At 39.7% G+C, this 144179-nt stretch overlaps 1 protein-coding gene and 1 non-coding gene across 3 annotated transcripts; both read left to right on the top strand.

Moving 5' to 3' along the window:
* Positions 1-18719: 18719 nt before the first annotated feature.
* On the top strand, positions 18720-18824 carry LOC115030674 (U6 spliceosomal RNA). The gene has a single exon (XR_003836280.1). It is a non-coding gene; the product is annotated as a U6 spliceosomal RNA (small nuclear RNA).
* Positions 18825-36256: 17432 nt separating this feature from the next.
* Atp11b (ATPase phospholipid transporting 11B (putative)) lies at positions 36257-139276 on the top strand. Of its 2 annotated transcripts, XM_085835958.1 has the most exons (31): positions 36257-36580; positions 58772-58888; positions 63226-63315; positions 65255-65335; positions 68881-68988; positions 69221-69349; positions 70389-70492; positions 76474-76521; positions 79168-79232; positions 81033-81114; positions 86190-86340; positions 87268-87465; positions 89847-90086; positions 90610-90785; positions 91134-91202; positions 92546-92619; positions 92695-92798; positions 94558-94739; positions 100435-100638; positions 107787-107940; positions 109305-109407; positions 113911-114056; positions 115505-115564; positions 116847-116974; positions 117782-117920; positions 119521-119586; positions 120049-120152; positions 121601-121766; positions 123568-123653; positions 126057-126182; positions 132038-132124. In XM_085835958.1, the coding sequence occupies exons 1-30, from the start codon at positions 36554-36556 to the stop codon at positions 126139-126141; spliced, it is 3486 nt and encodes a 1161-aa protein (XP_085692084.1). In that variant the 5' UTR covers positions 36257-36553; the 3' UTR covers positions 126142-126182; positions 132038-132124. The 2 variants fall into 2 exon arrangements, with proteins under 2 accessions (XP_085692084.1, XP_021013518.1); XM_021157859.3 differs by lacking the exons at positions 123568-123653; positions 126057-126182 and adding an exon at positions 138104-139276 and having other exon boundaries at positions 36258-36580; positions 132038-132168.
* The last annotated feature ends 4903 nt before the right edge of the window (positions 139277-144179 follow it).

Here is a 144179-nt window from a genome sequence, read left to right as displayed (position 1 = left end):
CCTGTGTCAAGTTGACGCACAATACCAGCCAGTACAGCCTTGAACTGATTAGTACAGGAGCCAACTTCCTGAGCAGAACATCAGTGGCTCACACTCTAAGTTCAACAATTGATAAATGGGATCTCATGAAACTGAAAAGCTTCTCTAAGGCAAAGGATACTGTCATTAGGATAAAACAGCAGCCTACAGATTGGGAAATTATCTTCACCAACCCTACATCTGACAGGGGGCTAATATCCAAAATTTATAAAGAACTCAAAAAGTTAGACACTAACAACCCAAATATCTTAGTTTTGGTTTCCATGGCTGTGAAGAGACTCCATGACAAAGGCAACTTTTATAAAGAGCAACTTTTAATTTAGGCTGGTTTACAGGTCCACAGGTTTGGTCAATTATCATCTAGGTGGGAGCATGGCAGCATCCAGATAGGCATGGTGTTGGAGTAGCTGAGAGTTCTACATCTTGATCCAACTACATTCAGGAGAAGCCTGGTATCTTCAGGCAGCTAGGACAAAGCTCTTTCAAAACCCATCCCCACAGTGACACACTTCTTCTAACAAGTCCATACCTACTCCAACAAAGCCATACCTCCTAATAATGCCACTGCCTGGCCCAAGCATATTTAAACCACCACACCAAATAACCCAATTAAAAAATGGGCTGCAGAGCCACATGGAGAATTCTCAATAGAGGAATCTCAAATGGCTGAGAAATACTTAAAGAAATGTTCAGAGCCCTTAGACACCAGGGAAATGCAAATCAAAACAATTCTAAGACTCCTCCTTACACCTATCAGAATGGCTAAGATCAAAACCTCAAAGGAGCCTGGCAATGGTGGCACAGCCTTTAATCCCAGCACTTGAGAGGCAGAGGCAGGCGGATTTCTGAGTTCGAGGGCATCCTGGTCTACAAAGTGAGTTCCAGGATAGCCAGGGCTATGCAGAGAAATCCTGTCTCGAAAAACAAACAAAAAGAACCAAACAAACAAACAAACACCTCAAAAGGCAGCACATGCTGGCAAGGACGTGGAGCAGGGGGAACACTCATCCACTGCTGATGGGAGTACAAACAATCGATTTGCCAGTTTCTCAGAAAATTGGAAATAGTTCTACCTCAAGACCTAGCCATACCACTCTTGGGCATATACCCAAAAGATGTTCCACCATACCACAAAAACACCTTCTCAACTATGTTCATAGCAGCTTTATTTGTAATAGCCAGAAACTGGGAACAATCTAGATGCCCCTCAACTGAAGAATGGATAAAGAAAATGTGGTACATCTACAAATGAAATATTATTCAGCTATTAAAAACAAATGCATCAGGAATTTTGCAGGCAAATAGGTATAATAGATATAACTTCAGAATACCACTCTTAGTGAGGTAACCCAGTCGCAAAAGGACATGCATAGTATGTAGTTAATATAAGTGGATATTAGCCATAAAGTACAGGATATCCAAAATACACTTCACAGACCCAAAGAAGCTAAAGAAGAAGGAAGGCTCAAATGAGGATACTTGAACCTCACTTAGAAGGTGGGAATGGTCTTAGAAGGTAGATGGAGGGAAGGAACTGAGTAGGAGAGGAGATGGGGAGGGGAATGAGGAGTTTCAGGGTCAGGTATGGGGAGAGACAGGGGAGATGGCCAGATGGCCATGAGAATGAATGGAAATCTATAGCAGGTGGGTGTGGGTGAGGTAGGGGGGCCTCTCCAGGACACACCAGAGACCTGGGATTGAGGGGAATCCCAAGAATCAGTGGAGGTGAACTTAGCTGAGGCTCACAGCAGTGAGGATCTGGAACCTAAAGAGCCACCTCCTGTAGTCAGGTAGGAACTCCAGTGGAGCTCTGAGGATACCAACCCACCCACAAAACTTCTGACTCACAATTTACCCTGCCTACAAGACATAAAGGGACAAGGCATGGAGCAGAAACTAAGGCAATGTCCAAGCAATAAGTGGCCCAACTAGAGACCCATGGGCAAGCACCAATCCCTGACACTATTAATGTCACTAAGCACTAACACTAAGCACTGTTATGCTAGCATAACTGTCCTCTAAGAGACTCTACCTACAATCTTAGATGGAGCTTGGAAGAGATGGAGGAAGGACTGAGGGCCTCAAAAGGGACAGATCAACAGAATCAACTAATCTCTACCCTTGGAGGTTCTCACAGACTGAACCACCAGCTAAAGAGCATACAACCAAAGAGCTGGACCTAGGCTCCCCACACATAGATAGCAGGTGGCAGCTTGGTCTTCATGTGTGTCCCAAAGAACTGGAGTGGGATCTATCCCTAAAGCTGTTGCTTGTCTGTGTAATTTGTTCCCCTAACTCAGTCTACTGCCTTGTCTGGCCTCAGTGGGAGAAGAAGCACCTAGCCTTGCAGAGACTTGATGTGCCAAGAGGGGAGGAGAGGGGGCAGGGTGTACCCAGGAGGGCCCTCCACTCTCTCAGAGAAGGGGAGGGGGCAATGGAAAGGATTGTGGGAGGGAAGGACCAGGAGGAAAGACAGAGATTGGGATGTAAAGTGGAGAGAGAGAGAGAGAGAGAGAGAGAGAATCTTCCGGTACATCTGCTTAGACCCTTCTGGCTTTTAGAGTCTCCATTGAGAAGTCAGGTGTAATTCTAATAGATCTGCCTTTGTATGTTGCTTGGCTTTCTTTCCCTTGAGGCTTTTAATATTACTTCTTTTTTTTCTGAAAATTTAGTGTTTTGATTATTACATAGTGAGGGAACATTTTTTTTCTGGTCCTATCTACTTGGTATTCTATATAATGCTTGTACCTTTATAGGCATCTCATTCTTGAAGTTAGGAAAAAAATTTCTATGATTTTTGTTGAAAATATTTTTTGGGTCTTTAGGCTGGGTTTCTTCTTCCTTTCCTCCGTTTATTTTTAGGTTTGGTCTTTTCATAGTGTCTCAGATTTCCTAGATGTTTTTATCAGGAATTTTTTTGATTTAACATTTTCTTTGCCAAATGTTTCTTCTACTGTGTCTTCAACACCTGAGATTCTCTCTTCCATTTCTTACATTCTGTTGGTGATGTAGTTCGCATCTGTAGTTCCTGCTCACTTGCCTAGGTTTTATATCTCCGGATTCCCTTATTTTGTGTTTTCTTTATTGCTTTCATTTCCATTTTCAGGTCTTGAACAGTTTTATTTGTTTCCTTCACCTGTTTGTATTTTCTTGGCTTTCCTTTAAGGGATTCATTCATTCCTTCCCAATGTTTGTATTTTTTAGGATTTTTAAAAGGCATTTATTCATTTTCTCTTTATGGATCTCTATCATCATCATCATCATCTACTTGATTTTAAAGTTGTTTCCTGTGCTTCAGTTATGTTGGAATATTCACTGCCAATGGAGACATTGCCATGTCCCTGGCTGTTGTTGAGTGTGTTCTTATGCTAGTGTGTAAACATCTGGGTTTTTGGTGATTATAGGTCTAGATGCTGTTTTCTGGATTTGTCTTTTATGTGTGGGTATTGTGTTCCTTGGTTTCTGTTTCCTCTTTGGATTTTCAGGGGGTGTGATGGCTGCTTGTTGCCTGTTTTCCTGACCTGCTCCGATTGTGTGTTCACAAGGAATGCACACTGGTGTTGGAGGCTGGGATACTAAGATGAGGTTTGGGGGTAGGGGTTAGGAGGGAGTGGTTTGTGGAATCCACAGGAAATGAGGGAAGGAGGAAGGGAGCTGCAGCTGGTGAACTGTTGCAGTGTTTGGGATTGGGTCTCGGGGAACAGAGGGAGAGGAGAAGAACTTCTGGGTCCACCCTTGATGTTTATATTGCTTCTCATATTTGAAAACAGCACTGAAACAATTAGTAAAGACAAACAACTTAAGGCTAGGGTTGTAGTTCAGTTGGCAAAGAGCTTGCCTAGAGTGCAGGAAGTCCTGAGTTTAATCATCAGAACCACGTGTGACTGAGCAATGTGGTGTGTGCTTGTAATTGCTGCAGGAGAGTCAGAAGTTCAAGGTCGGCTACACAGTCAGTGTGAGGACAGTTTGAGCTGGCCTCAACTTATTGAGACCCTGTCTTACTCGCACATACTAACTATATTCAATTGTATTTTCAAATAATGTGATCCATCAAGTTTAAAAAAAAAAGCCAACAACATAGGGTCTAGTAGGCTTGAAGGGAATATTCTGTTCTACTAGATCTATGGTAACCAACTAGTATGAGCCCTGTGTCTGTATCTCTTTTTCTGCAGTATTGTTACTTAAATGCCCCACACCTTCTAAATGCCTGGAGCACTCCAGCAGATTCAGCAACTACAAAATCTCCAGTTTCAAATATCCTAGAGGGAGTACTGGCCCTTCCCAAAAAGCAATTCCCAGCTTGTTAAGACCCTGTGATCATAGGTAATTTCGTGTTATAGTCATAGACTCTCACACAAATATGTCACTATGAGTCCATAATATTAGAGATGGCCCCAGAATTCTACTTTCTAAGTACGTTCTCCCATACTCTATTGCCCTTATAAGTATGAGCTTACATGCCTGCAGTTCCCCAGGCCCTGCACTTGTCTTTAGCGACGGAGTTCTAGATCAGAGAGTCCTACCCTACATCACTCAACAGCCCACCCAGTCCTGACTCCACCCTTTTATTTCTTTCTATAGACCCAAAAGGGAGTACTTCCAGGAACTGGAAGTGCCAGGAAAGGAGGAGTTACAGGACTTTGCAGAGCAAATGACTGATAAAAGGGAAGGCAGAAACCTTGGGTGGGGCTGTCATCCCCACCACTACTGGTAGTGGCTAGTTTTTCCAGGGCAAAAGTCACCTGCCTTAAAGGAAAATTGCGGAAAGGGAGAGGCTGAAGAGCCTGTATCAGGAGGCCAGTGCTGCTTCTAAAACAGGTTTCTCCAGTTCTGCTTCTGAAAAGCTGCGTCTGTAGTGAGCTTTAAGGGTAGATTTCCTCCTGACTGTGCCTCTGACTCATTACGGGTCTTTCTTCTTGTTGAGCTGAATTTGTTACTCAGAGAGGTAAACCACACCTACCGAACTTGCGGCTTCTCCCCAAGGGGGGTGGGGGAGCTTCCTGAGACAAGAGTACACATCTCACAGCACGTTGTGAAATTGACTTCACCCTCAATTAAGTCTGTACTTTGACTCTATAAGTGACGCTGGTTGTGCCATATATGTCATCTGTGATGGAACTGCCTTCTGTTGTCCTTGTCATCAGTATTCAACACATTTCAGTAAGAGTTACGTGGCTAAGGCAAACTGTATCCTTGCTTTCTTTCTTCTTTCTTTCTCCCTTCCTTCCTTCCTTTCTTTCTCTTTCTTTCTTCCTTCCTTCCTTTCTTTCTTTCTTTCTTTCTTTCTTTCTTTCTTTCTTTCTTTCTTTCTTTCTTTCTTTCTTCCTTCCTTCCTTCCTTCCTTCCTTCCTTCCTTTCTTTCTTTCTTTCTTTCTTTCTTTCTTTCTTTCTTTCTTTCTTTCTTTCTCTTTTTCTTTCTTTTGTACCTCCCTAGCACAAACATCAGTTTACAGTTTACAGCAATGCAATGTCCTGTGACAGACACCTCATGGGGAGAAGAGCAGTTTGGCTGTCCAACAGTAATATGATTCCGGAGTCAGGTACATGGAGTAGGCCCCACTCCCACCCCTGCACCCCATATCTGTGCTGAAAAAACAAAAACCGTCACCAGCTCCCTGGCTCCTCTCCAGGCTCCCCACATCTGCACTTTCTCTTTCCCATTCTCTGCCTGGCTGGGACTAAAGGTCCTGCCCTGATCTCCATCTGCATTCTCCACCCTGTCCGCCTCGTCTCCTTCCTTATGCTATGGAACCAATACACCTCTCTCCTTTGTCTACCTTTTCAAACTCAGAAATAAAACAAAAGGCCTAGGCTAAGCTGTTCCATTAACATTTTACCCAGCTTCTTCTTCTTCTTGGTCTCCACCCACAGTTTCTTCCCCTATGTCACCCTCACTTCAAAGGGAACCTGTTTCCACTTGCAGAGTTCTGGCAGACCTGCAGTGTGCACCAGAAGACAACCATTGTGTTGCAGCTGTCTTTACCTTGGTGACCCTCCTATTGGGAAGGTTCTCTATCTCTCAATTCTAAGGGATATTTCTCATCAAATTTTTCACCCGTTCCCCTTGGTCCTCACCCATTTCCTCTCCACATCCACTGTGACAAAAATGACATCTACATCTGAGTCTTCCAGCTGCTTGACATTATAACAGCTGTACTAACTCACTGGCCTGTTCCAATCGGATCACTTGGCCTCCTGAGCCACTAAGCGTTCAGACTAGATGTCTAACAGAGGCCTGGTTTGGTTTTTGTTTTGTTTTTGTTTTCCCCTTATTTGGTTGCTCTAAATTGTTCTGTCTGTCATTTCACTGTTATACAACTGAACACACACACACTTTGATTGGCACTCTGGTCCGTTTTGGCTACACATTTATACGTCAGAACTTAGAGCCTGAATTCCCTACTGGGCTTTTATTCTACATTTCACTATCTCCTGATATTTCCATTTGACTTTCCTGTTATCATCTCAAACTCTCACCCCTGTTAGAATACTCAACACCTTCTTTAAGTTTTACTAGTATATATATACATATATATATACATATATATTTATATATATAATTATTAACAGCATACACGTTGTTATGAAATTCATATAATAAATTTCATTATATTTTATAAGTACATATTATATATTTTACTCATATTTACCCCCATTGCCTTCTCTTGGGAGGGAGCTCTCAATACTTCCGATCTTTTTCTACTTCCCAACTTGTGTGTATGTGTGTGTGTTTGTGTGCATGTGATGAGCGTTGCTTATATGAGCATCTGTTATGGGTTGTTTACAGTGGCACGGACATCAGTGGGTACACCACTTAAAAGTACATCAGACCTTACCCAACAAAGGCGTGGCCTCTTAAGCTCCTCCCTCGGATCCACTGTTAATTAAATGGCACTTTTTCTCACTCACAGAGTTTGCTTTGCTGTCCATACTGACCCCAAACTCTGAACCTCAGGGGATCTTCCTGCTCGAGCCTCCCGAGCATCTAGGATTACATCATAGGCCCCTGGTCCCTGCTCCCAAGCTCTTTCTCTTTCCAACCTTCTTCTCTTTTCTTTTCCTTCCGTTCTATTTCCATGGAAATAGTTTTCTGCACTCCATTTGCCATTGTATTAATCTTCATAAAACCCTGCTCACAATCATGCATTGCCTATGTTGATCAGACTTTTAATGACACAGGCTGGGTTGTAGGTCAGTGGTAGAGTGTTTGCCTAGCAAGTGCAAGACCCTGAGTTCAAATCCTTGTATTGAAAAAATGTTGAATGGAAAAGAAAAGGGAAATGTATTGCTGCACACACAAATGTCGAGGATGAGTATCTGCAGGAGTAGTGGAGTCTGGATAAGCAATGGCTGTGAGAACCTGCCTCCTTCTATCTTCAGATGTAGCCACCAGCTGCCACAGGTTACTGGGTTCCTGAAAGGAAAGCTGGAGATGATGGATGGGAAGAACAGCGAGAGAAATAACGAGCCAAGACAAAGTTCTCTGATCAAGGCTCAATGTTTTAATTCTAAGGTCTGAATATAAAGGGAGGAAACCCATCCCCACTTTGCCAGAATCAGGAAGACAACCTCAGCTGCTCAGCAGGTAGTAGCTTCTTGCAGGAAGCTGTAGATGTGGCATCTGCACAATGACACAGGAGAGGTAAGGCATTGTTCACAGGAGCATACTGTCATTGTCCAGCAGAATTTCCAGTATTGACTGATTTACAAGACCCACACCATGGGAGCACTGAGGAGTCGGGGGGGGGGGGGTAGGTGGAGGGGGGGAGGGGGTGCTCCCAGAGAGCACAGAGTAAAATTAGGCAAGCACGGCTGTCAGAGAACAGAAGGGTGCTGTTCCAGAATAGAGCATCTATTCTGAGGAGCCAAAGCAACAGATGTCCAAAACACTCTTCCGTGACTCGGGTGAAGTTAAATTCCCTCAGTCTGACACTCCAGCCTTCCACCCAAGGTAGCCTAAAACAGTCTTTCTTACTCAACATAAACCTGTTGTCTGATTCACTCTTAACTATTTTCTGTCCTTACATTTCTTCACAGTCTCCCTACCCTCGTTTTTGTTAATGTCACTGTCTACATTACTTCTTAACTTTATTCTTCCTTCAAACTCAAAATTAGTCCACCTCACCATCCCAGACTGTAATACTTCCATGTTCATTTCCTAGGTCAGACAGATGGAGCAGGGAGTGGCTGCCATCAGACTGTGGGCACAACCAAAGTTTGCAATAGAGGGGGAAAGTATTGACATTATTATTTATAATGAGGATATTAATCAAAACTAATTAAAAATTTTCAAAAGTAGAAACATCATAAACATTACAAAATCCAAAGAACAATGATGTGCTAACTGCCTTCCTCTCTCGTAACATTAGGTGTCTGCTGTATGCTTGAATCCATTCATTTATATATGCGGTATATTATTTAATTCATTCATTAGAAAGACATTTTTTGATTCTATTAATAGAGAAACAACTTGGTTTCTTGCTTTTTATAAGAGATTCTTTTAAGAATTTATTTCATCTTCACAATTCACGTGTGATATTTATATAAATATTTATGATGTCAATCATTCTAAACGTGTGTATGTGTGTGTGTGTGTGTGTGTTCATTTTAAAAAAAAAATGATGATCTCTAAGGTTTAGGAAACTTTCAACAGACTATTCTCTGGTTCCTTATGCCATAAAGTGTGCTGCTTTTGATAATCCCACCAGATAAGAATACGACCACTGCCACAATTTTTTAGTCAAATTTAAAGCAACCTTTATCAAGCACTGGCCAAGACTTGCTGACTACACACCTCCCGCCTATGCGTGTGATCAAGCACATCCTGAGCAACTGGGGCAACCAAGTTTGTTTACACAAGTGAAAACACTTGGCCATTGTCTGACATGAATAACAGCTCCCACGATTTTAGGAAGTTATCTGCCCTTGGGCAGATGGGGATTACCGGTTACAGGTATTTCTGTTTTATAGACCCCTTAAGCACAGTAATTAAACTTAAAAGGGAACCTTAGGTGTCACACAGATTTTCAGCCTAGTGCCTTGGTACTTGGTACTGTGGGACACACAGTCCTGTTAAGATCTGGCCCTGTTCTCTTTTAGATGAAGAATGGTTTGCGGATCAGCATGGAGCTGGGAAGGGATATTGTTAGGAGCCTTTTCATTTCCTACACCAGGACGGCCAGGCAGAGCTGTGTGAACACGTCCAGGTAATCCCACTAAAGCTATTTTCAGCTCAGCTGGAGTCCAGATCACTGATGGCTGCTCCAAGGCAGGGAGAGAAGGGTTCTGAAGGAGAGGTATAGAGAAAAATCATTATGGATAAAATATTTGATGGTTGGAAACTCATAAAAACACATTACATTGTTGACTTTTAAAATGTGAATGATTTTTAAAAGGACATTGAATATTTTATTGGTATACCTTGTATGATGTATGTATGTAAGGCCTGACACTTTTGATGTCTGTGGGAGATATTTACAATTCCACAAGTCATATAGTAACATAGAAGACTGCTTCCCTAAGCATGTAATCTGTATTATCTTGTGGAATAAATATTTATTCTTGATCTTTGACTACTACTTTTTCCTCTGTGCTACTTATAACTTTTTTTTTTTTTTTTTTTTTTTTTTTTTTTGGTTTTTCGAGACAGGGTTTCTCTTTATAGCTCTGGCTGTCCTGGAGCTCACTTTGTAGACCAGGCTGGCCTCGAACTCAGAAATCCGCCTGCCTCTGCCTCCCGAGTGCTGGGATTAAAGGCGTGCGCCACCACGCCCGGCAAACTTTTTAATTCTGTTATTAATAAATGAGTTAAATAAAATATTTTATATGTTTACTTGTCTGAGCCATGATTGTTGCAGCAGTTAGTTAACAGTTTTGGCTCCCTGCGGGTCGCATGTACACACCTGCCCAGGGGCTATCTGGATTCTTGAATGTAAGACACACACACAGCCAGGCGTGGTGGTGCATGCCTTTAATCCCAGCACTCGGGAGGCAGAAGCAGGTGGATTTCTGAGTTCAAGGCCAGCCTGGTCTACAAAGTGAGTTCCAGGACAGCCAGGGCAGTTCCAGGTCAGAGAAACCCTGTCTCAAAAAACCAAAAAAAAAAAAAAAAAAAAAAAAAGTAAGACACACACACACTGAGAGACCAGTTAATTTTAATATGCCTTGACTAGATCAAAGTTTGGGCAGTTCTAATCCTCCTCCACCCGGCTAGCATACACTTCCCTCCAGTACTTCTGGTACATCTGGCTCAACACCTTCTGAATCTAAGTTTTATCTTTGCTGCCCTATTACCTTCTGGGCAGCTCCTCCCATAGGGTTGCTTTCCCTTTCCACCTATGTTTTGGATGAATTTTCTTCTGCAGCTCTAAATCTGATCCATCTCCCTCTGTGACATGTGATTGCTCTCTCCTTCTTTTCCCCCAGTTCCTAGCCTCTGCAAATTTAAAGGTTCCACCTCAGTCGACCTGCTCAGCTGTTGGCCACTGGCTTTTTATTGATCGATTAAAAACCAAATGGGATAAAGACCTTCAGCATTTGGACATGCAGATTTCCAATTTTGGGAGCCAGATTAATTCAAAGCATTAGAACCAATACCATGATCATATATATTTACACACACACACTTTGATTTAGGGTTAGAGATTAGTCCAGTCCCAATGGTCCCAAAACATAGTAACTGTTCTTTACCTTTTAATAGGACTGTGGTGGTTTGAATAGGAATGACCCCATAGACTTATCTGTTTGAATGTTGGCCATAAGGAGTGGCACTATTAGGAGGTTTGGCCTTGTTAGCATAGGTGTTGCCTTGTTAGAGGAACTGTGTTATTAGAGGCTTTGAGGTCTAAGAAGGTCAAGTCTGGCCAGTGTGTCATAGGCTCATTCTGCAGCCTTTGGATCAAGATGTAGAATGCTCAGCTCCTTCTTCAGCACCATGTCTGCCTGCACATTGCCATGCTTCTTACCATGATGATGATAATGGACTGAACCTCTAAACTGTGAGCCAGCCCCAATTAAATATTTTCCTTTATAAGAGTTGCCATGGTCAGAGTGTCTCTTCACAGCAATAGAAACCCAAACTAGAGCCAGGTGGTGGTGGCAGTGCACGCCTTTAATCCCAGCACTCAGGAGCCAGAAGGCAGGCGGATTTCTGAGTTTGAGGCCAGCCTGGTCTACAGAGTGAGTTCCAGGACAGCCAGGGCTATACAGAGAAACCCTGTCTCGAGGAAAAAAAAAAAGTTAAAAGGCAAAAGTCTTCCCATTTTCCTTGCCAGGACATCTCAGTTGGTAGGTACCAGTATCTGTTGCTAAGTAACCAGTGAGACCAATCCCATTAGTGCATCCCAGTTCAGAGAACTGTAAATCCAAGGAAACTGGCCAATGTGTCAAAGCCAAGGGTCTGAGTTACAGTAGCTCATGTTACATAGCAAGATGCAAAACTTGAATGTCTATTTACAAAATCAGTTCCCTCAAAGAATAGATGTTTTCATCAACTAGATGTCAGAAGGGAATGGCAGCTGCCAGCAACAGCCCTACACCTAATCAGCCAGGGTTCTCCCTCCCCTTAGGTCAGCTAAGTTGCAATGATTGCATGATAAGCTTTAATCTGTGAAACTTAAAATAGAGCTGCATTTTTGTTACCTTCAATAAGAGATCAAACTTAGCATTCAAGTGTCATCCTTCCTATGTGGAATAGTACTTCTTTTATGGAAGGAGCAAACTTCAAAACTATAATAGTAGTAGCAGCAATCATCATCATCATCATCATCATCATCATGTTTAAAGGTATAGTTTAAAATAGCCTGAAGCTCTGAAAAAAAAAATGAAGTCCCCGTCCTTAATCCTTTAGGATTCTTTTGAATGGCTTTAAGGGCCAAAATTTATGGCTGATTCAAATCTGGAAAAATAGTTGCACCAAGAACCACAAGCGTTCCTTAGGTTGGTTATATGAAATTGAAAGGGGGAAAAAGATAAGGGTAGAATATTAGAGTTTAGTTAAAGTCCTTAAAATTTCCACTGAAGATAGAAAATTAGTATGCATTGACTATTACTATGTGTCAATCATGTCCCTGCTTGTGTTCACCAAATCTTAGATGCAGTGACTGGAAAGGATGCATAGGGTTAATTATCATTAAATCACCTGATGGGGTTATAAGGATTAGAAATGATATACACACATTGCTGAGACATAATAGACATGCAAACCATCATGGCTCTTATTGGCTTATAATGAATGCTTTGGACTGGAGTTCTAGTTTTGTAGTAGAACAGGTAGGCTTGCATTCTAAACATATAGCCCTAGGTCTAAACTCTGGTGCAAGGGGAGAGAGGGCATCAAGATAGCTCACTGGGTAAAGGTGCTTGCTGACAAGCTTGATCATTTTACTGACAATCTTAGTTCCATCCCCAGAACCCATGTGGTGGAAGGAGAGAACCAACTCTCTCAAGTTGTCTTCTGACCTCCATATATTCATCTCTCTCTCTCTCTCTCTCTCTCTCTCTCTCTCTCTCTCTCTCTCTCTCGGGGAGGGTAAAATAAATAAATTTAGTATAGGGATGCTTTAAGAAACCCATAACTTTTACTTCCAGTAACACTTTATATTAGGTGGAGAATATAGATACACATAATAGTCTTTACTTAACTGTAGGAAAAATGAGTTTGCTTTTTATAGCCCTAAAGTAAAAATAAAATCAGTAGGTAATATCTGTACTGGGAAGGCAAAGACAGGCAGACCTCTGGGGACTTACTGGTCAGGAAGCTGAGCCAAATCAGTGAGCCCCAAGTTAATAAGAGACCCAGTCTCAAAACTCAAGGTGGTAGCTGGAGAGATGGCTCAGCAGTTATGAACATGTACTGCTCTGGCAGAGTACCTGTGTTCAGTTCCCAATAACCATTTGGGTAACACACAACTGCCTCTCCTCCAGCTTCAGGATATCTGACTCCTCTCTGATGGCCTCCAAGGGCAATCACACACAAACATGTACACAACTGTACATACATGTACACAATCACACACACATATGTACATATCCCACATGCATGTACACAATCATACATACATATAAATAAATAATAAAAAACAAGGTAAAGAGCTCCTAAGGAACCACACCTGAGGTTGTTCCTTTGCCTACACACACACACACATACACACACACACACTCATGCACATGTACACACATGCACACACACAGAGACACACATAAAAAATTCAATAAGTAGACATTCATTATAAGGAGAAGGGGACAGAACAAGAACAGAAGGATGTCAGGAGCCATCTCAAAAACTAAGCTCCCACTTTCTGTGGCTCATCTTAAGAAGGCACGGGACAGATCTCTGGATCTGCCCTAAGGACAACTATAAGGAAAACTGAGCAAGCTTGTAGATGGGCGTCTTAGTTAGGGTTTCCATTGCTATGAAGGGACACCAGTGACCAAGGCAATACTTATAGAGGACAACATTTAATTGGGGATGACTTATAGTTTTAGAGGTTCCGTCCATTATCATCATGGCAAGAAGCATGGCAGCAGGCCAGCAGACAGGGTGCTGGAGGAAAAGCCGATAGTTCTGCCTCTGGATCTGACAGCCACCAGGAGAAACTCTGGATCACACTGGCCAGGCTTAAGCATACATATGAGGCCTCAAAGGCACAACTCCACAGTGACACGCTTCCTCTAACAAGGCCACACCTCCTATCAGTACCAACTCCAAGGGGCCAAGCATATTCAGACCACCACAATGGGGGAATGATCATACAACTAGCCTAATACCATGTTTATCTCAAATCTACCAAGACGGCTTTAATTGATATAAGAAAATAGTGTGGAAACTTTCTGTGGACTTCCAGCTTCCCAAGACAAGTTGTCCTGTGAACCTGTGATCAGTGAAGCAACAGATAATGGAAACTATGCAAGCTAACAATCACTTTCGTTGTGAAAAGCTTCCTGGAATTGGGAGAGAACTTGTTTCTTTAGAAACACACACCTATATTTCAATGATAGAATTAAGCTGTGACTCAGTGACATGTGTTTTGGTGGCGGGACTCTACAGTCTACCAGACAGATCTCGCCTCTGAATGCAGGATCTTAGTCTCTTCACAGAATTTCAAGAACCCTGCAGAACAAACATTAGCCAAGGCAGAGAATTTAATGTAAATGGGTGGTGTTATAACAAAGACACTCCAGCATGACACAAGGTCCACACAGAAGGCATATGGGAAAGGATCAGCAGAAATTGGGGGTGAGGTGGAGTGAGGGATGAAGCTGCCAGTTTCTCTTACTACAGGAGATGCTGGGCATTATATTAGATGTGTAGGTTATCTCTAATATGCCTTGCAGCAAAGAATATAGAATTCATCTTATAACATATATTTTACATAGATCCATTACCAGATTTTGTTTAGTTTGGTTTGTGTGAAATTTGTGGTATAATTACTAAATGTACATAGAAAAATACCTCCTGCCTCAAAATAAATCTGGATTACAAATGGGTCTTCTGGGTTCAAATGCTTTAACTATGAAAAGAAAAAAAGAAAAAAGAAAAGAAAAAAATACCTCACACTGGTGTACATGGCCATTTGGGTTTTAGTTAATTTCAGATGTACACTAATTGACAGCAGAGAATAGCCATCACAGGAGTGAGTTCTCTACTTCCACCCTTGTGTACACCCTTGTGTACTGTGGCTACCCTCTGAGGCAGCTCACAGCACCCTGACCACAGCTTCTTAAACTGTGGACTTCAAGCCGGGCGTGGTGGCGCACGCCTTTAATCCCAGCACTCGGGAGGCAGAGGCAGGCGGATTTCTGAGTTCGAGGCCAGCCTGGGCTACAGAGTGAGTTCCAGGACAGCCACGACTACACAGAAAAACCCTGTCTCGAAAAACCAAAAAAAAAACCAAAAAAACAAAAACAAACAAAAAAAAAAACTGTGGACTTCACAGTCATGAAAACCTTGGCAACAACAATAAACTGCTTCTGACTGACCAATGATCTAACCTTAATGCAAATCAAGTGCAGAGAATCTTAGGCATTCCTAGCTGTGCTTTCCCTGTGTTACGTCCTTGATCCTGAACACATGTGTTCTCTGCTGTGTGAAGCGTCATGCCAAGCCCTGCCCGTGTATCCTGCCTCAAATTCCTCAGCTCCGATTTAAAACTATTGAATGTTGTGAATTCCATGGTCTCTGACTGTGCCTGCAAAGTGTTCTGCTCCTTTAGAAACTATAATAGCCTAACTATAAAAAACAAACAAACATACCAAGAAAAACCACAGACTTTTGAATAGTCTAGTTTCATTCTTCAGCATAAAAGTATCAAATTGGTTTATCTCTGTTAGAACGATTTTTTAAACTGCCATTTTAATTGCTGACAAATTTCATTTTAAAAGTTATCAGATTCATCTTGGCTCAGGAACAGGACAGTATTCCAGTGGCTCTGGACTAGGGTTTGAGATGTGGCCTCTGATATTGCTGGTGTGATGCCACACATTGGCTTCAGTTTTTTGTTTTTTGTTTGTTTGTTTTTCGAGACAGGTTTCTCTGTATAGCCCTGGCTGTCCTGGAGCTTACTTTGTAGACCAGGTTGGCCTCGAACTCAGAAATTCGCCTGCCTCTGCCTCTTGAATGCTGGGATTAAAGGCATGTGCCACCAAGCCCCACTTGGCTACAGTTTTAAAGGAACAAAGAAAACTGAAGGGCTTAAGTGGTGAGGCGGACTTACCCAGGGACCTGAGTTCATTTCCCAGCGCCCATGTCAGGCGGCTCACAACCGCCATTAGTAACCCCAGCTCCGGAGAACCTACTCCACAGGGTTTTCTGTTTTTGAGAAAGAGAAAGATGTAAGCAGGTGGAGAGATAAGAACTTGACAGCTTGTGAAGGTGAGTCCTCCAGATAAGTCAACCAAGGAGGAAGTGGAGCTTGTGGTCAGAACTGCAAAGCCCTAGAACTGCCTTGCTTTCACTCCCAAGAGTCCTTAGGTCTCCCCTGCTGGGATTACAAACATGCACGACCTTGTCTAGCAGGGCTCTGTTCTGAGTGTGGCCAACAAAGGTGCAGAGCTTTCATCCAGATGTGTGTGTGTGTGTGTGTGTGTTTGTGTGTGTGTGTGTGTGTGTGTGTGTGTGAGAGAGAGAGAGAGAGAGAGAGAGAGAGAGAGAGAGCATGCACGTTCGATGTATTTACATTCCAATGCAGTTTCCCCTCCCTCCTCACCTCCCAGTGCCTCCCTTCCCCTCCCCTCCCCCATCTACTCCTCTTTCCCTTCACCTTAGAAAAAGAGAGGCCTCCCATGGTATAAGACTAGGCACACCTTCTTTGCTGAGGATAGACAAGGCAGCCCAATTAAGGCAAAGGGATCTGAAGACAGGCAGTGACGTTAGGGACAGCACCTGCTCCACTTTAGAAGTTCTACAGGAAGACCCAGCCGCACAGCTGTTACATATGTGCAGAGGGCACGCGTCCATCCCGTCCCATGCTTGCTCTCTGGCAGTTTCATCTCTCTGAGCTCCTTTGGGCTTAAGTCAGTTGATTCTGCGGGTTTTTGGTTTTTTTTTCTGTGTGTCCTTGACATCCCCCCCCCCCATTCCTTTCCCATCTTCCATAGGATTGCCCAAGCTCCACCTAATGTTTGCTGTGGGTCTCTGCATCAGCTTCTATCAGTTCCTGGTTGAAGCCTCTCAGAGGACAGATACGCTGGGCTCCTACCTGCAAGTACAGCAGAGTAGCATTATTCTGGGTGGTGAGCTCCCTCTCATGTCATGGGCCTCAAGCTAGGCTAGTCATTGCTTAGGCTTTCCCTCAAATTCTACTCTATCTTTTATCCCTGCACATCCTGTAGGTAGGACAACTTGTGGTTTTGTAGCTCGGTTGGTGGCAACGATGTGGAGCAAGGGGAACACTCCTCCCTTGCTGGTGCAAACTGGTACAACCATTTTAGAAATTATTTTGGTAGTTTCTCAGAAAATTGAGAACAAATCTATCTCAAGACCTTGGGCATATACCCAAAAGATGCCCCACCAATACCACAAGGACACTCGCTCAACTATGTTCATAGCAGCTTTATTAGTAATGGCCAGAAACTGGAAACAACCAGATGTTCCTCAACTAAAGAATGTATAAAGAAAGTGTGGTATATTTACACAATGGACTACTACTCAGCTATTAAAAACAGTGGTATCACAAAATTTGTAGGCAAATGGATGGAACTATACAATATCATCCTGAGTGAGGTAACCCAGACCCAGAAAGACAAACATGGTAAGTACTCACTTATAAGTGGATATCAGTCATAAAAAAAAAAAAAACAAGATAAGCATGTTACAAAACACAGGCACAAAGAAGCTAACTAACAAGGAGGGTCCAGAGGGCTGATGTTTGACTCTCACTGAGAAGGGGAAATAAGATTAGAAATGGGAGTGGAGGGAGGGAGAGAGAGGGGACGGGAACAGGAATGATGAGGTTGAGGGGAGGATGGAGTGATAGGGTACTGGGAGAGACAGCTAGATAGGGGGCCATCTGTGGGACAAGCTAGAAAGCTAGGACAATGGAAAGCCCTGGGAATCTATGAGAGTGACATGAAGTGGAAACTTAAGGGTTCTTTGGGAAGTCGACTGGATGGTGTTTTGCTGGGGCAAACATGTGAAGGAATGTTTAGCTGAAGTGGACACAGATGAAAGGCTAAGACAGACTCATGAAGGAATGCATCATTGAAGCAGACACAGGAGAAAGGATGTTCTGCTAAGGCAAGCATGTGAAAGGACATATGATGAAGGATTCTTTGCTAACAACATGCATGTATTGATCCTTCTTACATTTCGTAGTTAAGCTCCATTTGTCAGGACTCCATAGAGAGAAACACATCAAAAAACTTCTAGTGGTGTGCTGAAGTTTCTTGCCGCTTCTGTAGACTTGGGCTGATGGGCAGAGTGATGTCAGCTGAGACAGACGCATGTGCTGAAACAAGACATGTAGAGGACACATGATGTTTGGAGGGAGTATAAATAGAGCTCGACAGACAGTGACTGAGGCTGAGCTAGGCTTGCTTCTAGAGCTAGCTGTGAAACGCTTATTGGGCTCACATCTTTGCTGAGAGAGGCATAGCTGAGAACTTCTCCTGGCGTTCTTCCAGATTCCTCCTGCTGGCTTGTACCAAGGCTGAGGCCTGGCTGTTCTTGCTAAGTCATGTCACCTCTGCTGCTATCCCAGCACTACTGAACTGGATTGCTGGTGTATCCATGAAGTGTTTGTGAGTGGATGGCGCTGCTGCTGCTGACCTGTGAACTGAACTGCTGATTTCCTGACAACACAGATGGGATTTGCTCCAAAGAACAATTTCTAAACAGGTCCACTTCCCCTGTATCCTGACCTTTCCAATACCTCTTGTGGGAGGTGGGTTAAAAGGGAGTTAAAGCATTTAAGAACCATCATTAAAAATAGGCTTTGAAAACAATTAAAGTTACAGTAACCCTAACTAAGACTCCTAGCAGTGGGGAATATGGAGCCTGAACTGGCCATCTCCTGTAACCAGGCAAGACTTCCAATGGACAGATTGGAACAGCAACCTAGCAGGGTTTTTAAGGCAGTGTTCTTACAGAGAATATGGTTATTTTGAGAGACAGAATTAGCTGTCCCTGAATGACATCTCCTCTCTCTTAGAATAACTTGTATTCAAAAATTAAAAAAAAAATAGTGTTCAATTCAGCAGCACATATACTAAAACCGGAACAATACAGAGATGATTAGAATGGCCCCTGAAAGAAAGACATGCAAATTCATGAAGTGTTCCATATTTTTTTTCTAAAATATATAAAGAACTAAAACAGAAACAAAACCAAAACCAAAACTGGATATTAAGAAAACAAATAACTCAAATTAAAAATCGGGTACAGATCTAAACAGAGTTTTCTCAATAGAGGAATCACAAATGCCCGAGAAGCACTTAAAGACATGTTCGACATCTGTCTTAGTCAGGGTTTCTATTCCTGCACAAACATCATGACCAAGAAACAGTTTGGGAGAAAAGGGTTTATTCAGCCTACACTTCCATACTGCTGTTCATCACTGTCTTAGTCAGGGTTTCTATTCCTGCACAAACATCATAACCAAGAAGCAAGTTGGGGAGGAAAGGGTTTATTCGGCTTACACTTCCATGCTGCTGTTCATCACCAAAGGAAGTCAGGACTGGAACTCAAGCAGGTCAGGGAGCAGGAGCTGATGCAGAGGCCATAGAGGGATGTTCTTTACTAGCTTGCCTCCCCTGGCTTGCTCAGCCTACTCTCTTATAGAACTCAAGACTACCAGCCCAGGGATGGTCCCACCCACAAGGGGCCTTTCCCCCTTGATCACTAATTGAGAAAATGCCTTACAGTTGAATCTCATGGAGGCATTTTTCTCAACTGAAGCTCCTTTCTCTGTGATAACTCCAGCTGTGTCAAGTTGACACAAAAATAGCCAGTACAATTGACCCCTTGTCAACTTGACACACAAACACATCACTAGTAAGCCTCAACCTTTACATTCGTATTCATCCCCAAGATCTAAATAACTTTAAAAGTCCCACAGTCTTTACATGTTCTTAAATTTTCAATCTCTTTAAAATATCCATCTCTTTTAAAATCCAAAGTCTTTTTTACAATTAAAAGTCTCTTAACTGTGGGCTCCACTAAAACAGTTTCTTCAAGAGGGAAAATATCAGGGCACAGTCACAATCAAAGCAAAAATCAATCTCCAACCGTCCAACGTCTGGGATCCAACTCACAATCTTCTGGGCTCCTCCAAGGGCTTGGGTCACTTCTCCAGCCATGCCCTTTGTAGCACACACATCGTCCTCTAGGCTCCAGATGCCTGTACTCCACTGCTGCTGCTGCTCTTGGTGGTCATCTCATGGTACTGGCATCTCCAAAACACTGCATGACCCCTTCAGTCCTGGGCCGTCAATTGCAACTGAGGCTGCACCTTCACCAATGGCCTTCCATGGCCTCTCACAGTGCCGAGCCTGAACTGCTGTGTGACCCCTTCATGCCTTCAAAACCAGTACCACCTGGGTGACCCTTACACATTACCAAGTCCCACTGCAGAAGGAGTACAACCTTGCCTATCTCTGGAACACAGCCTCCTTGTGCTTTCAGAAAACACTTCCCAGAAGATGTCACCTCAACGATGCTGGTCTCTTCTTAATCACCGCTAATTTCTTAGCTCCAGCTAACCAACATCAATAGTCCCAGTAATGAAAAGTTTTTGCTTTAGTAGTTCTGGTATCTTGTTAATCACAGCTGATTCTTCAGCCCCAGCTAACCAGAACTACAAAATCTTCACAATCAAAACAGCAATGGCCCTGAAAAGAGTCTTTAATTTTCCCTCTGAAATTTCACAAACCAGACCTCCATCTTCTGCACTGTTCTCAACATTATCTTCCAAGCTCCTACACAACATCTGACAGAGCTCTTAACAACGAATGGATCTTCAAGCCCAAAGTTCCAAAGTCCTTCCACAGTCCTCCCCAAAACATGGTCAGGTTGTCACAGGAATACCCCACTCTGCTGGTACCAATTTGTCTTAGTCAGGGTTTCTATTCCTGCACAAACATCATAACCAAGAAGCAAGTTGGGGAGGAAAGGGTTTATTCGGCTTACACTTCCATGCTGCTGTTCATCACCAAAGGAAGTCAGGACTGGAACTCAAGCAGGTCAGGGAGCAGGAGCTGATGCAGAGGCCATAGAGGGATGTTCTTTACTAGCTTGCCTCCCCTGGCTTGCTCAGCCTACTCTCTTATAGAACTCAAGACTACCAGCCCAGGGATGGTCCCACCCACAAGGGGCCTTTCCCCCTTGATCACTAATTGAGAAAATGCCTTACAGTTGAATCTCATGGAGGCATTTTTCTCAACTGAAGCTCCTTTCTCTGTGATAACTCCAGCTGTGTCAAGTTGACACAAAAATAGCCAGTACAATCACCAAGGGAAGTCAGGACTGGAAATCAAGCAGGTCAGAAAGCAGGAGTTGATGCAGAAGCCATGGAGGGATGTTCTTTACTGGCTTGCCTCCCCTGGCTTGCTCAGCCTGCTCTCTTATAGAACCCAAGACTACCAGCCCAGAGATGGTCCCATCCACAAGGGGCCCTCCCCGCTTGGTCACTAATTGTAAACGCCTTACAGCTGGATCTCATGGAGGCATTTCCCCAACTGAAGCTCCTTTCTCTGTGATAACTCTACCTTGTGTCAAGTTGACACAAAACTAGCCAGTACAACATCCTAAGCCATCAGAGAAAAGCAAGACTTTGAGATTCCATCTTACACTCATCAGCCATCTCTCCAACCTCTGAGCACTATCAGATTCTTATCTGATCGCATCCTTCATCCTTTCTTAAAGATGGTTGTGGCAATGCGGTTGAATTCTGGGCAAGAAATCAGTGGAACCATTGCATGGGGTTATAGGACGTATTAACAGCTTCTCTCATAAGCGGTCATCCATTGTGCCTCATTTCTCTCTCTCTCTCTCTCTCTCTCTCTCTCTCTCTCTTATTATCAGACATGGCCTCTAGTTGTGAATTATATCACAATTGGCTGGGAGCTTTGCCTTTTACAGTTATAGCTTACTTGCTTCTCTGGGAGGTTCCTCTAAGCACTCTATGATGAAAAGCAAGTCCAGATGCCATGGCAATCAGCAAGGGACTCTAGTTTATTGAACATCATTGAAACTGGACGGGTCCATAGCCTGCCCTTGCTGCCTGGTCACAGCTCTGTGAGAATCTCCGTGAGACTGGAATCTAGCTGGGAACTTTAGAAGCTGGTGGGCCTCATTGTTTCTTGGCTTTCTTTCCAGGGTATGAATGTGGTATGTTTCCCTTCAAAACACGATGTAGTCCCTCAAATACACACAACAAGGAGCTAGACTCTCTGTCCCTTCAAATCAGACCTCCCTTTCCCCCTTTCCTATTGACTAACATATAAGACAATCTGGGCTTTGTTGAATGACATCTCTCCAATCCTAAAGAATCAATCAAGCTGTTGTGCATTATAAACAGCAAGACACTATATTACAGTGTTGCCAATGAAACCCTGGCCAGTTAGTCACATACCTATCTTGGCTTAAAATGTCTGTTTTCCTTGTATTGCCACCCAGAATTTCATTCTGTGATGGAAGGAAAAAGAACAAGGGACAGAAAGACTTTTATGAAAATGAGTCTTTGCCTTGAGGTCCAGTTTGAAAGCTCTAAGTTCTTGTGTACACTCAAGTCATTAAACTTGATTTTGATTGAGCAAATAGACATGAAGGGCTGTATAATGTCAACTAATTTCATCCTTCTCAGTCATAAATTTTAAATGTAACTTCTCAGGAATGGCTCACAAGGAAAACCAATCCAGTGAAGAGGAAAGTAGGAGTTTATTATGTTAAACAATCTCATACTCCAAGATTGCATCTGTGCTTGGAAATCTAGTGGGGAAATGCATTATTCTTTGTCTTCGAGTTTGCTACTGGAAATAAGGACATGTTAGTCACCTGAAGCTCGTAAGTATAACTAACCACATTAGGGCCACTCATGCTGTCACCTGGCAACCCTTCCAGCACTCAGCAAAGGAGACAGAAGGGAAACATAAAAGTGCCTGGGAACACAGAAGTTTCCTGTGGGTATTAATATAAAATCACTAATAATTCTGAAGCCATATAGAGAAGAGTAAATGGCAGAAAAGACAAGGGAAAGGGCGGATCGACTCCTCTGTGCCTACCTAAGCTGCACTCTGCCTTCCATGGCGACCTCCTTTTCCTGATGCTTCTGTACATTTAGACAGCAATGCTTTGTGCCTTTTAAATTTGGGGTGTGATTTAAATACATCAGGCAATGATTTTAACTTGTCTGGCTCCCCTCAAAGTTTCTTAGAGTCGGGGTCTAGGAACAGTACCTACCATTAGGCATTCCAATGTGCTTTGAGTAAGTAAAGTAATTAACTTTCTCTCTTAAGTGAGTGCAAGAGCAGTCTACAATTCTAATGGAATAACACAGAAAGAAGCCAGTTATGGCAATGTTAAAACAAAAATGTTTCTTTTGATCTTTTCAACCGGATAAAAATATAGCAGGTCGAATCATCTGTCCAGGATTTTAGAAGCATGTTATTTTCAGAATATGATTCATGGGGGGAAAAAGACCACATTCATTTAAAATGTCTGTGTGTTGTAAAGTTCAGTGGTATTTTGAATATTCCTTCTTTCTGCTTGAAATCTGTATCTTGAAATCTATTCAGATAGTCAGGATTCTCCAGAGAACAACTAATGGAGTGTGTGCATCATGTCTTTATCACCTGTCAGTCATTGTCTATTGTTTACTATCTATCATCTGTATATCTAACTTACCATCTACTATCTGTCTATCATTTAGCCAAAGACATTCATTATAAGAAATTGGCTTATATGATTGTTGAGACTGACAGTATGAGGCAGTCAGAGAGAAAGCTGATAACATAAAGTCCAAAGACAGTCTACTGAAGAACTTCCTCTTCCTACTCTTTCTCTTTCTTCTCTTTCTCTTCTGTTTTCTTTATATTCAAGTCTCACACTGATTGAACAGGCATGATGGCTATTCCCAGTTGTCAACTTGACTATATCTATATGAAGTACAATCCAGAAATGGAGTACTTACCGGTGATCCAGATCTTGAAGCTGGAAGACATAGGCTTTTGATCCAGATCTTGAGGCATAGTGGACATGAAAAGCTTAGGCCCAGGCAAGGTGGTATACAGCATTAATTCCAGTAGAAAGAGGCAAGCAGATCTCTGAATTGAAGGCCAGCCTGGGACAGAGCAAGTTCCACATAAAGAACAGATTAGGTCCAGGCATGGTGGTACACACCTTTAATCTGGGCCATACCTTCTGCTAGAGGCCTACATAAGGACAATGGAAGCAGGAAGGCTTCCTTCTTTGCTTACTTGCACTTACTGCCAACATATCTGTTGGAACCCACTTCTTAGGAATTCCAGCTTATACGGAATACCAGCTGAAGCACCTAGCCTCTTGGGACTGAGCAATTACTAGACTCTTGGACTTCTTCCCACTCACAGCTGTCCATTGTTGGATTGCAAGCTATACGTCATTCCAATAATTTTCCTTAAAATGTAGAGACATTCCTTAAGGTCTGTGACTCTAGAGAATCCTGACTAATGCAACAGGCATACCCTTAGTGTAAGGCATAACCTGCTTTATTTTAACTTAAAATGTTGAGCCTACCCCTAAACACCATTGAAGCAACATGTAGGTCTGTGTTTGGCAAGAAAACACAAAATTAATTGTGACAGCATTTCTGTGGTGATGTCTATGTAAATTGTTGTCTATGACTCTACTTAATGATGTCTGCTTAATGATGGTCACATTGAATGCTGCTAGTTTTGTGTATGTGCCTGGCATGGACTCCCACTTCAGAGATCTAGATTCTGAGTTCTGCTATGGCTGACTGGTATCTCTGTGATATTGAACAAGTTATCAAAAGTGTATGTTCTGGCTTCTTCATTTGTATTTTAGGAATAATACTACTTCATTATATACTTCCTTATAAAATAGTAAGGATTAAATATATGCACAGTGTTCAGATCAATGTTTGGTACACAGGAAGATTTTACAACTTTCCTTTTATGATAAAAATGCCAGCACAGAGGAGGTAACTTTTTTCTTTTTGGGGGGTGGTGGTTTCATGACAGGGTTTCTATGTATAGCCCTGGCTGTCCTGGAACTCACTCTGTAGTCCAGGCTGGCCTCGAACTCAGAAATCTGCCTGCCTCTGCCTCCTGAGTGCTGGGATTAAAGGCGCCACCACGCCTGGTTGGAGGTAACTTTTAATAGCCAGAAATATAGACTCGTGTGTATATATGTATTATGTATGTTCTAAAGAAAGAAATGTGAGGAGTAATTCATATTCTACTGAAGAAGTTTTGGAGCCAGACAAATTCCACAAAGCAGAAACGACTCTCTGGTATACAGAAAAAAAAAAGGAGCTATTAAAATTTTAAAGTTGTTTGTCAAAAGTATAATCCCCCACCCAACTCTGAAATTTTATTATTGAATAAAAACTGTGTTATTTAGTTTTCTGTTGAGACATGGTGACAGAAGCAGGAAGCTGAGAGATCACATCCTTGATGACCAGCATGAAGCAGAGAGAGAACTGGAAGTAGGCTGAGGTCAACCCTATGGAGGAGATTTTTTACTCAAATTACCACAAACTATTTTAGCTTCGTAAAGGTTCCTAATGTCTAGGTGTTGTTGACTGGATGCCCATGAAGCTATTGAATGTGGCCCTCAAGACACTGAACCTTATTTTTCTATGAAGTGAAATCTGAATAAAAAGATAACACTACAAATTGCTTGACTAGGGGGGAAAAAAATCTAAGAAACCATGATGGACTGTGCCCCAGCCTTGAGCAGGCTAAATAGACCTTAAGTGCTTGCCACAGTTGAACCTTAATGACCCAGGTAGAGTCCATTTCCAATACACAATATATGGGAAAACACATGGTCATAGTGTTGCATGCCTGTAATATTAGCATTCAGAAGCAGAGGAAGGAGGCTTGTGAGGAGTTTGAAGTCATCCAGAACTACATAACGAGACTCTGTCTTTAAATAAAAGTGCCCCCAAAGTAATATAAGGACTTGCTCGTCTCCTTGGTTGCTCACCAGAACTAGTTGGTAAGATCCTATTGCTGAAAATGCCACATACTTTCTTTTGTTCTCAAGATACGAGGAAATCAAGCTAGAACTGAACTAGAAGCTTCTCCTTCTGACTAGCTTAGTGGTGGGAGGTACTATACATGCTGCTGGGTAGAGAAGGCATCAAAGGTCTTACCAAGTTGTGAGGCCTATTAACTACAACACCAACCTGCAACCACTGGTACAATAGTGGTGCCTCTATTGTGACCACTGTAACTAACCACTCTTTGATTAGATTTGAGGCCTATTTCACAACAAAGAATTCATATCAGACACCATAAATTCAGTCAAAAGCTCATGGCTGAGGGGTTGTCAGGCACCAAGAGTTGTTTAGCTAAATTGACATAGCATCAAGCTGCTTTCTACATATTTATGTTTATACACATAGGCAAGATTCCCCCCAGACTTCATTGGAGACACTTCTCTTCAGTGAACAATGGTGAATGTGGGGACCTGTGGCCATTTAAGGTATTGAGAACAAGTATGTGCTGAGGGCTCAATCCTAAACAGGATATTGATACCACCCCCTGTACGACTACCCCCTGTATCTCTCAAGAATCAGTGCAGGAGAGAAAAATGTTGGAGCTTGAAGATGTGGAAAACACCTGTGAAATGCTACTATGCTGGTTAATTTTTGTCAACTAGACAAAGGCTACAGTCATCTCGGAGGACAGGACTCAACTGCAAAGTTGCCTCCATCAAAGTGGCCCATAGGCGTATATGTGTGATGTTTTCTTGATTGTTGATTGATATGGGAGAGCCCAGCCCACTGTTGGTTCCATTCCTGGACAGGTGGGCTCAGAACATTCAAGAAAGGTAGTTGAAAACCAGCCTGAGAACTAACCAGTAAGCAGATTTATTCTGTGATTTCTGCCTCTGTTCCTGTTTAAATTTCTGCCCTGACTTCTCTACTCAGTGATAACACTTGTTCCACTATGTTCATAGCAGCCTTATTCATAAAAACCTGAATCTGGAAACAACCCAGATGTCCTGCAACCAAAGGATAGATACAGAAAATGTGGTTCATTCACACAAAGGAATGCTGTTCAGCTATTAAAAACAAGGACATCATGAATTTTGCCATCATGAAGTTTGCAGGCAAATAGATGGAACTAGAAAATATTATCCTGCATGAGGTAGCACAGACCACAAAGGTCATGCATGGTATGTACTCACTGATAAGAGAATATTAGCCAAAAAATACAGAATACCCATGATATACCTCACAGATCCTAAGAAGTTAAAGAAGAAGAAGAAGAAAGGCCCAAGCGAGGATGCTTCAATTCCACTTAGGAGGGGGAACAAAATAACCACGAGAGGCAGAGGGAGGGAGGGACCTGGGTGGGAGAGGGGAGGAGGAGGGGAAAGCAGGGGGGGGGCAGGATCAGGTATGGAAATAAGACAGGAAAGAGGCCCAGAGGGCCAGAAGAATGAACAAAAATATGCAGCTGCAGGGGGTGGGGGTGAGGGAGTATGGGGAAAGCTTCTAGAAAGTCCCAGAGATCTAGGATGGGGGAGGTTCCCAGGTCTCAATCTGGGTGACCTTAGCTGAAATGCCCAACAGTGGGGTTATAGAATCTGAAGAGACCACCACCAGTAGTCATAAAGGACCCCCAGTGGAGGGATGGGGATACCAATCCACCCACAAAACTTTTAACCCAAAATTACTCCTGTCTAAAAGAAACGCAGAGACAAAAATGGAGTAAAGACAGAAGGAATGGCTGACCAGTGACCAGCCTAACTTAGGATCCATTCCATGGGTGGGCACCAATCCCTGACACTATTACTGATGCCATGTTGTGCTTGCAGACAGGAGCCTAGCATGGCTGTCCTCTGAAAGCCTCTACCCAGCAGCTGACTGAGACAGATGCAGATACTTATAGGCAACCCTATGGAAGTCAGGGACCCCTATGGAAGAGTTAGGGGAAGGATTGAAGGAACTGAAGGGAATTGCAACCCCATAGGAAGAACAACAGTGTCAACTACCCTGGACCTGGAGAGCTCCCAGAGACTGAGCTGCCAACCAAAGAGCATGCAGGAGTTAATACTAGGCCTCAGCACTTATGTAGCAGAGGGTTGCCTTGTCTGGCCTCAGTGGTAGAGGATGCACTTAATCCTCAGCACTTATGTAGCAGAGGGTTGCCTTGTCTGGCCTCAGTGGTAGAGGATGCACTTAATCCTCAGCACTTATGTAGCAGAGGGTTGCCTTGTCTGGCCTCAGTGGTAGAGGATGCACTTAATCCTCAGCACTTATGTAGCAGAGGGTTGCCTTGTCTGGCCTCAGTGGTAGAGGATGCACTTAATCCTCAGCACTTATGTAGCAGAGGGTTGCCTTGTCTGGCCTCAGTGGTAGAGGATGCACTTAATCCTCAGCACTTATGTAGCAGAGGGTTGCCTTATCTGGCCTCAGTGGTAGAGGATGCACTTAATCCTGTAGAGAGTTAACGCCCTCAGGGTGGAGAGATACCTGGGGGGGGGGCACCCTCTCAGAGGCAAAGGGGAGGGGGGATGGGGGAAGAGCTCTGTGAGGGGGATAGGAATAGGAAGGGGACAACATTTGGGATGTAAATAAATAATTAACTTTTTAAAAGTTGTTTTTTTTTTTTTTTTTTTAAAAAGAACTCACCACTAAAAATAAAAACAACAGTAAAATGTAGGCTAAAGACCCCCTCCCCCAAGAAGTGAGGTGAGGGTGAGGGGCGGGGCAGGGGAGAATAAGCTTTCCTTTGGACATGAAGATAAAAGTCAACACAGAGATGAGACACTCAAAGTGATTGGAAAGAAATGATATATGAAATTTATACATGCTAACAAAGTACCGTATGTTTTAAGGCATGAATACATTGGATAATGTTTAAATCAGGTCAAACCCGCTATTCCTTTGTGGTGAAAACCTCAAAACACTTTCTCGTTAGGGTTTTAGAAATGTACATTACCATTATCTATTCTCATCCTACTGTGCAAAAGCACAACAGAACTCATTGCTTCTGTCTAACTCTCACCGAGCACCCACTCATGTTGATTGAACTCTAAGCCTCCTGAAAGCAAGGCGAGCAGGACTGGCTGTTCACCTGGGGACCTAGCACAATGACTAGCTTTTGCTAAGTGCTCCGGATTTGCTTATTGAGAGAACAAAGGTGGGAAAAGAAATGAGAGTGGAGGGAGAGGATAGAGTCTGGGCACCAGAACGGAACAGAACAGAATTTTTAAAATGAGTTTTATAAAGCTGTCAATTTTACACTGATTGTAATGACAGTGTTACACTGTCCTTTACTCGTAAATATCTAAAGGTAAACCAAGTAATCTCACCAGAAGGATAACGTTAGGTGATCCGTAGGGCTGGCGAGATGGTCCAGCTGGAGAAGCGATTACTGTCAATCCTGAGGATGTGAACTCAGTCCCTAGATCCTACTGTGCAAGTGGGGAACTGACTCCTTCCAATTGTCCCTGACTGCCATTTGTGGTCATCGGTGAGTGTGCATGCATGCACGCTCGTGCACACACACACACACACACACACACACACACACACACTCAAAGTAAATAAATATGTAATAAAAAATGTGAAGAACAAAGACATTCTCTAAGTCTTTGATTAAACGAGTATTTTACAGGAAGATGCCTCTTGTCCCATTTGTTCTTCTCTACTCAGCTTTAATCCTCCCTCTGAGCATGCAGTTTACCATCCTCGCAGATTTCTTGACTTCCCCACTCCTCACTTCAAAGGTGTTTGCTGTTCACCAAGTGCTCGCTAAGCAGCTGGGTATTTGAGTCACTGACGAACGCCCCACAATCCCTGTTCCATAGAGTCATTTCTCAGAGGAAGACAGCACTGACGCCTCAGTACACAGGCACATGATCACCAGGGTACAAAGTCCAGGGTGTGTTCAAAGAACCATGGAGATGCCTAAGGGAGGCAGTTCACAGCGACTCTAAGTACTTCCTTGCATGGGGCATCCTGAAAAAAGGCTCAGAAAAGGAGACTAAGAAAGAAAAACTTAAGACATCTTACACTAGAAAGCTAGGGAGAGCATTTGAATCAGAGGAGACTCAAGAAAGAAGCTGCTCTGAATAAATGTGCATCTTGTGTATTTGTTCAAGAAATAAACAGTAGTTTTATATTCTCTTTTGCTGTGTTGGGCAGGGGCAGTTTTTAAGTACAGAATCTTTTAAGTCCTCAGAGCTCGTGAATGTGTTAATCCAGCGTCGTGAAGAATCCCAACCTTCTCTGGAGGGGTAACTGAAGCCAGACTTAGCTGACTAAGACGGTAGGGGATAAGAGACCAGATTTGCAGAGGTTATATGCAGCACAAGACGCAGCGGAAGATGCTGGAGTCAAGAGTGGAGAGCCATGTCGCCAGCTCACTCTCCCTGCTCTACAGGGAGACAGCTCCGAAGGTGATCTCATTTGGTTTAAGGAAGAGCTTTCCTGAACTGAGAGCCATGTCAGGACACAGCCACCCAGGCTGGCAGGCAGCTGCACAAACAGACTGTCAAACTGATTTCAGACAAGTGTGTGTCTGTATACCCCAGTGTCCCTCCTGCTCTGGATCCTTGTCCACTGCCATATATCAGCTTTCCTTATAGAGATCTTTGAGCAGTAACGGCTTCTCCTCCTGGCTACACTGTTATTGCTGTAGCATCCATCCAAGTATCCCTTCATCTCAAACCATCCCAGCACAGTCCTCAGGTCCCACCTTCTTCTAATCCTCCCTGAGCAGAAAGGAATCAACCTGCTAGCTGCTTGCCTTCTAGAGCCACAGAGGATCCACGCGCCACACTCTTATTTTAAAGATGCTAACACACACACACACACACACACAGATACACACAGATGTATATACACAGAGACATACCCCCACACACATACACACACAGAGACACACACATACATAGACATACACAGACATACACACAGATGCATATATACACAGACATTCACATACACAAACACACACACAAACACACACATACACAGATAAGCATATATACAAACACACACAGATGAATACATGCAGACATATACACAGACACACACATATACACACATATATAGACATACACAGACACACACACAGACACAGATATGCACAGACACAGATATACACAGACACAGACATACACATACACAGACACACAGACACACACAGACACATACATACACATACACAGACACACATAGATGCATACACACACAGACATGCACAATTACAGACACACACAAACACACACATATATAGACATACATAGACACAGACACATGCACAGACACACACATATACAGACACACACACACACACACACACACACCTCTCACTGATAAAATGTTGCCAAAGCCAGATATTCAGTCTAAGCCCTTGAACAAGCAGTTGTTCTTCCCATTTCCCAGACAGAAGTTTCTCTGAATTAGTGTTTCATAATTCATGATATTAAAGTCGTTCTTCTCGCAATCATGGGGATGCAATCTTCAGCTGGCCTTTCCTTCTTCGGCACATTTTCTCCCCTCATGGCCTTTCTTTCCTCCCCACAGTTTACTCAGTATTTTTTTTCTTTTTGTCAGCTGTGTTCTCAACACCATTCCTATAAATTAACATTTAGAGTCACAGTGAAGAAGGAAAAGCTTGTGGAATTATGGCAGATGTAAGGGGATCATATGATCTTTAGACTTGGTCATGGAGGGCTCTCTCTAATCTCAAGACCAATCTTTATGACTTGTAGTCATAAATGAGTGTTGTATATTCTCCTTTATCCTGACTATTCAGAAAGATTGAAGGTTACTTATAAAGTGTGAACAGTGCAGCAGAATATACAGAAGTAATCAGTCAAAGGTTAACCACGAGGAGACAAAATAATAAACCGACCTTGCAAAACTTACAAATGTCCAGCATGGGATCCAGGTGGTGGCTGTCATTACAAGTCACCAAAACAACAATGACAGGAAGTGCACCAACTTACAAAATTCAAAATACCCACAGGATGGTGAAACCAACGGGTTGCTGGAGAAGTGCTATAGTCACGTGTCATCACTGAACTTCTTCGGGTACCTGAGATGAGGACACAGATGATGAGAAAGTAGTATTTTCACATCCTCCCTCAATAGACACAGTTATGGCGTCCTCCGCTACTTCTCTTACAGTCCTTGGTTTTACGACTATGCACAAAACAAAAATGTTTCAGGCAATGAGAGTGCCCCTTGGTGGCTATAAAACAAGATGTTGCAAAAGCAATGTTTTTGGAAGGCTGTTTAGTTTGCTCAACTGTGTAGTGCTGAAAGTTGGTTAAGTGTTGGAGGCAGCCTTAACGTTAACAGTGATACAAATCTCAATGATACAAATACTTATTGATTTAAGTCCACTGATACTGTTGCTAGAAAGTCATCAGAGTTCCCTCTTTCAGCAAGTACGTATAAATGAAGGTCATTAGGGCTGTCTTCATTCTGCTTTTTGTTTTTGTTTGTTTCAATAAATCATAGAATGCATCCAAAAGTAGTTTCAAGTTATGAAAGGGCAACTTAAAGTCAGGAGGAAATGAAGTGCAAATAAATGTATGTTTTTCCTATTTTCTTGCCTTTCTAGTGATAGTTTTTATGAATTCCAATTCTCACAGTGGTTTTAGATTTCAGTTAGGTGCTTGTACAAATAGTTCAAAAAGTTGAAATTGAGCTTATATCACATAGCTCACTGCAGATGTCTATCTGGGGACTTTTCAGGGTGTTGTATGACCAGACTTTTCCTGGGGAGGTACAACACACACATCTTCACACCCTAATAGGGAGACCACTACAGACCAAAGTATGGACCCACCAAAGTCCAACCTGGTGAAACAATTGATTTTACTATGACTATTTAAAGAAGAAGAAATGACTGAAAGACAGCTATAACACCAAAGCCAACCCCAGCACTGGTGATAGCTTCCCAAGTTGAGAACCTGAAGCACACTGCACAGCCTGCAGGCAGCTCAGCAGGCTGGAGAATGTCCTTTCCAAGGGACTCCATTGGACTAAACGTCTTTCTGGCATCTGGGCTAGTCTCTGCTCCTTCCAGGTAGTTTGTCTAGTGTCTGTTTCCTTTGCAGCTCAGCTTCTCCCCAGTGACTTTCAGAAGTCTTTCTTGCTTACTCCTGGAGGGAGGGGCCTAGTGAGTCTGGTTAGTTTTAGGGACTTCCTGAAGCTATTTTGAGTTGTTTACCTTCTGTCTTAAGTAGTTTCCTTACAAGATGCAATGTTTCAATCTCAGGGGAAACTGCTACATACACAAGGAAGGAACCTATGAAGTACTACACTCTGTCCTGTATGTAATAGGTTTCCACAAGGTCCTATGTCTAACTCTATGCAGGTCTAGAAAAGCTTACCTCGTTTCTTTTTTCCCCTGTGTAAAGTTTAGTCAAGAACTCTTGGAATAGTAATTATTCAGAAGGATTTTTTTTTGTTCTAGGATTACTCTTTCGTAATCTATCCTGTTTGTGACTTAAAGTTTATTTATTTTGTGTGCATGCATGCCACAGTGCATGTGTGGAAGTCAGAGGACAGTTTGCAGCAGTTGCTTCTCAGGATCGGAAGTCAGGTTATCACATTTGGCACCTTTATCCTCAGGATCGTCTTATCAAGCCCAGATTTGTGATTCTGAGGAAAACTGGAAGTTGACATTTTCAAAACTGAGATTTAAAAAGGTTTTCCTAGCATGTCAGTTTGTTGCCTATACCCATTGGAAAACACAGATATTTACAGTGTGACTCATAACAGTAGCAAAACTACAGTTATGATGTAGAAATTAAATAATTTTATGGTTGGGGTCACCACAACATGAGGGTCGCCATAACGTGAGTATTAAAGGGCTGTAGCCTAAGGATAATTGAGAACCACTGATCTAAAGGATGGAGACCAGTGGTCTCTCATAGTTTAGAATTTCATGTCATTCACAATGCATTACTCTGCATTGCTTTGATATTATGAACCTAGACGTTTCATTTCTTTCCTCAGTTACTCATTCACTGGTCTCTCTAGTTCACTGAACACTTACTGAATACTCTTTAGAAACCATAAGTACCAAAATGAATGATCTGCGACTTTCAACCTGGGCAAGCACATAGACTGTGCTTTCTTAATCATGGCCCAAGATATTCTGTACAAGAAAAATGCCTTAGTCTGTAACACCTAAGATTTCCTGTTATACCAAGTTAGAAGATATTTGGTATTTTTTCTCCTGAGAAGCATAACTGGCACATAATTATGCTAACATGAATATAAAAGAGGCATATTTATCATTAATGTAGCAGCTGTTAAATCATGCTGATAATCCCTGGCTTGGGAGTGTCTGCCACCTCACCGGAGTGGCTCAACTTTCACGTTTCCAGGGTCCCCTGACACAGTAGCCTGTGACGTGCTTTATTTCTGGCCCTTTCTACTCAACACTTTATTCTACCAGAATGTAGTTTTCTATCCGGCCTCCCTTCTCCCTCAGCCTACTGCACAAAATACTCACGAAAGAACATCCTAGAGAAAACTCCTACTGTTTTCTTATCTAGAAAACTCCAGGACATCTCCAGGTTTTGTCTTCGCCAAGCAACTGCTGTCTTGGGATGCTCAACTTTGCCTTCTTGCAGAAGATCATTTCAGCTGGGCATGTTGACCATTTACACCTCCAATGAAGGGTCGAGGAGGATGGAAAGATGTTATCCTGAGTGTTCACCTGCTCCTTTCTGTTTGTTGGATACAACTCTGCCTCAGTTGCATTTGGACTCTGGGAGAGACTGGAGTACTGCAGGGGCAGACTAAAGGGGGAGCTCCCTCTCTATGGCTCTGGGAAGCTCTCCTCCCAGCTAGTGAAGGGCTTTTTAGGTGTGTCTTGGGGGAGTAGCACCCACACCCCTGTAACACCTCATTTGTTCTCACTAAGCTCACTAGTTGCCCGAAGTGAAGTTTGAGGCCATCATGCCTTGCTAACAAGGTTCTGAGGAGAAGGGTTACCTACTGCTTATATTTTCTCCTGGGAAGGAAAGTTAGCAATGTTCTTTTTTCTTTAAATATTTTATTTTTATTAACCTTTTTTTTTTATCAGATATTTTCTTTATTTACATTTCAAATGTTATCCCCTTTCCTGGTTTCCCCTCCGAAAGCCCCCTCCCCCTCCCCCCTCCCCTCCTCCCTTCCCCCTGCTCCCCAACTCACCTACTCCCATTCCTGGCATTCCCCTATACTGGGGCATAGAACCTTCACAGGACCAAGGGCCTCTTCTCCCACTGATAACCGACTAGGCCATCCTCTGTTACATATGCAGCTGGAGTCATGAGTCCCCGCATGTGCAATGTCCATTTAAAGAAAAAAATAAGCAAACACTTCTCTAAAAACATTCCAGTAACTTTATGCTGGTGCCATAGAGTAAGGGTCGGGCATAAGAGCAAAACGAAGGTTCCTTTTTCTTTTTAAATATCTGTCCTAAATTTGGGTAATTTATAATATATTAAAAAAAAAAATCCATTGCAGATTTTTTTTTTTCTGAGACAGAGTTTCTCTGTATAGCCCTGGCTTTCCTGAAACTCACTCTGTAGACCAGGCTGGCCTCGAACTCAGAAATCTGCCTGCCTCTGTCTCCCAAGTGCTGGGATTAAAGGCATGCGCCACCACGCCCGGCTCCGTTGCAGATTTTATAGGCCATAGATAACGGAAAGACTCTAATTGCAATGCTGGATTATCTAAGAAATGACTACTGAAACCAAAAGATAGATTTGTCTAATCACCGTAGCTTAGATTTAGGTTTCTGCAGAATGTTACTTTTAAAGATTTGGGTTTCTGCAGAATGAATCTTAACAGTTATCCACACCCTTGTTAGAGAGGTCAAGCTACTTTGAGGGTAGTTTTCATTGCATGCTTAGCCTTTCCAGCTTAATTCATCAGGATAGGAACTCAGCAATAGCTCCAGAAATTGAGGTGCAGGCTGGACTCTCACAGAGAAATCTCAAACTTTCCCCAATATTAGTCCACTTTGGTTACTCGCTGAGTTATGTGTGAAGCAATTAAATGCCTCTGACAATTAAAAAATTTTTAATTTTTCTATGAGAATTTTGTACAATTTAGTTTGATCATAATCATCTCCCTCTCCAAATGTAAGTCTTTGATATTTTAATGGTACCAATACGGGGAGGCTTCTGGGGACCGACCTTTTGGTCACATACATTTGCTGATGTGGATCCGAATGTTGGAGTGGATGGGGGGGTTGGTGGGGGAGGAGGAAGATCTGCGACAGGGCAGAGCCATCTCCCCCTCGAGGAGTTGCTGCAGCCTAGCTGGCCAAGGTACAAAAACTCGAAAAAGGCCCATAGAGCGGGCGAGCCTGACAGCGCTCACGTTTTCGCGACACACCGCCCCGGAAAGGGGCGGGCAACCCTGCGCGGAAACAGGGAAGGGTGGGCCTCGGAGAGGTAAGGAGGCGGGCGGGTCCAGAGCAGGTGAGGGAGGGGAACAGGGCTTGGGGGCGGGGCCATGGCGGGCGAGGGCGGGGCGGCGCCGTGGGGGCGGGGCCATGGCGGGCGAGGGCGGGGCGGCGCCGTGGGGGCGACGGTGCTTCGGGTGACAACGGTCAGAGATGAAGGTGGCCGCGGCGCAGCGGGGAGTAGTGCTGCTCCGGGCGCGGTTGGCAGCCAGGCCGCGCCTGTAGGACCTCCGGGCCGGGGTGGCGGGCGGGATGGGGACCCGACTCGGATAGAAAATCGGCGGCAGCAGAGAGCGGAACTTAAGCCCGAGGGGCTCGCCTGCTCCGGTCACACTCGGAGTCCTCTTCCACCTGCTGTCGCTCGGCCCCGCGTCCGGCGGGCCACGACGGCGTCGGCGACGGCGGGGGCATGTGGCGCTGGGTCCGGCAGCAGCTGGTAAGTGAGGGCTGGGTGGCGCGGCTGGGCGGCGAGGGCTAGGCCGCGGCGGGGGCGCGCGGCTCTCCCTCGGCCCGGGCTCCGCACAGCGCGGGGATGCACTGCAGCTTGCGGCCGCTGAGGGTCGGGAGCCGCGCGGGCCCCGAGGTGACGGAGGCAGCGGCGCGGGGCGCGGGTCAGGCGGCTCCCCCGGACTCCGAACTAGGTTCGTGCGGGCTCCGGAGGAGGTCTGGGTCCTCCTCGGCCTCCCGGCGGAAGCTCGCCCTGGGCCTAGGAGGAAGGCGCGCCGGAAAGGTCTTCACCGCAGACCGATGCAACTTCTCTGTGCATCTCTTGTGTGTCACCCACCCCTCGAGGCGGTTAGAACGCACGGGTTAGGAGCCAGTGGTTAACTTTTGAACATTACTGTATTACCTGGAAAAAGAAAAAGAAAACCTTAGAGTGACTTAAGTGTCTAAAAAGCGTCACCTTTCTCAGAAACCATTCACAGACGAAAATCTCTCATGTCCCTTGGCACTTGCAGCCCAGAAAATAACAACGCCAAGGCGACAGTGACAGTTAAGGCAGACATCACTTCAGTTCTAGGAATGCTAATCTATATGCTGTTTAATTTCGAAATTGTACCAATTGCAGTATTTTTTTTTTTTTACGAGGTTTCAAGGCAGTGATAAATCTTAGAGAAACAGAAATGTCCTGTTTTGAGACCAAAATCTTCATTCTTTTTTCTTGTGGTAGAACAGCTTTTCAGGTAAAAACTAAAAAGTATGTATTTCAGTCAGTCTCCTGTTTATTTTACAGTAAGCATCATTCTTAAATAAAGAAATTTATAAATAAAACTAGAACCGCCTGCCACTCCCTCATACAAATGGTGGGTCTTTATTTTTAGCTAACTGTTGCAAATTGAAGTATTCCAGCTTTATTGGGAATCCAAGCTAATGATGTCATTTAATCCACACTGGCTTTCTTGTGGCAAGCCAGTACAGTAAGGAAGTTAATTATTACAAATCTGATCTGCTTTTGACTTCTCAGTCGTCAAGTAAATAAAAGATTTAACACCTTTTTATCTGATGTTTTGGGTGAGAAAATAGTTTTTAAGGCTGTTTTTTCAAGCCTTTCCCAGTATGTTAAGACAGTCTCTCAGTGTGAGGTACTTTTTTGTTAGCTTGAATAAAATCTTTCTATATGATCATTCCTATCATCCAGATAGAAATCTGGTAATGTTGGGAGAAATGGCATTATATTTATGGCTGAAAGGGATAAACCAGAAGCTGTGTGGTCATTTTTAAGTCAGCTGTCTCATGGCCCTGACTAACAAGTTGAACAAGTTGTCTTCCATTAAAAAAAAATACTATCTCTGATATTTAGTTGCCTGTCACTGGTTTTACTTTTAAGATAATCAAGTCTTTAAGAACTTGTGCCAGGGCTGGAGAGACGGCTCAGTAAGTTAAGAGCTCTGACTGTTCTTCCAGAGGTCCTGAGTTCAATTCCCAGCAATCACATGGTAGCTCACAACCATCTGTAATGGGGTCTTATGTACTCTTCTGGTGTGTCTGAAGACAGCTACAGTGTACTCATCTAAATAAAAATAAATAAATCTTTAAAAAAAAAACCAAAACCTTGTGCCAAAGCAGGACTTTGAATTGCTAAGTTTGTGTAATCACTTAAATACAAATTAAGGACAGTGTGTACAAAGGAACGAAGGATATTGTACTAGCTCAGTAATAAACAGCCTTTCTAGTTGCTACTCCGAGAATTCAGTTCAAAGGGTCTATCTTGGATTATTCAAATTATACAAATTTTATATACAAATAATGCAAATTTTATTATTATTTTGCTCACTGGGTTTAGTCACCAGCATTATGTTAATTGTAAAATTCATAAAAGGGAAAATTTGGGTAAGTCAATAAATCATAGGGACAGGTTGTTTTGGAAATGTTTTGGAACATTTCATATGAATCCTGGCTTTTAACCAATAATTTAACCAAAAAAAAGATACTTTTTGTTTTTAATTTTTGATTACTGCTTAGTGTGTTTGTGTGTGTGTGTGTAAGTAAGTCAAGACACCCTGTGCCAGTCAGTTCTTTGCTACCTTGTGGGTCTCAGGAATCAAACTCAGGTTCTCATTTGCTTCCTGAGACATCTAACTTAACTTGCTGTCTTTTTATGATAGAGACAATTATATCTTCTGTTTTATTTTATTTGCAGTTTTAAAAAATTGATTGATTTCTTATCTCTATTTAATATTTTTAATTGCCTAATGATGAGAAATCATGATAAAAACTGACATTTTCCCTTTATGAAAATAGTGAAAACATGTGGAATATCTTTTCTTTTTTTCTTTTTTTGTTTTTCTTTCACACATAATGTTCAAATTATTATTTTTTTTTTTTTTTATTTTTTTTTTTGGTGGTTTTTCGAGACAGGGTTTCTCTGTGTAGCTCTGGCTGTCCTGGAACTCACTTTGTAGACCAGGCTGGCCTCGAACTCAGAAATCCGCCTGCCTCTGCCTCCCGAGTGCTGGGATTAAAGGCGTGCGCCACCACGCCCGGCTTCAAATTATTTTATGCTGAAAGTTATTATGTATTTCTGGTGTAGCTCATATTCATAGTGTAGCCCTTTTCAGTAACATGCTGTACTAAGTCATTATAGTCTGTCATTAACAGCATCTCAATTATAACAGCATAGGACCGATAGATGCCTGGTGTGTTGTTGTTGTTGTTATTATTATTATCATTTATTACTTTGCCAGTGCTGGCAGTCAAACCCACAGCTTTACACATGCTAGTGGTAGCTGTTGACCACATGCAGCTGCTAAAATTTGTGGTAAGAGAGGAAAACTCATATAGCATATTTATTTGTATAGTGCTGATGTCTACCTTTAAGCAAAAATTCTTATAAACGAATATATTTAGATGACCTATAAGGTTTCATTACAGAACAACATAGTGCCATGTTTTCATAGAACTTACTTGTTTGTAGGTATTTGCTAAATCCTGTTTTATGTGAACGTGATGAGGCTTTTACTCATGACTGTTCTCAGTCAGCCCCCTATATTGGGCTACAGTTAGTCTTGAGAATGTTTTCTGGATAATGAGTAGATTAGGAAATAATGAATATTATTTCTGAGTTTAGCAATATAGTGATAAAATTTAAGTCTGACTAGTCCAGAAGAATGTAGAAAATGATTGTAACTGCATGCAACCACAACCTAGCAGGCTGCGGGTGTTTGTTTAGCTGCTGGGACAGGTCTGCAATCCCAGCATCTGGGGGTTGGATGAGGAAGATGTGAGCTGGGGCACGCTGCAGTGCCGTTCTTACACTGTTCATGATGTCCCTTCAGCCTCCTGATTCACTGAGGAAACTGGCAGTTCTTAGCCACAACTCGCTGGGTGTTGTTATCAAATGTGTGAGCACACTTGCTGGGTCTGTGCTCCCTGCCTTGTTTGTGCCAGCACAGGAGTGAAGCCCCCTCTCCAGCTCCAGCTCACTGTGGTCACCATGCTGCTCTCATCATTCTCTAGCCTCCTCCGTCAGGTCACTTAGCAGAGCAGAGCCTTGAACCTGCAAACACAGCGAAGCTTCCCTCTCTATCTCAGTTTGCACTGGATTGTACCTGATTGCCAAATGTTCTTCAATATAATAATCATTTTAAAAGATTTATCCTGCATCACAGTTCTGTCTAATATACTTGAAATGTGGCTGGCTCACATTGAAATTTTCTTAAATATAAAACATAATGGATTTTAAAACAGAAGAAAAATGTGACATATCTCAGTTATATTTATTTCTGTAATAGAAAGATGGCTTAGCAGGAACAGGTACTTGTTACCAATTACTGTAATAAATACTCAGTAAATGTGCTCAGTCTGACCTCTGCTATTCACTTGGTAGAAGGAGAAATTATCTCCTGAAAGTTATCCTCTGACTTTTACATTTGTGTGCTGACATGTGCCCACTCCCCAACAATAAATAAATATAATGAAGAAATTTAATTGTTTATTTTTAAAATGTGGCTATTCAGAAATTTAAAAATAATGTATGTGGCTTGCATCTGTGGCTCATGTTTTATTTTTACTAGTACTGCTATATAACATTTTAAAAGTAAGCTTTAGCCAGGCGGTGGTGGTGCACGCCTTTAATCCCAGCACTTGGGAGGCAGAGACAGGTGGATTTCTGAGTTCAAGGCCAGCCTGGTCTCCGAAGTGTGTTCCAGGACAGCCAGGGCTACACAGAGAAACACTGTCTCAGAAAAACCAAAAAAACCCCAAAAAAACAAACAAACAAAAAAACAACAAAAAAAGAAGCTTTGCATTCTTTGGAGCACATTACACATTAAATCTGAATATCTTTATATTCATATCTCTCTGTCTGTCTATCTATCTATGTCTATATCTATCTATTGAAAGGATTTTTTTTTTTTTAATGTATCACAGGCTGGTCTTAACTTGTGATCTTCCTGCTCATTTTCCTGAGTGTTGGGATTTTGGGAATATATTCTTAAATATCAAATTTTTCTTTTGGTTAAGGTGACATGATAGGTGTGTCTAGGTGTTCCCAGAGCACTCAGGGACCTTGCTTCAGAGCCTGGATATACAGCTTTCCCCAGAGTGAGGGCAGTATACCAGGTGTCACCATTGAAAGCAAACTTATTTTCCTCCCTTGGCAGCAATTAAATGCCAACGGCTCTTCAGCTAAGGGTGTAATATCATGCCTACTTCACTTCCTCCATGCTGAGAGTTTGTTTTCTCTAGCTTGATCTTGTACAGGCCTTGTATATGTTGTCACAACTGTTATGAATTTGTATCTGTATCTGCCCCAGTGTGTCTGGAAAAGTTGATTTGAAGTCATTCACCATGTCTGCACCTTAATCTTTTCAATTCTTTGACACAGATCCTGAGTCTTGGGGGTGGGGGTGGGGTGGTTATATAGATGTCCAATCAGGGCTGAGCACTCTGGCAGCTCTTATTTGCCACATGTTGACCAGTTATGGGTCTCTGTGCTAATTGCCATATATTGCAAGAAGCAGTTTCTCTGATGAGGGTCGGGTAGTGCAGTGGGTAGTCTATGGGTATAGCAATAAGTCAGTAAAAGTTGTTTATTGGCATGTCCATTTAGCAAGTTAGTAGTAGGTTTTTCCCTAGAGCCAGTGATCTATCTAGCCACAGGTTCTTGGCGTCATGAATGGTGGTGTCACGTATCTCATGGAGCTGACCTTAAAGCTAATTCAGTCTGTTCCTCCCATACCACTCGAGCTGCTAGTGCATCAGTGAGCATATCTTGCCCGGCAGGTTGTGACTGTAGTTGTAGTGTTCAGAGCTGGGTGAGACCAGTGATTACTTTCTTGTAATGTACAGCACAATGGACTCTAGGCAGGAGAGATGAAGCTACCAGTTCAGTGCCAACTGGGTATCTATTGGTTCTGTAACTCAAGCGTGTGATGCTTTCAGCAATAGCGGTTTACTGTCAAGTTCTGGAGAGTAATCAATAGCATTGGCAATAATAGCCTGTACTTGGAGGTGGGGGTTATCGATCCTTTGGCAAACAACTCAAAAAGAGGTAACCCATTCCTGGTCCTGGGAGCTTCATTTAGTAGTGGATATCTAGTTGGGTTATTGTCCTCTCGAGATAGAGTAACTCCATTTAAACTGGAAGCTTCCACAATAGTAGACCTCTATGGGACTTTTCAAATTCCCTCCTCTACCCTGTCCTCCCATCATCAAACCATTTAATCTTTTCTGTACTGGTTCCTCCTTTGTAACACTCTAGTTTTTTCCATGAAAGACTCCTCTCCTCTCCCATGCCCCTTTACCAGTTACCTAAGCTGTCTGTGTCCTCCAAATGAAATGCACACACCTAAAGCTGAAAAGCGTCAACCCATGAGAGAAAACGCAGTGCTTCTGGGTTTTGCTTACCTCACACAGGATGATTGTTTTCAGTTCCATATAGTTACCTGAAATTTTCATAATTTTGTTGTCTAACAGCTGAATAATGCTCTATTGTATAATATGCCACATTTTCTTTATTTACTTGCCAGCTTGATGGACATCTAAGCTGTTTCCATTTCCTGACTCTTGTGACTAGAGCAGCAGTGAACATGGATAAGCAAGTATCTCTGAGGTAGAATATAGAGTCTTTTGGTTATAAGCCTGAGAATGGTATAGCCGGATCTTGTGCAAATCTATTTCCAGCATTTGAGGAGCGTTGTACTCCATAGTGGTTTCCATAGTGGTGTACACGTTTGTGTTCCCACCAGCGGTGAATCCATGTTCCACTTTCCTAGCATTTGTGTATGCACTCTCTCTCTCTTGTGCTCCCCACCCCCCAATGGCTCTGACTAGCACTTGTTATATAGACTAAGCTAGCCTGGAACTCCAGAGAACCACCTGCCTCAGTCTGCTTCCTAAGTACTGAGATTAAATGCATGTGCTATTTGTATGTAATCTTGAGAAAATTCTGTTTAGTTTCATTTTCCATTTTTAAATTGGGTTATTCCTTGATGGTTAGTTTTTTAAAAACTGTATAGATTCTTAATACCAACCCTCTGTGATTGATATCCTTTGCTGTTCAATAGCTTTGTAGTTTCATGAAGTCTCATTTGCCCATTATTGGTCTCCTCAGTGCCTGTGCTATTGGGGTTCTGTTCAGAATGTCCTTTCTTGTGCCTATAAGTTTAAGCATATTTCTCACATTCTCCTCTATCAGATTTGAGATATCAAGGTCTTACGTTGAGATCCATTTGTGGTTGAGTTTTGTGCAGGATGAGAGATGTGAATCTAATCTCATCCTACATTCCGCTATTTAGTTTGACCAGAACCTGTTGTTGAAGATGTTCTTTGTTCTCCAGTATATATCTTGGCCATTTTGTCAAAACTCAGTTCTCTAAACTACTGCACCTAAAGATCAGTGACCATTGTAGAAGAGGGTATGGGAAGACTGTAAACACCAGAGGAACAGCTCCTGGAAGTGTCTGAATGTCTAATGTCTTAATGGTGAGACCCATTAAGTCTTACCAGCATGGCTGCCTGAGTCGAACAAGGAGGACACCAAAAGATGTGTTAACATGGAAGGGGGAAGCTCACAAGAAATCAGCCCTAGATAGAGAACTATAGGCAACTAAGGAATGCTGGTAAGAAGGGAGATAATAGTCTTCCCAAGGGAAGAGCACACCAACTGACAATTAGCCAATAACAAATGGTCAGCGTGGAAAGATGTACATACAAGTATTGATGTATTTAGGAATATACACACACACAAACACACAATTTAAGAAAAAGAGGCCATGAATTTTATGGTAACTTGTCAGATTGTCTATGAACAAACCTGTATTTTAAAGACATTGATAAATTCTTTTCTTCATGTGATATCTTACACAAAACACTTCAGATGTGACTGATTTTAACCTCTTAGGTTTGTATCAACTGTTGTTACATGTTTTATTATAGTCTTTTGTGAATCATTGTCTTTTGTTTTAGAAGATGGCCTATTTTGAACCTTTGTATAGGTACATTTCTGTTTTTGTGACAAAGGAAAAACTTTAAACTGTCCCAAACAGAAAAATAGTAACTAACAGAAGTATGGTTTATTTTAGTGTGAGTTGCTATTACTGCTCTTGTTTATTATAAAGGTAGACCTTTAGCGCTCAATGCATTTTCAATAAAAAAGGAATTAAAATATCAAAAAATTGAATCTCATACATGAGGTTTGGAGGGAAGAAATGGATATTGTATGATTAAATTAATCTCAAAAAAATTAAAAATCAGATATCCATAGATATGGACTTATGTCTAGATCTCCACTTGTATTCAGTTAATCAGTGTGTCTCTTTTTATTCTGGTACAATGCTGTTTTTATTACTACAGCTTTGTAGTATAAGTTACAATCAGGGGTGCTAATACCTCCACCAATTCTTTTATTGTTCAGAATTATTTTTAGCAATTCTGGGTTTTTTATTTCCATATAAAGTAAAAGATTCCTTCTTTTCTTTTCTCTCCTTTTTCTTTCCTTCTTTCTTTCTTTCTTTCTTTCTTTCTTTCTTTCTTTCTTTCTTCTGTCTGTCCATCTGTCTTTCTGTCTTCCGTCCTTCCTTCCTTTGGAATATTTTCCCTAGGTGTCTGCTAGCTGCTTTCCTTCCTTCATGCCTTACATGGTATTTTTGATTGCCTCCCTCATAGTGTCTCTTCACAGCAACAGAAAATTAACTAAGATACCCGATCAACTAGTAAAGCCTTTTATAGCCCTTAAGTAGAATATGTAAAACAAACGAAACAAAACCTAGCACCCTCCATGGCAACTTTTGCACCCCGTTTCCTGCTGTTTCTCTTCGTGTTGCACCATTATTCAGCAGACTCTTGACCCTGCTTGCTTACCTCATGAAGACTGGGAGTCCACCCAGTCTTTTTGTTAGTTCTCCATCTAACATCTAAACCATTTCTCAGTTTTCCATCCCCTTTTAGGCATAATCATTTTCCATTTATTACTTCCCTCTAACATTTTCTGAATTTCTGTATTATGGTAATGTGCTGATAGGATTTGGAACTGCTAAAATGAAGTTTCTTCTCTCTGCTCAGGTAGTTTCCTCAGAGGCTCTTGTATAATAGATATTGGAACTGCTGCCAACATGGTTTACTATTGTATAAAGCAGAACAGAAAGCATGGTGACCTTCTTGTACATAACTTTCTAAAAAGTGAGATACCTAGAATTGAACTTGCTAGATGATGGGATATGCACACTGTGACTGCTAACCAGTTGCTTCAATTACATTTCAGAGTATGAGAGTTCCTGTCTCACTACAGCTTGCTCAAACTTCAGGAATGTGACCAGGGCTGACCATACAGCCTAGTGGGTAGATACTTGTTACCAAGCCTGATGACTGATGACCTTAGTTTGGTCCCCAGAACCCACATGGCAAAAGAAGAAAATGAATTCCAGCAGGTTACTCTCTGCTCTCCACACATACAGCACAGCATATATGTACACACACACATACAGCATAGCATATATGTACACACACACATACAGCACAGCATATATGTACACACACACATCATAGCATATATGTACACACACACATACAGCATAGCATATATGTACACACACACATACAGCATAGCATATATGTACACACACACATACAGCATAGCATATATGTACACACACACATACAGCATAGCATATATGTACACACACACATACAGCATAGCATATATGCACACACACACATACAGCACAGCATATATGTACACACACACACAGCATAGCATATATGCACACACACACATACAGCATAGCATATATGCACACACACACATACAGCACAGCATATATGTACACACACACATACAGCATAGCATATATGTACACACACACATACAGCATAGCATATATGTACACACACACATACAGCACAGCATATATGTACACACACACATACAGCACAGCATATATGTACACACACACATACAGCATAGCATATATGTACACACACATACAGCACAGCATATATGTACACACACACATACAGCACAGCATATATGTACACACACACATACAGCACAGCATATATGTACACACACACATACAGCATAGCATATATGTACACACACACATACAGCATAGCATATATGTACACACACACATACAGCACTGCATATATGTACACACACACATACAGCACTGCATATATGTACACACACACATACAGCACAGCATATATGTACACACACACATACAGCACAGCATATATGTACACACACACATACAGCACAGCATATATGTACACACACACATACAGCACAGCATATATGTACACACACACATACAGCACAGCATATATGTACACACACACATACAGCATAGCATATATGTACACACACACACAGCATAGCATATATGTACACACACACATACAGCACTGCATATATGTACACACACATACAGCATAGCATATATGTACACACACACATACAGCACAGCATATATGTACACACACATACAGCATAGCATATATGTACACACACACATACAGCACAGCATATATGTACACACACACATACAGCATAGCATATATGTACACACACACATACAGCACAGCATATATGTACACACACACATACAGCATAGCATATATGTACACACACACATACAGCACAGCATATATGTACACACACACATACAGCATAGCATATATGTACACACACACATACAGCACAGCATATATGTACACACACACATACAGCACAGCATATATGTACACACACACATACAGCACAGCATATATGTACACACACATACAGCACAGCATATATGTACACACACACATACAGCACAGCATATATGTACACACACACGCTGAACAAATGTTTAAAAAAGAACTTTACCAGCTTTATAGCAATGAAAAAAAATCTCATTTGCATTCTCTTAATTGTTAATGAGCCATGCTAGTACCTCTGTTTTATTCATGGATAAAGTTCCCGTTTTTCTATTGAGTAATTTATTAGTTGCTTGTTGCTGTGATAAAATCCTTAACCAAAGCAACATAAGAAACAGTTTATTGTAACTTACTGTTCAAAGGTAGTTTATACATATCATGGCAGAGAAACCATAGTGACAGGAGCGTGAGGCAGCTAGTCATGTGTGCATTTAGGAAACAGTACAATGCATACTAGTGACCAGCTTTCTGTTTTACTCAGTCTATCTAGGACCTCAGTCTAAGCCTGGCGCTGGCCCATATTAAGGGTGGGTCTTCTTACATCAATTACCCTAATCCAGACAGTCCACCATAGGCATGTCCAGAGGTTTACTTCCATTGTGATTCTAAGTCCTATCAGATTGACAATTAAGATTAACGTTCGGGGTCTGAAGAAATAACCGTTCAGATCACTTACTGCTCTTGCAGAGGATCAGTTTGGTTGTCCGCACACATATTGGGTGGCTCACAACCACTTGTAACTCCAGCTTCAGGGGGAATTGAACTCCTCTCCTCTGCAGGCACATGCACTCTTGTGTATATAATCCCACCCCTTCAAAATCAAAATAATAAAAATCTTTAAAAATGATCAACATTAGAAGTAGTTTCTCTTTTTTTTTTGTTCCTTTTGTAGTGTGGATGCCATTTCTTTGTTATATGTACTATAAATAAATATCTTCTTCCACTCTTTGCCCTCTATGTAATTTTGTTCATAGTTTTCTTACACATTCCCCTTTAAGTGTCTTTGTAGAAAATTTATTTCTGCATTCTGTTACCTAACAATTTCTTTCCTCTATTAGAATCAGAGGGTTGCTTTAGTATTGTTTTCTTCAATTGTCTTAATATGTAACTTTTCAGTATCCAAATTTAATATAATTAGAATTGATTTTTATATATAGAATATGGGAATTTGTGTTTTGCTATTGGAAAGTTATTTGTTTCATCGCTCAGTGTGTTGCATGAGCCATTTTTGATGTCTGATATATGTGTTTGCCTTCCCCGTGATGAATGGCATTTTCGACTTCCCTCTATGTTCTCTTTTGTCTGTTTCACTCACCTATTGGCATACCCGTAGTGAGCCATTTTAATCATAGTTTTTGCATGATGAGTCATTTGTGAGGCGGAGTCTCCCACATGTATTGGTTTCTCTTTCTCAGAATTGCATTGGACCTTTGCTCTTCCATTTATGACATAGAAGCACACAGAAACAGGGCTTTTTTTGTTGTTGGTTTTTTGTTTTTTAATTATCTGGGGGGAAAATCACGGATTTTGATCGGCTTTGCATTGAAATTTATTTGGTTATTTAATTAATTGTGTGTGTGTGTGTGTGTGTGTGTGTGTGTGTGTGTGTGAGAGAGAGAGAGAGAGAGAGAGAGAGAGAGAGGGAGGGAGGGAGCAGGAGAGAGAAAGGGGAGCCTGTGTGTGGATGACAGAGGGTAGTGTTCGGGAGTGGCTTCTCACTTTTGCTTCTTTGGCTGCATGTCCTGTTCTAGACTAGCTTTAGCTACACTGGTATTACAGGTGTGGACCACTGCATTTGCCTTTTTTATGTGGGTTCCCAGGATGAAACTTGGGTAGTTAGGTTTGGGTGGCTAGCACTTTTATCCATTGAACTATCTTCCCAGTTCTGAGTTTCTTATATTTATATTCTTTTTTTCAAAGACGTAACAGCTGGGCCTGCAAGATGGCTCAGCAGGTAGGGCTTCTGCTGCCAAACCTGACAGCCTGAGTTGTGTCCCTGGGACCTTCATGATAGGAGAGAACCGGTTTTATTTTTTGTTTGTTTTTAATAATGTAACTTTATTTACTTTTAATTAAATTTATTTATTTATTTACTTTATATCAGCCCCCGCTCTCCTCCAAGTAACCCCCTCACACGGATCCTCCCGCCATTCCACCCTCCCCTTCTCCTTTGAAAAGGGGGAGCTCTCCTCTGGGTGTTACCTCCCCACTCCCTCTCCATCCCCACACATCAAGTTGCTGCAGGACTAGGTGCATCCTCTCCTACTAAGGCCAGACAAAGTTGTCCATTTAGGGGGACGGGGTCCACAGGCAGGCAGCAGACTCCCTGATAGCCCCAGCTCCAATTGTTGGGGAATCCCCATAAAGACCAAGCTGCACATCTGCTACATATGTGTAGGGGACCTAGGTCCAGCCTGTGCTTGCTCTTTGGTTGGTGGTTCAGTCTCTGAGAGCCCCCAAGGGTTCAGGTTAATTGATTCTGTTGGTCTCCCTAGGGAAGCCCTGTCCTCTTTGGATTTCTTAATCCTTCCCCCAACTCTTCCATAAGACTCCCCGAGCTCCATCTAATGTTGGGTGTGAGTCTCAGCATCTCTTTCCATTGGCTGCTGAGTGGAACCTCTCAGAGGACAGTTATGCTAGGCTCCTGTCTGCAAGCCTAATGGAGTATCACCAATAGTGTCAGGGATTGGTTTTTGCTCATGAGATGGGTGTCAATTTGGGCCAGTCATTGGTTGGCCATTCCCTCAGTCTCTGCTCTGTCTTTGCCCCTACACATCTTGTAGGCAGGACACATTTGGGTCCAAGGCTTTTTGTGGATAATTTGCTGTCCTTGTTCCTTCCCTGGGGAGTCCTTCCTGGAAACAGGAAGTGGCCACTTCAGGATCCATTTGGCCCTCTATTAGAACTCTCAGATAGAGTCACCTCCATAGGCCCCCTGGGGCGTCAGCCTATCCTATCCCAGGTCTCTGGCACTTCCTAAGGATTATCCCTTACCTCTGATTTCCTTTCTCTCTCCCCTGCCCTCCCTACATCTGATCCTTACACCCCCCCATGCCGCTCCACCCCATTCCCCATCTTCTCTACCACCCAGATCCCTCCTTCCATAGACTGCTGCTATCTACTTTGTTTCCCCTTCTGAGAACCAGTTCTTAAAAGTTGTCCTCTGACCTCCACTTACATACCATGACATGCTGACACTCTCCTCCATGGGAACACACACAATAAAAAGAAAATTAATTTAAAAATACTTTTAAAAAGATGAATGTGTAGACTGTATGTTTATCTTTTTCTAGCTATGTCTGTAGTTATTTGAGTACACTTGTGTTCTAAGTCAACAGTAACATAGAGGTTTTCTGTGGGATTATATTGTCATTGGACGTAAACCTAAACAGTAAACTTAACGGTAGCCTGGATTTTATTATGAACCTGTTTCCACACTTCTACACCATTTCCCAGTTAGAGTTTACAGTCCCCTGCCTTTATATAGTTTTTCAACCCCCCCTTTTTTGTTTGTTTTTTTAAATTGTAGTTATCCCAGTGGATTGAAATGTGATTTTGATATACATTTCCATAATGGCAAAGGCTGTCAGACATCTTTTTGTATCTGTTGGGTTGTTTGTTTGTTTGTTTGGTTGGTTGGTTGGTTTTTCAAGACCTGGTTTCTCTGTATAGCCCTGGCTGTCCTGGAACTCGCTCTGTAGACCAGGCTGGCCTTGAACTCAGAAATCCACCTGCCTTTGCCTCCCAAGTGCTCAGATTAAAGGCATGCACCACCACTGCCCATCGGTTTCTTTTTTCTTTTTTTTTTTCCTTTTTCTTTCTTTTCTTTTTCCTTTCCTTTTCTTTTTTCTTTTCTTTTTTTTTTTTTTTTGGAGAAACAGTTAGTCTAATCCTCTTGCCCTTTCTAATTGACAAGAATTCTTTATATATCGTCAGCATTCAGGACCCTTACTAGATAATGTGATTTACAAATTCTTTCTCTTAGAATGTGGTTGTTTGTAGTTCTTTGTTTTCTTTTAGATCCCAAAGTTTATTTTTTGTATTGTTGGCTTGTTTATGTTTTGAATACTCATCTTGCCTTATAAGATGACTATTTGTGGGGACGATGCTGGGGTTAAGTTCGGGCTCTAACTGAAGTGTGTTTCCACTGAACTGCTTGCCTGCCCCAGTAATTTATCCGCATCTTCTATAGGAAATTACTTTCATTATTCCAAAGGGTTTTAAAGAATGATTTATTTATTATTTCATGTGCATTGGTGTTTTGCCTGCATATATATTTGTATGGGAGTGTCAGATTATCTGGAACTGTAGTTATAGACAGTTGTGAGCTGCCATTTGGGTGCTGGGAATTCCCCCAGAAGTTCTTTTATTGTTGAGAATAGTTTTCGCTGTTTTAGGGTTTTTGTTATTCCTGATGAATTTGGAATTGCTCTTTCTAATTCTGTGAAGGATTGAGTTGGAATTTTGATGGGGATTGCATTGAATCTGTAGATTGCTTTCAGCAAAATGGCCATTTTTACTATATTAATCCTGCCAATCCATGAGCATGGGAGATCTTTCCATCTTCTGAGATCTTCTTCGATTTCTTTCTTCAGAGACTTGAAGTTTTTGTCCTATAGATCTTAGGTTAGAGTCACACCAAGGTATTTTATTAGTTGAGACTATTGTGAAGGGTGTCAGTTCCCTAATTCTTTCTCAGCCTGTTTATCCTTTGAGTAGAGGAAGGCCACTGATTTGTTTGAGTTAATTTTATATCCAGCCACTTTGCTGAAGTTGTTTATCAGGCTTAGGAGTTCTTTGATGGAATTTTTGGGGTCACTTAAGTATACTATCCTATCTGTAAATAGTGATATTTTTGACTTCTTCCTTTCTAATTTGTATCCTTTTGGTCTCCTTTTGTTCTCTAATTGTTCTGGCTAGGACTTTCAGTACTATATTGAATAGGTAGGGAGAGAGTGGGCAGCCTTGTCTAGTCCCTGATTTTAGTTGGATTGCTTCAAGTTTCTCTTCATTTAGTTTGATGTTGGCTATTGGTTTGCTTTATATTGTTTTTACTATGTTTAGGTATGGGCCTTGAATTCTTGATCTTTCCAAGACTTTTATCATAAATGGGTGTTGGATTTTGTCAAATGCTTTTTCAGCATCTAATGAGATGATCATGTGGTTTTTATTTTTATTTTGAGTTTATTTATGTAGTGGATTATGTTGATGGATTTCTGTATATTGAACCATCCCTGCATCCTTGAGATGAAGCCCTCTTGATCATAATGGATGATCATTTTGATGTGTTCTTGGATTCGGTTTTTGAGAATTTTATTGAGTATTTTTGCATCGATATTCATAAGGGAAATTGGTCTGAAGCTCTCTTTCTTTGTTGGGTCTTTGTGTGGTTTAGGTATCAGAGTAATTGTGGCTTCATAGAACGAATTGGGTAGTGTTCTTTCATTTTCTATTTTGTGGAATAGTTTGAAGAGTATTGGTATTAGGTTTTCTTTGAAGGTCTGATAGAACTCTACACTAAACCCATCTGGTCCTGGGCTTATTTTGGTTGGGAGGCTATTGATGACTGCTTCTATTTCTTTAGCTGTTATAGTACTGTTTAGATGGTTTATCTGATCCTTATTTAACTTTTGTATCTGTTATCTGTCTAGAAAATTGTCCATTTCATCCAGATTTTCCAGTTTTGTTGAGTATAGGTTTTTGTAATAGGATTTGATGATTTTTTTGGATTTCTTCAGTTCCTGTTGTTATATCTCCCTTTTCATTTTTGATTTTGTTAATATGGATACTGTCTCTGTGCTCTCTGGTTAGTCTGGCTAAGGCTTTATCTATCTGTTGATTTTTCTCAAAGAACCAGCTCCTAGTTTGGTTGACTCTTTGTATAGTTCTTTTTGTTTCTACTTGGTTGATTTCAGCAATGAGTTTGATTATTTCCTGCCTTCTACTCCTCTTGGGTGAATTTGCTTCTTTTGGTTCTAGAGCTTTCAGGTGTGCTCTCTCCAGTTTCCTTTTGGAGGCACTCAGAGCTATGAGTTTTCCTCTTAGCACTGCTTTCATTGTGTCCCATAAGTTTGGATCCTGTCCCTGGCTGTTCCTTGGTTCCTGTGTCCTGATAACTATGGGCTGGTCCCTCTTGGGCTAGGAATTTGAGCAGAAGTGGTGGTCTTACAGGTATTCACAGGTGTGCCAGCACTCCTGGGAGACCAGCTCTCTCCCAGAGGTATTTGGGTATGGAGCACTGTGGCACAGGATCAGCTCCGGGTGCAGACAGAAACCGAAAGGCTAGTTAATGCTCTTTAAGGAATAAGCCATCTCTCCAGCCCATTCCATTGGTTGGTTGGTTGGTTTCTAAGAAAGTATTGATAGATCATAAACTCTTAGTTTTTATGCCTTAAAATATTATTTTATAATTACTAATTGTATTTTAATTTAGTCAGATACTAATTTATTGAGGATACAGTACATTCTGTTGCTTTTTGGCATTTTTTTAATTGGTGTAAAGTATGCTTTTAATATCATTTTCTTGATATTTCTTTTCAAATTAGTTGTAGTTTCATCTTTGATGCTTTGTGGTTTTAGTGTGATTGTAGCATTTTTTGTACTGTTTTTCTTCCTCTTCATTTTTCTTTCAATCTGAAGATTGGTATTACTATAGTTACGAACATTTTCAACCTCCTTTTCTTTAAATGCTGCTTCTTGGCCCTTAATTCTCCCATTCTAGAGTTAACTGGCAAACATAGCATTGAGTCTCTTTTTCTGTCTGCTGTATATTTAGTGCTCTTGTCATTTTGCTGCTTTCATTACTTCTAGGTTTTATTTTAAAACATCAATTTATTGTAGTGACTTCACCCTCCTACACACACACACACACACACACACACACACACACACTTCTGCATGCACCAAAAGGAACAGCGTGTACCTCCCCAAATCCCATCCATACAGCTAGATTAAGGTGGCCACTCATCCCAGCCCCATTTGGGACATCCTCACCATCTACTGGAAGTCTAGGAGGACTGGAAGGAAACAGTGTCTCCCAGAATGTAGTGGCTATGCCAGGACCACAACATTCATTAACCCACAGCAGCTGTTATTGACTGTACAAGACAGGCACAAGGTCAAGCCATCACCATAACAGGATAGAACAGGGGTGGGGGAGTCGAGAGGGGGCTCGTGGGCCCCTTCTGCTGGGGAGCTAGGAACAGTTGATGTCTTCTGATGGGAGAATCAGTTTTGTTTAAAGGTATGGGCACTAGAAGGTCGAGCACGCTCCACTGGTGTGGTGGCACAAATTGTGGTTATTTTTTAGTAGTTTGTCAGTAGGGTCCAGAGAAACAACTGGTCATTGTGCAGAGAATAAAAGACTGTGTATAGTGATCAACTCTAAATGGGAGACCTGTGTGACTCCTTTTCCTCTGAAGGCTCATTACAGAAAGGGGGGTAGAAAGATTATAAAAGCCAAAGGTAGTAGATGTCTGCAGCAGAACAGTATTCTCTGGACTTCACAGCATCATTGTGATATGAACATGGAACAGTTGTCACTGTATACGGAAAAACAGAACAAGATCAAGCCAGGGACATTTCCGGCATGAGTCAAGGTGGGGCTTATGAAGTTCCATCCATAGCTGAGGAGCTATTAGCAGTTGGTGGCTCCTGAGGGAGCAAGGAAGGGTTAGGTTTCTTTAGGGATCCAGGCCCTGAGAGGCTCCCCATGCTTCACTGTATGGTTCTATGCACATGTACATCCTTCAGCATTAAGTGGTCTCCGTGAGTTTTACAATAACAGCAAGGCTGGAAAGATGGTTCAGCCTTTAAGTGTACTTTGACAGAGGACCTGGCTTCAGTTCCCAGCATCTACATTGGGTGGTTCAAAACTGCTGTAACTCCATTTCCATGGATCTAATGCCTTCTTCTTGTGTTCGTAGGCTCTTACACAAACATGATGTACATCCAGACAAGCAGGTACACATGCACATAAGAATTTTAAGGTCTTTTAAAAAGAGCACAGAAAGTTGGGAGGAAAAGAATAGAGGGAATAGGTGAAAAACTGGAGAGGCAAAGAATAGGTAGATTTGATCAAACACATTACATGCATAAAGGAAATTCTTAAAAGGAAATAAGGAATTTTTTCCCCCAGGAAACTAAGTGTGGGCAGGGTTAATAGTTGGGTGAAGGACTAGTTCCTTTCTCTGTCACCCTTCACACCTTCCCTATTTTGTCATCCTAAACCTGCCTGGGAATGAGGCTGGACCAGAGTGGACTAAGAAGGAATGTGCAAGGCAGCAGGAGACTGAAGTCAGTGGTACCAGTTTGTAGAGAAGAAGGAGGAGGAGCATCATCAGGATCCTGTACTTAGTTACTCAGGGCTGTGCTCAGAGTAGCTTGACACACTTTAACAGCTAGGTCTTGGTTGTTCCTGGATGTATACCTTCTGATAAATACATATTATAAATCAGTGCCTGCAAGTTGATCTTAAACAACACAGCAAATTATTTGCAAGTTTTTATTTTCATTACTCTTTGGGAACCCCAAAATTATTTTGTTTTGTTTTGTTTTGTTTTTTTTCTGTTTTGAGACAGGGTTTCTCTGTGTAGCCCTGGCTGTCCTGGAACTCACTCTGTAGACCAGGCTGGCCTCGAACTCAGAAATCCGCCTGCCTCTGCCTCCCGAGTGCTGGGATCAAAGGCGTGCGCCACCACTGCCCAGCTTTTTTTTTTTTTTTTTTTTTTTTTTTTTTAAGATACTTGTGATAATAAAATAGAAATCTAAGGTGACAAAAGACATCTATCCTTCTTGCTTATTTTAATAGAATATTTATTATATCTGAAATGAAACTAGACTTTACTTTTAAAGCTTTATTCAGAAGAATATGCTTGATAATATTCTCTAAGAAAAGACATATACCTAACAACATAATGCTATTTCAGTAACATTTTTTTCTCAATTTGAGATTTGTTTTACTTTTTTATGATGGAAAAGTATATATCTAGTCAGCTGGACTTAGTTTAAATGATCTGGATGGTTTATATACGGATTAGATGCAGTGTGTTCTTTTGTAATGTTCCCTGGCTGGCTCAGGACTCGGACTGGTTTGTGTCTCCTGGGACTGCCGTCAAATGGGGCTGCAGTGTCAGGCCCAGATGGTGGGCAGCGTGCACATTTTCTCCTATTCTTCCTCTGCTTTTGGTTTCTGAGGTTGTGTCTGCTTGTGTAGCCAGGGATGGCCTGCCTTGAACTTAGAATGATCCTCCAGCTTGGCTTGGCTTTCAGTGCCTGTTGTTGCTGTGCTTGTTCTGTTTGTTTTTGTTGTTTGCTTTGAGGAGAGTCAGGAACTTCTTTCTTTCCTTTCTATGCCGTCTTCCTGTCTTTTTATGCTGGTGAGGGAATCCAGGGCCTTGCTAGATAAGTGTCTACCACTAAGCTACATCGTCTATCATTAAGGCTTCACTTTTTAAAAATAAAATTTTATTTAGAATAAGAATAATGCCTTCTTATTTTGGTATTTTAGTAGTTCTAAGTGTGTTTCCTGGCATATAGTTTGTGCTCATTGTATTTATAAAATGAAGATTGCAAGAAAAATTATAGGAAGGTTTAACACATAACCTTTGTAAGTGATTTGTTATTTCAGAATGGTCAAATAATTTAAAAAATTTGTCACAGTGCTTAGCACAGTAGTGAAGACATTTTCTCCGCACACATTACTTCCCTATTGATGCCCTGAGGCTTGACTTTGAGGAGTCTTTATAATATTTATGGTGGGTGGAAGGTAGTCTTGCTGCTCAGCACACCACCAAAGACTTTATTTCTTGACCTATGTACCTTCCAGTCTTGCTTCCCTTGGCACTCCACTGGTGGCTTTTAAACGGTGTCTTCAGAAAGGTCCAGTAGTGGCCGTGATTGATTCTCTGATAGTGAGAGACTGGAGAGCTCATAATCTTGTCTTTTTAGGTTGAACTTTAAATAGCAAAAAAATGGGCTTCTGACCCATATAAGGAAAGATATCCCATTTTGAGGGTCAATCTCTCTTTTGATTTTTTATTATATTTTTATTGTTTCAAGCATTTTTTAAAAAATGATATTGAATGCAGGTTTATTGGGAAGCTGCTCTTAGGTGGGAGAGTTCAGTGGCCCTAAGGAATAAGTTGCCATGGGAAGAGCGAGAAGAGAGAGGGGAGAGAGAGAGAAAGAAACAGTGCACACACAGGGAAGAGGAAGAGAAGCTTAAAACAATTTTTAAATATATTTTGATCACATTCGTCCCCTTCCCAAAGTCCATCTAGATCAGAGGCTCTCAATCTTCTTGATGTCGTGTCCCAACCATAAGATGATTTTTGTTGCTTCCTCATAACTCATTTTGCTACTGCTATGATCATATTACAAATACTAGATGTTTTCCAGTGGTCTTAGACCACCCTGTGAAAAGGTTGCTAGACCTCTCTCCACCCGCAAAGGGTTTGTGACCTACAGGTTGAGAACCACCATTCTAGATCCTCTTCCCCTCCCTGCACACCCAACTTTAGGTTCTTTGATGCAAGTTTAAAGAGAGTCGATACACTAGTTACTTGTCGTTTCCTGGTTGGAGGAACTGTTTGGGAAAGATTAGATGTGGCCCTAAAAGAGGAGGGGTGGCATTGGGGCTGGCTTTGAGGCTTCAGAAGCTCATTTTTGTTCCAAGTTGGTACCTTCTCTATGCCCAACTTGCGGAACAAGACATAAGCTCTCAGCGTTTCCTGTCACCACACTCTGCTCTGCCATCATGCACTCTAAGTCTCTAGAACTGTAAGCTTCAAATTCAACACTTGTTTGAAAGTTGTCTTCCTTGGTCAAGCTGTCTTATTGTAATTATTGAAAAGTAACTGTAAGACACTATGCTCAGATTAACTACTGGACCTAGAGAGATGTTGTCTGATTCGCTTTCTATTGCTGTGGTAAATACTATGACCAAAAGCAACTTGGAGAGGAAAGGGTTTATTTCATCTTAGTATATAGTCCATTATCCATGAAGGGATGTCATGACAGGAAACTGGAGACTGAGTCAGAGACATGGAGGAACAGTACTTCATTGGCTTACTCCTTGTGACTTGCGCTCTATGCCTCTGTCACCCTGAGTGTATCAATCAAGAAAAGGACCCAGTCAGTCTGATGGAGGCATTTTTCCTAGTTGAGTTCCCTTTCCCAGATTATCTATCTCTAGCTGTGCTGAGTGAACAGAGCACGAATCAGCACAGATGGTCTTCTGGATTTAAAGGCAGGCAGAGTGTGTGTTCTGCCAGGAGGATTAGAATCGCATGTCTGTCTACAGTTCAGGAAGTCTTACCTGCTTACCACTACAAAGAAAAGATCTGTGAAATGAACCTTAGTCTTTTGAGAGCAAAACTCTTTGAAACTAAATTGATTTTGCTATAATAGAGGTTAAAAATAAACATAAAATAGGCATGGTAGCCACAAATTAGTTAGAAATATTTCTGTTTCTCTCATTAATAATCACAGGAGAAAGCAAGGCTCTCATGGGAGTAAAAAGCAAGGAATGCAGTCAAGAATACTTCCAAAGTTCTCATATCTGATTTTTCCTTTATAGCATATTTTCGAGAGTGAACTATTTTTCATTATTAGTATGGTTTTAGTTGATTTGTTTCTAAAGGTATTATACCTGTCCACCTGTGAAGAAAAGCAAGGAATGCAGTCAAGAATGCTTCCAAAGTTCTCATATCTGATTTTTCCTTTATAGCATATTTTACAGTGTGAACTATTTTTCATTATTGAAGGTATGGTTTTAGTTGATTTGTTTCTAAAGGTATTATACCTGTTCACCTGTGAAGAAAAGCATTGGTGGCTTACCTGTCTTAATAATAGAATGGATTCAGTCTATGTGCAGTTTAAGACCAATACTATATATAATTTGATCCGTTATATAAAATCAGTAGTAAAATATTATAACAGCTGGCCTGCTGATTAGTATTCTTTTTCTGTTGTTTGGTCTTAGGGTTTTGACCCACCACATCAAAGTGACACCAGAACTATTTACATAGCCAACAGATTTCCTCAGAATGGCCTTTACACACCTCAGAAATTTATAGATAACCGGATCATTTCATCTAAGGTAAGAGTAAACAATTTTTTTATTAAACTGTATATGAGAGAGAGCTGGGGATATATTTGTAGTTGATTTGATAGTATTACCTATCATGTACAAAGCCCTTCGTTCAGTCTCCAGTATCATATAAATTGAACATTATGATGCATGCTTATAATCTCAGCACTCTTAAAATCAAGGTCATCTTTAGCTATATAGCAAGATTGAGGCCAGCCTGGGATATATGATATAATACTTTGTCCCAAATAAACAAATGATACATTTCTAACATTTTAAAAATGATTTACTGAATGTGTGCAAGTATATATGTATACTTTTTAAAAGTCAAGAAACTGAAGATTGATAGATATATCTCACCCAACATGATGTAGGAAAGAAAAAGAGACTGTTAATTACTACCAGTTAGCAGTTGTCTTCAGCTGTGACTGTACTGTGATAGCTGTCTTCTGAGTCTGTTTCTTCTCACTTTATGGCATTTAATATGTTAAGTAACAACAACCTATGTAAAGTAACTATTCAATCTTGTTTATGAAATGCTATATTTATATTATCACAGTTCTTTGATTTTAGTGCTTGGAAATTGAATAATTTTCTCAAAATTGTAACTGACTTGGTTTGAACTCTGTTCTTTGTGATTTTAAAGCCTCCTTGTCCCATTATCTAGAGTCTCCTATAAATATTTTAGTGTAAGGTACTACTTCCTTCTTATTTATTTTTCCCTTTGGCACTTGAAGAAGCCGTGCTTGTCAAAGCAGAGGATAAAGCAGCGCTGTCTAGTTTACTTCTCTTTCATGATAGAAGTGAGTGAGTGGCAGTGTTCAGGAAGGGACTGTTGAGGCCTTAGAAGTATGGCTAGTGCAACTGAAGAACTGAACGTTTGACGCCATAGCTCTGTGTGACTGGTGCCTCCTTTATGAAATAGTACTTTTATTGATGATGTGAGTCAGAGAGGCTGAGGGTAAGGTCCTTTCTTAGACCTGGCACTGGCAAATAGGGAGGGAAGGTACCGCAAGAAACCTTCGTCTGCTCTCACTCGCCCTGCCTTCCAGACACACTAATGCTTTCCCTGGGACACTGCTCTCATCTTTCCTAAGATGTCACTTAGCTTGTCCCTTTGCCCTGCTCTCTTTTCTTTCTTCTGCCACATTATTTTTGTATATAGCTGATCCATTGATGATGCTAAGCGGCCTGTTCCAGTTCTCATATATATTGTGGATGCTGTACAGATTTAAAAACAATTTTAAAGTCTAATTTTTATATTTAAGATACAGTTTTATCATTTCTCTCTTTCCGTTTCTCTCTTCAAGTCCTCTAATGTCCCACTCACAACCTTCATTCCCTCTCAAATCTGTAGCCTCTTTTTCTTTGTTATTTTTACATATGTAAGTGCAGCCTGCTAAGTCCATTTAATGTCACGTGTATGTTTATGGTTTCAGGGCTGACTCCTGGGGAAGCCTAGTTCTACTGCTGTTAGCTTTGCTTAGTTACGGCCTCTGTCTAGGTGTCAGGCACACTGGGTTCCCTTCACATTAGCATGCTTACTGTTTTTTCCTGTTTTGGTCTTGGTTAGGTGCTGTTGCGGTGTCACTGGTAATGCTTCCCTGTCACAATCTCACAGCTGATTTTTCTGGTTCTTTGGCTCTTATATCCTCTCTAACTCTCTTTTCTTTGGTATTTCTTAGGTGTAGGAAATGTGTTACAGATATATTCATTGGGACTGGGAATCCCACAATCACTTCTGCATTTTGACCAGCTGTGGCTTTCTGCAGCCATCTTTGTTTATTGCAGAGAGAAGCTTCCTTGATGATGTGTAAGAGCTACACGCGTTTGTGGATACACAAAGAAAAGAATTTAGGATACAGTTAGGAGTTATGGAAAATGATGGTATTGGCTGTACTATATATATACTATATGACCTCTTTAGCCTTGGGTAGCTGGCTCCGTGTCCAGTACCAGACATGATTTCCCATCTGTTGAGTGGGCCTTACATCCAATTAGAGAGATGTTAGTTACTGCCAAGATAGGAATGCCATTGACAGAGATAGAGATTTACCACTGATAAAGAGCCTTTAGGAATATCTTAGCATGCTGATGGATGTTGTAGCTAATATGTGTCACAGCTGAGTGGCACTGCTGGTTGCTTCCCTCTGTTGGCAGTTTGCTTGCCACCTTCTGGTACTATGGGACCAAATCTTCAAGGAGGAGGCTTTCAGATAAGATCGTCTAAACCCTGTGGACCTCTAATATTTAAGATTTTTATCTGTAGGACTTCACATAAAACAGGTCAACATAAAGCATTTCAGCTGGTGTTGGAGACTTAGAGCCCTGAAAAATGTTGTAATTAAATAAATCCCTTTATATGGCTGTTTTCTTTTTTTATTTCTTTTTAAAATTTTTTTATTAGATATTTTCTTCATTTACAGAAATGCTATCCCAAAAGTCCCCTATATCCCCTCCCCCCCGCCCCCCCGCCCTGCTCCCCTACCCACTCCCACTTCTTGGCCCTGGTGTTCCCCTGTGCTGGGTCATATAAAGTTTGCAAGACCAAGGGATGGCTGCTTTCTTACGCAATATAAGTTTAACATTTTTGACCAGAGTTTCAGAAATGTAGGTGTTTAAATAAGCACTCTCCTTAAGCCATTTTAGCATAAGTAAGTTTCCTTACATGGCTGGCTTCCCTACTTTATTGTGTCTTGGTTGTTTCCAGACCCTTGTAACTGTACTGATGGAGTCTCATAGCTTGCAGGGAACTCTTTTCCCATACATAGACCCTTTGTCGGATTGCATGCTTCCACTATGGTGCTTAAAATGTGAAAGGCTAAAGATGTTCAGTTCACGTCCAGAGTATAGATAGATAGTTGCCGATGCTCTTCTCTCACACTGTAGTGAGGATAGCACGATGTTGGGTTTTTTAAACTTCTTTATTGTTCTCTGACATATTTTCTACAAAACCACAAGGAGCTTTTGTTTTACATGTTCATTTATATATTTTATCTTTAACTACAACTGTTAATCTCTTTGCTTTGCTTATAAGCCTCTTAGTGTATTTTTTGAATCCGTGACTCATTATGTAGCCCTGGCTGTCCCGGATCTCACTGTGTAGACCACGTTGGTCTCCAACTCATAGAAATCTGCCAGCCTCTGAGTGCTGGGCCTAAAGCAGTGATACTCTACCCTCCCAAGCTGCAACCTTTTAATGCAGTTTCTCATGTCCTGGTGACCCCAACCATAAAATTAATTTTGTTGCTACATCATAACTGTAATTTTACTACTGTTAGACATCATAATGTAAATATCATAATGGTATGCAACCCTTATGAAAAGGTCATTTGACCCCCAAAGGGGTCGTGACTCCCAGGTTGAGAACCACTTGCCTAAAAGTACGTGCCACTATGCCCAGTTTGGATAATATTATATCTTAGTTCAATGACCATAGTCACCTTATATTAAATTTAAACATCCTTGAAAAGGTCAGTTATAAAGTCATACATGACCATAGAGAGGTTTTACTGATTCTGTTATCTTAACCACTATTATATAATAGTTAAGATAACTTTAAAGCTCAATAAATTATTTTTAAAAGTATTGTCACATTGAATAATATGTCCCTTTCCTCTCTAAGGTAAGATATGTGCTGAATTTTGATTTACTCAATCTGTTAATGTTTATAGAAACATGAAAATAATATCTTGTCACTAGTGAACTGCTTTGTATGTGAAAGTTTTGTCCTCAGCTTTCTCTTGTTTTTATGAGCTTTAAGAGTTAGCTAAAGGAAATCTGTTCTTTTAAAACCACTTTTTATGGGATTGGGGAAATGGCTCAGAGATTAAGAGCATTTAATGCTCATACAAAAGACCTGGTTTCCGTGTCCAGCATCCACATAACAGCTTTCAGCTGTCTGTAACTCCAGTTCTATGCTATCTAGTATTTCCTGTTCTCCACAGGTACTGTGCACACATGTGCATGCATACATACACACACACTTTTACACATACATCTTAAAAGGATTTATTGTATTTGTGTGTGTCTGTGTGAGTATAGGCAGGAGAGTGTGGGTGCCTGTGGAGGCTGGAGGATTCGGATGGTCCTAGAGCTGGAGTTAGGGCAGTTTTGAGCCACGTGACATGGTGCTGAGGATTGAGTTTGAGTCCTCTGTTAAAGTAGTCTGTACACTCTTAACTGTGGAACCATGTTCCCATTCTCTTGATAGCAAATATCTTGAAACCATTTTCCTTACTGCCAATTTATATAATTGTTTTCTTTAAAATTACACAGAGAAAAATATTGTTGGTATCATAATCTACATAGGTGTTTGTTGATTTTTCTCTTCTCCTTTTTCCTAGTATACTATATGGAATTTTGTTCCAAAAAATTTATTTGAACAGTTCAGAAGAGTGGCAAACTTTTATTTTCTTATTATATTTTTGGTTCAGGTAAGTTTTATCACTTCTTGAATTATTTATGAACTTGGTGCCTAAACATATATTTTATAATATGTAAAAATTACATTGTATTCCTAGTTGATTGACTATGGGGTTGTTTTTCTTCTGTAGTTTCCCATTGTATTCATGAATAAATTACCTAAATCAAATCTAGATTTCTAAAACATAGGCTATAAATTTTAAGATCAATTGCATTTTGTTTCTTTACTAGTGTGCCTTAGTACTGATAAGTGTAAGCTAAGCTGAGAACAATACTTATAATTTTTCTGATGCCTGCCTCAGAGTATAAATGTTTTAGCTATCAATAAGTAGTGCATCATTGGCCATGTCTGCCTATGGAACCATTTTAGTACAAGATTGTGTGTATGCTTAAATTTTGTTGTATCAGCGTCTGTAATCACAGGAACTCAAGAGGCTGAGACAGATGAGGATTGCTTATACCAGGAGTTTGATGCTAGCCAGGCAACATAGTAAAATCCCAGACCAATAAATTTTATTTAAATTTATAATTTTTTAACATTTCTCTCCCTCTCTTTGTCCTCCTTTTCCTCTTTTCTTCCACATTCTCTTCCTTCTCTTCTCTTCTTCCTCCTCTTCTTCCTTCTCCTCCTCCTCCTCTTTTTCATGTGTGTGTGTGTGTGTGTGTGTGTTATATGTACATCTTACTGTCTCATTTTGTAGCCTACACTGGTTATGAACTTACTTTATGTCTGCATCTGCTCCTCTGGAATTACAGGTGTTTACTGCCATATCCAACATATTATTTTAGTTTTTAAGTATTTACAAGAGTACTTTTCTGGGCTTAAATCTGAGGTCATCATAAACTATTAAGTAGATTCTTAGTCTAAATTTTTTTTGCTTTCATATATGTGTATGTGTGTGTGTGTTTATCAAATATAAGTTGAAACTCAAATATATATCAACTTGTAAATATAGTAATTATTTTCTTATGGTTATTCTAATAAAATTTTAGAATTTTTCTTCAGTGTTACATTAAAATTTTGTTTAAACGTTTAACTGTTCTCTCAGTAGAACCTAGCTAGAATTTCAAAAGAAAAATTAAAATTACTCAAATAGTCATTTTAAAGCTTTAGAAAACAATTAGTTTTAAAATGCTTTTCTTTATGAATGGAAAAAGAACTTCTAATTTTATATCAATAGAGCATCTAGTGGCTTTCCTGGAAAATTAAATTATGCTAACTATATTCACATGGCATGTATGCAGTTGTGTAATTGCTAGCTAAGATCAGCATTGTATTGAATAGAGCAAATTTAATTGACCTATCCAGAATGAAGGTAAATTAATAAATTGTAAGATTTATGTTCTTTCCAGCCTATGTAATTACTGCAAGTACTTCTTCAGCAACTTATAGAATCTTCAGTTATATGATTTATAGCATAATTGAAACACCGTTTTCCTCACTGTCTTCCTCTGACTCTTTTCTATTCTTAGTCTCTTTCTTCAGGATTGAGTTTTTCTTGAATCCCAGGTTAATGTTGGTGACAGACTTTTGAGCGTTTTGTAGAATGTACAAAGAATATGCGATAAGACCCATTGTAGTTCTACTCATGGATAACATGGAAGAAGAACTTAAGAACTGTGAAAGCCAAGTAGCCACATTTGGTGGTACATGCCTAAAGTCCCAGCGGTTGAGCAGCAAAGACAAGGGGATAGGAAGTGGTTCAGTTTTGTGTGGGCATGTGTAGCAAAATCCTATCTCAAAAGGCAAAACAGCAATAAAAAAGTGGAGTAACTGAGTTCAGTCTAGCAGTTTCTGAGAGTGTACAATAGAGACTCAACCAAGCCTATGAAGTTGTCAAGAAAGTGAAATAGTAAATTAAACTGTATGCCTTGTATAACAGTGTGAGATTTGCAAATAATATATGCAATATGAGTATGTAATTGTCTACATTCTGCCTTTAAATCTAGCTTATGATTGATACACCTACCAGTCCAATTACCAGTGGACTTCCATTATTCTTTGTGATAACAGTAACTGCCATAAAACAGGTACGTAATACTTCCTGCCTTATTTCTTCCAAAATTGACTCAAAACTAACACAAATTTCCAGATTAACATTATTGTGAGAACAGTTTCATAACAAAGCAGCAAATTTATTTGATACACAACAAATTATATCCAGGTACCTTGTGACGGATTCATGAATGATTGCTATCATTATAATATATTATTGTCAACATAGGACTCAATCTAAAATCAAATGTATGTACAGACTAATTTATAAAACACATTAGTATAATAATTTTTGTAATTTTAGTGAAGCATGGTTCAGAGGAAGTAAGTTTATAGAGTAGAACATTTTTTTGGCATGAACATTTGTACTTTGCTACAGTTTACAATTTTCCTCAACAAAGTTAGTTTTTGTGTATGCTAGTACCCTGATGGAAATAATTTCAGCCAGATTATAAGTTGATATTAAGGTCTAGGAAAAGAGAAGTAGAATATTGGATAAGCAATCTAATTAAATAATATCTTTAAAATGTTAAATTGATATTGCTATCACTCCTCAGCATCTACTCATGGTGTCAGTGATACAGCGATGAGTCCTTCCACTAGATAGAGTCATTGCACTTTTTACCTAAATGATATTAAAATTCTCTGCTTTGTAGTTTGTAAAGATACCATGTTGGTTGATGTAAAATGAAATTAACTAATACATTTGAAGTTGAGTTTTAGAATAGGGATAGAAGGACAATTGATAAAGGAGGTAAGAGGGAAACCATTTAGATAAGGACCCATCTACAGGAAACATTCTGAGGAATTACAGTTGTGATTTCTGTTTCAAAAGTGCTATTGGGAATACTGATGCTGGTTAACATAAGCGAAAGATTCCTTGCTCTAATCATTGAGAGTCAATAAAATGGTTTGATAAGGCTACTGAACTAAAACAATACATTGGGATAAATCTAGGAGTGATACACAAGCAGTTAGGATTTATGAACCTATATTAAAATAGTAATGCATTTATGTTACTGTAATGCATTTTTGCTACTAGTGTTGTCTAATGGTAGGAGGAAGTAAGGCTTTTTCAGAAATGATATTTTAACTCTTAGCTTTTTCTAAAATTGACATACTATAGCTTAAATTGGGCCAATATAATCTAGATGTCTCAAAGTACTTTCCAAAAATATTTTCTCCGAAAAAGTAGACTATCAGTATTTTGATTTAACACCTCTAGCTCTTACAGTCTGTGTCCTCTTCTACATAGCTCCCCAAGCGTCGATGGGAGGGCTTTGATGATGACCGACATCTCATTAAGGATTGAGTGTTCCACAGTCTCTTACTCTTCAGACATGGTCCACTTTTTATCTGTGTTAGTTCCTATTTACCTCTCTGATGGGGGCTGAGAAGGTCACTGATTGATAGGTATAGCAGTCTGTCATTTAGAGTCATTTTATATCCATGTTCAAAATAATGGTATTAGGTTTTCCTCTAGGCACATGATCTCTGTAGTCTCAAGTTCTTGGCTACTCTAGTAGTGTGAGGAATAGGTTCCATTTCATGGAGTGTGCCCTAAATACAATTAGAAAGTTGTTGGTTATTCCTATAATATTTATGCCATCATCACACCAGTGTGTCTTGTAGGCAGATCTCTGTTGTATGTCTTAGGTTTGTACCTGGGCAATATCAAGTACCATAAACAATAGTCATTAGGAGTGGGGTTTCTAGTTAGGCACCAACTTGACTTCTTTGTATTCAGTGCTATAAGTGTTGTCTTCAGCAATAGGGCTTTAATGTGTATAGAGAGCAACCTATACACAGCTTTAGCAATAGCCTGAGATGCTTGGAGAAGTTCTCCCATTACCCTTTATGCACTTAATCTGAAGATAATTTTATGCAGTATTTTAAAAATATTTTTATATATAAAATAATGTTTCACATGTAAAGTCAGATATGGAATTATCTGCTTTCATATCATGCCAGGACTCAAAAATGTTTGTATTTTAAATTATAATTAATTTTGTAGTCTGTGTTTTAAGAAAGGAAAATAAATCAACCTCAATTTTAAAAGTTTTTTTTCCTGTTCGTTGCCTGCAACCATACTCTGTAAATTTATACCATATAACTAAAACATCGTTTATACATAAAAGTCATGTAATGATAATAGTTTTAGGAAATTGTACAAGTTGTGAATCCCACCCTAGACTTTTGGCATGGTTAGCCATGACTTTTGTCAATATGGACTTTAGCAATAGCACCCTAAAATCAGCTTTGAATATGCTTAAGGTGTCTATGAGCCCCAACCCTCGCTAAGGAACTGTGAGTTAAAGAGAGCTGGGAGGAAGAGAATCTGACACTCTCTCTTGTCTCTTGTTTATTCTCCAACTTGTTTTGAGATTTTATTTTAATTACATTTCTCCTTCAACTTCTCATATGCCTCCACACTCTCTTTCAGTTGTTATTCCATGTATATATATGTTTGTATATACACATACATTCCTAAATATAACCTGTTGAGTCCATATAATGTTAGGTCTATGTTTTCAGGGCTGGTTGGCACTGGACAATCAGATGGTGTGTTCTTACTGCTCCAAGCTTTAAACAGTTGCCTGTAGTTCTTTGCATAGCGTTGAGGCCTCACAGGCTTCCCCAATGCAGTTTGGCATGTTTGTTGGTGTCCTCAGTGTTCAGCTCATGTTTGGGCACATCGTGCTAATGGTTGTAGCTTCTGCTGTCACCAGACACAATCTCAAGCAAATTCCCTGAATCTCTGGCTCTTACAGTTCCTCTCCGTCCCTCCTGCAGCCTCCTTAGGTGCCTTAGGTGTATGGCATTTTGTAGAGCCATTGGGACTGAGCTCAACAACTCTGCATTGTGATTGCTTTTGGATTTCTGTCACGCTCTCTACAGAAGAGAAGGTCCCTTGATGAGGGGTAAAGGCAACATTTCTCTGTGGGTATAAGGACAAATGTTCATACCCCACCTTCCCTACTCATGCCCATGCCAGCAACCGAAAATTAACTGAGTTGGTTCACATGTACACAAAGTCATTGTGGGAGGATTGGCTTCTTGAGAAAGATTTCTAGGGGTGAAGGTGAAAATGACCAGAAATATATATTTTTTCATACACACATAATATATGTTAATATTTAAATAAAGATATTTATAAAATCTCAATGGGTATATTAATAATGATGTTATAAGTTCACTTTTGGAATCCAGAAGAAATGTGAGTTTGAGAAAAAATATTTAAAATTGTCAGTATACTTTATATTATTTGAATACATACAAATAAATAGAGTAATTTTATTACTAAGAGTGAATTATGTGGAAAACACTCATAAAGGTGGCAGAAGAAACCTTCATTAAAAAAACAAGGAAAGGTCAGGATCTTAGAATAACAGAAACATATATGTAATAGAAACAGTTAATGTTTCTGTTAAGAATGAACGTCAGAAATGTCATTTCTGATGTAAGCATCAAAGTAGCCTAGTGGAATTCTGGTGTATGTTCCCCAGAAACTATAGGATACTTATTTATTTCTTATTACTTATTTATAGGATACTTATACTTATTTCTTCTTTATTCCTAGGGTTATGAAGACTGGTTACGCCATAACTCAGATAATGAAGTAAACGGAGCTCCTGTCTATGTTGTCAGAAGTGGGGGGCTTGTAAAAACTCGATCCAAAAACATTCGGGTATGTATGTGATAAATGATACAAAATTGTATGTATTATAAAGTCCTATGTGTGTGCGTGTGTGTATCTCAGTGGCAGAGTATTGCTTCACATGCTCGAGCCCCCAAGTTCATCTACATTGCAGAAAGTATATACAAAGTAAAATATTGTGATAAGCCACCTATGTAGAACAGAATGAAAACAAATCCTTGCCTTTAAAATGCCTAATCACTTTTCTCCTGATCTCCTATAGGTGGGTGATATTGTTCGTATAGCCAAAGATGAAATTTTTCCTGCAGATTTGGTGCTTCTGTCCTCAGATAGACTTGATGGTTCATGTCATGTGACAACTGCTAGTTTGGATGGAGAGACGAACCTAAAGGTTTGTTCATGTATATGTTCCAGCACTGCTTTGGGAGAACATAGCGCCTCATGTTTATGTTTCCTTCAGGTGAAGTGATCAAGTGTGACCTGATAAAGTTCTTTTTAAGTTACTGAAACTTAAAAAAAATTATTTTTACAAAAGTTGATGGATTGGGACAAAAGCTGTGCTAGTAGAGTGCTTGCGACCCAACGTAAGCATCTGAGCTTGAACCCTAGCACCTACTTAATAAAGACAGGCACAGCAGCACATGCTTCTAATCCCAGCACTGGGGAGCTTTAGATGGGCATCTCGGGAGCTTGATAATCAGTCAGTGTAATGACTGGTAAGCTGTATGTGCAGTGAGAGCCATCTCAATAAGGACAGAGGAGAGGGATTAAAGACTTCCCAGGTCACTCCAGGCTCCAGACACACATGCATATCTGATTTCTGTACACTCATCTGTAGATACAGACATGCATTCACATGTATGCAACTAAAGCTTAAAATTTAAATTTATTGTTATTATGTGTTTAAGGGCATTCTCACCCTGGCTTTGTTCATATTAAAAGTAGAAATGAATAATATTTTAGGAAAAATAAGATCTTTTAATACTTTTGATGCTTTAAAAAAAACAAAAAACAAAAAAACCAGACTGCCCTCAAACTTCTGACACTCTTACCTTTGCTTCTCAAATACTGTGATTACAGATGTGAACCACTGTGCCCAGCTTGATATATTTTTAGTCAAGAAGAAAGTATAAATTTGCCCAGTTTTCAGAGCCTAATAAGGGGTGAAAATTCACATTTTTTTCTACTAGATAAGATATAATGAATCTTTAGACACTTGATTGCAAACAAGATCCCAAACAAACAGGATTGCTCCAGGTAAACACAGCAATCCGTTTGTTATCTGCCTATTTCTAATAATTTCTCCTCTGTCATCTTAGCAGAGTGATCTGCAATCTAGTATGCCATGATTTCATCTAGAAGACATTTGAAGTAGTTGTTATCTGAGGTCAGGGTTAGATATATATCAATCCTTTTGTAATTTTTTTCAGACACATGTGTCAGTTCCAGAAACAGCAGTATTACAAACAGTTGCCAACTTGGACAGTCTCATAGCTGTAATAGAATGCCAACAGCCAGAAGCAGATTTATACAGGTATGGTGTGTTATTTGGTGAGCTAATCTTCATTTAATAGCTTCTATTAGAAGTAAAATTCTAATAGACTATTATTAAATAGTCACAAATAGCTTACAAAATTATTTTTAAATTTTATCTTAAAAAATTACTAATTTTATATAAAAGTTCTAATAGAAGGTCAGCTTTCTATTAAGAAGACCTTGTTTTCATAAACATAAAAATGAAGCTTTAGAACGATTACATTTTGCTTATTTGTGTGCATATGTTTGCATGTGTTTAGGCATGTGCATGCCACTGTGTGTAGGAAGGCCTGAGAACTACTCTTGGGAGTCTGTTCTTTCCTTCTGCTGTGTGGTTTATGGGAATTGAATTCAGGTTATCAGAGTTGGCAGCAAATGTCTTTACTCATGAGACAACTTGTTAGTGCTTAAATTGAAACTCTTATCTGATTTGGTAATAATATTTGTGAGGCCTTCAGTCAAAGTGAGAAATAAAAAACAGTTTGCTAAAATTATAAGCAAAAGATACTAAAATTTTGGTATTAGGTTGGGAAGGAGAGAGCGAGCGAGCGTTTTGTTAAGCATGTATTTCTCTTGGCATGTGCACCTGTGTATGCATTCCTGTAGAGGCTAACGGTCAATGTCCTGTGTCTTGCTCCATCATTTTCCACCTTATTTACTGAGGTAAAATCTGTTACTAAAACTGGAGTTGATAGACTGGGCAAGACTAGCTACCCAGTGAGCTCCAAGGCTCCTCCTGTTCCAGCCTCCTCAGCATTGGGCTGACAGGTATGCACTGCTGCACCCAGCCTTATTCAGATCCTAAGAATGGAGCTTGGTTCTCATGCTGAGAGCAAACTCTTTGCTAAGCCATCTCCTCAGCCTTAGCCCTGGTGGAAGCACTTCTGATAGGGCATATTAAGTTGAGAGGAGAATGTTAGCAACAACACTTACATCACAGTTTCACATAAAATGCATATATACTCTCAAACACTAACAGCGTTAAATAGTGAGATTCCTAGTGGTTGTTGCCTTAGATTGCTTCTCCCTTGCTTTGATAAACACGAAGACCGAAAAGCAACTTAGAGAGGGAAGGGTTTATCTTAAGCTTACAGGTCCATCATCAGAAACTTGGAGGCTTGCTTCCCACTGGTTTTCTAGTTTGCTTTTTTTTTTTTTAATTGGATATGTTCTTTATTTACATCTCAAATGTAAATACCCCTTCTCCCCCTGCTTCTATGAGGGTGCTCTCCCCACCCCCTACCCATTCCTGCTTCCTTGCCCTCACATTCCCTTACTCTGGGGCATAGAACCTTCACAGGTTCAAGGGCCTCTCCTCCCATTGATGTCTGACAAGGCCATCCTCTGCTACATATGCAGCTGGAGCCATGGGTCCTTCCATGTGTACTCCTTGATAGTGGTTCTTGGAGCTCTGGGGGCTCTGGTTTGTTGATACTGTTGTTCTTCCTATGGAGTTGCAAACCACTTCAGCTCCTTCAGTCCCTTCTCTAACTCCTTCATTGGGGACCCTGTGCTCAGTCCAGTGGTTGGCTGAGAACATCTACATCTGTATTTGTCAAGCTCTGGCAGAGCCTCTCAGGAGACAGCTATATTAGGCTCCTTTCAACAAGCACTTGTTGGTATCCACAATAGTGTCTGAGTATGGTGACTAAATATGGGGTGGCTCCCCAGGTGGGGCAGTCTCTGGATGGTCTTTCCTTCAGTCTCTGCTCCATACTTTGTCTCTGTATTTGCTCCCATGAGTATTTTCTTCCCCTTTCTAAAAATGATCTAAGCATCTGCACTTTGGTCTTCCTTCTTCTTGAGCTCCATGTGGTCTGTGAATTATATCTTAGGTATTCCGAGCTTTTAGGCTAATATCCACTTATCAGTGAGTGCATACTATGTGGTTCTTTTGTGATTGAGTTACCTTACTCAAGATGATATTTTCTCATTCCATCTATTTGCCTAGGAAATTCATGAATTTATTGTTTTTAATAGCTGAATAGCACTCCATTGTGTAAATGTACCACATTTTCTGTATCTATTCCTCTGTTGAAGGGCATTTGGGCTCTTTCCAGTTTATGGCTATTATAAATAAGGCTGCTGTAAACATAGCGGAGCATGTGTCCTTGTTATATGTTGGAGAATCTTTTGGATATATGCCCAGGAGTGGAATAGCTGGGTCCTCAAGCAATACTATGTCCAATTTTCTGAGGAACCGCCAGACTGATTTCCAGAGTGGTTGTACCAGCTTGCAATCCCACCAGCAATGGAGGAGTGTTCCTCTTTTTCTACATCCTTGCCAGCATCAGCTGTCACCTGAGTTTTTGATCTTAGCCATTCTGACTGGTGTGAGGTGGAATCTCAGGGTTGTTTTGATTAGCATTTCCATGATGACTAAGGGTGTTGAACATTTTTTAGGTACTTCTCTGTCATTCCATATTCCTCAGTTGAGAATTCTTTGTTTAGCTCTGTACCCCATTTTTTAATAGGGTTATTTGAGTCTCAGGAGTTTAACTTCTTGAATTCTTTATATATATTAGATATTAACTAAACCACACAAAGAACAAACAAAGAGAACTTCAGACCAATTTCCCTTATGAACATCAATGCAAAAATACTCAATAAAATTCTCACTAACTGAATCCAAGAACAAATCAAAATGATCATTCACCATGATCAAGTAGGCTTCATCCTAAGGATGCAGGGATGGTTCAAAATACAGAAATCCATCAACGTAATCCACCACATAAACAAACTCAAAGCAAAAAACCACATGATCATTTCATTAGATGCTGAAAAAGCATTTGACAAAGTTCAATATCCCTTCATCTTAAAAGTCTTAGAAAGATCAGGAATTCAAGGCCCATACCTAAACATAGTAAAAACAATATAAAGCAAACCAGTAGCCAAAATTAAACTAAATGGAAAGAAACTTGAAGCAATCCCACTAAAATCAGGGACTAGACAAGGCTGCCTACTCTCTCCCTATCTATTCAATATAGTACGTGAAGTCCTAGCACAGACAACCAAAGGAGGTCAAAAGGATACACATTGGAAAGGAAGAAGTCAAAGTATCACTATTAGTAGATGATATGTTAGTACACTTAAGTGACCCCAAAAATTCCAACATAGAACTCCTTAACCTGATAAACAACTTCAGCAAAGTGGCTGGATATAAAGTTAACTCAAACAAATCAGTAGCCTTCCTCTACTCAAAGGATAAACAGACTAAGGAAAAAATTTGTGAAATGACACCCTTCACAATAGTCACAAATAATATAAAATACTTTGGTGTGATTCTAACCAAGCAATTGAAAGATCTATATGACAAGAACTTCAAGTCTCTGAAGAAAAAAATCGAAGAAGATCTCAGAAGATGGAAAGATCTCCCATGCTCATGGATTGGCAGGATTAATATAGTAAAAATGGCCATCTTGCCAAAAGCAATGTACAGATTCAATGCACTCCTCATCAAAATTCCAGCTCAATTCTTTATAGAGTTGGAAAGAACAATTTGCAAATTCATTTGGAACAACAAAAAAACCCAGGCTAGCTAAAACCATTCTCAACAATAAAAGAACTTCTGGTAGAATCACCATCCCTGACCTCAAGCAGTACTACAGAGCAATAGTGATTAAAACTGGTATTGGTACTGTGACAGGCAAGTAGATCTATGGAATAGAATTGAAGACCCAGAAATGAACCCATACTACATATGGTCACTTGATCTTTGACAAAGGAGCTAAAACCATCCAGGGGAAAAAAGAGCATTTTTAACAAATGGTGCTGGTTCAACTGGAGGTCAGCATGTAGAAGAATGCAAATTAACCCATTCTTATCTTCTTATACAAAGTTCAAGTCCAAGTGGATCAATGACCTCCACATAAAACCAGATAAATTGAAACTTATAGAGGAGAAAGTGGAGAAGAGCCTGGAGCACATGGGTACAGGGGAAAATTTCCTGAACAGAACACCAATGGCTTATGCTCTAAGATCAAGAATTGACAAATGGGACACCATAAAATTGCAAAGCTTCTATAAGACAAAGGAGGCTGTCAGTAGGACAAAAGGGCAACCAACAGATTGGGAAAAGATCTTTACCAATTCTCATTTGCTTTTTTTATACAACCCATCACCACCTGCCCATAGTGGGCGAGGCCCTCCCTCATCAATCCACAATCTAGAATATGCCCCACAGACTTGCCTTTAGGCCACTCCAATGATAGGCGTTTTCTCAACTGAGGTTCTCTCCAGATGACTCTCGCTTGGGTTAGTATGACAAAACCTACCCAGAGAGCTGTACTTCCATTTGCCATCTTATTTTATCTAACTAGTTTGACAATTATTTGTGCACTAGTATAGCTCGTATTTCTGATCAGAAAATAATGACATAGTTAATTCTACTTTGGAAAGAAAAAGTTGAGGGACTGCAGAAAGGGTTCGTCCAGCATAGAACTGACTTAAACACAGACTATAATGCTGAAATCAAGGATAATGGCATATGGAGAAAGAAAACAAAAGACTTGCTTTCATTTCACTTCTTAAAGGGGTTCAGGGAAACACCAGCTGAATTGGATCTAAATCTGAAGCCTAGATAAACTTCTCCAGAGTAAGGAGAATAATAACAGTACTCCCTTAAGATAAAAACCTGATTGAAGAAAAAATGATAAATCAGAAGTAATGAAGTTAAATTCTTCAGCAGATAAGAGACTGGGCCTGGAATGGGAAGGGCAGTAGGGGCATTTCGAAAGAAATGCTAAACCTTTTTCTTTGCTCTGTGGGCATCAGACATGTGTGCCTGTGGTACATAGACATGTGCAGGCAAGTCACCTTATCTACTTAACAAAAAATAGTAAATTAATAGTGAATTAAGTATGTAACTGCTATTTTCTGTCGAGGAAATTAGAGCTGAAAGTCTAGACACGGCAAGTCCATTATGGTAACAGACCATTCAGCCTAGATTTTAAAAACAAAACCTTATAAAGTTAAAGAATCTCAGGATTGTCTCACACTTGAGCTTGCTGCTTTAGCTCCACTAATTATTTGAAACATAGTTGCTCATGGGTATTTGGTTTTTGGGGTTTTTTTTTTTTGTTTTTTGTTTTTGTTTTTTGTTTTTTCCAGACAGGGTTTCTCTGTATAGCCCTGGCTGTCCTGGAACTCACTTTGTAGACCAGGTTGGCCTTGAACTCAGAAATCCGCCTGCCTCTGCCTCCCAAGTGCTGGGATTAAAAATGTGCGCCACCAATGCCCGGCTGGGTATTTGCTGAGTAGATAAAATATTTGATCTGGTTTGGTGATTTGTAGGTCACAGAGAACTTTAGTAAACTGTAGTGATGTATATAAACATTCATTGTTGGCTAAGTTCTGTATGTAATTTTGTGTAGTAATTTATAAGTTAGGATTCAAAATAGATTAATAATGGTGACATGTGACATTTACGTGGGCATTTTGAAATGATTTCATTTATTACTTCTACCATAACTAGACTAGAGATGACAATAAAAATCAGTTTTTAAAATGTAAAGTCTATCTTTAAAAAAATATTTTATAGTACTAATATTGGATGATATATAAGATGTAAGACCTAGCTTTTGTCCCCTGCACCAGAATAACAAAATTTCCATAAAAAATTGATTAGGGGCTGCAGAGATGGCTCAGTGGCTGAGGAACTTGTGACATAGTGATGAGGACTGTAAATTGTGTCCTAGAAAAAGCAACACGCCATGTCCTGAGTGTTGGGGGGTGAGGGTAGAAATAGGAGGATGGAAGTTTGCAGCGGCATGCTGGCTAGTAGCCTGCATGAAACACTGAAAGCTTGAGGTTCAGAGATGGCCCTCCTGCATACCAATCTGTGTGTGTGTGTGTGCGCGCGCACACACACACACACACACACACACGGATTCTATTTCATTTTGCTTATAGTGCTAAATGCATTCTATCTATTGATTCCACTAGTTGCCTATTTTTGTAAAGTGGTACATTTTTTTACAGATTTATGGGACGAATGATAATAACTCAACAAATGGAAGAAATTGTAAGGTAAGAATAAATCATATTATTATTATCATATTATTATCTACTTATTGTAATTGGAAACTGGTAGAGAGACCAAAAGTTAACGGGAATTAAGTGAACAGCATATCATGCATGGGAAAGCAGAAATGTAAAAGTACGTCAGCAGCCAGTAGTTCTCAGGAGTAGCAAGTGAGGATTAATGTGAGGATATATGACATAAAAGTATGTCTGTAGGTTGATATACTTGTAACTTTATAGTCTTTGGTGGCCACTTTGAAATGAAATGTTGCTGCTTTAATTCAGATCCTTAAACATTTAAATCATAATACTCAGAATCAAGTGAGTGAGGGTTCAGTTTGATGGTACAGCAAGTATACCATATAGGAAGTCCAGAATTCAATCCTCTTACCACAAAAAAGCTTTAAAAAGACGCATGTTTTCATAATGTTTAGCAAATGTGAATTCTGTGGTTGGCTTTATTTTAAAGCGACTGACTGAAGCTAACGCACGTAGTGACCACTTCTGAGTTGTTGTACTCGTTCTTCTGATTGATTTTGTTGTTGTTGTTGGGGTGGTGGATATTGTCTGTTTCAGCATCTAAGTAAGAGGCTTTGAGTCAGTTTAAAGATTTGCTAATAGGATGAGATTACGTTTTTATTTATGCCTTGAAGGATCTTAACTTAGCCATTAAATTTTTATTTTAATCAGAGTTTGCCAACTCTCCTCTAGGGATACATCGACTGTATATTTGTGCATGAAATAAGTCAGTAGCAGAAAGAGCTAAGCATTTTAAAATTAGATCTTCAAGATAAGCCATCAAAATGTCATGTGTCAGCACTGACTAATATTTTATAAACATTAGCATAGAAAATGCATGTAATAAACTTCAATAATATATGTTTTAGTATATAATATCATATGTATATGTGATATTATTATATATATACACATGAGATCTCTGATAAATAACTGTGACTAAGTGGTTTTTTTCAAGATTTATTTATTTTATGTGAATACACTGTCACTGTAGACACACCAGGAGAGGGCATCAGACCCTATTACAGATGGTTGTGAGCCACCATGTGGTTGCTGGGAATTGAACTCAGGACCTCTGGAAGAGTAGTCAGTGCTCTTACCTGCTGAACTCTCTCTCCAGCCCCTTAAGTTTTATTTTTATTTCTATATTGAAATAGTGAAAATTCTGTGGATGTATCATCTGAGTTGTGTTCCTAGGTATTGTGTCTGGTTGGTAAAGAAACATTGTAGCGTAGAACACTTACTCTTGAGTGGCTGAAAAATGAGCTGAACTCTTTACTGAAACAACTGCACTTAATTATTGAATTGTCTTTTATTTGGAAGCTGTTATGGCATTCCAGTTCTGTGTGCATTTCTTTTAATCATTAGAAGCAATACCATGGTACTGAATAGAAAACAGGAGGGAGTGAATGTTTACTGAGCACATGGTTTCCTTAGTCATGAAGGTGTTTCAGTGAAACAGGTGTTGTGTAGCTGCTGAGTAGTCACCACACTGGCTCTGGCATCAAATAGGAGTACTCACCAAATAGGACTCTTTAGGAAAACCACAATTGGTAAACTTGTCCCTGGTACCTGGCTTTTTTGGTTTAGTGAATTTTATTTTCACAGTGTTTGGGTTTGCTAATAATATTTTTTATAAATGGTTCAGGTCTTGTTTGACTTGAATAAACATTTTTTGAACGTTTCAGAAAAGTGTAAGGACTATCAACAAGATAAAGACCCTTTAACTCATCCATGACAGACTCTTAATCATCTTGCTATCATTAAGAAAATACAAGTTTCTTTGTAGTTACTTCTTTTCATTTTACATCTCCTTAATGGAGAAAATTCAAACTAGTAGCCCTGTATACTTAGAGGAGTACAGTGCAAGTAGTCAGCTTGTGTTTTGTGATCTTGCCTATAAAACACTAACATATTTTGTATATTTATTTTATACTCTAACATAATTTTAATTATGTAGACCTTGTGCATTTATATTTTGTAGGTCTCACAATACTTTTATGTTTGCACTGCCATTTCCATTCTGTATTTTCCTTTCTAAAACTTAATTTTGCTAACAGTTTAAATTTTGTCTTCTAAATTTTCTTAAATCACTGCTTAATTTTTCATTTTATTTTATGTTTAAAATTTTAGGCATTAATGGCTTTGTGAGTTTATTTAAGTGTATAATTTTATTTTTTAGCTACTAGCCTTAATTTTTAAAAGTTTATGTGTATGGGTCTTTTGCAAGCATGTATCTGTGCACCACTTAAGTGCCTATTAAGTGGTCATGTGCCTGCAGAGGTCAGAGTGGGTATCGGTTCCCTTGGAACTGCAGTTAGAGATGGTTGTGAGCTGCCATGTCAGTGCTGGGAATCAGACTGAGGTCCTCTTACTGCAGACACCCAGTTCTCGTAACTGTGCAGTGATCTCTTTAGCCCTGCTATTAATCTTAAAATGACTGAAATGCTAAAGCAGAAGTTGGTTGTTATAATAACGAACATTATTAGCCCAGGATGTATGATAGTAGCTGAGACTTGATTTTCTATGAAAACATGTTGTAACTACAAGTTAAGTACCTCTGCTTGAAGATGCCTTTTAATTGAATTGAATTTTTAACATATTCAGTGCCTTTTGGATTTCTTTTTTCTTTAGACCTCTGGGACCAGAGAGTCTCTTGCTTCGTGGAGCCAGATTAAAAAATACAAAAGAAATTTTTGGTTTGTACATACTTAAGTTTTTTTTTTTAATTGTTTGTATGTTTTGTATTGGTGTTTTTATATGAAGCTTTGCTTTTACAAACTTGGAGGTGCTGGGTACTGAACTCAGGTCTAGCACACAACAGGCACATGCTCTGTATCACTCCAGACAGCATCCCCAGCCTCTGTAATGGACCTTTAACGGCATAGCATTTTATGCTCCTTTGATTGCATATTACTTTATTAAGTGATAATTTTCTTTTAAGGTTTGTCTTAATATTGAATTTTGTCATTGTTGTTAATCTGTCCTGTGAGTAGTACTAGAGGCTTTCTTGTACTGTGTTTGTGAGTAACTATCAAGTTGAATATTAAGAAAACGATTCTGGGGTACTTGAGGTAACATGGATACAGTCTGTGCTTTTTAGTATCGCAGTAGTAATCCACATGTCTTCAATTGTGTTATATTATCCTTCAGTTGAATTAGTAATTGCAGACATACTCCGATATCAACACTTTGTTGCTGACTGTGGAAAGGGTACTTTTTGGAGCATACACTCTATTACTCAAAATGAAGAGTAGTAGTGCCCTTTCCTTATAGAAGCCGGGCCTACAGGGCCACAGATGATATGCTCCCTTTCATTTGGAACACCTCACATAAGTATCCAGAATGATGAAGCGCTAAATGATCTCCAGGGGTTAAAGAAAGAAAGAGAAATAGATATTTAATGGCTCCAGCCATTTTAAAGTGATTCAAGTATTCTCTAGTTAGGTAGAAAAGGTGACTTCACATGATGTGAATGTGTTACCACCACTGTGACTATACATGTTAAATAAAATAGGTGGTATGTTAATGTTACATGTATTTTGTTACCATTTTAGAAAAATTATAACAATGTTTTACTATTCGAAACCAGACTAAATCTCCAGGATTTTTAAATTTTCTCATGAGACACTGAATCTTTTATGACTTTCTGGGAGTAATGCTTTTTGTCCTTGTTACTTTAAAGTAGGGGTCCAAACTCTGCTTAGTTTTAGAAGCAAAGGTGTATTTGAATGCTTTTAAGTGGGTCTGTTGTTTGCCTTAGAACCCTTTCCACTGTTGTTTTATTCTGAAGAGATTTTTTTCCTCAAATTGTATGGTTTCAGTGTTATTTTTCATTTTAATTATGACCCCAAATTTAAAGAATAAGTATTTTTAAAATTCCAAGTGAGATAGTTACTAAAAGGATGCAGTTGATTCTGTGTTGTTTCTTTCACATTATTTAGGGATGGGAATCAACATTTAGAGCTTGCTCTTGCCTGATTAGTTTCATCCTGCAGTTTAGTCCCACTATTGTTGTGGCTGGTCTCTTTCATCTCAGGGTCTCCCATAGCTTTTATGAATGCTTACTTCATTTACTCTGAAAGACATTAATATCATTCATTCTTCAGTACTTAAGGAATGATATGTTCATTCCAGACTCTCTGACATGCTGGGTCTTTAGCCTAGTGCATAGCTCCAGTTGAACAGAAATATTTTTCTGTTGTTGCTGTCATTGGTTGCTTTAGCACCAAATGCAGTGGCTATCTATTGTTCCATCCTCATCTCCCACCAGTATCAACTCCTAACATCTTTCACCCAGATAATTCGTTATGACTGAGAAACAAAACTTCACCTATGCAGGTTAAATGTCTACATCACCAAAATTGTAAGCTTAGCAGGCTTTAAGAGCCGTGAAAAGACTCAAGGAAATGTCAAATCATATAAACTCTTATACAGTGCTTTTTCTTCAAAGCTTTCATGTTAGTAAGTGCACTTAAAATGGCAGTTTTATTTTATAGGTGTGGCTGTATACACTGGAATGGAAACTAAGATGGCATTAAATTACAAGAGCAAGTCACAGAAAAGATCTGCAGTAGAAAAGTAAGAAAACTTTACATAATTATATGTGTATCTTATATATGTATAACATATATGAAAATAGACTTTTCAGGAGCTAGAGAGATGACTCGGTGGTTAAGAGCACTGTTGCTCTTGCAGACAATCTGGTTTGGTTTCCAGCACCCACACGGTGGCTCACAACCATTTTAAACTCTGTTCTAAGGGATCTCCATGGACATTAATGATACATACAGTGCAATTACACACATGCAGGCAAGACACTTATACACATAAAAATAAGTCATTTAAAAGGGTATTTCATATTACATATAAAAATGATAATCTTATTGTATAAAGATGATGCTTTATGTTTTTGTATATATTTAGCATTTTACATGGTATTGATTTGACTGTTAGTATGAAAATATGACTAAATATCGTGTAGGTTATGAGGCAGTAGTTCTGAAGAAAACACTTGGTGTGCAAGAATGAGAACCTGAATTAAGACACCCACTACTCATATAAAAAGCTGGTTGTGGTGGCATGTACCTGTAACCTTCTATGTAGAGACAGGAAGATCACAGGAGCTTGCCAGTCAGCCAGTCTAGCAGAAATAGAGACCTCTGCATTTAGTGTGAAACTCTTGTCTCAAGAAATAAGGTACACACCAAGAGAGGGACATACCAATATTAAGCATGCATACACCATAACACATACATGTCTGTGTATCAGTACAGGCATGCAAACCCAACACATGTACACACACACACACACACACACACACACACACACACAAGTAATGTTGGAGTGTACATGGTGATGGCATTCCAGCAGTCTTAGAAGGCAGAGACAGGAAGATCATGAGTTTCAGACTACCCTGGGCTAGTAACCAAAAGCAGGTCAAAACTAGCAATGAGTCCAATCCTGAAGATGATTGGCGGAAGTGGGAGAAGTAAAAAAAGCAAAAGTCTAAGCTGTATTTCTTTACCTGGTTGAATTGTTAGAGGACAAGGTTTAACACTGGAAGTGCACCTAGAAAGTTAGGAGAAAATAGATAAGATAGCATAGGAAACAATGGACTTTAAAACTAACACATAAAGTTTGCCTAAATTCTTGCATGGCTGATAGACCTGTGTAGGTACAAGTTGGCAATAAACAAACCAGAGAACCTAGCAGAATGCTGGGGTGAGGGGAAGGAGCTAAACAGAATTTGACTTTCACCAGTTGCAGTGAAGTTAGGTGCTTAAAGTTAACTGTCCACTAGAACACACATCAACAGTCTTCTGAAGAACATGAAAATCTATAGACTCTGCGACCTGTTAGATATAATAGCCAGAGTGAAGTTTTCAGTAAAAGTGCGGGAGCAGAGAGCTTTTGCTAGCGAGAGGGCATACACTAGGACCATGGGCTCAGTCTCCAGCATCCAAAAGTAATGATTATTGAATGAAACAGAATTGTAAAGATAGAAGTCATATAAGGATGTTTAGGATCTGGACTTAAGCACCTTTAAAAAACCCCAAAAAAGTATAACTCTTGAATGAAAAAGTTAATAAATTAACTCCATGTAAATTAAAAATGTTTTCAACTCCTCTTGAAAGGATGGAAAGACAAGCTACAGACAGGGGGAAATGTTTGCAAACCACAAACTTAAGCCAAACATTAATACAAAGATTCAGTTAGATGTTATCAAAAAACATGAATCACAGGTCATCAAAGGAGTTGTAGGTGACAAATAAAGAGATAAATATGCTGAGTCAACATCACTGGCTGTTATACAATATCCCAGAACCACAGTGAGGATGACTCACCACGTAAACAAGACTAAAAGAGTGCTCTGTTAATTGGAGTTAGGAGGAAGCAGAGGGACCAGATCTCATACACTGTTGGCTGGGGTGCATCAGAATAGACTACTACGTTGTTATAATTGGTACAAAAATCAAGTTCAAAGATTACATACTGTATATTTCCAGTTGTGTGACTTTTTCAAAATTAAAAAGCTGTATAGGTTGAGAACAGATTATTGCTCTCAGGGGACAGAGATTCAGTGTGGGGTAAGTAAGAATAGAAAGAGAGAAGGAATTCTAAGATGTGGCTCACCAAATAAGAACACTTGTTGATCTTTAGAGGACCTGGGTTTGGTTTCCAGCACCCAACAGTGGCTCCTAACCATTTGTATTCCATTGTATATAGTACCTCACACCTTTTGATATCCACAGGTACCAGATACCTGTGCTGATATATAATATGCATGCAAAACACTCAGACACACAAGATAAAATTAAAAAAATGGTTAAAATTTTTGTTTTGTTTTGTTTTGTTTTTTGAGGCAGAGTCTCTCTATGTAACTCTGGATATCCTGGAACTCGCTATGTGGACTAGGCCTACCTTGAGCTCAGAGAAAACTACCTGCCTCTGCCTTCAGTGTGCTGGGGTTAAAGCTGTGTGCCATCATGCTGGGCCCAGATAAAAATATTTTTGTACATTTACATATTCATCTCTATTTATATGTAGATACATATATATTTATATGTCTACATTTACATATGTAAAGTGATGATGGGACAGTTCCTGGTAATGGCAGTTTATCTGTATATGGAATTAATTGCATGCAAATAAGTTCAGGTTTTATAAATGTGAACCTTAATCAAATCTAATTCCCTGATCATTGTGGATTATTTGTTTTATTCTTTTGAACCAAATACTTTGATATTTTAAAATGTGAGTAGTCCTAAAGTTGAAGTACCAAATAATACTATGCCTAACACATGATCAAGTAGAGAAAGAGCCACCTCTTCTTATGCCTCTACTTCCCCTGTGTTCTTACAGTCATCTGGTTGTACTAGGATTTATGCTGGAGGCGATGTAAGAGCAAATATGTCCTTAGTTAGAAAAAACGGTAAAGCATGGGAGGCCTAGGGAGAAAAGCCAGGCATGCAGGGATTTTTCTACCCTGCAGAGTTTTTGTGAAAACTTTGACTTATGTTTTTCTTGCATTCTCACTAGGCATGGAGTTCATTACACCATTGTAATTATGTTTCTATACATTTTAATTGCTTAATGAAAAAATTTCTTTACTTACATGAATATTTTGGGTTTTTTTTGACTTAAAATTGGACATTGTATTAAGGTTGCTCAATGAATGAAAGAGGATTTCTGAATTCTTTACTTTTGGTGATTTGATAAAATTATAAAGTTATCTCTAGATTTGGAGTTTTGTCCTTAGAAAGGATATCACAATATCTTCAATCTTTTTTATTTATTTATTTATTTATTTTCAGATTTTTGAGACAGGGTTTCTCTGTGTAGCCCTGCTTGTCCAGGAACTCACTCTGTAGACCAGGTTGGCCTTAAACTCAAAAATTCTCCTGCCTCTGCCTCCCAAGTGCTGGGATTAAAGGTGTATGCCACCATTGCCCAACTTTTTTTATTTTTTAAAAAGCTAGATGTTTAGGATTTGTTTAAGGTAGTAGATGTAACAGAAGTTTTGAAAAACATTTAATGCTATATAAATGTTAATTTTATCTGTTATAATTAGATAAACCTGAAAATCTGAGAATACTTATAGTAAAAGCCAGTGACCCAAACTATTACTTACTGTAACATTGTATATATTGGTTTATTTATTCCTGATACAGCTTTTAAAAATATTTTCTAGAATTTCATACTTGAGTACTGTGCTTATGTCATTTCACCACACCCTCTTCTCTCTAGCTCCTCCCACAAAATCCCTTATCCCTCTCAAATTTAAGAACTCTTAAGTTATTTTTATTAAATGTACAAACACGTGAATTTTAATACAACTTGCTGAGATAAATTATTGTTCATATATATGCATTTAGGGTTACTACTTCAAACTGGATAGCTTACACAGGACATGTCTCTAGCGAAGAGTAATTACCCCTCTTTTAGTGACTTGTAGTTCCTGGAGCACTGTATCTTGGAGTGGGACCTTGACATATTTCCCCATCCATATTGGCATACCAGCTGATGATGTCATTCTTCAGGTCACCACATGATTAAGATTTCATGGATGTAGTCCCCTGTCATATATAGAAGACACTGTCTGTTGTGACTTCTTTTGGAAAGACACAACACACATGTCTACTCACTCCAGATACAACACCGCAAAGTAGAGATACCACCGAAATCCAACTTGGTGAACCAATGAATTTTATTGGACTTATGGGAATGTGGGTAAGAGGTTACTTTCAGAAGCAATAATGACTTAAAGATACCTGCATGCATCACCAAAGCCCACCCCAGGACATCAAACTGGGAACCTGGAGCATACTGCACAGCTTGCAGGCATCTCAACAATTTCCAAAGTATTCTTTCCAAGACTCTCAGCTTTATTCTCACTCTGTCAGGGAGTGGCCTAATGAGTCTGGTTAGCTTCAGGGACTTCCTGAACTCTTTTGTTTACTTTCCTGCTTAAGAAGTTTCCCTGCAGGATGGAATGTTTTAGTCTGGGAGGAAACTGTTACATAATGCCATTTCATAGGAGATGTCCTGGTCTCCTGGCTCTTAAAATTTTTCTGCCCCCTCTTCTGCGATGTTCCATGTTGGGGTTATGTTATAGATGGAGCTGGGCACTTCCTGGTTAGTTGCTCTGTATTTTGACCAGTTGTGGATTTCTGATAGGTCCTCCATCTGCTGCAAGAAGCTTCTTTGATGAGTGGTGAGAGCTACACTATCTGTACAAACAGGATAGATACTTAGAATGAAGCTAGAAATCATACTAGGTTAGAAAGATGGTAGAGTAGGTTCTCCTCTAGGGTTCATGACCTCACCCGGCACAGATGGCAATGTTGACAGTACCTGACATGAATTTCCTCCTATATAGTAGGCTTCAAGTCCAATTAGATGGTCTGTGATAACCCCCAAAATATAGGTGTCACTATTGTACTTTGGGATATATCTTGCTATCCTCTTGTGATTCATTAGTTTATAATTGGATTTCTGGTTATTATTTTTTATTAAATGATCATTTTTTAAAAATACTGTTCTTTAAAATGGCTACAATAAAATCTTAAATATTTTGATATATCTAAGTATTAATTTCTAAGCAAATGAACATAAAATTTATTGCTATGTTTATATTCTTTTTCTTGCTTTAGATCAATGAACACATTTTTAATAATTTATCTAATAATACTTATTTCTGAGGCCATCATCAGTACGATCTTGAAATATACCTGGCAAGCTGAAGAAAAATGGGATGAACCTTGGTATAACCAAAAAACAGAACATCAAAGAAACAGTAGTAAGGTATTATGTGTTGCTTACGATCCAGCTGTAAAGGAAGTTCTGTGCAAACAGTTGGTGCTGTGGTAGTGACATCTGATGGGGAGGACCAGTGTGACCTCATTACAGCATCGTATTGACCTCATGTCTCTTTGGAAGAGCAAGCAACATGTTAGCATTGGTGTGCATGCCCTAGTTTAAAGCCTAAGAAGAATACAAAAGCCTTTATGTCAAAACATGTGCATTCTACTTCAGTGTTGCAAATTCAGGACTTTAAAACAATCATCTCTTGTACCTTATAAATGAATTAAAGGATACAGTTATGTTAATTCATGTCTGAATAATTCAAGAAGTCTTAAGAGTCTTGACGATGGACAGAATTTAACCTGAAATTTTAGTAAATAATTGTGCTCTAAATTTCTCTTTAAATTAAAATGTACATTTTAGAAAACATTTTGCTCTCACAAGGCAACAAAGCAAGTCAGTCTAGGTTCCCATGGCCAGCATCTCCATCCCTCAGAGCATATTGAAAGGTAGCGCTGCTGTGCTGTTGCTGCAGTTCATACTGCAGTCACTGTTCTTCAGATTCTATTTAACAGGTCTTCCTAGAAAGTGTGTCCCAGTATGTTTACGTTCTGTGCATAGCTTAGTCACCATGAGCTTTCAAGAATTGTAGTAGGATGGCTGTCATTCTGCACACGGTGTGCTTGTGACTGGGGGTGTTGACATGCCAGTGACGCTAGCTTCTGAAAAGTGACAGATTGAGTCCTGGTCCTTTCCCTGACCCCAGTAAGCAGAGGAGATGCAGTATTACAACAGTTTAGTCTAGGACTTCTGGTTCGTGATGCTAGCTTACCTCAGAATATGGTTGATGATTTATTTAAAGTTATTTTCTCAGAATTCTTACGGATTTTATCATCAAATAATCATTTCTTTCTCTTTTTTTTCTAGATTCTGAGATTTATTTCTGACTTCCTTGCTTTTTTGGTACTCTACAATTTCATCATTCCAATTTCTCTGTATGTGACAGTTGAGATGCAGAAATTTCTTGGATCATTTTTTATTGGCTGGGATCTTGATCTGTACCACGAAGAGTCAGATCAGAAAGCTCAGGTCAATACTTCTGATCTGAATGAAGAGCTTGGCCAGGTGAGGATGGTCCTCGAGCTTCCTTTTTATCAGAGAATTCCATGTAAAAGTTGTGTTACAATAGAAAGTATCACAAAGGTTATACCAAAGCACCTTTTCCTTTCCTTCAGCTACTTATTGTCTTTATTCACCTTATATCCTGACCATTTCCACTTTAGGTCTTAACTTCTTTCTACCATAATTTATAAATATATTTATGTGTGATATTGTATCATGAACTAAAATTTTAGACATTTTTAGTTATAGAATATAAAGGCAAAACTTTGGAGCTAAAGAGATGACTCAGAAATCAAGGGCACATTCTGTTCTTTCAGGGGACTCAGTTCCTAGCGTTTGCATTGGATATGAATTCAAATTCAAAACTGCCTCAACTCCAGCTTCAGGAATTTAAGCCTTTGGCTTCCACAAGAACCTGTAGTCATGTGTACTACCCACATACACACACATGTCTGCACACAATTTTTGTTTGTTTGTTTGTTTTTTTGAGATAGGTTTTCCTTGTGTAGTCCTGGCTGTCCTGGAACTCACTCTGTAGACCAGGCTGGCCTCGAACTCAGAAATCCACCTGCCTCTGCCTTCCAAGTGCTGGGATTAAAAGCGTGTGCCACCACTGCCTGGTTTTTTTTGTTGTTGTTGTTTTTTTTTTTTAAGTAAATTTTTAAAAAGGGCAGCTATTACCTTACCATTTCATATAAATACCCAAAACTTGCCGACTTTTCCTACACTGGTGTGTTCTAACTTGACATCTAATACAAGTACTTACATTGTGATTCATAATACTGTTTCCAAACTCCTGCTTCTTTATTTGTTCTTTGTAATACTATAATCATATATTTATATAATTTACCTCCTCTAGAGATACAAAGTTAATTGCTGTTTCTTCATTTGCTTAGTTTTATATGCCTCAAGTCTTTTATAACTATATTTACCATCTCTCTGTGTATACTCACATATGTCCGTTAATCCAGAATTTTCCCACCCCACCCCCATGTATGATTTAGGGTTGGCTTTTCCTTTCTTTCCTTTTTCTTTTTGATGCAGGGCCACGTGTTTTTGCTGCCCAAGCTATGCTTAAACTTCTGAGTTCATCCTGACATATTGACACAAAACTTTAATCCCAGCACTCAGGAGGCAGAGGCAGGTAGATCTCTGTGAGTTCAAGGCCAGCCTGCTAGATCTAATAGTGAGTTCTAAGACAGCCAGAGCTACTTAGTGAAACCCTGTCTTAAGAAGAAACTCTGAGCTCAAATGATTTTCCTGTCCTAGTTTTCCCAGTACCAAAGACTACATATGTAGACTGTGGTATATGTAGACCGGAGGCTTGCATAATAAATTATTATTTCACAGAGTAGACTTCCTGTGCCTCAAGTATTGTAGTTACCTTTACTCCCAAGAGTATGGACTTTAAAGTACAGTTTCATATCCATCTTTCTTTCTTGGTTAAAACAGTTTTTCCACTATAATTCTTTAATTTTGCACATTGATCTTTTTATCATGAAATCTCACTGAACTTGTTTATTAATGCTAATAGATTTTTTAAAAAGTGAATTCCCTTGGATGATGTATATGCAAGGTTATTAGATGTGCAAATGGAGATAGCTTTATTTCTTTTCATCCCTAATCAGGATAATTTGCTTTTTTTTTTTTTCCTGACTAGAAATTTCAGTCCAATGTTGAATAAAATATGTGAGGACAACCTTATCCTAGTATCTCTGCTCATGAGAGAAAGTTACTAGTATGATGTTACCAAGTTTTGAAGAAGCCTTTATCATAGTGTTGGGTTTTTATTAAATGATTTTGCTGTATCTGTTGAAATGGCCATTTTATTAATAGAACAAAGGACAAGTATCATTAATCTGATTAATTGTACACACCAAGTTAATAATGGATTCCTGAGATGTCTTATATACATATGATATATTTCTGGACTCAGTATATATGTATGTGCGTATATACTCATGAGAGATACTGGTCTGTATTTTGTTTTGGTTTGTTTTCCTATAATAGCTCCTTTCTTTTTTACTTTTCTAGTTATGTGCATGGGTATGTGTATGTGAGAGAGAGGCAGAGAGAGAGATGAGAGGGAGAGAGGTGGATTAATGTGTTTACATTGAGAGATATGCTTTCCCTGTTTCTCTACCATCTCTCCTGACCCCTATTCACTTTCTAGGTTGTTTAGCATCAATTCTACCCTTACTTCAATGGTGTCAAATCCTACCATCTTGACCAAGAGATAGACATGAAATTCTTACACCTCATTCTCAGTCTCCTTTACAAATGAACGTGTATCGAAAGATATATACGTGAATTTTCAGTGTTTGTATTACCTTGGTCAACACTGCCTCCTAACCACAAAAGTTTCTTTTGTTTTCTTTCTCTAGGTGGAATATGTATTTACAGATAAAACTGGAACACTGACAGAAAATGAGATGCAGTTTCGAGAATGTTCAATTAATGGCCTGAAATACCAAGAAATCAATGGTAAACTTGTACCTGAAGGACCAAGCCCAGACTCCACAGAAGGAGACGTGCCTTTCCTTGGTAGTTTATCCCATCTCAGCAACTCAGCCCATCTCACAGCCACTTCTCTTAGAACCAGTCCTGAAAGTGAAACTGAGCTAGTAAGCAATTTCCAAATTAATCACATGGATTTCTTATGAATTAATTCTCTTTAGTAAATGGGTTAAGGGGAGATTCCTGTTGGTGAAGCTACAAGTATACATTTGAAATAGCTATCTTTGATTTAGCACCACAAAATGCTATTCTGAGACTGTAGTTACAATACAGTTTAGCTTGTCATTGCTAAGCACCTTAAATGCCTTAGCTTGCTAGTCATTCAAGTGCAACAGTTAGGAAATGCTGTTACTGCCTTGGAGTGAAAAGAAGAAACAATATGTATTTGTGCTTTTGGAGTCCTGATTTCTTTACAGGGACATATTCTCACTAGCGTGCAGCTTATGCTTGTTAAAAAGATGCACTTAAACCAAAGGCTCTAAAACCGTATAAGATTGAAATCCACACGTTTCAGCTCTTTCTCAAGAAATTCAGGTTGTGGGACTCTTGTTTTAGCTCTCAGGGTCTTATGTTTGTTTTCCTATATGGTACCGGGAATGTGCTTTGATCATGAATGCTATGTTTTTACAGATCAAAGAACACGATCTGTTCTTTAAAGCAGTCAGTCTTTGCCATACTGTACAGATCAGCAATGTCCAAACTGACGGCTTTGGGGATGGTCCCTGGCAGCCCAACCTGGCACCTGCACAGCTGGAGTACTATGCATCTTCACCAGATGAAAAGGCTCTGGTGGAAGCTGCAGCAAGGTGATTGAGCCTGATTTTCTGATCCTCAGAGAATATTCTTGAAACAAATGTTAGAATATTAAAGATGTGCCATATAAAGTTCTCAAATACAAATTTAAGGTTTTTTTTTTAAATGATCTTTTAAAAATTGTTTGGTATGAATTTTGTATAATAAAACTTGGGAGAATACTTTGCATTGTTTTGGATATAGTCTAGCCTGTCGAGTTCTTAAGAGTGCCATATTATTTAAAGGCAGTATTGTAACTTAAACTTTCAATTAATGTATCTTCATTCAAACCAAGTTATAAAGTTATACTGTGAAACATGAAATATTTTCCCCTAAATTTTATTACTTTTTTTTATTCCTAGAGCTGGTATTATATTTGTAGGCATTTCTGAAGAAACTATGGAGGTTAAAGTACTTGGGAGATTGGAAAGGTAAATTCTTTGAAATATATAATACTCTATAGTAAGTACAGGATAGAGATCAGCAAATTTGACCTATAGGTCAATTCTATCCTCCAGTCTGTTTGTGTATAGCCCATGAGCTATGTTAGACTGCGTTGTGAGCTATTTACAAAAGAAAAAGAGAGTAAGAAAGAGGAGAGATAAGAAAGTATCTCTGATAGTATGTAGGCTATAGCCAGATGATCTCAAGTTCAAGACATGACTAGGCCATAAAGTGAGCCAGCCCAGGAAACTTACTAAGAACCTACCTCAAAATGTGAAAAGCAAAGAAATACTGAGGATGTAGTTTAGTATATTCAAGAATAAGTCCTAATATACAGCAGAGAGATACATGGCCTGTAAAGTCTAAAATACTTGCTAACTATGTAAAACACTTGCTAACCTCTGCTACAGAATGATGTTGGTATTACATTGTATCTTATCACAATTACAACAGTATGCTGTTTACTGAATTTGTTAACACTCTTGTGGTTGAGATTCCATAGGTCATTAGAAAAAGAAACATCATTGTCTTGTTTTTGTGGTACTGGGGATTAAAACCAGTGTCTCAGGAATGTTAGGCAAATGCTGTGCCATGAAGCTGTACCCCAACACAAGTCCCCTAGTGTTGTCTGTGATTTTATGTCCAGGCACTCAGGAGCAGCAGTCTCCTGTTACCCTCTTTCTACACTAATACGTTGGTCCTGTTGCCTGTTGTTTGTGTACCTCAACCCTTGCTGCGCTTTTCCATACTAAAGAAGTAAGGCCCAATCAGAAGCTGCTTTCCTGAGGGAACCTGTCGTCAACGAAGAACATTCATTGCTCACACTTCATTATAGAATTACCTCCTGCAAGGTTTTTCAAGCCTCACTACAGTTATCCTCATAAATTTGCTTTCAGTTCATTACAGAGACATTTGCTTCCTTACCCTCTACCTCAACACCCACCCCAGGTCTAGAATCGTTGCTGACAAACCTTTAAGACTACATAAAGGTTGAATTGGGCAGATGTGTTAGGACAGGAGATGATAGAGAATCAGATGGGCAGAGCTGGGTTCCAGTCCTTCTCTACTTCTTACCAGCTTATTGAATAGTAATCTTTCTAGTGGTCCTCAACCTTGGCTTCTGTGGGAACCAAGTGACCCAAGGTCTGTAAAATATATGGTAGTTGTTGAGGATGGATGTGTGCAGTACTATGATTGATAATTTAGAGCCTGTCATCATGCAAAGGCAGGCCTCGTATCCGACTTTATGTGTGTCTTTTATCTTTTATTCTTTCCAAATATTCAGATGTTAATACTTGAAAAATTAAGGATTATCATTCTTAATTTTTAGGTACAAATTACTTCATATTCTGGAATTTGATTCAGATCGTAGGAGAATGAGTGTAATTGTCCAGGCACCTTCAGGTAACCAAGCTAAACTGTTATGAATATTTATTTACCTAATATGGAACTTGATAACTAGTTTGTTTGTTTTTTTAGGTGAGAAGCTTTTATTTGCTAAAGGAGCAGAATCTTCAATTCTCCCTAAATGTATAGGTGGAGAAATAGCAAAAACCAGAATTCATGTTGATGAGTTTGCTTTGGTAAGTAAAGATAGCTATGATTTAAAAAAAAAAAAAAAAAAAAAAAAACTTGAAAAATATACTTATGAAAAGGTTGAGGTTTCATCTTTCTAGTAGATAATTCAAGTTTTAGAAATTCTGTAATTCTTTTTTCCTTTGCATTAAATGTTGGCTCTTTATACTTATAAAAACTGATTTTTTAACCTAGTAACTTGAAATTTTCTTCCACCCTGTTCTATAGGGACTTTTGGTTGCTTATACTGCCCAAACTGTACTCTTAACAAAAAATGAGTAATTGGGGCTTAGAGTGAAGCACACATCTTTGAGCTTCATCTCCTGAATGGCTAGGTGTCTTTGTTCTTTTCCTCTTCCTCCCTTCCCTTCTGCTTCCCTTTCCCTCTCCCCCATTTTATCCTGGGCCTATGGTGGAAAGGCAGAAACAAGACAAAAGCTTGAACCCAGAGATGGAAGAGCAAGTGGGGCAACATAATTAAACCCAGACTTTTAAACAAACAAACAAACAAACAAACAAACAAAGAAAACTAAGGGTGTGTTTCAGTGTAGAAGACATACTAACAAAGCAGAAACAGGCTCGCAAGAGGAACGTGGAGGAGCTCCAGGGAGCGGAGAAACTAGAGATTGCACACATTATATGAATCATGTAGCCTTTGAGCCCTTTGTCATTCTTCAAAAGATAGGAATTAAGTTAGAGCCTTACTATATACCTAGGTGTACACCAAAGAGAAAGGAAAAGGTGTATCTAATGAATGGCTGCTCATAGCACCAAATTGGAAAAGCCTTGATGCCCAGCTTGATGACTGGATAAAATATGATATAGCTATGTAATGAGATCTTACTTAGTCATTAAGAGAAATGAGGTACTGGTATCTTGTAGATGCTACAAAATGGACGAACATTGAAAACTTTGCTGACAGAAGCCAGTCACAAGAGACCACACAGTATATTTATACAAAAGATCCAGGATAAGGCAGGTTCATAGAGATAAAACGAGTGAGCAGTTTCCAAAGGCTTCTGGATAAAGGGGAAAGAAGGGAGTGACTTCTGATGGATAGGGAATCCACTGCAGGTGAAATATTCTGGTAGTGGTAACAATTTTGTAAGTATTCTAAAAAGCACTTTAAAAGAGTTAATTTTATGTAATGTGATTCTAATTTAAAAGGAAAAATACAAAAAAACTCTTCCAAAAGCAGAAAACCTAATTCAGGATCTCTCTCTCCTGCTCATATTTCTATGTGTGCTTCATACTTGGGCTTCTCCTGACCTACTTGCTTTGCAATGGCCTACAATCTAATTCATCTACCTACTATAGTATCTAACCGCATGGACAGTTTGTTGTCTAGAACAGTATCCATATATAGTTATTGTAAAGTGAATTAATTAGAACATACATTAATATCTAATGACCTATTAAATGTTATTTACAAGAGTGTTATTTATAAATCAGTAAAACTGGCACTGTTTACAAATTTGCTAAACATGGTCATATGGTGTGTTAAAGTTTGCTCTCTTCAAGTTCTATTGCTCAAACATTTTAGGTTTTTCTAAGGAAAATATATAGTAAGAAATCTTTAGATTTGGATGCTAATTTTCAGAGATTTAGAAAATTTGACGTCTATATAATCAAAGAAGTCAAGTGCAGATTGCTAAGTTTGTGTAGTTCTAAGTCACAGGTGAAGACAAAATGGCCGTATTTAAAGTCAGGTTATGAATCTGGCTCTTACAGAGGTGTGTGTCTGTCTTTCCTTTTCATTTCTTTTAGAAAGGACTGCGAACACTGTGTATAGCTTACAGACAGTTTACAGCTAAAGAGTATGAAGATGTAGACAGGCGCCTGTTTGAGGCCAGAACTGCCTTGCAGCATCGGGAAGAGAAATTGGCTGATGCCTTCCAGTACATTGAGAAAGACCTGATATTGCTAGGAGCTACAGCAGTGGAAGACAGGCAAGTATCAGAAGTAGGCAGTATCTTTTTTTTTTTTTAAGATTTATTCATTTATTTATTTATTTTACCCATCACAAATGGTTGTGAGTCACTATGTTGTTGCTGGGAATTGAACACAGGACCTCTGAAGTAGCATTCAGTGCTCTTAACTGCTGAGCCATCTCTCTCTAGCCCCCATTATCTTTCTTTTAAAGAACATTTTAGTCGACTGCTTTAGTATATGAAAATAAATGCCACCTTGGGCACAAACTCGACAGACAGTCTCATGGTCCCCAGAGGACTCTCCACTGCCCAGGTAACCTAGCACACCCAGGATCTTAGGATCACAGTGAGTAGAACACAACATCGGTTCCAACACCACCAGGAGTGCCTGGGACCAACAAGAGCATGGACACAGGAATGCCGTTCAACCAGTGGCTCGGTTTTCTTCCAGTTAGCACTGGTCTACCTGGGTTTCAAACTCAGCAGACAGCCCCATGGCCCCCAGAAGAGGTATCACTTCCAGGCGCTCTAACATGCCCAGGATCATAGGATCCAAGGATACCAGAAGCTTGGTCACACTAGGATCTCAGGGTCACAGAGGACGCTTGACTGCCAAGAACTCCAACATACCCAGAATCTCAGGATCACAGGATCCCGGAATCACAGTATCACAGAGAAAGCTGGACTCAAAAGGAGTTCTGACTCAACTGGGATTACAGAAAGGACAGGCTCCAATCAGATATAGTGAGGGCAGGGAGCACTTGAGATAATCTAAGGCTGATGTTCAATAACAACATAAATAATAGAAAGCCCACATACACGTGGAAGCTGAACAATACTCTACTCAATGATAACTTGGTCAAGGAAGAAATAAAGAAATTAAAGACTTTATAGACTTTAATGAAAATGAAGCCACAACATACCCAAACTTATGGGACACAATGAAAGCAGTCCTAAGAGGAAAACTCATACCTCTGAGTGCCTCCAAAAAGAAACTAGAGAGAGCATACACTAGTGGCTTGACAGCACACCTGAAAGCTCTAGAACAAAAGGAAGCAAATTCACCCAAGAGGAATAGATGTCAAGAAATAATCAAGCTTAGGGCTGAAATCAACCGAGTGGAAACAACAAGAACTATGCAAAGAATCAACCAACAGGAGCTAGTTCCTTGAGAATATCAACAAAATATATAAACCCTTAGACTAACTAGAGGGTATAGGAACAGTATCTTAATTAACAAAATCAGAAATGAAAAGGGAGACATAACAATAGAAACTGAGGAAATCCAAAAAATCAGGGCCTACTACAAAACCCTTTATTCAGCAAAACTGGAAGACCAGGATGAAATGGAAATTTTCTAGTCAGATACCAGGTACCAAATTTAAATCAGGATCAGATTAATGATCTAAACAGTCCCATATCTCCTAAAGAAATAGAAGCTCTCATTAATACTCTCCCAACCAAAAAAGCCCAGGACCAGATGGGTTTAGTGCAGAGTTCTATCAAACCTTCAAAGAAGACCTAATACCAGTTCTCCTCAAACTATTCTACAAAACAGAAACAGAAAGAACACTATCCAATTCGTTCTATGAAGCAACAATTACTCTGATACCTAAACCACACAAAGACCCAACAAAGAAACAGAACTTCCCTTATGAATATCGATGCAAAAATACTCAATAAAATTCTTGCAAACCGAATCCAAGAACATATTAAAACGATCATCCATCATGATCAAGTAGGCTTCATCCCAGGGATACAGGAATGGTTTAAAATACGGAAATCCATCAGTGTAAGCCACTATATAAACAAACTCAAAGAAAAAGAAAACCATATGATTATCTCCTTAAATGCTGAGAAAGCATTTGACAAAATCCAATACCCCTTCATGATAAAAGTCTCGGAAAGATCAGAAATTCAAGACTGATACCTAAACATAGTAAATGCAGTATACAGCAAACCAGTAGCCAACATCAAACTAAATGGAGAGAAACTTGAAGCAATCCAACTGAAATCAGGGACTAGACAAGGCTGCCCACTCCCTACCTGTTCAATATAGTGCTTGAAGTCCTAGCCAGTGCAATTAGACAACAAAAGGAGATGAAACGGTTACAAATTGGAAAGGAAGAAGTCCTGATATGACTATTTGCAGATGATATGATAGTATACTTAAGTGATCCCAAAAATTCCACCAAAGAACTCCTAAACCTGATAAACAACTTCAGCAATGTGCCTGGATATAAAATTAATACAAATAAATGGCCTTTCTCTACAGAAAGGATAAATGGGCTGAGAAAGAAATTAGGGAAACCACACCCTTCACAATAGTCACAAATAATATAAAATACCTTGGTGTGACTCTAACTAAGGAAGTGAACGATCTGTATGATAAGAACTTCAAGTCTCTGAAGAAAGAAATTGAAGAAGATCTCAGAAGCTGGAAAGATCTCCCATGCTCATGGATTGGCAGGATTAATATAGTAAAAATGGCCATCTTCCCCAAACTATCTATTCAATGTAATCCCCATCAAAATTTCAACTCAATTCTTAATATAGAAAGAACAATTTTCAAATTCATCTGAAATAACAAAAACCCCAGAATAGTGAAAACTATTCTCAACAATAAAAGAACTTCTCAGGGAATCACAAATCCCTGAGTTCAAGCTGTACTACACAGCAGTCATTATTAAAAACTGCATAGTATTGGTACAGTGACAGGCAGGTAGATCAATGGAATAGAATTGAAGACCCAGAAATGAACCCACACTACCTATGGTCCCTTGATCTTTGACAAAGGAGCTAAAACCATCCAGTGGAAAAAAGACAACAGTTACAATAAATGGTGCTGTCTCAACTGGCAGTTATCATGTAGAAGAATGCAAATTGATCCATTCTTATCTCCTTGTACAAAGCTCAAGTCCAAGTGGATCAAGGACCTTCACATAAAACCAGATACACTGAAACTTATAGAGGAGAAAGTGGGGAAGAGCCTCGAACATATGAGCACAGGGGAAAATTCCTGAATAGAACACCAATGGCTTGTGATGTAAGATCATGAATCGACAAATGGGACCTCATAAAATTGCAAAGCTTCTGCAAGGCAAAGGACACTGTCAATAAGACAAAAAGACCACCAACAGATTGGAAAAAGATCTTCACCAATCCTACATCTGATATAGGGCTAATATTCAATATATACAAAGATCTGAAGAAGTTAGACTCCAGAAAAACAAGTAACCCTATTAAAATATGGGGTACAGAGCTAAACAAAGAATTCTCAACTGAGGAATACCGAATGGCTGAGAAGCACATAAAAAATGTTCAACATCCTTAGTCACAGGGAAATTCAAATCAAAACAACCCTAAGATTCCACTTCACACCAGTCAGAATGGCTAAGATGAAAAACTCAGGTGACCGGCGGGGATGTGGAGAAAGAGGAACACTCCTCCATTGCTTGTGGGATTGCAAGCTGGTACAACCACTCTGGAAGTCCAATTTGGCCGCTCCTCAGAAAGTTGAACACAGTACTACCTGAGGACCCAGCAATATCACTCCTGGGCATAGACCCAGTAGATGCCCCAGTATGTAGTAAGGACACATGCTCCACTATGTTCATAGCAGCCTTATTTATAATAGCCAGAAGCTGGAAAGAGCCCAGATGTCCCTCAACAGAGGAATGGATACAGAAAATGTGGTACATTTACACAATGGACTACTACACAGCTATTAAAAAGAATGAATTTATGACATTCTTAGGCAAGTGGATGTATCTGGAGGATATCACCCTGAGTGAGGTAACCCAATCACAAAAGAACACACATGATATGCACTCACTGATAAGTGGATATTAGCCCAGAAGCTCAGAATACCCAAGATTCAACTCACAAACCACATGAAACTCAAAAAGGAGGACAATAGCGTGACTCCTTCGATCCATCTTAATAGGAGGGAACAAAATACAAATGGAAGGAGTTACAGAGACAAAGTGTGGAGTAGAAACTCAAGAAATGACCATCCAGAAACTGACTCACTTGGGGATCCATCCCATATACAATCACCAAATGCAGACACTGTTGTGGAAGCTAACAAGAGCTTGCTGACAGGAGCCTGATATAGCTGTCTCCTGAGACGCTCTGCCAGTGCCTGACAAATACAGAGTGGATGCTTGCAGCCATCCATTAGACCGAGCCTAGTGTCCCCAATGAAGGAGCTAGAGATAGGACCTAAGGAGCTGAAGGGGTTTGCAGCCCCCTAGGAGGAACAACAATATGAACTAGCTAGTACCCCAGAGCTCCTAGGGACTAAACCAACAACCAAAGAGCACATATAGTAGGACTCATGGCTCCAGCTGCATATGCAGCAGAGGATGGCCTAGTCAGACATCAGTGGGGGGAGAGGCCCTTTATCTTATGAAGGTGTTATGCCCCAGTGTGGGGGAATGCCTGGGCCAGGAAGCGGGAGCGGGGAAGTGTATTGAGGGAGGGTGTTTTTCAGATGGGGAACCAAGAAAGGGGAAAACATTTGAAATGTAAATAATAAAAATATCCAAATTTTTTAAAAAAAAGCAATACCATTAGTTAACATTCTGTAGCAACATAGAGAACTAAAGCTTCAATTTTTCCACTGTGGGAAATGCTGTTTTATTCCAGCATTAGATATTTAGGATTTGGAGATACTTGAAATAGAAATAACTATCTGTATTATATTTGTAGTTTACTATTCCTCAGTGCTTCATACTGTCAGCAAACACTCACACATCTCTCCATCCTCCCCCTTCCTCCACTGCCCAATCTCCTTCATGCTTCAGTAATGCCACACTGACTGCTGTGCTGTCACCAAATAAGTGACACTTTTGGTCCTGCCTTTGTTCCTTGGTAAGGCTGTGCATTTGTGAGGAAAAATGTAGTCATAACTAACTCTCATCCAGGAAGATTTTTTTCTGACAACTCACATGACTGAAAATGCTCTTCTTTGTGAGTAGTCTGCTGCTGTCTTGTTTTGCTGTTTTGATGCCCTATTAAATTATTTTGTTTAAAGATTTTTCTCCTCTGTTAGTGTATAAATTTCTTTCGACTTACTCAGTTTTTTAAACCCAGCATCTGTGTTAGCATTAAGTCTGACTTCATCTGATTTTTACAAGTTAACCCTTTTCTCTGGGGTTCCCTGTATCTACAGAGGTGTACATGTTTAAGTGTAGGTTTTCATTGTCTTTTCAGTTGTTTTCACTAGATGTCTTAAACTAACATGAATTTCTGTATTCCTGTATTTCCTATAGTCTGATGGTTAGCTCTCAAAGTGATTTTCTTCAGGGCTGGGGTAGAGGGAGATATTTGGTTTGAAATTTCAGAATTTTTAGTGGCACATTTTCTGCCTAGTATGCACCAGGCCTTGATTCAGTCCCCCTCTCCCAATGCCACTTCTCAGTGAGATAAGTTTATGAAGGCTACTGATTTGGTCGGGTTCATAAAAACCAACTCTGTAGATAATACCTTTAAAAACATACAGTTGTGAATTTTAATTGATTGATTTTGTTTGAACTAGATAGCCACTAGTAGTTTATTCTTGTTTCTTACATAGTAAAAGAAATTTCAGTTATGTTGATACACTATAATATTCCTATAGAGTCTATACTTTACATGGATTGTGTAGCTTATACTTAACATGTACTACAGGAGTATTTTTCACTAAGAATTTTGTTTCTTTTATTTTTAGACTACAAGATAAAGTTCGAGAAACTATTGAAGCACTGAGGATGGCTGGTATTAAAGTATGGGTACTTACTGGAGACAAACATGAAACAGCTGTTAGTGTGAGTTTATCATGTGGACATTTTCATAGAGCTATGAATATCCTGGAACTTATCAACCAGCAGTCGGATAGTGGATGTGCTGAACAGTTGAGGCAGCTTGCCAGAAGGTAAGATGGCGATGTTTGGGCCAGCGCGCCACTTCCTCCTTACATCAGCCTATAGATAAAAGGTTGCTTTGAATTTAAGTTTTTAATTAAAAAACAATTTTAATGTTTGATTTTATCCATATCATATGGCTTTTCTCATACACATCTGTGTTACCATGTGCATACCTCGTACCCACTATAGAAGAGAGTATTGCATTCCATGGAACTAGAGTTGAAATAATGGAGTCTTTTTTCTTTAGCATCTTTGTCATAAATAAAGTGTATGTGAGCGTGTGAACATTCATCTGGGTCCTCAGGTCTGGTCCCTTGGAGTGTGTCTGTGTGTGAGCTAGTGCCGTGGTGTGTATACTACTCTGGCTGTAGGCTGACTTGCAGTCAGAGATGGGGAATCTTGTAGCAGTGACTTCATTGTTCTGAACTGCTTTAGCTATTTTTATACTTCTTTGTGAATTTTAATATTGATTTTCAATTTCTGTGAAAAATTACATTGCATTTTTTTGTGGAAATTGCATTAAGTCTGTAGATGTGATGGTTTTAAAGGGTTGGTGGACATTTTCACAATATTAATCATACCAATTCATGTTATGGGAGGTCTCGTCATCACCTGCGGTCTTCTTTCATTTCTTTGTTTAATTTTTTTAAAAGTTTTATTTGTGTTCTCTATCTTTTGGGTTTGGTTGTTTTATTTTGTTTGGCTGTTGTGCATGATGAGACGATTGCCCTGACTGCTTTCCTCAGACTGCTTGTCTTTGGCATATAGGAAGGTTACTGACTTGGGGATGTTGATTTTGCAACCCGCCATTTTGCTGAAAGAAAGAACTTTTTACACAGAAGTGGATACTCACAGTCAGCTATTGGATGGATCACAGGGCTCCCAATGGAGGAGCTAGAGAAAGTACCCAAGGAGCTAAAGGGATCTACAACCCTATAGGTGGAACAACAATATGAACTAACCAGTATCCCAGAGCTCTTGTCTCTAGCTGCATTTGTATCAAAAGATGGCCTAGTCGGCCATCACTGGAAAGAGAGGCCCATTGGACTTGCAAACTTTATATGCCTCAGTACAGGGGAATGCCAGGGCCAAGGGGTGGGGGTGGGTGGGTGGGGGACTGGGGGGGGGGAGTGTATTGGGGACTTTTTGGATAGCATTGGAAATGTAATTGAGGAAATTACCTAATTAAAAAAAATAAATGTAGAAAATACCTAATAAATTAAAAAAAAAAAAAACTTCTAACAAAAAAAAAGAAAGAACTTTTTAACTTGATAATGTGTGTGGTCCCGAGATTGATTTGCAAGAGCCATGCTTTGGGCTTTGAATAAGTAAGTTTATTAAATATACTACAAGCAAAAGTAGACGCATAAGTAGTAAGTAGTAGATCACAGAAGAGCAAACTCAGAGGGAAACACGGCCAAATCGGGTATTCAGAACATCTATCAAAGATAATGTTAGCAGTCGAAGTGAATGGGCAGAAAGTTGCACCATCAAATCAGAGTATTAAAAACATCCAGAAGAAATCCAGTAGAAAAGCTTCGTTGGGGTAGCCAGTTAGAGTTCACAATCTGGAGTCTGGGTTGCAATAGAGTATCCCATCAGGTGAGCATCCTAGAAAATGAACGGATAGCCGCAATTAGATCACATCACATATCAGGTGCTTACAATCATTCAGCAGAAGCCACCGAGAGAAGCTGAAACAATCAAATGAAGTTCCTGACTGAGGGGCCCAGGCACAGTCCTAGCTTTCCTCTCCAGGGATGAGTTAACATATTCTCTTTTCCACTGTTTGCATTTTGTTTTAGGACAAACAATAACTTCTTTTTAAATAGTCTACCTTATATTCTTATTTATAAAATTATTGTATTTAATTATTCCAGCTTTTCCGCCCCCCACCCCCAACCCCTGCCACAGTTTGTTATGCCATTCTTCTTCCCCTTTGCTTTCAAGAGGGTTTTCTTCCCTCCCCTCCCCACCAGACATCCCTCTTTCCTGGGGCCTCACAGTCTCTACAGGATTAGGCACATCTTCTCCCACTGAGGCTAGAGCAGGCAATCCTCTGCCATGTATGTCCTGGGGGCCTTGGACCAGCCCTTAGTGCTGGCTAGTTGGTAACTCAGTCTCTGGAAGCTCCCAGAGGTCCAGGTTAGTTGAAACTCCTGGTTTTCCTATGAGGTCACTCTCCACTTTAGCTTTTTCAATCCTTTTCCTAATTCAACCATAGAAGTCCCTGACTTCAGTCCAGTGGTTACACCTGTCTCAGTCAGCTGCTGGTAGGGCCTCTCCCCATGCTAGGGACCTCTCTGTAAGAACAGCATAGCATCAGTAATAGTGTCAGGACTTGGTACCCACCCGTATGAGATGGATCCCAAGTTGGGCTGGTCACTGGACTACCTTTCCTTCAGTCTCTTCAGCAGTTCTTTTAGACAGGAAAATTTCTGAGCCAGAAATTTTGACTGTGGGTTGGTAACCCTGTCTCTCCACTTGAGGCTCTGTCTTTCTTCTGGAGGTGGACAGTTTGAGTTCTCTCTCCCCACTGTTAGGCATTTCAGCTAAGGCCACTCCCCTGGATTCCTGAGCGTCACCTCCCAGGTCTCTGGCAGTTTCTAGAGGATCCTCCCACCGCCCACCCCATTCATCACCTGGCCCTCTGGACTTCTCTCCTGTGACCCTCCCCCAATCCTTGCACCTGATCCTGTTCCCCTTTTCCCCTCCCCCACCCATCTCCTACCCAGGTGCCCCTCTCCCTTTGTCCCCCGTGGGTTTATTTTGTTCCCTCTTATAAGTGAGATTGAAGCATCCTCACTTGAGCCTTCCTTCTTGTTAAACTTCTTACGGTCTGTGGGTTGTATCCTAGATATTCTGGGGGTTTTTGGCTAATATCCACTAATTAGTGAGTACATACCATGCATGTCCTTTTGGGTCTGGGTTACCTCACTCAGGGTGATAGTTTATAGTTCCATCCATTTGCCTGCAAAACTCAGGATGTCCTCATTCTTAATAGCTGAGTAGTCCTCCATTGTGTAAATGGACCACATTTTCTGTATCCATTCTTCTGTTGTGGGACATCTGGGTTGTTTCCAGCTTCTGGCTATTACAAACAAGGCCACTATGAACATAGTGGAAGGCATGTTCCTGTGGCATGGCGGGACATCTTTTGGGTATATGCCCAAGTGTAGTATAGCTGGGTCTTCAAGTAGACCTATTTCCCATTTTCTGAGGAACCTCCAGATTGATTTCCAGAGTGGTTGTACCAGTTTGCAATCCCACCAGCAATGGAGGAGTGCTCCTCTTTCTCCACATCCTTGTCAGCATGTGCTGTCACATGAGTTTTTGATCTTAGCCATTCTGATTGGTGTAAGATGGAATCTCAGGGTCGTTTTGATTTGCATTTCCCTGATGACTAAAGACTTTGAAGTGCTTCTTGACCATTTGATATTCTTTTGCTGTGAATTCTTTGTTTAGTTCTGTATCCTATTTTTAATTATTTTTATCAATCATTTTATTCATTTACATTTAAAATCATATCCCCCTTCTTGGCTACCCCTCTCCCTTCCCCCTCCCCTTTTCCTCTGTGAGGGTGCTCCTCCACCTACTCAGCCACTCCCGCCTCACCACTCTGCTCATCACCACTATGGCTCACCACTCATCCCCCTCTGCTGAGGGCATCGAGCCTTCACAGGACCAAGGGCCTCCTCCCACTGATGTCAGATAAGGCCATTCTCGGCTCTATATGTATCTGGAGTCCTGGCTTCCTCCATGTGTACTCTTTGGTTTGTGGTTTACTCCCTGGGATTTCTGGGTGGTCCAGTTACTTGCTATTGTTGTTCTTCCAGTGGGGTTGCAATCCCCTTCAATTCCTTCAGTTCTTCCCCTAGCTCTTCCTTTGGGGTCCCTGTGCTTAGTCCAGTGGTTGACTGTATCTGCATCTGTACTGGTCAGGTGCTGCTAGAACCTCTCAGGGAACAGCTGTATCAGGCTCCTGTCAGCAAGTGTTTCTTGGCATCAGCAATCCTGTGGGGGTTTGGTGTCTGCAGATGGGATGGATCCCTACCTGGGGCAGTCTCTGCATGGCCCTTCTGTCTCTGTTCCATTTTTTTTTTTTTTTTGTCCCTATATTTCCTTTGGACAGGAACATATCTGGGTTAAAAATTCTGAGATGGGTGGGTGGTTTATTTCTCAACTGGGGGCATGCTTATCTACTGGAGGTGGTCTCTACAGGTTGTATTTCCCCTTTGTTGGGTATTTCGGCTAAAAGTTGTCACCATTGGCTCCTGGGAGCCTCTTGCTTCCCTGGAGTCTGTGACTTTCTCATGACTACCCCCAGTTCCCTCTCCCTCACTGCTACATGTTTCTATTCAATTTGACAAATTCATACAGGTAAACAATAAATCTTGATCGTGTGTATCCCGCACTCTCTGTTCTCATTCCCCCCAGGCAATGTCCTCTTTATTTTTATTTATATATATATATTTTTTGTAACCTAGTAATTAGTGCTCTCTGCTGGGATCCTGATTCATCTTGTGTCTTTTTCAAGTAACCATAGCTGCTGTGAGTTCATGAGTGAAATTGTCATGTGATGTCCAGAAAACACTTCACAGCTCCCCTGCCCATCCTCCACTCTTACATTCTCTTCCCCTCATCTTTCACAGTGTTTTCTGATCCATGAGTGGGAAAGGAAGGGGGATGGCTATCTTAGGGCTAAGTAGTCAGTGGCCACTTACTCTCAACACTGGCCATCAACTGCTGACTGCCACAGAGAAGTTTGTGTCTTCACGGCTGAATACAGTGTTAATCTTAAGGTGTAAGCAAAGATTTTAGACGGCAGTTTGGTCTCGCTAGCTGTGGGCTTTGCCCAGGTTTGTAGTAGCAGGCATGGACTCCCTCCTGTGGAGCAGAGCTCAGCTTTCACCCAAATGTGATTAGTCACCCTGCAACCGTCACGCCTCTGTTTTACCAGTGGGCACATCTTGCTTGCTATGCCAGGATTATCACATGCTGAGTTAGCTAATGGGCAGTACCACTAGTGGCTTTTCTCCCCTAGTGGCCTACAGGGTACCTTCTGGCACCATGAAAACTAACCAGCAGGGAGGAAAGTTCAGTTTCAGAATGGTTTCTCAAAAAGATATTTTTTTGTAGTGTATTTTGGCTTACGGATGAATCCCTAATGGTAGAGATGGCATGGTAGCCAAAGTGGGAAGCTAAGCACTCTGTTATAAGCGTGAAGGAGAACTGGGAATGTGTGACATTGAACTCAGACGTGTCTTCAGTGGCAGCCTTCCTGCAGCCTTGCCTGGGCCTCCTAAAGCTTTCCGCAGAGGGCCGCCATCTGGAGACCAAGTGTACAGACACTCAAGCCTATGGCGGACAGTCCTCATTTAAACCACCACATTCTACTCCCTGTCCCCCAAGTCACAATGCAGAATGCACTTATTCTTACGTCATATGTTCCTGTAGTCTTTCATAGTCTCAATACTGTTTACAAGTCCAATCTCTTCTGAGACTCAATGTATACTTTCTAAAAAAATTTTTTTTAGATATTTTCTTTATTTACATTCCTTATTTCCCCTCCAAAAACCCCCTATCCCATCCCTCCTCCCCTTGCTCCCCAACCTACCTACTCCAGCTTCCCTGTCCAGGCATTCCCCTATACTGGGGCATAGAGCCTTTACAGGACCAAGGGCCTCTCCTCCCATTGATGTCCGACAAGGCCATCCTATGCTACAAATGTGGCTGGAGCCATGGCTCCCTCCATGTGTACTCTTTGGTTGGTGGTTTAATCCCAGGGAGCTCTAGGAGCTAGTTCATATTGTTGTTCATCCTATGGGGCTGCAAACCCCTTCAGCTCCTTGGATCCTTTCTCTAGCTCCATTACTGTTAAAGTCCTTGCCTCCCTCTGAAACCTCTTCAGCCATGCCTCTAGTCTGCTTTGCTTTTAGCACTACCATCCAGGCTGCTGCTAGGATGGCCTTGTGAGTGCAGATTACAGCATTGAATTACTTTCTAGTCCAGAATGCCATAGTCTTCCACATTCCTACCAAAAAACTGACAAAAAAGCAAAAACAAAACAAAAAAATTAGAAAGTCTACATGGTCATGTTCTTCATAGCAACAGCCCACTCTCTTATACCAACTTTTGTATTCTTTAGTTTTACTATTGCTGTGATGAAGCATCATGGCCAAGGTACTTTATAGAATGAGGTTCTTTGGGTGTATAGTTCCAGGGTCTAGAGTCTGTAATGTCAAAGTCCGCATGGCAGCAGGCAGTGAGAAGCTGAGAGTGCTGGACAGTGATGGTGCACGCCTTTAGTCCCAGCACTTGGGAGGCAGAGGCAGGCAGATTTCTGAGTTCGAGGCCAGCCTGGTCTACAGAGTGAGTTTCAGTACAACCAGGGCTATACAGAGAGACCCTGTCTCAAAAAACAAAACAAAAGAAAACAAAGCAGAGAAGATGAGAGCTCACATCCTTTATTGCCACCATGAAGCAGAGAGTCAGAGATATTTTTAAGAGTGTTACTTCTAGACAAGTCTTTGAATTTCATCTTGGGAATTGTGCTATTTTGAGAGCATGTGAATACCATTGTGGTGAGTTAATATTTAAGGAAAACAATGACAGGAACAAATTAACTGCTCAAAGTGGTTTGAGATGTATGTATCTATTCTAAAATTACTCATTGGTTATTGAAAGTTATGTTGCACCAGTGTGTGTGTTACCAAGCCTGACTCCACGAGCTCAGTCCCTGAGTTCTTCCACGTGTGTGCATACACATATATACACAATAAATAAATAAATAAATAAATAAAATGTACAAATTTTAAAAAGTAATATCACATAAAAATACTGAGAGTTATAAGGAAGATACAATGCTGATAACACTATACAAGTATGTAAAGTTTACTGACTGTATTTTTGCATGTTTTCTTTTGGTCTTCTATATGTGTTCTTTTGGTAAATTTGTTATAATCAGTAGTAGTATTCATTTCTCTTTTTGTACAAAGGCTACATTTTATCTCACCTTTCAGGTAATACAACTGAGTTTGTTTATTTACACATAAGTCATTCAATAGTAGACTTGGTTGAACTGTCTGTCCATCTTCCAATAAGTAAATAATCTGGCTTCAGAGTATGACATAGATATAATTATTTTCTTTTGTAGAATTACAGAGGACCATGTGATTCAGCATGGGCTAGTAGTCGATGGGACCAGCTTATCCCTTGCACTCAGGGAACATGAGAAGCTATTTATGGAAGTTTGCAGAAACTGTTCCGCTGTGTTATGCTGCCGCATGGCACCGCTACAGAAAGCAAAAGTAAGTATAGATCATAAAAAAGTTCCATTAAAATATTTAGAGGTGAAAATACTCTTAAGGAAGGAAGGGAGAGAGGAGGAGTAAGGAAAGGAAAGAAAGAACAAACAAGATAATCAGCTTCAACCTAGGGCCACACACCTGCAAATCCTATCATCCAAGAGGCTGAGGCAAGAGAACTGCAAGTCAGTCTCAGCTAACACTGTGTCAAGAAGGAAGGGAGGAGACAGGGAAAAAAAGAAGAGGGGGCAGAGGCTATTAAGTTATAAATAAGGAAGGTTGAAATCCAATTCACTTTTATCATTCTCTCATGATAAATTGTATCAAGAAACACTTAAGTTGTAGGTACTTAGGATTCAACTGAAAACCTACTCAAACAATTTCTATAAATTTTTAGAATATTTTGAGGTTTTAGACTCTTTCCTTCAAAAACCATTCTTAGAAGGCCATCAAGTTGGCTTGCTCATCAGGTAAAGGCACCTGCTGCTAAGCCTGACTGCCTAATTCCATCCTTAGGCCCCACATGGAAGAAGGAAAGAACAGACTTCCATGAGTCCTCCTTTGACTTCTATATGTGCACCATATACATAGACACACATGCGTACACACAAAATGCACACTTTTTAAAGAAATATAGTATTCTTAGCAATACAAATAAAGTACTGGTTGTTTTGCATATAGACATCCAGGCTTATTTAGATTCATAAAATTTTTTGCAGAGATTAAAATTAGAGCACAGACATGTCTCTGCTCTTGTAAGAACAGTCCAAGGATTCTCCAGCAAGGGTCAATGGGTAAGGGCACTGTCAAGTCAGTCTGGTGACATGGGACTCACACAGAGGTGTAAGGAGTGAGGCAGCTCCCCAGCACTGGCATCTGACCTCCAAACACAGACCGACCATCTCATGTGCACACCCTCCTCCCCCAAACACACAGCTTTCTAAAGGATTTTTAAAAGAATTCTATATAAACTTGTTTTGACTTCATTAATTATAACATATTCTTAAATCTTAAGATTTAGCTAATCAGACTAAATCTATGTCTTTTCTTTTTATCAAATAGAGTATTTTCTTTCTTGAGAATTTTTGTCTGACAACTCAATGAGTATATTTATTTAAATAAGTTGTTAGTCTTATAAAACTTTTAGAATACATTTTAAAAAATTCTTCTCTTCCTAAAATCCAAACTGAAAACGACTTTCTGAAAGACATTCTTAAACCCTGAGTCTTCATACCCTCTGAGAGGGTATGGACTTAAAGGTCTTCTTCACCGCCACACTACTACAGACGATGTCAGACTCCTCAATTCTCAAGTACAGGAGAATTGAAATGTAATCATAAAGAATGAATTCATTGTATGTTTTTCAGGTAATAAGACTGATAAAAATCTCTCCTGAGAAACCAATAACACTGGCTGTTGGTGATGGTGCTAATGATGTAAGCATGATACAAGAAGCGCATGTTGGCATAGGTAATTGACTTTTTCGTGAATTTTAAAATGGGTATATAATTACTTGGTAGTTTTGAATTTTCCTTTTGGGAAAGTACAATGTCCAGTATATGAAATGAAAACAGGGCTGGAGAGATGGCTCAGAGGTTAAGAACACTGACTGCTCTTCCAGAGGTCCTGAGTTCAAATCTCAGCAACCACATGGTGGCTCACAGCCATCTGTAATGAGATCTGATGCCCTCTTCTGGTGTGTTTGAAGACAGCTACAATTTACTTATACACAATAAACAAATAAATTTAAAAAATAAAAAAATTTAAAAAAAGAATTGAAATTGGATGTTTTTTTAAAAAAAGAAATGAAAACAAATACAGTTTTACATTACATGACAGTGTATCCCCATAAGAAACCAATTATTATTTAGCCTACTATTTATAATATTTTAGTTTAGAATATTAATTAAAGGAAGCAGTATATTAGTGGTTTGTCTTTGCTTAGTCAATAATGAAAGTAATTTTATTTTTACATCCCATTTTGTACCTCACAAAGAACTTTCTTACATCATTTTATCTTTTCTAACATACATAGTTACTCTCAAGGTTTTAAACTTTCATATTTTATAGTTATGATTACTTTATTATTTTTATTATTACTATTAAAAATTATGGTTTGCATTTTTTGATTGGATATTTTCTCTATATTTCAAATGTTTTCCCCTTTCCAGGTCTCCCCTTTGGAAACCCCCTATCCCATTCCCCTCCCCTCCCTCTAGAGGGTGCTCCCTGACCCACCCACCCACGTCCTTCTGCCCTATGGTTTGCATTTTGAGGACAATTTTAGAAAAAAGAATTAGCCCAAACTGATAGAACATAAAAAAGATTCTGATACTTTCCTGATTTTACTTACATGTTATTTTCTATACTCATGAGATCATATGTGGTTACCCCCTACCCCAACACTGTCTTTCTTCCTGTTATTACAGGGTTATTTTATTGGACTTAGTGTACTATTACTATATTGGCAGTGCTTCAGCAATGAGTGATTTATTATTTCATCTACTCTGATCTCTCACTGTTATGTTACAAACCAAGAACGAGAGGGAAGTGTGAGGACCATGTGTAGCTCCTCAGAGGGATAAAATTCTAGCTTAGAGGAGTCAGCCTTGTCCAGGAAGCATCTTCATGGTGTGTATGATGGCTAGAGTTGAGGCTGGATCATTGTATGTCTTAAAATCAACCCCTCCTCTTTGGGATCATAAATATTAATTTTGAAACTCCATTCTTCTTTGTGGTTTCTAAACTATTTCCAGTAAATCTCAATTGTAATTTTAAATAACTTTATACCCTATACTAAGAATATAAAACTGATTTGGGGGCTGTGGAGATGGCCTGCTAAGTGACGTGATGGCTAGACAGGCTGAGCAGATAAGGCCAACTTTCTAGTACCCACATAAAATCCAGCCATAGTGCAAATCTATAACCCAAGCAGCAGCACTTGGCTAGAAACGGAGTGGCTGGGATGGGGTGGGGTCCACACAGCTGTGTTTAGCTTAAATAGGAAGCCCAGGTTCAGTGAGAAACTCTTTGCCAAAATGCATTGTCGAGTGATACTGGTGTTTGTATCCATGTCTGTCCACTACTTGTGTACATTGGCAAATGTGTATACACACATGCACACAGACACAAGGAAACATTGCTTAATATATAGCAAAGGAAATACTTAAAGCTTCAGTAAGTAAGCAACAGCAAGTTTCTTGTTTTGTAAAATGAAAGTAATTTGTCTTTTTTATTGTTGTTGTTGTTTTTTTTTTTTTTTTTAGACAGGGATTCTCTGTGTAGCCCTGGCTGTCCTGGAACTCACTTTGTAGACCAGGCTGTCCTGGAACTCAGAAATCTGCCTGCCTCTGCCTCCCAAGTGCTGGGATTAAAGGCGTGTGCTACCACACCCGGCTATGTCTTTTTTTTTTACTACCTTTATAAAAACTAATTCCAGGTGGAGTAAGGATGTAAGTAATTCTAAAGGTCTTAAAAGGTAACTGAAGAGATTTTTGAGTAATATTGTTATTTGAGTTATGAAAAGACATTTGAAGCACAATATCACACCAAGAAATGTAGTTGACTGTAAGGAAGAGATCACTATGTGTGACAGAGGGAACAAAGTCCCTGAAAACAAGTTGTTGTTCTTTTTAATTATCTTTAGTCTTTTTTTTTTTTACAGTCCAATCGTTATCCCTCTCCTGGTCTGCCCTCCAATAGTTCCTCATCCCAGTCCTCTCCCTCCTCCTCCTCCTCCTCCTCCCAGAACTCCGGCCCCCCCCCCCCCCCCCCCCCCGTTCCAAGAGGATGTCCCCACCCTATCCCAACCCCATCAGGCCTCCCCACTCACTTCCTGGGGCCTCAAGTCTTTCTGGGGTTAGATGCATCTTCTCTTACTGAAGACAGACCAGGCAGTATTCTGCTGTATATGTGTCAGGGACCTCATGTCAGCTATGTTGCTTTATTGGTGGCTCAGTGTCTGAGAGATCTTGGGGGTCCAGGGTAGTTGAGACTGCTGGTCTTCCTATGGGGTCGCCCTCATCCTCAGCTTTTTCCAGCCTTTCCCTTATTCAACTACAGGGTTCAGCAATTTCTGTCCATTGGATGGGTGCAAGTATCTGCATCTGACTCATTCAGCTGCTTGTTGGGCCTCTCAGAGGGCAGCCATGCTAGGCTCCTGTCTGTAAGCACACCATAGCATGAGTAATAGTGTCAGGTCTTGGAGCCTCCCTTTGAGCTGGATCCCAATTTGGGCCTGCCACTGGACCTCCTTTCCCTCAGGCTCTTCTCCATTTTTATCCCTGCAGTTCTTTCAGACAGGAACAGTTATGGATCAGAGTTTTTGACTGTGGGATGGCAACCCCATCCCTCCACTTGATGTCCTGTCTTTGTACTGGAGGTGGACTCTACAAGTTCCCTCTCCCTACTGTTGGACACTTGATCTAAGGTCTCGCCCTTTGAGTCCTGAGCATCTCTCACGTCAAAGGTCTCTGGTACATGCTAGAGGGTCCCCCCAGCTCCTACCTCCCGAGGTTGCCTGTTTTCATTCTTTCTGCTGGCCCTCAGGGCTTCACTCCTGTTTTCCTCCACCCCCACCCCAATACCTGATCATGTTCCCTTTTCCTCTCCCTGTCCCCTCTCACACCCAGGTCCTTCCCTCTGTCCCTCCACCCCCATGATTGCTTTTTCCTCCCAAGTGGAATTGAGGCAACCTCACTTGGGTCCTTTGGCGTAACGTTCTTGAGTTCCGTGGATTGTATTCTGGGTATTCAATACTTTTTGGCTAATATCCACTTAGTAGTGAGTATATACCATGCCTGTCCCTTTGGGGCTGAGTTTACCTCACTCAGGATGATGTTTTCTAGTTCGCTCCATTTGCCTGCAAAGACAAACTAGTTAAGAATAATTCCTCTTGATAGCAAAGCCTTACTCTTCATAATGTAAGTAGTCAGCACACCAACAAGAGGAAAGGCCCTCAAGTAGACACAGTAGACACGCTGAGGAGGGGAGCCATCTGTTAGCATAAAATGGAAAGCATTAAAATGAATACTATGTGTATGAAAGCAGTCTGTCAAACAAAAATGCAAAGTAGAAGTCAGATGGCAATAATGATAAAAGTTGATAAATTTGCAACATTTTTGAGACTATAAATTGATACACAGTTGTTGTATAGAACAAAACTTTTCATCTGTGTGCCTGTTGACCTTCCAATCAGGGTATGTAGGATTTTATTATAAGAAAATAAACATTTAAAAATAATTTTTATTTCAAAATTTTAAAATGGGGCCACAGTGTGTAGTCCTATCTGGCTATGTGTGTGTGTGCGTGACACACACGCACGCACCGTCATGGCCACTTGTTATATCATTTATTATGGTCACTTGTAATTTAAAATATAAATAAAATGTTATGAAAGTACATGATTTTTTTTAAAGATGACTTTTATTTTCCAGATAAAGTGATGAATTGTTTTCAGGGTGTACAATTTTTACCTATTTTTTTAATCCATTGAAAATTTATAGAAATCTATTTGCTTTAAAAATACTGCTTATACACCACAGCTTAAAGTTGTTTAAAAAAATGTGCTTATTTTTTGTTGTGTTGAAATTCCTGAATTTGAGTCCCTTTAGAATCACTCACCTGGTGAGGGAGTGAAGGCGTCCTGGAGCTGTGTGCTCACTAAAGGCTTAGTGCTTTATGCTCATCAGTGCATGGCTGATGATGCCGCGGCTAGAGCTGAACACATCAGGGTTATGTTATACTTACTGTCTTCTGCGTCCTTAAAATTGATGTTACATGTCTAGTATGTAGTTAGCTTTTATATTAAGCATGTTTAAATAGAATAGCCTTTTTGATAGCTGCTAACTGATGTCTATTAGGATTTAGTGCCTAAGTGTAGCTATAGCAACTATAAATAAATCAGAGTGCTATATATATTGTAAAAATTACACTGTGATTATCAGTGAACATTTCTTCTCATCTTTATTGCAGGAATCATGGGTAAAGAGGGAAGACAAGCTGCAAGAAACAGTGACTATGCAATAGCTAGATTTAAATTTCTCTCCAAATTACTTTTTGTTCACGGTCATTTTTATTATATTAGAATAGCTACCCTTGTACAGTATTTTTTTTATAAGGTAAGTTTTGTTGTATTATAAGAATCAATTGTTGATATTTTAACTTGAAATTCCAATTTGAGAATGTTACAAATATTCAAATTATTCTTAAAATAGTTTCTTTAAACAAAAATAACTATTTTATAAATAAATTTATTGCTGGCAGACAGTGGTTGCCACTGGACACAACGTGGTAGGATTGCTTAAAAAGGCCACAAAAGAATTTCTGGGTCAATGAAAGGGTTCAGTGCAAATGAGCCTGACACCATGAATTGAAACCTAGGACCCCCATGAGAGAGAACTCCACAATAGAAGGAGAGAACGACTGTAAGTTGTCCTCTGGCTTTCACATACATGCCAGGATATAGACTTGCTCACTCTCAGTCTCCACTCAGCAGCCCTGTCTTTCTCACATACGTAGGAAGTCAATGTCAAAAACAGGAGAGCGCACAAACATCTGCTTTTTGGGAAAGTTCTCTAATCTTATGGTTTATAAATTTATCAAGCATCAAAATTTATACTTAAAATTTATTATTTTGTGCAAATTTAGCTACAATAAATTTAATTTCCTTAAAGCTACTTTATGTTTGCTTAGTAATACATGTAATTAAACCTAATTTCATGAATTTATAGCAGAGTCCTTAATCCTTTTTGGTTTTGAGGGTGGTCCTGTGGTAGTAACTGCGTAGGCCTCTCAGTTATGGAGGGTTCTTTATATGATAAAACAGATTGTAATGCTGAAGCACCATTCTCTCATTGGCACCCTTTTAAGGAAGGTGGGATTCAGTGAATTCATGTTTTGTGACTCTGCTAATAAACATTTACCATACCAGAATATCTCTTGTTGTGTGTGTTCCTGTAATTAATAGTTGTAAGATGATACAACACAACTATGTATATCACCATCAACGGATATGACCGTTTTCTTCTAGCCTATTGTTCTGGCTTTCGCCTGTGATGACAGTAGACTGGTGGTTACTGTAGACAGGTGTGGACAGTGCTCTTCTACCTTGTTCTTGCTTCACTTGTCATATGAGAAATACCAAGATAGTAAGATGCTCTGCTAGTTCCACTTTATGCTCTAAAGAGTTTGGCAGTATAAAATTCTTATAGTCCTGAAACTCAAGTAACTGTTACATATAATAATATCTATGATATTATGGACTAGGAGTTTAAATAGAACTTTCACTGCTTAGGACGGATGGAAACTAAGAACTTTGATTATAATATCTGTATGATTATAATATCTGTATGATTATAATATCTGTATGATTCTCTAAGTAGCTTCTAGACATGATTTAATAAAATGAGAGAATTCTGTGTTCTCATTTTACGTGAGTGTGTCCTTAGGGAAAATACATCTTAAAGTAGGTGTCAGCTAAGATGTTCTTTCTAGGCATTTGTAACCATTTAAGATCTCTGTCTCTGTAGTCATCACTGTTTGAATCACTTCCCATCTTGTTTTCCAGAATGTGTGCTTTATCACACCTCAGTTTTTATATCAGTTCTACTGTTTGTTTTCTCAACAAGTAAGTAAAACAGGTTTGTGTTTGTCCATTCAGAAAGTTAATGTGTTCAAGTCTTGACAAGTATTTAAACAGACTTCATTTTCCTTTGTCCTGCAAGTAACTAGGTATAGTTACTTAATCCACCTAGCATTCATAATATTTATTCTGGCTTTACTGTGATTACTATTCTGTGATTACTATTAATGCCAAAATATATGTTAATTGTGGACTCTTTTCAAATTGACATTAAATCATTAACTCTTGATTTGTGTGTTCATGAAGGTTTTACGGAGTTCATGCTTTCCTCCCTCCTATGGTGCAGTCAGGGGTGCAGTCAGGGTGATCTCCTCCTATGGTGCAGTCAGGGTGATTTTGAACTGGTCCTCTTGCCTCCACTCCCCAAATGGCTTATGGGGTTAAGATCCCACTGGTGACAAAGATGTGGCGCGTAGGCACTGTTTCTTGGCTTGTTCACTCATGGTTTGCTCTTCCTGCTTCCTTATAAAACCCAGAAACACCTGCCCAGGGATGGCACGATACACAGTGGCCTGCGTCATTAATCAGGCATTATCTATAGACTGACTACTGGCCAAGAGTATGGAAGCATTTTCTATATTAAGGTTCCCTTTTCTCTGGGGGGGGGGTAAGATGGCTCAGTAGTAAAAAACACTGGCTGCTCTTCCAGAGGTCCTAAGTTCAGTTCCCATCAACCACATGGTGGCTCATGACCATCTATAAAGGGATCTGATGCCCTTTTCTGGCATGTAGGTATAATTTTAAAAAAATTCCTTTTCTCCCATGTCTGATTAGTGTGAGGTTGACAAAGCCCCCTCCGCACAGTGATGACAGGACCCAAGACAAAAGCTGTAAAGCATTCCTACCAGCCATGCCAGCTGCTACACTTGAGAGGACGATGATGGCGCCAAGGACTTAGCCATTCAAAAAAAAAAAAATAGCTTCTATGGAAAAAGAAAGGTTTCCGTAGGGTGTGCCTCACTCAGAGGCCTACCTAGGAACCCAGGCTGCATGGAGAAGAACTGTTAACTTACGCCACACTGACCAACTTAAGAGTCTTGACATGGGATCCAGTTTATTACACTGTGAAAAAACGTTCAGTCCCCCAGACAGCATAGCTCTAGGAACAGTGTATGTTCTATTCTAAACCAAAACATGTTTATTAATTGAAATTCTTATAAAGGGATTTTGGTATAAATTGAAAAATTAAGGTACTTATTTTTAATAGTTTCCCAATAGACTATATAATCTAGAATCTCAAATTTTCTCCAATTTATTCTCTTTTTAGACACTGTATGACAGCGTGTACCTGACTTTATACAATATCTGTTTTACTTCCCTACCTGTTCTCATATACAGTCTTTTGGAACAACATATAGACCCACATGTGTTACAGAGCAAGCCCACCCTCTATCGGTATGTATTGTCTATTAGTGGATATGTCCAGGTAGTGTAAAGCATAGTTGTTGGATGGTTTAAAGTTTTTCACTGTTAAAGAGAAATTCTCAATAAATTTCCAGTGTTTTTAGGAATAAGCACTTCTGTCCTTAAACTGTTGTACACAAGAGTAGTTATTCAGTTGTTACTAGCATCTAGCGTTTCTTTAAAAATTAGTTTATATTTTACTATTACATAATTTATGAGTGCCAATTAAAGTAAAGTGCAAGTGAAAGACAGTAGTTCTTGCTCTTTCCAGAACTCCCCAAACCAGGTGATCCTAGAGATGTTGAGTCTGTCAGGACTAACCCATGATCTGCATAAATTGTCAGAGAGGTTGGAGAGGTTAACTGGCATAGCCAGTCATGTGAGGAATTGCTTGCTCTGCTTTACCAGAATACCTAGGACAGTCTGTTACCCTCCTAACAATTAACTTCTGAAATGAAGATGCTGAGGAACCTTGGTGCTGAGCCCAACTTGTATCTTACCAGAGATCATCCTGGCAGTGTGGCTCAATGAGAACAGAATGTAAGACAGATAATCAGTTTTTCACAGTTACACTGAAGTACTCTGCCTGTATCGTGGGTTATTATCAAATGAAAAGATACTTGAATTTATTGAATTCTGAGCTGTTGTCAAGATACTTGTTATTATAAAAAGGTTTGTACATTTAGTTTGTTCCTTTTGCTGATATTTTTTAGCCATATTTAAATTCTCTCATAAATTATTAGTTAGAAGATAAAATGAATCCTAATGTGTTGCTTTTTCTTTTACAACTAATTGCAGGGACATTAGTAAAAACGGTCTCTTGAGCATTAAAGCATTTCTTTACTGGACCGTCCTGGGTTTCAGCCATGCCTTCGTTTTCTTCTTTGGATCCTACTTTCTGGTGGGGAAGGATACATCTCTGCTTGGAAATGGTCAGGTAAAACATGTTTCACAAATGTTTGAAAACATTAATAATATTGAAAAGAATGTAAGCTTAAATCACTTTCACTTAGCCCAACCCCCAAATGCCCCCTGCCTCAGCTGAGTTCAGGGGGACGTCAGAGTGGGAAGAGGTTGGCTCTTCATGAACTCACTCCTCACTCCAAAAAAGGGCACCCAATGTGATGTATGCAGGCGAAATGCTGCCTCCCTCCTTCCGATGGAAATAGGACATGGCATGCCTAAAGTGAACCAGCTCCTCAGGATTCGGCACACAGTTTTAGCAGTTCCAGGTCGGAGTTGCCTACTTCTACCATAGTACTTGCTGCTACTGTAGCCCTGGAAGACTGCCACTCAGGACTTCAGTTGATAGCCATTGCTTTTGGAATTTCTAAGTCTGCAGACCTAAAAAAGTGAGAAATAAGCATAGGTTCAGTATGATTTCTATATGTGTCTGCTCGGAAGTCTGCAAGGTACCCTCAAAGGAATGTAAACTGATGTTCCATTATTAATAAGCAGTGTGTGTTTACCATTTGCTTTTATACACCAGAAACTTTGTCCATTCTGCATACTTTGAACGTCACTTATCCTCATTTTAAAAATGATGTGAGGGCTGGGGAGATGGCTCAGTGGGTAAGAGCACTGTCTGCTCTTCTGAAGGTCCTGAGTTCAAATCCCAGCAACCACATGGTGGCTCACAACCACCCGTAATGATGACGTCCTCTTCTGGCGCGTCTGAAGTCAGCTACAGTGCACTTATGTATAATAATAATAATAATAATAATAATAATAATAAATAAATCTTTTTAAAAATGATGTGAAAGTCAGGGAGCTCAGTAATTTGTCAAGTAATTGCTGATAGAGACATAGACATTAAAAGCAAATCAGCCTTTACATAAAGCTCTAAGTGAGTGTCGAGATTGCGTGCTGTGTAAGTTAAATTCATAAAATCTACATACTTAGAGTCTTAGTACAGAAATAAAATCTGAAATTTTTTTTGAATTCTGCATGTGTGATAGACTATAAGTTTGTACTCTAAAGACCAAAAGAGTGCTTCTGCCTGATATTACTTGCAGTATTTACATGGAATCCTTTGCAAGATAGTTCCATTGGCCACTATCTTTTTTTCCCCCAGATACTGGTTTTAAGTTTAATTTTTTTTCTTTTTTTGTTTACTTAGATTTTTCTTTCCAGATGCACTGTAGCAAATGTTTCACTATAACTTCTAGTTAGAAATAGTTCAGAAAATAACTAAGGTCAAGCAAGGCGATGTTATCATTTTTACATGGGGACAGGAATACAACAGCACACTGTATCGTCCTAAGTAAAAACAGTCTTAATAAACAAATTCTGCATTCTGAACCATCTTTATATTTCTGGTTGTATGTATTATCCAAAGGGTCATTGTTCAGAATAGTTATCACAATAAGGCTTCAATTGTTTTTGTCCTTGTCACTTTATTAATATAATCAGAGTTCATGTGTATATCTGTCTTAAATAATTCAGATACTTTTTGTAAAGAGTAAAATTACTTTTACCTTATAGTGGAGTTAACCTTATGCTGATAACTAACATATTAGTCTGTTCCTTGTGTTTAGATGTTTGGAAACTGGACATTTGGTACTTTGGTCTTCACAGTCATGGTTATTACAGTCACAGTAAAGGTATGTTCTGATAATAGAAACCTGTGTACACTTGGTCTGTGTATCTTACTTCAGCTTTTAGCTAGACATAGTTTCCCTTTTGGCTTTTCAACAGTACATGGTCTTGCTAAATTTTAATCATTTATTTAAATTTTGCTGTAAAATTTTCCTTCTTGTCCATCATTTTGGAAAGCTTCATATGATTTTGGCTACAAATTGCTGAAATTTGGATTCACTATGTATTACTTAAAATAACAGGGATTTTTGTGTGTGTGCCATAGAGTTGAAGTAATGTCTGTCATCGCATGATATTTCAATACTTCTTTCCCTCAGGAGGAAAATATTCCGATATTTCCTACTAACACTGTTTCATTGATACTGTGTCTTCTATAGAACCAGTCCTCAGGGCTAAAGACAGCTGTAATTGACAAATTAAAGTAAACTATTATTTTATATTTCTAAGGCACTTTTTTTTTTTTTTAGATGGCATTGGAAACTCATTTCTGGACTTGGATCAACCATTTTGTTACCTGGGGATCTATTATATTTTATTTTATATTTTCTTTGTTTTATGGTGGGATTCTCTGGTAAGTGGCTACAATATGTCTTAATTGTGTTGACTTAACAATAATGAACATGTATTGTGATTGGCTTCTTGATGACCAAAATTCTGCTCATAATAGTTTATAAAAACATTATGCTGATAAGTTCATTCTTTTGAGTTGATATTCACAATAATCCCATTGTACTCATTTTTCTACATGAAAACTGAGTCTCTTGGTTACAAAGGTAAAACCAGAAGAAAGCTATACTACAAACTGTTGGTCTGACTTCATAGAAATGGTCTTTATGCTAACCATATTAGTTTTAAATTACGTACTGACTCATGCAGTAAGTCATAGAACCTGTTAACTTTTTGTTGGTAACATCTCTCTCAAAAGTTAACAGTATGCTTTATCTTCATTAAATGTAGCTCATTAGTGGACTCTGGGAGATTAGTAATCATGCCTCCTTCCCTAAGCTTTCTGTAGGACCTGATGGTTGACTGACACCTTTTTCTTTTTTGTGGAGAGTATATGTATTCCATGTGTCTATTGTACCTTAGGTCCACTTACCAGGGCAAAACTTTCTAAAGGTAAGCACAAAGAACTCGAATCTGTTGATCATCAACTTCCATGAAAGGATCGTAAAAGAACACACTTATGTATATTGTTTCGTGTAAACCTTTCCCTGTTTTTATTTTGTCCTATAGTTTCTTACAATTAGGATATAAAAAAAAAAAAGAATACCTTCATAATACCATGATCTGAGTTTCTGAGTGTGTATAAAGAAAAGCTGGGCTTTCATGCTGAGATATGGATCATCAGGAGGTTGATCTGGTGGTGTTGCTGGAGGCTGGGGTGTCAGACTCTGTGCCCCAGCACATATGTGATGTCAGAGGGCATTGGTTCTCTCATTCTACCTTTACTGGGCCCCAGGGACAGAACTCAAGTTGTCAGGCTGGGGCAGTGTGTGCTTTACCTAGCGAAGCCTTCTCATTAGCCCAGATTTTTTGTTTGTTTGTTTTTTAACCAATAGGAAAAAAAAGTTTTTACACACTTATTTCTTGTTTTTTTATTTCTGTAGTCTCCATTACTCTATTTTTCATTATTCTTTTTATAACTTGCTAGGAAACTGGGGTTATCTAGTTAGCTTGCCGTTTCCCTATTAGGAAAAAGGTATAATTATTAAAACACTTCATCTGGATTTTACATTTAACATAGCCTATTTTGTTAGTTTATGTAAGTTCTTCCAGATTCAATTTAGAAAAATTCCCTGGCACTCTTAACGTTGTTATTTTAAGTTATTTGAGTTTTGGTGATGTCTTGATTTAACTCTTTGAGTTTTTATTTCGCTTGTTTCTAAAACAGTGTCTCCCTATGTAGGCCTCAAACTCAAGTTTCTTCTCCGTAGTCTTGCAAGTATTTATGTTACTGGCATATGATACTGTGCACAGGCAGTGCTCCCTTTAATAAGTCTCTGTCTTTCTTTGCAGGCCATTTTTGGGCTCCCAGAATATGTACTTTGTATTTATTCAGCTCCTGTCAAGTGGGTCAGCTTGGTTTGCCATACTCCTCATGGTTGTTACATGTCTATTCATTGATGTTGTGAAGAAAGTGTTTGATCGACAGCTCCATCCTACAAGTACAGAAAAGGCACAGGTAAGGCTCTTTCCATGCTCAGTAACTCTTCAGTTAGAACAGTTAGTGATGGAGAACTATAATTACACATTATTTTTGTATTATAAAATGCCTGTTCCTATATTAAACTGTTTTCTAACATTTTAAGTGTGGTACTTTTAATTCTTTTCATATTTTTCCTATTAATTTTTATGGCTGCTAGAAATTATAATTATAGTTTAGCGGCCATGTCTCTAAACTACAGCAGACATTAGCAGTATGCCAGTGCTTAAGGATATGATATTTGGGGACCAATACTATTTTAACTGCCAGCTATGCCACAATTTCCTTATTGATAAAATTATGATTGAAACGTCTTTCAATCCCTCTGCAGTAAAGATTAAGTGAAAGAATGTTTAAGCACAGTAGATGGTAAAGAAACGGTCCCATTGCTTAAATCAGCATTTATTTCTCATGACTTAGTTTGGTAGTATAATTCTACTGAATGTATATTTTGGTGCAATCTAAGGTGGTGAAAATGAGGGTATTGTCACAATGATTTCTTAATGGTGCTGAAAGAAGTCACATGATTTCTGTGTCTGCCTGTGTATATGTGCACTAGCAGGGACAGACTTCCATTCTATAACATATTATGTAAATCTACACCAGAAAGCTGCGTCTTATTTTTAATATGCAGAAATAAATATTTATATCAAGGTATTTCTCTAAATATGTTTATTATACTTGCTTAGGTTTTTCAAATAAAATATTTTGTTTTTAATTTTCAACTATTGGTATATGTATGGAGAAGTAGGTGTACTTGGAGACCAGAAGAGGGTACTGTATTTCCTGGAGTTGGAGCTACAGGTGGTTGTGAACCACCCAAAGTGGGTGCTGGGAGCTGCACCTCAGCACAAGTATGTGTGCGCATAGCAGTCATTCTAGCTCCACATCGTAGACTTCTTTGGAGGTAGTTTGACTTACCTTGTGTCTATATTTTCCCTCAAAACTTTGGAGTAACACCATATTAACCTTTATTTACATTTGTCATTAATTGTTCTATGATTTGAAAGCTTCAAATGTGTTTTCATAGAGATTGCTTACTGATCCAAAAGGTATGATATTACTTATTGTTACTTTTTCTGTATCCTTGTTTTAAAGTATCATAGAGGAAATATTTGATGCTTTGTGTTTTTAAGCAAAAAGATTGAAAAATACTCCATATACTTGTTTTAACATAAGTTAAAATTTATTAAAAAGGGAATTTATAAACCATTTTATCATTTGTGAAATCAGAATAATTTTCCCTTCTTGCTATGTAAATTAATATCCAAATGATTAATGAGATCTTCTGCTTGCTCTCATTGGGAAGGGAAGGGAAGTTTTACTTGCATTCATGGGCCTTCTAGCCTGTTGCTGTCATCTGTGATTTTCTTCTCTTCTCTTTTAATACTGGGACAGTATATGTCATTTATATCTCAAGTGTAATATTATCCCTTTGCTGTAAGCAGTGGTCATTTCAGCTTCTACTGTTCCTTCTCGTTACAAATGATGGAGAGATGGCTCCTACATTATCAGATAGCAAGAAATGTCACATCAAAAGGAGAGCTGCCAGCAGTTGTCTAAGTGCTTTTTTCCTTCCAGTTTTAAAAGTGAACAGTAAATTTTCTTATGGCAAGGCCAACATCCTACAAATATCACTCGTGTGTATACCATGTGTATTTCCTGCTCTTGTGGGAACAGGTGTTTGGTATTTACAGAGCTTGTCCTGTGTCTGTCTCCTAGGTAATGACTACAGCTCACTGACTTGTGTGTGTCCCATCCCTTTTCTGTCCACTTATAGATGTACTCCAACACAGTGGCTTTAAGTGACGAGTTCATCGCACTGCAGCCTTTGTCGAGGGCAAGGAATCAGCTGGGCAAACTTAGGTAGAGTAGGAGTAGAACCTTGTTAATAACCCTTATGCATGCCAAAGGTCAACTAAGTAATATCCAAAAGATGGGCAGATGCATCAATAAAGAGTCAAGCATGCACAGCTCTGTCTCTAATTTGACCTTAATTAATATGTATATTAAAACTTAAAAATAATATCCATTCTTCAAGAAGAAAATTTAGATGGAAATTGATCATAAGAGGAGAGAGCTGTACCTTGTTACATATTTTTATACCTATCTTTTCCAGCATAACCCTAATGCTTCTGCTTGTCGTAGTCATGTAAGAATGCTCCTGCATGTTCCATAGCTAAAGCTATCGGAGAGGCTAAACTGAAGTTTAAGTAACTGCCTGGAAGTGAGAGTGGCCTTAATCTGTAAAATAAATACGTGTGTGTGTGTGTGTGTGTGTGTGTGTCTTTGTATACTATAGTGGCTGCATAAGTATCTCATATCCTTGCTGTTCTTTACTGCATATATATATATGTATATATATTCTTATATTTAACTGAATCTCCACAGCCATGCCAATTTGTAAGTTTATAAAAAAAAAAAAAAACAACTACTAGTCTCAAAATGTCTTTTGATAGAAGAAAATGAAAGCTGAAATCCTAGTACTTTTGATCATATAGCAACATGTCAATATGTATGTGTATGTATGTGTATGTGTGTATATACATATACACACTGAGACACATATATTTATTGGTTGGTTAGTTGGTTGATTTTTTTGTTTTGAGACAGGATTTCTGGCTGGACTGGAACTCACTATGTAGACCAGGCTGGCCTCAAAACTCACAGAGATCTACCTGCTTCTTCTTTGTGAATGCTGGGATTAAAGACATTTGCAACCAGCTTGACAATTATGTATATGTTTAATTATTTTTGTTCTCCAAATTTCTAGTTTGTCTATATTTATGTAATCAAATGAGTAGCTATGCCATAACACTATGTAACCTTTGAGGTGATAGAGTATGAGTTTATAATTTAAAGGTATTTTGAAGTTTTACTAACCTTTTTATGTTTTTATTATTGGCTTTAAATTTTTTTCACATGTTTAACTTTAAGTGACAACCACAGAAACTATGAATTGTAAATGTATGGTAACTGTTTTTCATATTTCCAAGAACTAAACTCAAGTGTAAAAATTTGTTTTTACTTTTGGTTGAGCAAATATGTATATCCCACTTATCAATAGCTGATTGCCTATAATCAGTGGCTATCTATCATACATTTGAGCCTCTAGTTTTTAATTCTGCTAGTAGGAGAGTTTGTTATATAAAAGAACACTGGGCAGCTCTTGATAAGGGAAGATAACTTGAATTGTGATTAATTATATGGTTATGAATTTATAGTTTTATACGTGTTGGTGTAAATCAAGCCCTTTTAAAAACTAATAGTAGACATAAAAGAATGAGGAAAGAAAACTATAGAAATCCCAGGTGTTATATATTGTAATAAAGTGTTAATCTGCTAAGATTAACACTCTCATTCAGAGAGTGTACCATGAAAGCAGGGTCTTTGGATCAGGTGTCACAGAGGAGAGAGCTCCTGTCCTCTGGCAGCCTGCAGCCAGCCTGAGTGTGGGGAGCACACTCAGGGCTCCTAGTGTCTGGCTAGGATTCTAGGTTTATATGTAGCACAGGATGGTTTCTTATGCTGTTAACTTAAAATCAGCAACAAAGAAAAACAAAAACCAAACCATCCTCAACCAAAGCCAGAGAGAAGTAAGTTGACTTTCCCTGGGCTGTAGAGATGGTACAGTGGTTAAGAACACTGTGCCTATTCTTCAGAGGACTTAGGTTCAGTTCCCAGCACCCACATGGTCTCTCACAACCATTTGTAACTCCAGTTTCAGGGGATCCAAAACCATCCTCGCCTGCACAGGTGCCAGGCTCATACATGCATGCAGGCAAAAACACTCATACACTTGAAAATTAAGATAAATCTTTTTAAAAAGTATTCCCTAGAGAAATATTTTAATTTAATTTTGTTAATAAGTAAATCATGTGCTGTTTGTAGGTGGCCCTTCTGCTCTACAGTCCAGTTAAAAGTAGAGCAGTATCCTAAGATGAGAGTGTACGGGTGAGAAAATAAATGCTGAAGTCCTGATGGCTCTGAATTTTACAGAAGAAATAGAATTTAGCTAAAGGAGACTTGATTTTTACTGGCCCGTGTGCTTCTAAGAGCTTTGCACTCATGGCTTCGTATGGTTTGCTTTGCTGTATTCTTTCTCTAAGCAGCTCCTTGGCTCCTTCTGTCCTGTGACAGTAACTGTGCTGTTTGTGAACTTTTGTCTATGCCTCACCGACTGTAGACCCAACTTACTGCTTTGGTTTTAAACTATACAGTCAGAGTACTGTTCTGAATGTGAGACTTACCGCTTTTCTGTCCTTCTAGATGGAAGAAGATAAGGGTTCAGTCGGCTCAGCATATGAACCTGCTGAAAGCCAGCACAGAGGGGAGGACAGTAGGCTCCTGCTAGCTGAGGCTGGCGGCCAGCAGGACAGTGGTTGTGTGCACTAGGTAGTATTTTCCTGGGCCTTACTGGGGACTTGTGCACTGCATTCTCATGCTTGGGGCATCCGTGGAGAATCAACATCACATTTCATTTCACTGTACCAACTCTTCACTGTGCCTTGGATGTTGCTTTGGTTTAATTTTCTTCCTTGTTTGTATCCCTTAATTTTCTTTATTTTTACCCCTGAATTTCTCATTTTACATTTGTTTGGATATAGAGTGACCAACCATGTTTCACCTCAGATTCTAGCATAGTAAGATATATTCACAGCCTATTGTCTGACATTCAAGAAATTAGTCCTCTCCACTGTTTTTGAAAGTATGGCATGCCTTGCCCATTTTGAAATCATCCCCTTTGAAGTTGTACTCATCTATATTTTTATACATTTTAATATAGACACTGAGTCACTGAAGTTCTCCAGACTTTGGAGTTGAATTACTAAATATAAGCAAGTGTGCTTATATTTAGGGAATAGTTTTCCATTAACTGTCATTTAGCAGACGTATTCTTCTCATATTTTCATAGTTTTATCTATTAAAAAAAAAAGATTGTTGGGGCTGAAGAGATGGCTCAGTTCTTCCTGTTCTTGCAGAGGATCTGGGTTTGGTTCCTAGCACCCATGTGATGACTCAGAACCATCTTCAGGCCTGTACAGAGTGCACATACATACATACATACATACATACATACATACATACAGGGAAAACACTCATATACATAGACTAAGTAAATCTAAAAAGTACATTTAAAAACTAGTTATGGGGAATATTTACTCCCCCTTTGAAGAATAAATCTAAACAACTTGTAGACGTAATTGGGAAAGGAACAATATTTTGGTGTGTAGTAATTATAAATTTTATCACCAATAAGTCTATCTTTCCTTAAGCTATAATTGTCATTTAAAGATTATAAATCTTTAAGTTTTCCTATAAATCAGATTATAGAACATGTGTAATAATTTGAAAAATATGAATTATTTATGAGTCATATTTTAAAGTTAGATTTCTTTGGTGAATTGCCCTGAGTGAGGACAGTTAATTAGTTCTCAATTATTAGTAGTAACAGTAGTAGTAATTCAGGAGAAAGTCAAATGAATTCTGAAGTTTCATTTTGATTTGGTATGTTACAAAAAATTATAGTTAGGTGGCTAGGGATGTAGTCAGTTGGTAGAGTGCTTGCCTAGTGTGCACAAAGCCCTGGTTCAATCCCACCACTGCATAAACTGGGCATGGTGGCATGTATTGTCAATCCTAGCCCTCAGGATATGGAGTCAGAAAGATCAGGAACAAGTTCAATGTCATCCTTGACTACATAGCAAGTTCAAGGCCAGCCTGGGCTGCACAAGACCCTGAAATTTATAAGCAGATTTTCTCCTTTTCACCCATGACTATACCTTTTCATTGTAATGGGGAATTTTAATGTTTCACAAATATTGATGTTCTTCCTTACCCAAACTATAAATTTCCATTCATTTATTATTAAAGGATCAGTTTAATAAATACACCATTGATATAAAAGATTTCCTTTGAAAATAGGAATAAGGCAGTTATAATTTTCATTTAGTTTTATCTTTTCATGGTGTGTGTGCATATGAGGAGTGTGTGTGCGTGTGTGGGGGTGCTAAGACATGTTGGTGTGTGGAGTTCCCTGGGCAGTCCTTGGAGTCATCGGTCAGTCTCTGCACTTTATCCACTGAAGCAGGGTCTCTCAGTCTGGTGTTCCCTATCTCATTTGGTTTAGCCAGCCAGCTTACTCTAGAAACAGGAGTCTCTGTCTCCACTTTCCCAGTACTGGGATTACAGACAGGCTGGCACCCCACCCTGGGCTTCTCCTTGGATTCTGGACTCATGCCTGCACAGCAAGCGTTTTGCCTGCTGAGTCCTCTCCCCAGCTCCCACTCAATATAGTTTTAATTACACTTTTATTTTTGTGTTGAAATGAGACAACATGTGTAGAAATACCTCTCTAGAAAGTTCCCAAACAAACATGGGAATATTTCATTTACATTTGTAAATGTCTTTCAAAGTTTTACCATTTTGGAGGTGTTTGTTTTGCTTGGAAGGAAGGAGAACAGAAAGGGGATGAAGAAAAATATAAACTGGAAACAGATTCTAGTTTCAGGGGTTTTAGAATGAGATGGCCAGGCATCCTGAACTATCTCTAACTGCTGTATGATGAGATAAAAATCTTGCTTTTTCTTGAGAACTTGAAATTCTTAGCAAAAAAATTGAAAGCCAGCAATAATTTATGATTGTTATTTTCACATTAAAAAAAGAAGACATTTCTCTAAAAGCAAACCTTAAATGTAAACAAGATATATATATAGATAGATAGATAGATAGATAGATATAAATATATATAAATATATCTATCTATATATATAAATAATTTATGGGTAAAAGCCCTAATACAGTTAATAACTTGACAATTCTCACTTAAAATTTAAAAAACCTTTAGTTGATAAAATTAGATGAAATATTTAAGATGTTAAGACAGCTTTCTAACATGAGATTTAATGACGTTGTTTGTTAACTAACAAAAACTCAGCATCAATCCATTACTATGGAATAAGAGCAGTAAGTTAGAATTTATTTCAGAAGTTTAGGTCTATAAAGATGGATCTTTTTCACTAGGCAGCCATAGCCATGTTAAGTTGCCATGGGATGGGGTTGGGGATATTGCCTAGGAACTTGTGAAGAGGGTGTGCTGGAGAGTGAGGCTGGCTGCTTAATTATCAAATGTCTGCTATAGTCAAAGCTAGTCATGGTACAGAAAATGGCATCTCACACCATTACTTTTTGTGGTTTTCATATATACTAAAAAATAAAAACCTTCCCTCTTGTTACTTTGAATGAAATGAAACTCTGTTCCCACCCCTATTACACTTGACTTCTGTGGCTCTAGGTTCTGTCTGAGCTTAGCCTGAATGTTGAAATAGGCAATGTGCCCTAGAAAAGCTTTATGGATGGTTTGCTGGATCGGGAGTGGGGTTTCTAGAGATAGCTTACAGTAGTCACCATTTACAATGCACCTGAATCTTTGTTGTTACTATTTCTTTTGCTTTTCATTTTTTGCAGGGGGGCTACTTTTATTCACTCACTAAATCTAAAAGAGGATATTAAATAACAGTTTTGACATGTTGCTCTCTTGGGTGCCTAGGATTTAACATTTAGCCATAGGTTTAAGTGATGTAAGACATCTACCTGAATCCAGATACAGATTCCAGCATTCTCCAGCACATAGATGGACACAACCCCCCAGGTGACGTGTGGATGTGACTCTCAGAAGATCCTTCTCAGCAAGCTGAACAGCAGCTATAAGCAGAGTATGGGACATGAAACTTAGAAGTTCCAGACAAAGCCCTTCCTCTAAGTTCTTGGAATAGCTCAGTACTTCCTGAATGGACTGCTAAAACATCAGTTTTATGTTTTCTTTTTTAAATATCCTGTACTTCAAGTAATAATACTGTTATGCTTATGATAAAACTGAATTATTAAAAATATAATACATACAAAATACTTCCTGATTTAAAAAAAAAACTTATTAGATTTAGCAGTTACAGAGTTAGTTTGTTAAATTGTTTTCAAGCTTTTCTTAACTCTGTATCACAGCCCAGAAGCACTTCCTTCATGCCCAGCGACAGGCTGAGCCCCCAGTGTCCCGTGCATCACGATGCTGCTCTGACTTCTCACCTTACCCTCGCTCTACCCTCAACTCAGTAGATGAGTTCAGGTTGCCCCATCAGACAGCTGCCACTACCTTCTTCAGTTGACAGTCAGGGTTTGTACTGTTCAAGGGATGCTTCAAAAGTCAGAAACAGAATTCAGAGAGTCCTTCCAGTTGGAAATAGAGGTATTTAACCTGAACCCAGCCGCACTAGCATGGACTGCAGTGCCCACATTGGTTGGTGTGGAGCTGGAGCACATAGGGAGCCTCCTCCCTGCAGGAACGAAGCTTGAGCTTCTGGGAGCACAGACTGGGAACTGATGAGAGCCTTCTGCCTAAGCCAGCACTACCCAGATTCCAGATTCCTTCTGTATAAATGTATGTCCCTTCTGTGCTAGGGAGTTCATGGTTCTTGGTCAGGTAAGGGAAACAGGTTTTAAGTAGTTGGTCAACACAAAATGTGTGTGTGTGTGTGTGTGTGTGTGTGCGCGCATGTGGTTTACCTTACTGGGTTTTTGCTTGTTTTTTTTTTTTTTTTTTTAAGGAGAGAGAAATGAAGTTGGGTGAGTAGGGAGAATCTTTGAGAAGTTGGGGGAGAAGAAAGAATATGACCGAAATACATTGTGTGGAAAAAATGACAGAAATTGTACAATGCCGGTCTCAAACTCTACCAGCTGAGACTTGAGCACAGTTCCTGACCGTCTAAAAGCCTGTTTAAGGCTTTGTTGGATTGTTCCCAAAGTACTTACTTAGTCATAGAAACCCCTCTCCTTTTAAAAATGAAATGTTTATGTAAACATCTCACAGAACACAATTAAAGAAAAGTTGTGTTAAACTAAGTCCTAAAACAAGGATGCTTAAGTTAAAGAACATATGAGGTTGGCTTTCTCAATGCTTAGCAGAGCCCAGCGGTTAGGTGCAACCAGACACTTAGCACACAAGAAACCCTGTTCTACCTCCCACTCGGTGGAATAGGCAGGGACTCCATACATGGATACTGTAGCACTCTGCCATTTGCTTGGTTTCCAGATGTCTGGTTATTTACATCTCCCATCTGTCTGTCTCTGTCCATTGTGGGTTCTCAGTGTCCTCTGTTACCATCCCTCACATGGCACATGGTGACTCCCAACCTTGTAGATGTGAGCTTTACCAAGTTTAGTCTCTTCTCTGTATCTTCTAGAAATGTATCGTACAGGATATTATATACATAAAGAAAAATAAATTCAAGTAAATTTTTAAACTTGCACTCAGAAGGTAGAGGTAGATCTTCATGATTTCAGAGCCAGCCTGATCCTACTCAGTGAGTTCCAAGCCATCTGGGACTAGTGAGTGAGAACCGAGAGGGAGGGGCGGGGGACTTTAGTAAAACTAGGGTTGGGATTCATTGAGCCATGTGATCAGACCATATACCGTCATTTTAATAATTAAAGTTATTATAGTATTGAATTGAGTTATCTTGCTGAGCCTATTTATGCCTAAATCAGAAATCTTAGAAATCTGATGAATTCAACTTTAAACCTTAATACTACCAGCTTGCTTGACAAATTTTTATCCATGTGCCACCTGCTCACTGTTTAAAAAAAAAAAAAAAAAAAAAAAGATAAGAAAGATAAGTTGCTAATGGGCAAAGGCGACATCTTGGAGTTGTTTAGCACATTAAGGTAAAGTAAATGAGGATAGAGTAGCTGTGTGTTGGATGTTTGGTTTTGGCACATAAGAAATGCTACTAAAGTTCTTATTGTATTGTTAATCTTATTCTTACTGGATAATCTAGTTCAGATTGTTATTTCCCAGTCTTCAAGATAGTTTTATACTCCACTGTTCTCAGTTGCTGGGCATTTGTTCTTCAATCATAATTGTAGGAATTCCAAAGATGAATTAGAGTTCACTGCCTTCCTAAGTAGTTGGTATAAGCCAACTTGACCATAGCACATTATGAAGTGCAAAATAATAAACCTCTGCAGACAGAAATGCCTGTCTATTCATTTTGATACCATTGGTTATCTAGGCTTCTGATTAGAACAGGGGCGTATTAAATGCACATTATTGTACTCTAAGAGTGCTGTACATTCCTTACTGTAGTAAACTGTGTATGTTTGTATCAGTCCCTTTCAGTTTTAAAGTACTTGTTTTGATTTCTCAATGGCTTTGTGAGTCTGGATCTGTGGACAGCTAACTGGCTCTTGCTCTGCAGCTTGCTGAAGCTCATTCCAGTGTCAAGTGCTTGGACTCCGTGTGCTGTTTCCCAGGAGAGACCTCGTGTGCGTCTGTTGGAAGAATGCTGGAGCGAGTCATAGGACGGTGTAGTCCCAACCATATCAGCAGGTATGACGTTTATTTCACTGCATAGCCTGGGCTGCAGATGAGTGTCCTGTCCGAGTGAAGCAGGGAGCCTGCTGTTGAGTCACAGCAATTACTCTTTGATTTGAGATGTCACTTTGAAGCTTTGTGGTGTGGTCCTTTCACTTAAAGGAAGAGAAGGCATCTTTGAGGAGACTCTCCATCCTGTGAAGGAATTACTGGTTTAGCCTTTCTAAACTTTGGTGAATAGGTGTGTGTACGTGGCGCTTTTCCTTGGCATATAACTGTTTTCACTATTATTTCTCCTGTACTCCTGTTTTATTCTCTGCTAGGGGTCTGGTGTTTGTTATTGCTTTCCTACTGCTTTTTGTGATTGCAAGGAGGGGAGGGAGGGGAGAGAGAGAGAGAAGAGTAGTAGACGCAGGCCATGAGCACTAGGAGAGAGAGGGGAAGAGATGAGAGGACAGAGCAGGGCCAGGGAGACAAGAGCAAGAGAGGAGCAAGAGAACGAGGAGGGGGCAAGCAGCCCCTTTTATAGTGAATCAGGCATACTTACTTGGCTGTTGCCAGGAAACTGTGGGGCAGAGCTTAGACAAAATGCTAACAATATGACCCAAAATATTTCCATAATGTAGTAGTAATTTCATATTATATAAACGGATTGCGGTGAACAGATAAATGTATGGGGGATATTGCTATGTTAAACACAGGCATTTAAAAAGAATATAAGATGGTTCTCTTCATGTTCCTAAGTAATAGTTTTTACAAAAGACATTTCAGAAAGGTCTCACACTACTATTTTACCTAATGACATTCTTTATTGCTTAGAACCAAGATGGAGTTTAGATTAAGATGGAACTTAGAACTTCTACATAGGTCTTACTTCAGTTAGAAAGTTGTCTTTAGTAGAAATACATATATTGCCCGTGATTTAAAAAACTAGAATTAATTTTAAATGAGCCTTTCCCCCTGTTTTCTATATACTCTTGCTTTCTTGCAGTCAGTTATAGGTTCTGAGTCGCTGTCCTTTGTCCTGCTATTTTTCAAACTGTCCCCCTGGGAATGTGCCCGGGAGTTACTGGATTTATGTCTTCTTAAGGGTGGTTATTATTGTCAATATTTCTGTTTACTCAGAATTATGGGGTATTCTTTTATTCTAAGGTGTTTTTTCCTAATAAAATGTTTGCTTTAATAATTAATTCTTTTTCTACCAAATGGCTTCCAGAGCTATCAGCATCGCGGGTTATGCCTTTGGTTACTGTTGTCATTTTCTACTCCTTCTGGCTAAGCAATCCAAAAAATCCAAAAAGTCTGTGCAAATGTTCACAAGGCACAGAGCTGGTTGGTGGTTTTCAGGGAGCTGTGTGAAAGTTACTGTAGCCCATTGTATCAAACTTGAACATAGTTCTACATATATGTATGAAATAGTTTTAGCATTTATGTTTTGATATGGAACAGCCTCTATCCTACATTTGTATCTCATGTCCAGTTTGAAGGGACAGGGCAAGGCTGAGTCCTGCAGTATAAGATGTGGCAACTCAGGGCTCCTTTACCATTAGCAATACTGAGCATCTCTGGAGACAGAACAACTTCCTGTGCACATGGGCCTGTCTGCTAAGTTCTTACTGTGCAGACACAGAAGACTTTAAACATGTTTTAACTTAGTCAAGGGAGTGCATCCTACGGCCAGCTCAGTTTCCAAGGGAAATGAGCTTCCCATGGTGCTCTTCGAAGGGCATACATGTGCCATCTATCCTAAGGAGCTCTATTTCAGCACTGACTGACATCTCTGTGAATTTTTACTTCCAGTCATAATGAATTTCCTACTGTTAGTCATAGTTACTTGAGAATGTAGGACAAGGGGATCTTAGTTTGAGTTTGAACCACTTAATGAGACTCTTAAAAAAGAACAGAAAAACAAAAACAAAAAGGCGTGGCATTGTGATTGCCTTAGTAGTCTCCTTCCATTTTAATGTCAGTGAGCCTCTGACAAAAGCACTTAAGTAAGAAAGTGCTCACAGTTCTGCCTGCAGTTCACGGGCACAGCTCGTCATGGCACATTGCATCCAGAGTCAGCAGACAGATGAATGCATGTTCCGCTCATCTTGTTGTTGGTGGTGGTGGTTGGTTGGTTTCCATTGTATGTAGTCCAGGATCCCCTGCTGAAGGCTATGGTCCCACACACAGTTTCAGTTTTCCATCAATTAATATAATCAAGATAATCCTACAGACATGCCCACAGGTCATCTCCTTGATGATTCTAGATTGTCATGTTGACAGTTAATACTTTAACCATCATCATAATATACACTGGCAACCAGAGGCAGAAGGGTTGCCAAATTCAAGGCCTGCCTAGATAACTAGTGAGCCTGCCTCAAAATTCAAAAGTCAAACAGGGGTGGGGTATGTAGTTGACTGGGAAAGCACTTTCCTAGCATGTTGAAGGCCCTGGGAAGGGAGCATGAGTGCAAGGAAGAAACCATTAGCTAATCAGTGTTTCTGGTGCTTAATATTCTTTCAAAGTTGACCCGTCCAGCAGGTCCAGTTATTTGAGGGTCTCAAGGGAACCTTCTCCTAAGAACCAAATGGGGGGAGAGAAAGATGGACACCAAGTGCAGGAACAACATAGGAAGCAGTCTGAGTAGCATCAAGGTGTCACTGTATTCAGCAAGACTCAAGGCTTAAATGCACAAGCAAAGGAGGAAGTACTTCTCAGCAGGAGGAATGGGGCAGTGGACATTTTTCTTTTGGCGACTACACGGGGAAGCAGGAACTTGGTGCTATCAGGGTACATCTTGTGGTCAGGACATCTGGCGCTGACTTAGGGCTGGAACATTCTGTGGTTGTTCTCGGAGCAGTGCGTCGGTGGCCCACTTTTGACCCCCTTTTCTTCTCAGGGGGAGGGGCCCAATTCAGAGATCAGGACAATTGTGTTGTCTTAATAGCTCCCAACACAAAGTAATATTTAACATAAATGCATGCATGTGTGCTTTGAAAGATGAAAAACAAAGGATACATCACCTGATAGATTTTTCTGTGTGTAAGCAGTGTTTGCAAAGAGGAAAAACTAATGAAGGTTTTCTGCTGATTAGACTTGAACAGTTAACTCCATTGGAGTGTAGACAGTTACAGGTAAAGAATATTGTTTCCTTCTGCGGGCCCTCAGGGCTTCAGTCCTGTTCCCTCTTCCCCCATTACCTGACCATGTTCCCCTCTTCCCCTCACTGTCACCTTTCTCACCCAAGTCCCTCCCTCACTTCCTCCCCCCTCCTCCTGTGGTTGCTTTCATCTCCCAGGTAGGATTGAGGCATCCTCACTTGGGCCCATCAGTGTGTTAGCCTTCTTGAGCTCTGTGTTCTGCAGTCTGGAATTCTGTACTTTTTTTTTTTTTGGCTAATATCCACTTATTAGTGAGTACATATTATGCATATCCTTTTGGGTGAGTTACCTCACTCAGGATGATATTTTCTAGTTCCATCCATTTGCCTGCAAAACTCAGGATGTCCTTGTTCTTAACAGCTGAGTAGTATTACATTGTATAAATGAACCACATTTTCTGTATCCATTCTTCTGTTGTGGGACATCTGGATTGTTTCCAGCTTCTGGCTATCACAAACAAGGCCACTATGAACATAGTGGATCACATGACCCTGTGGCATTGTGGGGCATCTTTTGGGTATATTCCCAAGAGTGGTATAGCTGGGTCCTCAGGTAGATCTATTTTCAATTTTCTGAGGAACCTCTAGATTGATTTCCAGAGAGGTTTTACCAGTTTGCAATCCCACCAGCAATGGATTGCAAGTGTTCCTCTTTTCTCCACATCTTCGACAACATGTGCTGTTACCATCCTAACATGTATTAGTATTTGATCTTAGCCATACTGATTGGTGTATGGTGGAATCTCAGGCTCCTTTTGATTTGCATCTCCCTGATGACTAAGAACTTTGAACACTTCTTTAAGTGCTTCTCAGTCATTCGAGATTCCTCTGTTGTAAATTCTCTGTTTAGTTCTATACCCCATTTTTTGAAGCTAACCACCCCTTGGTTGTTTGGGTTTCTTGGTGGTTAGCTTCTTGAGTTCTTTATATATTATGGATATTAGTCCTCTATCAGATGTGGGGTTAGTGAAGATTTTTGCCCCAATCTATAGATTGCCAATTTGTCCTATTGAACTATGTCCTTTGCCTTACAGAAGCTTTCCAGTTTCATGAGGTTCCAATTATCAATTCTTGATCTTAGAGTCTGAGCCCTTGGAATTCTGTTCAGGAAACTTCGCCCTGTGCCAGTGAGTTCAAGGCTCTTTCCCACTTTCTCTTCTATTAGATTCAGTGTACCTAGTTATATGTTGAGATCCTTGATCCACTTAGACTTGAGCTTTGTGCAAGGTGACAAATATGGATCTATTTTCATTTTTCTACCTACAGATTGTCATACTCAGCAAGAGATAGTCATATTCTTACTTTTATTTACTTTATGTTGGCTGCCCTAGTACCTGCAAATTTGAGTTCTCTGTGCTTGAGAGTTGTAAACAAGACCCTCCTTAAGTCAAGGTTGAGGGTCCCAGGCTTCTCTGAACCTATAAAGATGAGAGATACTTCCTTTAATTGTGTTTGCCTGGCCACTGACTTAAGCTTAAGTTATATGCACAGAGAGCCACTGAGAAACAAGATGCTGAATATATGGGTCAGGGCTTCTAGCTTTAACCCTGGCCAAGGAAGCTGAAGACCCTAGTAGAAGCTGTGTGCTATGTGTTTAAAGTTTTGTGCTTTCAGGTTTTATAAACTTACTTAGTAATTTTAATACTGTCCTTGGGCTAAGAGCATGTGGGTTTATTTGTTTGTTTGTTTGTTTTGTTTTTGGGACAGGGTTTCTCTGTGTAGCTCTGGCTTTCCTCGAACTCACTCTGTAGACCAGTCGGGCCTCGAACTCAGAAATCCGCCTGCCTCTGCCTCCCAAGTGCTGGGAATAAAGACGTGTGCCACCACTGCCTGAGGAGCATGTGTTTTAAGCATAGCAGTCTGTTTAGGGGAGTTATTGCTTTATCTTAAGTTAATTGAAGGTAATTCAAAATGACAGCTATAAGTAGGCTATTGAATTGCTTAGCTTAAGGCCTTGTCTGTCAATCAGCTAGTAGTTACCATGTCACACTAGTGAAGAATCTGCCAGTGCCCTTGGTACCCTCTGATGCTACCCATTTATGACATTCAGGCTAATTAAGCTGAAATCCTGACAGTAGAATGTATACCCAGAAAATAAATGACCTATAATAATATGAATGTTTGCAGTTTCATTCCAAGACTTTTGTTAGCTTTGTTTTTCTGTAATGTCAAAGTACAAGTTTATTTTTCAATATAACTAAACATTTTTTTAACTTTTGCTGTTTGTGTGTGTGGTGTACATATACCTTCTTATTTGTGTATGTGTGCGTGTGTGTGTATGTGTGTGTGTGTGTGTGTGTATAAACCAGAGGTAGGAGTCAGTGCCTTCCTCAGTTGTTCCCAACCTGCTCAGCTTCTTATGTGGATACTTTGAGTCTAAACATGTTCTGTGTTTGCATCCATCTCCCTAGCACCTGGACATGTGCAATTCTTAATAGTATACTTATTTCTTATTGAGTTATTAAGATTTCAAAAGCACATTATGTTTACTACCTAGAAACTGGCACTGATCATGAATGCATAGATTGGAGCTAATTTCTGTATGACTACAGCATAGTTTTTCTCAAGTTTTTGTATAATCTAGAATAGAATTCAGTACTAACCTGAAGAACTCTTTAGCATTTAGAAATGAATCAGTGATTATTTTAAAATTTAAATTGTATTTTAGTCTTACAATTTATTTTAGGTCCTGGTTTGGTTTGGTTTGGTTTGGTTTGGTTTGGTTTGGTTTGGTTTGGTTTGGTTTTTCAACTGATCATTGATTATAGTGAGCCCAACTTTCCTCTTATTGTTCCTTTCAGGTTGTGGAATGCATCGGATCCATTCTATACCAATGACAGGAGCATCTTGACTCTCTCACCAATGGACTCATCTACTTGTTAAAGGGACAGTAGGACTTTGTGGAACAAGTTCACTTTTCCTCAGGTTTGGGGTCACCATCCAGTTGTAAAAGGCCAGTTACTTTCTGAAATCTCTTGAGGAATTGACACTTTCTCAGAGTCCATGGGAAACAGGCAGTTAGTTATATGAACCCTTCTTCTTTCCCTTTAATTTGAATGTGAATATATTAAAATTTGGAGATAAAGAGATAGTAACAATCTCTTTGTCTGGTTTGTCCCTTCTGATCATGGGACTCCTGGTGGCATTGCAGCCTTTGCTGAGGCCACTGTACTTTAATATCAAGGTAGAGAAAGGGGTCATTCTTGGTTATGTGTAGTTTAAGATGAGTGTGGTTTGGGACTCTTCTATTTAAATCTGCTTCTGTAAATTTTGCTAAAGATTTGCCTTGAGAACTCTATTTTTTTTATTAGATTATATTTGAAGCTTTTCGTGGGGAAAGTTAATGTGAATATCAAGGAATTTTGGTCCTTCAGTGACCTCTGTTAATTCATTACTACTTTTTAAGTCACAGAGCAACTAGGAGAGCAGGTTTCTGACCATTGTCTTTGTGGTGTGGTAGTAAGCTTATACTGAGCCCACTTTTTTAACCATGTTGTAACCCAACCAGTGACGCTAATCCTACAAGTGCAAAGGGAGTTTTGCATCTCATGTCCAAGTCAGAATTAGGGCCATTTACTAGACTTCAAATTGGTGTTTGCTAATATTTTTGTGGCCAAGTATGTAAACTTGTAGTGGGTAAATTCAATACTATTGTCATATTAATTCACTGTATCTGTCTTATCTTTTGCATGCTTCAACTTGGCTAATATATTTAAATCCACCGCACCTCTCCTCCCTCCCCCCATTATTACTTTCCTCTCTCTCCAAAGACTCTGTTCATAGTTTTATGACAATATTGTAAAGTTCAATTGTATCAATAAAAAAAAAAACAAGTTTGGACAGTATTTAAATATTGCAAATATATTTAATTATATAAATTAAAATATAAGCCATAAAGTCTTTCTTTGGCCCACTTAGAATTGCTCTTGACTTGCTGTAAACCAGCCTTCAGAATAAAGGACTTTTGTTAAGAACCCTGTTGTTGCATGTTATCTAATTGAAGGTAGACTGCCACAATACAGTGAATTATGCTAAGTCCCATCGTAAGGTATATTGTCAGGTATGGTTATTGAATGAAAATGAAACAGAGTCTAAAATGCTAAATTTTTGGCATCAAAAGAATTTTATCAGCAATAAGTTAAGTGCTATAATGACTAATCAGATACACACTAGTCTTGATTCCCTAAATCTCAAACTCTAGTTTCCAGGTAAATCACCAAGACTCACTATTATTTGTTTTATATATAAATAATGTTTTAAGAGTTGTGAGTGATTTTTAAAGAACTACTCCCGCTTAGTTGTAAGCGTGTGACTCTGTCCACACCTAAGATAATATAGGAAGGAGTAGTGAGCTCAGTCAGCTTGTCTTGAGAAGATCACAGTTGCTGGAAGATGACGATGCAGCTCTCCACTCCCTCCTCCTGCACGAGTGGGACTTCTGGCCCTCACTGAGGCAAGTCAAGAATCACAGAGTGAGAATGAAGACTGACTGTGTGTTACAGATTGTTTGCTTATCTGTTTCACTAATGCAAGGATATTAGATTATTAGTGTTTGCTGAATAGTAATTTTCATAAACAGCTCCTTTTTAAAACTTAGACATTATGGGATTATATTTAGGATAACCTATTCTGGCTCAGGGGTCCTGGGCCTGCAAGGAGATTGGGGCCATCTGGTTCGCAGGCTCTCGGACACCCAGGCGCTGCTGGGAACTGAGGAAGAGCTGAGAACAGAGTGGGGGGGCCCATGGTCTAGATCTAGCCCAGAGCCATGGGAAAAGCGGGGAGCTCTGGTTGGATCCTGGGGAAAGAGTCCTTGGCTTGGAGGTGGCAGGTTTGAGCTTGCCTTGGGCTGGGTGGCATCATGGCTGGGAGCTCAGAGAGGCCTCTACAAGAGATTAGATGGCTCTATAGGCGAAGGCCTTCTCCATGCTCCCCACAGCTATGGATTCTGGTGAAAGGCAGTCCAGTCCATGGTTGTAAGACATTGTCATGGTGAAAAGTGGATGAGTGAAACCATACCCCACTTCTCAGGGTGGGCCTGAGGTTAAATACCTTTTGCAGGGAGGAGTGTCTGGGAAGGAGAGCTTATTGGCTAAGCCTCTACATACCTCATTAAAATGGAGATCTGTCTTGAGGCTATGTGACCACAGGTCATGTCCTCTACCTGTGGAGGGGCTTAAGGTGTTGCCCTTATGTAACTGAAAGCCACCCGGGAATCAGGAGATTATCAGGCGAAATGCCTACAGTCCCTTTAGGGTCACTGGGGTTAGACCAGGCTGACCTTGAAGTTGTCTGCCTCTGCCTCCTGAGTGCTGGGATTAAGGGTTTGCAGTACCATGCCTAGCATAAAATAGTCATTTTCAAAGAGTAACTATGGGATTAGGGAGGTAGTAAAGCACTCACTATTTAACTGTGAATATCTCAGTTGAGATCACCAAAACCCAAATTAAACCTGGGCCTGGTAACTTATCTTATGTCTGTAACCTGTGTGTTCTTGTTGATAAGATGGGGAGACAAAAAGCAGAATCTCTGAAAGCCTGGAGGCTAGGTAGCCTATTGTGTTCAAGAGCAAATGTCAAGAGTCCCGGTCTCTAGCAAAGTAGAAAGCAAGGCAGTTTACAGATAACACATAGCCACTAACTTAAATGGAGAGGAATGCAAAGCAATTCCACAAAAATCAGAAACAAGACAAGGTTGTCCACTATCCCCATACCTATTAAATATAGTACTGAAGTCTTAGAGCAATAAAACAACTTGAAGGAGATCACAGGTATTCACACTGGAAAAGAAGATAAAGTATCTTTATTTGTAGATGATATGATAGTATACATAAGTAACCTCACAATTTTGCCTGAGAACTCCTACAGCTAATAAACACCTTTAGCAAAGTGGCTGGATACAAGACCAACTCACAAAAATCAGTAGTCTTCATATATACAAATAATAGACTGAGAAAAAAATCAGGGAAACAATACCTTTCACAATAGCCAAAAATAATAGAAAATATTTTGAGATAACTCACCAAGCAAGTGAAAGAGTTGTATGGTTGAAAACTCAAGTCATTGAAGAAAGAAATTAGAAATACTATCAGAAGATGAAAAGATCTAACAATGCTTACAGATCAGTAGGATTAACAGTAAACCTACCAAAAATGGCCATCCTACCAAAAGCAGTCTACATATTCAATACCATCTCCACCAAAAACCCAACACAATTCTTCACAGACCTTGGAAGGATAATTCCCAGCCTCATATATGGAAAGGCAAAAATCCAAGATAGCTAGAAAGATCCTGAAAAATAGAACTGCTAGAGGTATCACCATCCCTGATTTCAAACTGTACTACAGAATGATAATAATAAAAACAGCATGGTGTTGGCATAAAAACAGACGCAATCTAATGAAGACCCAAACATAAATCCACATACCTGGAGACACCTGATATTTTTATGAAGTCAGAAATGCACTATGAAAGAAGAAAGCATCTTCAACAAATGCTATCAGCATGTATAAGAATGCGAATATCCATATTTATCACCCTGCACAAAAATTCAAGTTCAAGAGGATCAGAGACCTCAACATAAAGCCAGATAGTCTGTACCTAATAGAAGAGGAAGTGGGGAATAGCCTTGAACTCATTGGCAAAGGAAAAGACTTTCTAAACAATAGCAATAGCACAAGCACTAAGATCAATGATTAATAAATGGAAACTGTAAAGTTTGTGTAAGGCAAAGGACACCTAGCTCCACAGCCAGCCCCACAACACCCAGAGGCAGCTCCACTCTCAGGTGCTCTAACATACCGGGATCAGAGGATCCCAGGATCCCAGGATCCCAGGAGCTTGGTCACACCAGGATCTCAGGATCACAGGATCCCACAATCACAGGACCACAGAGACAGCTTGACTTGGAGGAGTTCTGACACAACCAGGATCACAGGAAGGACAGGCTTCAGTCAGACAACCAGGGCAGGTAACACTAGAGATAACCAGATGGTGGGAGGCAAGCTTAAGAACATAAGCTACAGAAACCAAGATTACTTGGCATCATCAGAACCCAAGTCTCCCACCATAGCAAGTCCTGGATACCCCAACACACAGAAAAGCAAGATTCAGATCTAAAATCACTTCTCATGATGATGATAGAGGACTTTAAGAAGGACATAAATAACTCCCTTAAAGAAATACAGGAGAACACAGGTAAACAGCTAGAAGCCGTTAAAGAGGAAAAACAAAAATCCCTTAAAGAGTTACAGGAGAACACAAACAGGTGAAGGAAAGGAACAAAACCATCCAGGATTTAAAAATGGAACTAGAAACAATAAAGAAATCACAAAGGGAGACAGAAAACCTAACAAAGCGGTCAGGAGTCATAGATGCAAGCATCACCAACAGAATACAAGAGATAGAAGAGAGAATCTCATGCACAGAAGATACCATAGAAAACATTGACACAACAGTGAAAGAAAATGCAAAAAGCTCCTAACTCAAAACATCCAGGAGAAAATGAGAAAAACCAAACCTAACAATAATAGGTACAGAAGAGAGTGAAGATTCCTAACTTAAAGGGCTAGTAAATATCTTCAACAAAATTATAGAAGAAAACGTCCCAAACCTAAAAAAAGAGATGCCCGTGAACATACAAGAAACCTACAGAACTCTAGACACGACCAGAAAAGAAATTCCTCCAGTCACATAATAATTAAAACACCAAATGCACTAAACAAAGAATATTAAAAGCAGTAAGGGAAAAAGGTCAAGTAACATATAAAGTCAGACCTATCAGAATTACACCTGACTTCTCACCAGAGACTATGAAAGCCAGAAGATCCTGGGCAGATGTCATACAAACCCTAAGAGAACACAAATGCCAGCCCAGACTACTATACCCAGCAAAACTCTCAATTACCATAGATGGAGAAAACAAGATATTCCATGACAAAACCAAATTTACACAATATCTTTCCACAAATCCAGCCCTACAAAGGATAATAGATGGAAAACACCAACACAAGGGGAGGAAACTACACCCTAGAAGAAGCAAGAAAGTAATCTTTCAACAAACCCATAGAAACATAATTCCACTTCTAACAAGAAAATTAACAGGAAGTAACAATCACTTTTCCTTAATATCTCTTAATATGAAAATTAATATTACCAACATATCCTAATTGATTGAAATTCAAAAGTATGAGGAATTAGAAATTTGTCGCCTTTCACCCCCTGGTCTCTCTAATTTGGTAATGGGAGAAATAGGTCCAATATTATACAATCCATATACACTTTCTGCTTGTTTGTACATGTGATGGTTTGTATATCCTTGGACCAGGGAGTGGCACCATCTGGAGGTGTGGCCTTGTTGGAATAGGTGTGACCTGGTCAGAATGGGTGTGTCACTGTGGGTGTGGGCATAAGATCCTCACCCTAGTTGCCTGGAAGTCAGTCTTCCACTAGCAGCCTTTGGATGAAGACATAGAACTCTCTGCTCTACCTGTGCCATGTCTGCCTGGATACTGCCATGCTCCCACCTTGATGATAATGGACTGAACCTCTGAATCTGTAAGCCAGCCTCAATTAAATGCTGTTTTATTAAGACTTACCTTGGTCATGGTGTCTGTTCACAGCAAACCCTAACTAAGACAGCACATAACAGGGTCTTGCTGTGTGCCACATAATGGTCTTGAAATCACGCTCCTATCTCAGCCTCTTTATTGGTAGGATTGTTTATTTGATGTTTTTACACTATACTATGGTTTTCAGAACAGCTTATATATTTCAAAATTATTTATACAGCCAAAAGAAATGTAGACAATTTGGGAGGTGGTTTGTAAGAGAACAGCAAAGAGTCAGACTGAATGAAGGCTTTGCTTGATATTTATAA

This window comes from Mus caroli, unplaced genomic scaffold (genome assembly GCF_978045245.1).
Source record: "Mus caroli unplaced genomic scaffold, Mus_caroli_1 scaffold_3, whole genome shotgun sequence".
NCBI classification, from domain to species: Eukaryota; Metazoa; Chordata; class Mammalia; order Rodentia; family Muridae; genus Mus; species Mus caroli.
This window is presented reverse-complemented; position numbering and strand designations above follow the sequence as displayed.

Bases quoted from the DNA above. Each gene is read 5' to 3' on its own strand.
- Atp11b (XM_021157859.3), top strand. From the start codon at position 36,554: ATGTGGCGCTGGGTCCGGCAGCAGCTG. The intron at 94,740-100,434 runs GCAAGTATCAGA...TTTTATTTTTAG, and splicing joins GCTACAGCAGTGGAAGACAG to ACTACAAGATAAAGTTCGAG. The intron at 107,941-109,304 runs GTAAGTATAGAT...TATGTTTTTCAG, and splicing joins CACCGCTACAGAAAGCAAAA to GTAATAAGACTGATAAAAAT.